Source organism: Magallana gigas, chromosome 8, assembly GCF_963853765.1.
Source record: "Magallana gigas chromosome 8, xbMagGiga1.1, whole genome shotgun sequence".
NCBI classification, from domain to species: domain Eukaryota; kingdom Metazoa; phylum Mollusca; class Bivalvia; order Ostreida; family Ostreidae; genus Magallana; species Magallana gigas.
Genome location: NC_088860.1, coordinates 31,760,099 through 31,868,804, shown reverse-complemented (window position 1 = coordinate 31,868,804; position 108,706 = coordinate 31,760,099). Strand labels below are relative to the sequence as shown.

The 108,706-nt window shown below is 34.5% G+C and overlaps 6 protein-coding genes across 29 annotated transcripts in view; 2 read left to right on the top strand and 4 right to left on the bottom strand.

Annotated features, from left to right (window-relative positions):
* The first annotated feature begins 5,330 nt into the window (after positions 1–5,330).
* Positions 5,331–34,183, top strand: LOC105339346 (glypican-6). Its single transcript, XM_034473890.2, has 8 exons — positions 5,331–5,756; positions 14,929–15,087; positions 18,809–19,200; positions 21,442–21,607; positions 28,086–28,216; positions 29,763–30,157; positions 31,108–31,283; positions 33,216–34,183. The coding sequence occupies exons 1-8, from the start codon at positions 5,585–5,587 to the stop codon at positions 33,665–33,667; spliced, it is 2,043 nt and encodes a 680-aa protein (XP_034329781.2). The 5' UTR covers positions 5,331–5,584; the 3' UTR covers positions 33,668–34,183.
* Positions 34,184–38,815: 4,632 nt separating this feature from the next.
* Positions 38,816–89,086, bottom strand: LOC105339349 (dedicator of cytokinesis protein 9). Of its 23 annotated transcripts, XR_010708605.1 has the most exons (59): positions 85,872–86,310; positions 85,519–85,584; positions 78,391–78,513; positions 77,706–77,878; positions 77,229–77,301; positions 76,782–76,874; positions 76,423–76,554; positions 75,201–75,366; positions 74,736–74,803; positions 74,219–74,299; positions 73,608–73,778; positions 72,992–73,210; positions 72,349–72,542; positions 71,933–72,040; positions 71,633–71,718; positions 71,471–71,485; positions 70,821–71,008; positions 70,642–70,707; positions 70,376–70,468; positions 69,920–70,095; positions 69,316–69,403; positions 68,908–68,994; positions 68,570–68,662; positions 67,316–67,369; positions 66,323–66,438; positions 66,144–66,213; positions 65,686–65,892; positions 65,066–65,212; positions 64,619–64,702; positions 64,099–64,207; positions 63,442–63,456; positions 61,063–61,241; positions 60,268–60,520; positions 59,787–59,919; positions 58,745–58,899; positions 58,214–58,280; positions 57,960–58,013; positions 57,567–57,679; positions 57,108–57,223; positions 55,684–55,821; positions 55,279–55,335; positions 54,805–54,930; positions 54,503–54,616; positions 53,814–53,867; positions 52,808–52,843; positions 51,055–51,270; positions 50,552–50,609; positions 50,354–50,368; positions 48,276–48,385; positions 47,584–47,706; positions 46,785–46,895; positions 46,505–46,654; positions 45,975–46,185; positions 45,456–45,646; positions 45,016–45,116; positions 44,171–44,309; positions 42,882–42,897; positions 41,500–41,553; positions 40,420–40,535 (listed from the first exon to the last, which is right to left on the bottom strand). XR_010708605.1 is itself a non-coding variant. In XM_066069339.1 (58 exons), exons 1-58 carry the CDS (start codon positions 85,908–85,910, stop codon positions 40,449–40,451), a joined length of 6,561 nt encoding a protein of 2,186 aa, XP_065925411.1. In that variant the 5' UTR covers positions 85,911–86,310; the 3' UTR covers positions 38,816–40,448. The 23 variants fall into 23 exon arrangements, 22 of the variants coding, with proteins under 22 accessions (XP_065925411.1, XP_065925412.1, XP_065925432.1 ...); XM_066069339.1 differs by lacking the exon at positions 42,882–42,897 and having other exon boundaries at positions 38,816–40,535; XM_066069340.1 differs by lacking the exons at positions 42,882–42,897; positions 53,814–53,867 and adding an exon at positions 53,540–53,593 and having other exon boundaries at positions 38,816–40,535.
* A 1,373-nt stretch (positions 89,087–90,459) lies between these two features.
* Positions 90,460–96,651, bottom strand: LOC105339348 (uncharacterized). 2 transcript variants are annotated; one of them, XM_011444844.4, is made up of 3 exons: positions 93,189–93,338; positions 92,129–92,325; positions 90,460–90,961 (listed from the first exon to the last, which is right to left on the bottom strand). In XM_011444844.4, exons 1-3 carry the CDS (start codon positions 93,201–93,203, stop codon positions 90,670–90,672), a joined length of 504 nt encoding a protein of 167 aa, XP_011443146.3. In that variant the 5' UTR covers positions 93,204–93,338; the 3' UTR covers positions 90,460–90,669. The 2 variants fall into 2 exon arrangements, with proteins under 2 accessions (XP_011443146.3, XP_065925435.1); XM_066069363.1 differs by lacking the exon at positions 93,189–93,338 and adding an exon at positions 96,514–96,651 and having other exon boundaries at positions 90,461–90,961.
* A 202-nt stretch (positions 96,652–96,853) lies between these two features.
* LOC105339347 (insulin-like growth factor-binding protein-related protein 1) lies at positions 96,854–100,203 on the top strand. Its single transcript, XM_011444842.4, has 4 exons — positions 96,854–97,463; positions 97,758–97,901; positions 98,436–98,609; positions 99,407–100,203. Exons 1-4 carry the CDS (start codon positions 97,049–97,051, stop codon positions 99,448–99,450), a joined length of 777 nt encoding a protein of 258 aa, XP_011443144.2. The 5' UTR covers positions 96,854–97,048; the 3' UTR covers positions 99,451–100,203.
* Positions 100,204–102,463: 2,260 nt separating this feature from the next.
* LOC117680468 (E3 ubiquitin-protein ligase TRIM71-like) lies at positions 102,464–104,167 on the bottom strand. The gene has a single exon (XM_034474603.2). The coding sequence runs from the start codon at positions 104,165–104,167 to the stop codon at positions 102,464–102,466; it is 1,704 nt and encodes a 567-aa protein (XP_034330494.2).
* A 3,169-nt stretch (positions 104,168–107,336) lies between these two features.
* Positions 107,337–108,706, bottom strand: part of LOC105339351 (E3 ubiquitin-protein ligase TRIM71) — a 3,061-nt gene continuing 1,691 nt past the window's right edge. The window contains exon 2 of the mRNA XM_034473919.2: positions 107,337–108,706. This exon is cut by the window's right edge and continues 619 nt beyond it. Coding sequence (XP_034329810.2) covers positions 107,592–108,706 — 1,115 coding nt within the window. The 3' untranslated portion in view covers positions 107,337–107,591.

Below are 108,706 nucleotides of genomic sequence, written 5' to 3'. Positions count from 1 at the left end.
AACATCGCTGCTGCTGCTGCTTGACATGATTATTTAAACTATTCATACACAGGGGCCAAGCCCGTTTTAACATTGATTTCAATGTAATTATGGTTACATTGAAATTAATGTTAAAACGGGCTTGGCCCCTGTGAATTCATACATTAAAAAGGTATCACGATCTTCTACATTAATAAACGTCCGTCGGCAAATCATTCAAACAATTTTAGTCACAGTTGCAAACATTGTCACAACATAGATTTCGTTGGTCATCTTTACCCTCAGATTTACATCTCCGTGTACGTGTTTTCAAATATCTGTTATAATTTCTAGAAATATTACCCTGGTTGCATTATTTATCTTAAGTTGTATATTAAATCATATTTACAGGTACATGTAAGTGGTTTCTGTATAAATACAATCATTAATTTGTTCAATAATTGCTTTATAAATTAACACACGAGATATATATTCGTAAAAACTCGTAATGTGTATCAATTGCAGTCATTCTTAAGAGTGTCATATAAATCGTCTCCCATCGTAGCTGCTCGTAGGAAGATCTCAGCGCATTCGTTACTTAATCGCCCAAACTCGTATATGAATCGCCATCACAACTCGTAGTCGTGTCGTTCTCATCTTCGCTAGTTAAAATTAATACTATTCATGAATACCACAGACATTGATTTGTTTCAAAAAAGTTGTCCATATTTGTAAAGAAAAAAAAATAAAAATAAATATTAGCTCGATTCTTCCTTTCCAAATTTGACTCTGCGTTTGTACATTTGTAAATATTTTTGGTTTTTTGTACCTCATGTACCATTGACATTGTTTGAGAGAACAGTGAGGGGCGCTGCAGATCAAAAACCTTTGGTTAGCGAAGATGTGTTGTACTTAATTTAAAAAAAAAACACCGTGTGTAGAAACTAGCCTGACGAATATTTGCGATTTTTAACCTTTATAGTATTTCGTGGGCAATCGTATAGTATAAATTGCGACAGTGTGACATGGGGCTTTTTAACGGGTGTATTTTCAGGCTTGTCCGATCGATGACACTTTTTGCCATTATAAAACACGGGCTTGGTTAATAAGCCCCAAAAATATATTTATATAAGTTTTCTGAATTGACTTTATCAATAAAATCTACACAGAGCTTAATAGTTGGCTATATTCTTGCTGTCAAATCGCAGAAGTGCAAATAAATTGAAGTTTTTATTCAAAATTCGTCTCACAGTTCTGGTGATCTCACCATTGATCAAATTCATTGAAATAGTTGATGTTTAGATTTCAGGACCAAAATGTTACTATACAGTTCTCATGCTTTATAATGCAAAACACACGATTTTGCAATATACTCATGACACTATGAACTGCAATTGCGCAACTTATATATTTGTAGAGTTATACCGGTATGTACATTCATAATACAATAGCGGGTTGAGGATTTATTGAAAGAGCCGGGGGGGGGGGGGCGAAAGGCCAAGGTCTGAGGGCCGCTTTGTGTCCTGGTTGGGCCCATTGGGCAAAGCCTATGAATAGATCTTTTAATAAAGAGCAATATACCAAAACTATATATAAACCAATCAAATAGTCCACAAATCAGCTTCCAAATATATGAAACACTACTTTGAATTATCATTGTCTTATAAACGTTTTGATAAACAAATTAATTAACAATTTATGTCAAAAAGGGTTCTTTAAAACGGGGTTTATAACAAATTTATTCATAAAGAATGTAAGTGATTTGGTCTCTTCTTCACACACGGGCAGATCGTTATGAATAGGAATAACGCTTAGATTATCGTATAATGAAAACATATATATTTTATTTAATTCGTGAGGCACATCATATAATTTTTTAACAGCATTGCCACAGTGTGACACGTTAGTCTTATAGTAATTTCATTTAATTTCTTGAAATGGATGCTTATAATATAAATTCAATGCTTTATACAGCTAAAAAAAATACTGACAACAGTTTCAATTGAGAATTTCTTTTAAGAACTATGAACGCTAACGCCCGTTTCCCGCCTACATTTTACATTCAAATATTTCGAAATTTTTGTCAGATATTCAAAAACAAATTTATTTACTTAATAGTACGATCAAAGCCTAATTGATTTAAATCAAAATAAAATTTGTATATAGTCAAATTATTAATGTTTAAACAAAAGTTTTGCTTACGGGGGGTCTAAAGAAATTTCATTAAAATCGGTCTCTATGAGTGAGGAAAATATTAATTAGCGGCCGATATGTGCATCAAAACTTAATAATCACATGTTTACGTTAGATATTAAAGTAAAATTTAATTTTGATTCATATCTGTTAATTATTTTTCGCAAATTCACAAAGCAAAATTTTTTTTTTTGGAATGTATTTCGGTCTGTAGACATATGCCCCCCCCCCCCCCCCCCCCGCGAAACAACAAACCCTTTGGTATAAATATGCTGAATAACAATATATATATATATATATATATATATATATATATATATATATATATATATATATATATATATATATATATATATAACCCCTAAAAATGAATTATTGTTTCACGGGGGGGGGGGGGAGATGTTTAACCCAAAATACAGAGTTATCTCTATTTGTTTGACCAAAATCATTTATATTTAATGAAAATATACATAAATGTTTACATTATAAAAAAAAAACAACTTTAATTAGACAATAAAAAAAAAAGACTTTTAGATAGGCGGCCAGACAATGTTATGATTCGCAGTCCTTAGCACCATAACGTTGCCCTTGATCACCAATTTACAACTTCTTTGGAGCAGAATCATCTGTATCAAATATTCAAGAATGTATTAATTAATCCAAATTTTTATATAATCATCACACATATACGTTAAGTTGCGTTTAGATTATCGAAAAAAAATACTAAAATGCTTACATATGAAATAAAACTACATTGATACATTGAAATCTTAAATAACAAACAAATTATTTAAAACCTGAAGAATGCAGTGTATTCTAATTTACATCAGTTAAGGGCAGGTCACTCTAATTCCAGAGAGAGAGAGAGAGAGAGAGAGAGAGAGAGAGAGAGAGAGAGAGAGAGAGAGAGAGATTACACGTGAAATAGTTGGATGTTGTATATCGTATATACATGTACGATATACAACATCCAACTATTTCACGTGTAATCTCTCTCTCTCTCTCTCTCTCTCTCTCTCTCTCTCTCTCTCTCTCTCTCTCTCTCTCTCTCTCTCTCTCTCTCTCTCTCTCTCTCTCTCTCTCTCTCTCTCTCTCTCTCTCTCTCTCTCTCTCTCTCTCTCTCTCTCTCTCTGGAATTAGAGTGACCTGCCCTTAACTGATGTAAATTAGAATACACTGCATTCTTCAGGTTTTTAAATAATTTGTTTGTTATTTAAGATTTTTAACTAGTTTATAAAAATTTGGTTGCTTTCTTTTCTTCTCTTTTTTTTTTGGGGGGGGGGGGGTTTGTTTTTTTTGTTGCATACGAGCCATCAAAAGAAATTGCTGTTCATCATTTCTCTACTTGTCTTTGAATGTTTTTCGGCACGTATACATAGACCCTATGTTTTAAAACAAGATAAACTCAATCTTAATTTAACGTAAAATATTTTTCTCATACTTTGTCATTTTTTGTCATATGTGTATAGAGTTTTTTTTAGAGGTTTGACGAGGCATTAAAAACATAGAATAGATATATATTTACATAATAAGACATAAAAACAGTTCTGTTAAAATCTAAAGTCTTAAAAAGTTTTAAGATTATCTATAACCAATAGCACCGATTTCGATTCATATTTTTTTAAAAGATTTAAATTTGTAATTTAAATTAACTTGTTATATACAGAACCCTCATGCACTGACGTTTTTGTTCGAACCTGATCAGTTTAACAACATAACAGATTAAAGAACTTGTTATATTTTGATAAATAAGTGACGATAATGCCGATTTTAATTTGGTATTTCATGTATTAATACCGACAAAGAAATCTCTAAAGAAAAGATCGAGATATTGGCCCTCTGTTAAATAAGAATACCTGTTGAAATCTGATCAGGTTCGTACCCGTCTTTGCACCTATCCTTGTAATAATTAACAGACATCAAAGGAATATACCCATGCCGCTAATGAGGAGCTTTAAACTCTCTCTCTCTCTCTCTCTCTCTCTCTCTCTCTCTCTCTCTCTCTCTCTCTCTCTCTCTCTCTCTCTCTCTCTCTCTCTCTCTCTCTCATAAAAACGGCAGTCAAGACGCGATTTCCTTGAATGAATCAAATGTATACATGCATGAATTTTCCAAATTAGTAAATCGATTCATTTTATATTTTTGTGGATTTTTTAAAGATTTTGCCTTATATGAGAATATACACTAACGAGTCCGTACCGATGTAATGAATGTTCTTGGAACTACATGTGTATAACAATAAGCTTGAAGAATTGCAACTGAATTTCAGAAAATATGGATACTAATATATTGCTTATTTAAAGTCAAGATCTAGTAAATGAAAGGTACCTACAGGTTCATAAAATTTAAGATATAAATTCTTTCAATAATGTTTCATTACTATAGCTTTGTTTGATTGTACCAGGGCTACAATTTTTGGTAAACACAATGAAAAATCATGTTTTAAACTGTCATTTTCAATGAAATATGAAGGAATTGATGAACAAATTTCAGAGTTGTGTCCATTTTTTACTAATGAAATATATCTAATGCCTACAGTCTCACAAAAAACGGAAATAAACAAGCTCTTGACACCCTCTTTAGAATGATGTCAAATTGAATATAGGTATCGGAATAACTTTTCCCATGTTTTAACATAGAATGACAAGAAATTGTTTAATGTTCTACATAATTTCTATAAAGCCGTAAAGTACGGGAAAACGATGCTTCAAATCAATTATGACGTCATAATGGTTCTTGCACCAAAAAGACAATCTGAAATCATTTACTAGATCTTGACCTTAATATTTATCTATGCGTTCTTTAATTGGGGTATACGTTATCTCCGAATGTATATAACTAATATGATTGGACCTCTTCGGTACACGGTTCATTGGTCAACCCGTTAACCGAAGCATTAGCTTGACTTGGTCCTTTATGAATGAGACTGTAGTGAATGTTGATTGGGTACATGTGTAAATGATTAGCCAATCAAAAAATTTCGCACCTACGGTAAAATTTTTAACGCAATCAAAAGTAATTTTTGATCATTAATTTGAACGAAGGCAACGAGAGCAACTTATTATTCAACCTATTTTATTTTTAAATTGAGTTTTTATATAGATATAAAAAAAATTGTAGAAAACAATCACCGCGACCCTTTTTTCCAAATACGAAACTACGGTCGCTGTTCCGTTATCGACCCCCGCTTACCAAATAGTGAGTGTAAACACACATGCCGAGAATGGTAGACGGATGAAGGGAACTTACGTTGCTTATTTCGTTGAAGGATTTTAAATTTTATAGAAATATGTGAGGAAGATCAACAATATTATGATTCGAAGAAAAATCTGTGGATTTTTTGTTTTTAGTTAATATTTTTTTGAAACGACATTGTTTCGACAGGCGGTGAAATATTTCAGTAAGCGTTGAGAAATTTCCAACTTAACAGAAAATGGCCGACATTGGAAGACAAGGGGCTGTGCAGTTTCTTTTAACATTGAGTGTGTTTTTTGTTTTGTTTGTTCTTGGACATTGTACACTTGATTTGGCCTGTATAGAAGTGAAAAAAGCTTACACGGAGAAAGGCTTAAATGAAAATGAAGTTCCCATTCAAGCAATTTCGGGTAAGTCAGCTGTTCATGATATTTAATGAAATCTGTTTAACTGTTTAACGATGGGCTTGTAATCAATGGTAATAGAAGTTCTCATATTGTTAATTCGAAAAACACTCTTGATTTCAATTAATTAGAAATTGGGGTAATAAATCATCATGTGAACTGTTCAACATTTATTTCATGAAGCCTCCTTTGTAAATACTGTTTTAGACATAATTTGTTTTCAATTGTTTTATGGTATAATTCTTTAAGACTGAATAAATGTAAGCCATATTAAAATTACTTGATGTCAAATTCCAATACCAGGTAGCCTAATTGAGCTAAGTTTCAAACACATATTTGGTCTTTCAGCTGATGTTGAGTGTTAATTAAATGACTTTTATAATTGCCCTGACTTAACCATAATCTGATTATTTTCTTTGAATGTGGAGAATTTCTCTGGGGCCACTTATGTCACCTTTGATAATCGTGTGAGTTAATGTGATTAAATTCCTATTGTAAATCATGGATTTACAAAAAACTTCATATTAAATTTGAAATGAATTCACTCTGCCTCGTTAGATGTGATGTCATTTCAATGTACATATAATAATTTTTTTTTAAACCAATATAAGCTACAAATACTTCAGATTAAAATTTGTGTATAGAATAGAATTCATAAGCAGTAACCTTTTGTTACATTTTTTTCACTGAAATGCTAATTTCATATAAAAAATGAATAAGTTATGCAAATGAGATTCCTTTCAAGATTGATAAAATGACAGTACAACTAAAACCTAAACCTAATTACTCTGGGATGAATTCCTATAGATCAATCTTTTATACCTACAGATTATTGTTTTTTGATTCATTGATTTTAATATATATCAATTTAAGTATAATCATAAGAACCCAGATAAAAACACTTGAGGAATTTCTTTTTTTGATACATGTAGGATTTGTTGGGTTTCACTTTGTACAAACATTATGCTTTCACGCCATCACTATCTGATAACTCTTAATTCCAGTCATGACTAAGTTAATGGCTAGAGTATTATCTTTTTATTCTAAACACACCACGGGTGAATGTTTAAACCCACACCGGGCTACTTAGAGGTCAACTGACCTAGACTTTGTTGATTGCTGGTTAAACACTCCAGAGTTGATCTGAAATACCAGACCTAGGCATAATTTAGTTAACCCACTCCTTGCACGCATAGGAATTAATGGTGGAAAATAAATGGGGAAAATATGGAAACTATGCTGTACATATTTACAAAAGAAGTTTCTCTGTAACTAGAATTGATTAAGAAGGTATTGATTGATTGGGTAGGAAAAGAGTTATTTTAGGCCAAAGGTGACTATAGGTAGATAAAAAAGTTATTTGGGACTTTTTTTTAAAGATCATTGTTGTATACGACTCTTATCATAAATCACATGTACATATTGCAACAAGCTGAAAACACAAAAGACAAATCAATTTATTAGGATCAGAATAAATGCACTGGAATTGACATCCATCCGGATTAGTGTTACAGTGTTTTTATTAAAACATTTTGGCAGGTATTAGCCTCGGAATAATTAATTGAAATATTTGTTTAGGGGCAGGTTTTTTATGACACCTTTGGGTACTGTACTGGGTCTGGTTGCATAATTGGCAGGGTATTTGTCACATTGCCACCCTACAAGGAAGACATTAAAGGGGAATTAACATACAAACCCAGGGTCCACCAACAAACAACCCAGGTTCTTTGTCCAGGGGCCAGCGGGTGGCCATATCACATTGTAATCTTACGTCATAAAGATTTAATTGTTGACTTTCTGTTTAGAAAACGGGGGTAAGAAGTTGATAATGTTTAAGGTATAGCTTCAACACATTATTAGGTGGGGCTAGTGTTGTGATATTGATACAGTGGTAAGGTACTAATTCTATTACTGCCCTGTGGTGTCGGGCTTGATAAGTGTAGTCATTTGTCAAGAGTAGATGTCCATTAATTACCACACAAAAGGCTACAAAGAAAAATGTACTTGTTTTACAAATGTAGTCTTCAATCCTGTGTCAAGGGGCTGATTGATTATGACAAGGGAACAAAAAATTCCATCGGAAAATATTTGGTCAATTGCCTTCTCCATGTGCTATTCTTTCCCCCAGAATGCTGTTTTGGTGAATTTATGTTTTGGAGAGATATTAACTAAGTAATTGATGACATACATCAATAGGGATTTAGAAAATGGTGTCTCGATGAGACATACATGAAATTTGACCACGGAAGTGAAAAACCAAAGCACTCAGTCTACCGATTTCAAAATATTAGACAATAATTGCATCAGTTCATTGAGGAGTAGGTAAAAACTAAGGACTTCTGTTTCCTTCCAAAATAACATCTCTTGTCAGCTGGTGAGAGATAAAAGCTTGCCTTTGTCCAGAATGTTGACTTTAGCCATCCTGGTATTGTTTTTAGACCTGGGGGTTATCTCGACTGGTAGAGATAAATAAATGGGATGATGTGTTGGGAGATGAGAGGTCACCTGTGGAGAATATATAATCCATCAGCGGTACAAGCACACACTAACAGTGAGGGAGTGATGGGGAATCGGAGTGTTGGGGAAATCAGTGCCTCCAATGGTTGGCATTGGAAGGATTATAAAGGGTGGGGGAAGAATGGATGTTACATTTGACAAGAAACATGCAATAAAGTAGGGAGTTTCTGGAGAAATAGGACCCCACCCTCTCTATCCCTTGGGCCAGGTGTTTGGCTGGCTCTCAGGGCAATCCTGTGTAATGGTCACATCCACACTACACACTCCTCTTCTTCAGCTGTATACACAGCCCCCCATCAATTTTCAGTTGAGACAGTGAGTTACTGTACCATGAAGTGATAAATCTGTGTGGCAAAGGATGGAAAACCAGATGATGCATTTGGAGAGAGAGAGAGAGAGAGAGAGAGAGAGAGAGAGAGAGAGAGAGAGAGAGAGAGAGAGAGAGAGAGAGAGATGATATTTGGCATGAATTAGCTCTAATTACATCATTTACGTGACTGCCATGATGTCCATGTTTTGAGCATGTAATTGACTGTTCTGTACAATAGCAATGAAAACAACTTGTAGTTCAGACTTCAGTACCTGTTAATAAAACATGCAAAAACACCCTAAACAGCATGCAAATTAGTACAACATGTGTCAGTAGTAAAAACTGTGCAGTTTGTAGCATTGAATTTGTTCTGCAGTAGTCGGGAGACTTTCAAAGAATAATCTGATTTGTTCGTGAATAGAAACATAGTAATGAAAATTCAGCTTGTGCAGTGGAAGTGCAGACAGAAATGCCAGACGCAAGGGGAAAAAAATCAGCTCAGGTTTTGTCTGATGAAAGTAATTACCCAACATCCCTAGGTAGATCTGATTTTTCCTCCCTAATAAAAATGGCGGTTTTAGAGGTGTTTTGTCTCGAACTGTGAAAACCTAAATCTCCCATATGTAGCAGGCCCCTCAACAAGTCAGGGGTAAAATCAATAGGGGGAAAAAGATTGCATCTTCATGCTGCCATTAGCCACAAAGAAACAGTTAAAGTGATCAAATGATTCCGACAGTAAATTGAGAGAGAAAAAAGCAAATTGAAATCGATGCTAGCCTATCGTAACAACTTTATACCCACTGTAGGTTTGGGATTGCAATTGTTTTGCACAATTGCTCAGTGATTTGATGCACTATAAAGCAAAAGCAGTTTTAACATTAATGTGAAAAAAATGCTTCATATATCCTTTTCCCCATCTTTTGTTTTCCCTTTGAAGTTTTCTGTTTGATGGAGAGTATACCAAGTGCTTGGGATTGATCACAATGTCATTATTGTATTGGCAATTCGCAGTTCGTTCCAACACCTTCAGATATTATTTCAGAAAGTGAGCTTATTACTGATGTTAACAGTTTTTTCTGATGAAGAATAGGGGGTCCGTTCTCAGACCACTCTGTCACTTTTCTCCCAAAAGTCAGACTTCATCACAGGTCTCCATAAACCTGCTATGTAAGCTTATAGCCTCCTACATGTGGTTAGTTTATGATGGCTGAGCTGCTACATAGTTCTTCTGTCTAGGTCACTTAAGGTCATTGGTTGCCAGTAGTTACATCATGTGTAGGCTCGCTTGCTGTCACAAGACCATTTGATGGGGGTGAAGTGTCACTCCATGTACCAGGAAAATATTCTGTTTTTTAGGGAAACATTAAAAAAAAAACCAGTACCCTTACTTGAAATTGTAATATATACATCATTGTTTGTTTTGTTTAGGAAACATTTTGTGAAAAAATCTTACTCTCATACAGTTAATACCCACACAAGGATGTCATTTTTAAGAGTTGTACTTCATCCTAAGTAGAATAATTGTCACAGGGCTAAGTAGTAAAAGTGTCATGCAAAATAGTAAAGTACTTCTTGGTAAAAAAAAATGGAATAAAGAAGAGGACAAATTGATGAATGAGAAGGCGCATGATGAATGGGAAGAGGCAGTCTCTGTGTACAATTTATATAATGCTGGCTTGTGTATTTCTTAGCAGTCTGTAAATTTGAAGACGGCACTATCAGGCTTGATATGCCATCTTTTCCAAAGAAACATTGCTGTCTATTTACAACATAAATTCATTTATCAACACGTCTATATATCAGATTTCAGTATATCAACATATTCTGCACACTTTCTGATATAAACAAATGTTGGATTTACTAGGCAAATATTTAGAAAATGAAATTTATAAGTCAGCGGAATGCAATTTCAGCAGCAGTGTTTATTACGGGAATTAAATTTTTTAAATTCGTTATCTCTCTCTTTAGCTTTCTTTCTCTCTAATTCCCTTTAGGCAACAGCGGTGTAGCTCAGATAAATTGCTCAAAAAAATAAGTCTGAACATGCTGATACACTTGGGAAAGGGATACACAATCGAAGTAACGAAAGACAAGCATCTCGTCTTTGTGTACTCTTTAATTAAAGAGACCTGCATTAGGACTAGACAATATAAACATGAAAAAAAAAATCTGACCAGATCTTTCGGAGGATAACCTGGATTAGATGTCTGTATGTACCCCAATGACTTGGCAAGTTTTTGTTGTGTGGATGTATTTATAACTAGAGTACATGTGGTCCAGTCATGCAATGACTATAAGCAAGAGGATAGAGTTTGCCCTCTCTCCATTGAAGGCTTAGAGCTCAGTCTAAAAAAGATTACAGGTTGGACCATTAGGATTTTAGGACAATCATCAGGAGGGGGTTTATCGTAGCTCTTAACCCTAACACGCCTAGGTTATCAGAAGCATTTTTATCCCGATTTTTATTAGGTTTAATATTTTCCTACGGATTCTTCAGCTTGATCCACATGCTTAATGTTTACGATGTATGCACCTCGCTGATATAATTTATAGATGTACACGGGCATTCTAGTTTGCCAGAAAAATCCTTCGATATTGAACTACTTATCAAATCGGGGAGATAGTAAATGTGTATTCAAATCATCCCTATCACACAGATGGGTTATAATAAAAATCAATCTCTTCAGTACATCTAGTTAAATTTCCCAAGGGGACTTAAGAGGTTTATCATGGTCTGTCATGGTTAATAAACAGATTTTTATTGTGATAATAATGGGATATATACATGGAATAAATGTGGGAGTGATACATATGAGTGTACAGCAATAACCCGTGTGAATAATGTTTCTTGTCAGCAGACATTTTACATGGCCAAAAGTGACAAGTTATCTCCCCTTTGCAATGAATTATACAGTAGGGTCATCTCAAGCACTATCTCACAGATGCCCATGCTACTACTACATGCAAGTCATTCCATTGCGAAAAGAAAAATCTTAAGAGCACATCTAGGCATTCATTTGAAAATTACACAGTAGTTAAAAACTTGGGGAGAAAGAAGAAGGAATAACCCATCTGAGTTACAAAATAATCTGATTTTTGAGACTTTGCTTCATTTGGTCTCTCTTTCACAACTGGCTTTGGGTTTGTATATACACCTGGTTATGTTAAGGACTGCAACGTGCATGGTGGTACAAGAGGTTTCATAATCAAGGATTGGCGGGCCAAGAAATCAGACCCTCTGTATACAAAGTCCTATAGAAGGATGTCGCAAAGAGGACTATCTTGTGCTTTGTTGTTGTATCTAGTTCTGCTATTGCCTGACTTTTGAGTGACGGCTAAAGACAATCGCACGTGCCCTTTGCCAGGGTATTTTGTATTGTCTCAATTAACCAAAGGTATGGCTGCTTACTCATCTTCTTAATGCAGTCAGCAACGTACATGTATGATTTGTTAGAGACAAAAGTTTAACGGGTGCACACAGAAAGACCTGATAAATCGGAGCATATGGTTGAATGGTAATTTAGATAAACTGATTTCTATCTTTCTGTCTTTTTTCTTGGATGGGGTGAATGCCCACGGGTTTAAATGCAGTAATTGTTTAGATCGTTGTCTATTTTGAGTATTAAATTCAAAATGGTGTGTAGTGTGAATATTTGGATTACCAGTAGAAGAAAAAAAAAACCCTCTGATATATTAACAGTGATATTTACATAATATACCACCATTTTGTTTGATATGGTCAAAAGGGACCACTAATCCACCATTTATTATGCGGATTTAGAGAGAAAGTCACCGTTTGATTTGGCAATAGTCCTCCAACCATGCCTACCCTTTGTTACAAAATTGGAAAATAATTGAGTCCCTCTCGAAAATAATCAAGAGTATTTAAGTGTACAAAATCATGAGGACCATTATGAGCCTTTGTTAGGTAGTGTACCAGAAAAGGGGACTTTAAGCGGTCGAGATTGAAATCTAGAAAAACCACGTCTTGAATTGCTGGTTGACATGATATGGTTTTACCACACAGAATTTAGCCATGGTGATCACAGTAACAAAAAAATATCAAAAAATGGTTGACGAGAGGAATCTGGATTTATAAAATGAGTTTTATTTTGTCTTTGTTAAAGTTTTGACTAATTAAGTACCATTAGATGGTGAAATCATCTTTCTGAGGTTTGTTTTTTGTACTGGTAAATTTTGAAGTACCTAATGTTTAGTACATGGTGAAATCATCTTTGGATGACCACTAAGGTCTTGAGGTTAAATTTGAAGATTTGGACTCCTTGATGTGAAGTTAAGTTGATCTGGCTTGGTATTTATGGCATTTTGATGATGCTTGTTGGGCTTTTCTCCTATTTGAATGATTGCTAATCTGTGCCTTTGTATTTTTCGTCCAGATATTTCTTTTGTGGACCTCTTATGAATGGCAAATGAGTTTGTGGCTACGTTTTCATGGGGGCTGCTGCTAAAACCGCATGACCTCATGTCAGGCTTATTAAACATTTGTTGGAAAGATAAGGTTAATTAATCCCTTCCTGCCTAAGAGGTTGAACCCATTCAAGGAAAAAAAAATGTGAAATGCATGATGTGCTTAAAATATTTTTAGTTTAAATGTTGCATTTCTCAGATGCTTGCGATTTAATCATTTTGGCAACTTCTGAAATGGTCAATTTGCATAATGATACATTATTTACTCTTAGGTCATTTATTGTAAAACGATATTTGATATGCATTGCAGAGTTAACAAAAAGTGCCAGACACGGCTTGCATTGTCCCATTAATCTCGTCCCCCTCGTTCAAATTCAATCTTACGGTGTGTCACAGAAGACTTAATACTACTGATGGTTTCTTTTGAAATTGGGCTTACTTGAGGGCCACAGTAGATTTAGATGTATAATATATGTAAATATGAAAGATCAGATTCACCAATCCCCGCAATAAAAGGTTTCATTCATTGACAAATTTTATTCACCTTTTGAATTCAGGAAAAAAAAAAATTCCTTTTCAAAATCTCAATTTTTTTTTTTTTTTAATCATTGGATATACCTGATGTGTAATCTTTTATTCTATCTTGATTTTCTGTTTTCACAAAACACACAAGATTTCATGAATTATGGATTAGATTTTTGCAGTCAATGGGTAACAAATAATGTATATATATCATGTATAAAAAATAAGTCTGGCTTACAAGTATTGGTTTGAAAACTTCAAATTGAATTCTCACCTTATTTGCATAATCCTATCGGTTCTGCAATGAAGTTTCAATAGGAATATGAAATTACCTTCATACAATGAATGATTTTACGTTGAAGGCACTGGAAGGTTAAAGAGTGAAGATTGATAATGCTAGTAAGCTTTGAGGAAATATATATTAAACTACCCTCAATGTTAAAGGATGCATGATGTTGTTTTTTCCCAGTTATAGTTGATTTATCGTATGGTTTCCGAATACCTGTTTAATAACACAGTAAATCAACAACTGTGGATGAGATGCTATGTTGCTACTTAAATATAAAATATATAAACTTCAAATCATTTGATATGCATCTGTGCATGCATTCACTGTGAAAAGACCTTGAAAATCCATGCATTCAAACATGGTACAATTGAACTTCGGTGTCTTGAACACCGATATATGTTCCAATGGTTATGTTGAAGTGATTTGCAAGTCCCAACCACTATACTTTAAGTAATTAACTCTTGATATTTCAAAGTTTTGAACCAGTCACATCTAGTTCTAGACAACGAGGTTTGATTGTATGTACCACCATACTAGTAGAAAAAGGGGGGAGGGAAGGAAGAAGGAGGGGAGAGGTAAAATCAGCAAGGTTGCATAAAATACAGGTTATCGTAGATCTGAAGGCATTGAATTCCATCCATGTTTTGGCATACCATGTTATTCTGATAGACGGAGGGCCCTGTTACACCATGTAGAAAGGAGAAGCCTCAGATGCCGTGGAGCAGAGCTTCTGGAAAATGTCGGGCCCTCCGTGTAATGAGAGGCAAGATAAACCAAGCATGTTAACTCGCTTTAATTAGAAAGCTGTGAAAGATATATTGTTAGTGCAAGGTATTTCCTCACTTTATTTCGGTGCTTGGATTAGTTAAGACTGGGCGCACCGAAGTAATTTGCCTGCAGATGGTGCAGAAATATGTCTTTTCTGATAAAAAAAAAAGTGCACTAAAATATGCATCATATGTTTTTAAAAAAGAAACAAAGATTTGCATTCTTTAAGTGTTAAGAACTGCATTTAACCAAACTCTGAATGAAGTGGTTTTCTGTACAAGAATGCAAAACATAGAACACTTTGCATTGTTAACATGTATTTATATTTTATTGTTATATTGTAGGGGACCATTTAGAAGTTTGTCCGCACGGATCAACATGTTGTACCAGAGATATGGAATCCAAGTTGAAAGACTTGAGTGCCAGGGAATATACGAGAATCGTAGGAGAAGCTTTTAGATATGCCAAAAGTACATTTGTAACAAGAACAAGAAAATTTGATGGTAAGTATATGCAGGTCAAGTCAAGTCGAGATGAATGAGATAATTTAGAGACTGAAACAGAACATTCGATAGATTTGGAATGAAGCAACAGTAGAACATTGTGGAAGCTACAGAAAAACACCCAAAAAACATTGGAAATAAAACACTTGAATTGAGCAGGATTGGTAACATCTCTGTTGAAGACCGCCCCCCCCCCCCTTCCACTTACACGTGCCCCATTTGATTTATCCCTTCCTTACATTTCACCAGTGCTTGTGTGTGTACTAACATTAGGTAGTTACACTCCAAGTCTGGCAAAAAAAATCTTAACTGCTGCCAGAGCATCGGCAATTCAAATTCAATTGCACCACCATCTGCACAGGGATGAAAGTCTGCTCCATATGTGCCCAAGTGTTTCTATTTTTTACTTTCTTTCATTTATTAAAAAAAAAATGTAGAGTTTGATCATGATTCAAATATTTCAAGATTGTTAGGTTAGGTTAGGAAGAATTAAAAGGGTGTGTTTTGAGAGAGAGAGGGAGAGAGAGAGAGAGAGGAGAGGAGAGAGAGAGAGAGAGGAGAGGAGAGAGAGAGAGAGAGAGAAAGAGAGAGATTATTATAGTAAGATTTTAAAGTGAAAATTTAAATTTACTGAAAGTACAAGATTTAACTTGGTCAGGTTCACATACATTTATACATCTAGCTTAAGTTATATGATGAAAGTTATTGTTTGGTTGATTTTGAAGGAGATATATTCCTGAGAGGGAAGAAAATGTCAGCTACAGATCATAAATTAATGATAAACTTTTGATAGTTGGAGGCCAGAACCGTCAGACTATTAATAGGTTGCTTGTGACAGATGGTCACTGTTTATGACAGGGTCTACTGGCCTCTATTTGGCCTAGGATAAAATTCGTTATTTCCTAAATTGATAAATATGTCCATTTATTAAGATACCAGACAAAAAGCTATTTGTTTAATGCATTCGTGAAATTATATCAAATAAAATTCAAGGAAAAAGTCAGTGGAGCATCATCCATTATAAATTATCCACTCCCCGATAAATGTAACAGAAATCATTTTCTACTTCACCACGTTTCATTGAATTCATGAGAAAAAATTGATTTCTGCTATTAAGGCAAGTGTTTTGCGCTTCCTGTATCAGTGTATTGTGGGAAGGGTGTTGCCGCATTTAAGCCATAAAAGGTGTGATTTTACAAACGAATCATGTCGTACTTGCCATCTACAAAGGCAGGTATGATCCGAACCAAGAGCTGTAACAACTTTGTACTTTGTAATTTGAAAGAAATTGCTCTTTGTAATGGAATTGCCCTCTAACAAGTTAATTAAGTATAATTCAATCATTTGTCACAAACGGTTTTTCATTCCCAAACCTTTTTTTGATAAGGGTTGTGACATTTGGTAGATAAATTGAGCCATTTTGAACAGATTTATCGCTACCATTTACAGTGCTGTGCCTGCCGCCAAAACAAGGCGGTAGGGGATTCACAATGGCCATACCTATGACCCCCGCGCGAAACATTCACCTCAAAAAGTTCATTCCAAAGCAAACCATGTATGTAAAATGAAATAATAAACCCATTATAATTCTCGTGATAAACATCAGCTTGATTTCCAGTCATTAAATTCATAGTCAGGACTAATGACCAATTCAGACTGTGTAATTGGGGTAGATACTACTATGATAAGTTCAAGAGAAATCCAGTTTTTCTAGCTTTTTTGTCTGTCATCCTAGGGGTGTGCTAATATTCTTTGTTGGCACCTATTATAAGTATGGTAGGTGAGGAATTTTTGAGACTGTCAACTGTATTCTTTTGTGTCTCTGCTTACTGTCAAAGGGAGACCCCTTAGCCCCAAGCACTATCACACTTGATCGCTATCTAGGCCCTTCTAACTGGTCTCTAATGAATTTGATCTAATTATGCCAGGGAGATGTGAGGAAAGTCAAGATATATTCCCGATTATTAAACCCTGTATCCTTGGGGCTTAAGTCGGGGAAGTTATTGCCAGTTATATTTTGGCAGGTCATCTATAGCCCCGAACAGTGGCTTTTGTAATCGGATGAACAAATTTGTTTAAACCTCATATTAGTAAATCAACTATTGATGGCCTGTTTGCATAACATACGTGGAAGGACTAACAAAGCTCACAGGGAACTTGTTTTTTATTTATTTTCCTATGTGAAAGGGGGGAAAAAAGAAGAACTAGTCTCATTATTTAACCATTTTTTGCCAGCTAGCTGATCAATTAAAATAGTTTAATGTACTTGTATTGACAGACCATTTGTTTCGACAAAAATTTTCTTTTATTAAAAAGAATGTCTGGGGTCAGATCAGGCTGGGGGTTTGGGGGATTGAAAGAGAATAAAACACCTTCTAGTTGGCCCTCTTTCGTAATTATAGTGTGTCTAAACCAGAAGCACTTCAGGAAATACATAACGGGGCTAAGGTCTGGCCATTTTGTATTCCAGCTTGGCAAATCACCATTGACTCCAATAGAACCGGCTATTAAGTTCAATTTATGAACTCTGCCACAATGAGAGGGACAAGATTTAATGGTCGAAAATAGAGAACTTGTATTTAGCTGTAAATATTGCCTTTAAATCTTGAGCTCGGAGCAGATAGTCAGACCCTTCGTCTTCCATCTTTGCCCTGAAATTATATAACTTATTCGTGGGATATTATTTTGTTTAATGATTGTCAAACTCGATGGAACAGAAATCGTATTTACTGTTTTGTAGAAAGTCTCGAGAGCTAGCATTAAGGGTATGTTATCTGAAGTGATTTATTTACTGCGCTTTCTAAATCATGCAGCATACACTCCAGAATAAAGTCAACTGTTCAGGTGGAAGGGGGGGGGGGTAACATTTATAGTTGTAGTATTATAACTATTTTAATGCTCTTTTTGCACAAGTTAAAAAAGAAAAAAATTCTAATCATGAATTTTAATCTGTTTCGCAAGAACCCTTTTATTTGTGGAAGATGGAAGCGTTTTTTTTTTTTTTTTTGTAAGAAATTGACTAGATTACATATGAATGCTTTGATTGTTTTGTGTTGCTGCCAGCAATAACAAGAGCACGCATTTTGAAATTACATAAATATCAAATTATTAAAGTCATATCAACCCTCAGAAGTAGAGTTTTGAACCAACTTATAAACACATTAATGATTCACAGATAATATGGTTAAGCTAAGGGAGTTTTTTTTAAATCGCAGGGAAAAGTTCGTTATTATGCAATTGAAATGTTTTTGCATGAGTTACTACAGCTGTTATATTTTAAAGAAAGTCAAAGTTAAATCTGGTTCCTTAAGATGTCATTTAAGGGACACGAATTTGATAAGGTTTTATGTTTTATATCAAAAGTTGAACATTTTGATAACAGTAAGTGACAATTCGAAGGAAAAGGGAAAATAACCTGGCATTTTCTGTCATTTCCCCGAAAATCAAGTCATCTTAATAAAGATTTAAATATGCAGAACATGTTTCTTTTCTGTCTCCTTTTGAAAAAAATAAGAAGAATTTTTTTCTTTGCAAATGATAAAAATGAAAATCTTTATGATAATAAGTGATAAAACTTGATAAAAAATAATGGTTTTAACAGGAAATATTTAAAAATTCTTTGACAATGATGTGAATAGACAATAATTAGATCATAATTATCTATCTAATTACGGTAGCAATTATCAACATTAACATATATTTTTCTTTAATTTTTTTTCAGAATTCTTCACAGCTTTATTAGACAAATCAAAAAGAGACTTGCATACTATGTTTGTGAAGACATATGGATTATTATACCAGCAGAATTCACAAGTATTTACGAGTTTATTTGAAGACTTGCGGAGCTATTACAAAGGCAAGGACATAAGCTTGACGGATGCATTGGACGGGTTCTTCAAAAAATTGTTCAGCAAAATGTTCGAGTTGCTTTCTGTTCCGCACAAATTTTCGGATCACTACTTGGAATGTGTGACCAGTCAGATGGAGAACTTGAAGCCGTTCGGAGATACTCCCGGAAAACTTTCAACGCAAGTCAAGAGATCTTTTGTCGCAGCCCGCACTTTTGTGCAAGGCCTTGCTATTGGACGGGACGTAATCGTTGAAGTTTTAAAGGTTAGTATGACGTTACATGTTTTGTTTAAATCAAATATCTTCAGTTCCTTTGAACAGCTGCATTACATATAATTAAGAGTTGCAGCTGCAATTGTTCTTTCATCATTTGCTAGGGTAAATTCTCGGTGTTTCGAGTAAACAATCACATTTCGATAATTATCTGTTTATTTCGAAGGACACGAACAATATCAGGAAAAGTTCAAATCCATTAGATTCTCATTTGTGCAACAAATGGCCAAAAAAAAAAAGGAAGAATTATTTTGCATTCTTATCCAACTGCAAAACTTCTGCATTTGTAAACCGTAAAAAGAACACTGGATTTTATCGACTGGCTAAGATCAAACGATTCACAGCAGCTACAACACAGGAGTTTCGCCTTCTGTACTTGTGGGGCTGCATTGGCATTAAACCTTTGAGCTTCCAAAGAAAATTTATTGTTTTTCAATTAGGATGAGGAGCTATGAAGTTTCTGCATTTTGTTCGAGAATTGCTTTGTTGCAGCAATATGTCATCAGCTGATCTATCTGGATGGCACCGGGCCAAACTGGTCAAGATTTAGATGTGTATATACACTGTCAGTGAGCTCTGTTCGCTGCCACTGTGCTGCAGTGGAGGGATCAACAGTTTCTCCTCTCATCCATGTTAATCAAGCCCAAGATTGACCAGATTTCGTAATGAGCAATGCTAAGCAACATTGTATCGACAATTTCTGTCAAGATACACTGTCAGATAGGAATCTATCCCCCCCTTCTCCAATGCTGGGAAAGATGAACGAACTTATCAGGCATATGTGAGGGGGCTCTGGTGTTTGCCCTTATCTTTTAAGGACCTTTGTTTTTCTCTTTCTTACCTGGCTCTGACTTTGGAATGATATCAAGAAAAAGGTATTTTGTTTGGCCGAGGGTGATTTCATCTAATCTTTTAGTAAAATCACAGAGAGTCGTCGTCTCTATGAAGTCAACTATGCGAAAGAACCCTCCAATTCTTCTCAGGTATTTTCAGGTGTCTTGTCAGTCGCAGGTGAAACCTGCTTCCATAGAGCACGTGTTTCCACCTCACATTTCTATATATCTCTGTGGAAAATGGAAACAGTTTCCCTGCACATGGCCTCTGCAACAGTTACATTGTTAGATACCCCAAAAAATGCACAACCTTATTTAACCTCTGTTTCCTGTGCCGCAGGTAAAAAACAGGAATGCAGTAATACCTGTAGTATAATTGTCTGTGGCCTGTTTGTCATTGTATAGACTTCTGTTCAGAATCTCGGGTTACGCTGTTAGGGAGGGCAGTCCAAATTTGTATGTGTCTAATCGCACTGTGAAATTAAGGTGCTAAAGTTTCTGCACATCACACATAGTTGTGTCCAGGACCCCTGTCTAGCCCGGGCTGATTGCTTCAGGTACACAATCATCAGCTAAACAACACAGGTAAATCTCAGGTGTAAACGAAGCTATCACACTTTGTATAGCGGAGTTGGTTGGCTAAAGGGGGGGGGGGGGGGGGGGGGGGGTGAGCTTCTATAATGTTACATGGCAATCTTTTATATGAGCAGACATACAGGGATTTGACTACAGAGCTACTTAATCTCTGTCAACTTGGCTGTTCAGTAGTCCAATGATCTTGTCATTACCATGACTGTCCACTGTTTCCAACCTCAGATGTCTATAAATAAGATAAAGGCAATCCAGGCCTATTTTCTCTCTCTCCTTGTTACAGAGAGGTTTAAGGGCAGATGAAAAACTAATTCATCGCACATGTTTCCATATTTTTGCTACGGATGTCAGAACGAAAGACTTGAAAATACTTCCAGTTGTTCTGTCTCACAAACATATGCCGTACGTCAGTCGTGTGTATCAGAAAATGACAAAACTGTCTAAATGTAGAGCTTGTTTTATACCGAGTTCAACATACATGTAACAGCATAATAACATACTTCCTAAAATGTACATATTTCATATTGAATTCAAGCAGCATAGTACATGTACAGTATAAATAGCAATCTTCTTATTGCAGAGACATTCATTATGTCCTGTGTATATTTTAACACTTTTAAGAATAAAGGGGAAAGAAAATTGAATTGACTTTTTCTCTAAGCATGATTCATTAGAAGTGTTAATTTGCTGTAATTTTGTTTTTATTGAACACTATAGGAAGTTTAAAAGGTTAATTCTTATAATTAACAGAGAAATGAAGAAATATTTCAAAGCCAATTAACAGTTGACCATTAATTTCTATTCTTAGATTCCCCCCACGGAGGCTTGTAACAAGGCCCTGATGAAGATGATGTACTGTCCCCACTGTAGAGGGCTGACCCAGACCAAGCCCTGCAATAACTACTGCCTCAACACCATGAAGGGCTGTCTGGCCTACCACTCGGAACTCAACGAGCCCTGGAACGAGTACATTGGTAAGTCAAACTCTACGTGTCAATGGAGAAAATAGCCAGAGATGACGAGATCGCTATCAGATAAGTGAATAAAACAGTTACGACCCAGAATGGCGATAAGGGTATCTTTTTTTTCCCACAAGATGTTAGGGGCTTTTGATAAATATTTCACTTGAGAGTTTGTTGTGTGTGGAAATTGGAAATGGTTATAAGTGTTGACATTTTAATGGCTAAAGTCAACTGGGAAGGGTTTTTTTAGAAGAAATGGTGTTTCTCTGTGTGTGTATGTGTGTGTATTCGGAGATATTTTTTACAGCTGTGAAACAGCTGCCTCCCAGCTATCTAGAGGTCATTGCTTCAGAACCTCCCGTTGTCAGTCCACGGTAGGAAAAGGTCTAATTCATCGGGAGATGTAGAGAGCGCGTAGTTTCTAATGATTCTGCTCAGGTGAAGGCAAGGTTACTTGCAAGACCTCTTGTCTTAATTGAGCAGAAAATCTATAGCACTTATGCCTTTATATGTCATCCAGAGGAGGCCAATCCATTGGTTCTGATAAAATGGTTCAGTCGTTAATAGGAAATGGAGAATCAGGGTTAGATATATGGAGGATGTCTATTAAATGACTTTTCCATGTCTGGCTTCCAAAGTATTTGGTACGGATACAAGCAAATTCAGAAGACAAAAGGCCTTAGTTGTTTTAAAATCACAACATTTTCCACAAGGAAAGAGTTAAAAGAATAGCTTTCAGAAAGATAGTATTTTGTGTAGTATAATAAAGTATCAAGGGCTAGAAAAGTGCACACCACTTAAGTATCTCTTTACTCTCAAGTGGGACTCTTAGTACAAACGCATGATGTATACTTACTGGTGTTATTTATACTAAACAATTCGGGCTATTGAGGAAATTATTTAGGGATCAGATTTCCCCAGTAAGTAGGAAGAAATTGAAACCTCGAAAAGGTGTGGTTTTGTTACTTTGAATACTGATACTAATTTAACATTTCTTATTAAAAGTATATATTTCAAATTCCTGTAAACTTTTTTTAAGAAAAAAGTGGGTTTTTTATAAACAAGACTTATTAAATAATCTGGAAAAAGAAAAACTTCGAAGTTAACCGCAATAACAGAACTAGCGAATAGCTCTTATGAGTTATCACTGCAATCAATGTACGAAATCAAACCCTTTATGTTTGACCAGGAGCAGAAATTAGATTGGTTTTGGTGAGTCACTATTGGTTAGCTATGACTGTAGACACTCGAGTATTTATAAACAAAACTCGGTTGAACCGAAACCAGGATGAGGGGGTGTCATTACACTTAAACCCACTAAACCACGGAAAACACAACATGTTCATTGAATTTTTGTAAGTGACTATGATTTAAGTGGAAAAAAGAATGACAGAGTATTTCCCAGTCATAAGTTGTTGAGTTCATTGTGAAAGAAACTGAGAGTCATTCATGTTTTTTCTGTACTTCATACTTTTCAAACTAACATGAACTATAAGCTAGTGCTGATATATTTCAAAGAAATTCATACGCGTGTAAAAATTAGAGATGAGAATATATCTGATTTAGTTTCTTTACTCAAAGACTTAAATAAAAGCTCCTGTAAAATTTTTATTTTAAAATTGTCAAGTATACCAGTAACTAGAAAAGGTGAAAGGAATGTTCACCTCTCCACCCTTTGCTGCAGTCCATTCTCTGAAATTGAGTAGAACAGATCTTTTTTGCACACAGAATGAACATATTTTGGAGGCGGTGCTGTATGGTTTTAGGATTAACCAAAGACTGTGTGGTCTCTTATTGATCCACGAAAGTGATTCACGAAACAAAAATGGTGTTGTGTCTTCGATTTTAAGAACTGTCAGAATTTTATGCCTGGTTTTCAGGCCAGGGAACACCTCTCTTTCTCTCAGTCTCTGGGTTTCTGTGAGTCATTACATTAGCACACATGCGACAATACCCAGCCAGACCCAGAAATCAACAATACAGCCAGGAGCTGTCCAATGGAGGATTATAAATGACAGTGATTGCAAGCATAAAGATCAAACAAAGTGGGGTTAATTTTCTCAATAAGGACTATACATGTACACCGAAAGAAAGGGGGGAGATTCCTGGCTGACAGACTTCAAGAGGCAATTTAGATAATAATTTGTCAATTTTTCAGGGAACGCAAATTTTCAACTGTTCAATATTGAACAGGAAATGGTTGAGAGATGATAAAATAAAAGACCTGCAATAAAGTTTAATCAATGCCAAAGCAAAATTGATCTTTTGTAAAGAAGGAGGGAAAAGGCTTTGTATGAGTGGTCACATAATCGAATCGCATGTCCCGTTTATTCTGCAATAGTGTTAATTTTTATTATTCTGGACTGAAGTAGTTTGTTGTTTTTTTTTCTTGTCTGGTAGCCAGGAATTTTATGTTTTTTTAGGGACTTGGGTTTAATTTGGTCATTTTGTTTTTTTGAGTAGTTTCTCTCTCTGTTTTATTGCGACACGATTAAGGACAGGTATCACATTGTTCAAGTGTTGCGTTGTTAGATGACAGGCTGAATTGTTTAAATATTTCCCCTGATAAGAGCCGGTACACATGTATGACCGTACATTTCAATTTATACAGGATGTTTTTAGCCCGGATTAAACTTTCTACCTGGGACTAGAATATTCAGGTGAAAAATTTAGTCAAACAAATGACATTTGTGTCAATAATGGGGGAAGGGGGGAACTGTCGATTTTCACTTTAATAAAATTGAGGAAAAATAAAATCATACACTTAAAATTCACAATTAATCTGATTAAATGGGGGGAAGTAGGGAAGGGGGGTGTCTGACATTCATTGCAATAGGGAAAATGAGTTCTCCTGTGATCTAGTTACAGGGAATAGGACAAGGAAATTAGATTTTGATGTCCCTGGTTCATTTTCCTATCATATCTGGGTGTTTCAATCAGTTACATTAGTGCTAAGGGAAATTCATACAGAATTTGAAGATTTATCTACAAAGCTTTCCGATTTCAAAAATTGCCTATGAGAAGGTGTTGGGATAAAATTCCATTATGAGGAACTTAAGAGGAAAACAAAAATGTAGTTACGTGTGTGAGAATGTTATCAAAACAGAAATGGCAGGCATAAAACTTAGTAGCAGAGATAACATGAAATCAGCAGAGTGGATTGGGTTGGCCTAATGATACAAGTGCTGCTCCTATTAAGAGCATGATAGCAAAGATTGGCCCAGATGCTGTAGTGAAGACTTTTGTGTTTATTTGATAAAAAACTTATCTTTGCCTAGCTTTCATCCCCACGCTTTCTTGTATATATATGTCTGTTGCTCCATGGTGTCATAAATGTATCATATGTGATATATTGCAGTTTAGAGGGTACAGCATAGCTTATGCTGACTGCAGCATGCAGTGGTTTTGTTGGAATAGTACATCTCTTTTTTTGGACTCTGTCTAAAATATGGGCTGCTTGCTGTATTTTGGGATTTGAACTTTTATACTGGACCAAAGATGGAAAGGCTTGAGAGAGGTTGATATCCACTGTTCTGAATACAGACCGGTGCCAGACAAACAATAATTGTTTACAAATCATCTCACAAATGTCAAGAAAGTGTCGTGCTAGCAATTTCATTCAATGGCCATTTTTAAACTGCGATAATATCTCCACAATTTTTTTCTTTATGTCCACATATTGTGTATTGCCTTTGCACTTGTATGGCTCAAAGGTATTCAAGGTTTCTTTTTTTGACTTTGTCCTCGGTCATTTAGCCAACCTCATCTAAGGTCACAGTGTAGAATTTCTTCCCAGAATGCACTTGCCTGCATTTGGGGTCCGTCTGCGGCTGACTTCCAGCTGTTTGACTAGAACTTGTGCTGAAACTTTTTACTTACATCTGCTGCTGATTGCACAAGACCAAAAAAAAACAAACCGATTTTCAACAGAGCTGAAGTGAATGTATTTATTTTTTATGTAGATTTGCTGGGATAGTAGCAGTTTTGTTTTTGAAAGGGGTTCTGTGTCACTGACGTAACTAACAAAGGCATTAGGATATGTTTTAAATTGTCTTGCAATGTTTTTTCTCGTGCTCTGTTGAGTGTATGGTTATGGGGTGGTGTTTTTGGGGGTTAGAGTTTTTGGGGAGGTTTTCGGTGAAACTTTTACAAAATCGACAAAATTTTTTACAAAACCTATTTGATGGTAGGGTGGAGACGATGCTTCTAAGGGTTATTACATTCCAGAAATGTCAAAAATAATAGAACCTCATTATGTAGAAAAGATGTGTATTGCATGTACTCTCATAGCTTTTTAATGATCAAGGGTTGACCAATATAGACTATATAAAAAACTCTGGAGATTAAAAAATCTCAGCAGACGGCTCTAGGAACAGTGGGGGGTACGCTGTTATCTGACTCACAGTTCAGATTGTTTGGCAATAAAGGAAAGGAAATGAGGAGTTACCAGATATTACACAAGCCATGGACCCACCAGTCAATATAACAAAATTGTCAGAATAATCAAAGGCATCACCTGCCAGCCCCCATGATAGCTTCATGCCCTGCGTTGTCACTCTATTAAGTCTCCCACGTATATTGGACACCAATATACACGACTATATTGGACAAGAAGTCACCTGACTATCGGTGTCCTTAGGGGGAAGGAAAACACTCTCACTCCCAATCACTGAGTGTTTTTACATCTCTATTTCCTCATAAAGTCAAAATGAAATCATGAGGCCCAGCGATCCTTTATAAAAACGAATAGCCAGCAGTTGTATAGGCCTGGCTCTACATGTATCCCTTTGTTTGTGAATTATAAATCACATCATTTTATCCAGTTTGTAATTTTTTTTCTCATGAAATGAAGAAACCAACTAAGTGGAGCTATTACCTTTTCCCTTTGATATCCAATTTATTTGAGATAACAGAAAGCTAGATTACTTTTTCAAACTGAAAAATAAGCCTGAAAAAACATGTAAAGTAAGATGTATATTTTATTGAGATACTGGCGTTGAAAGCACTTGCCCATCTTAAAAGGTGGTTGTTGTTTGGTTTGGAGTGTTTCGGGCATGTGCGTTGCGGAATTCTTTTGAGTACAACGTTTTCTTCTTCGTCTATGGTGTATAACAAGGGGTAATCTTAGTACAATTTATAATGGGGGGGAAAATTGAAACGGTGATTATGTAGGGGTAGTCAGACATGACTAGATAGGCGAGATTTCTGACAAGAGAAGGGATTAAAAAGTTAAATAGCAGACCCTTCAACGTTCATGTTTACGGGCTGAAAATGGATTTAAATCATTTTTACAACCGAACCACAATTTGAAACGCAAACATTCTTAATTAGCCTTTCTCAACATGAGAGTCAGGCAGTTGCAGGCAGTTTGTTTGGCAGAAAAGTAACTTTTTGAATTACTGAACTCTTTTGTTTGCATGCATTTTCTAACAGTGAGTCACTCACTCGGAGAGTCTGAGTGTTTTAATGAATCTATACAATTACGAAAGGCAGTGATGGAAGATGCTCAGGGGTTCATTTGCATACTTGTCATGGTCTGGATCAAGCAGCTTGTCTGTTGTCAGGGGACACATAGCTATACATCGGGGCGACTGTTCCTTTTGTCTTCTCCCCATCAAAAGCTGACTGTAACTTGACAAAATTATTCCTGTATTTCCGACTTTTATCAGACCTCACCTTGTATGATAAACGTCTGCTTACGATTATATATATGATTTGTTGCCCAGTTTACATTTCAGGGAGAAAGGGGGGGGGGGGGGGGGGGGGGACTGCCCTAATTTATTCTGAGCAGTATTTGTAACCTTCAGAGTTTTTTTGTGTTTATCAGAATCATTATTATAATCATTATTTATTATTTGAAGGTATATTCTGTAATGGTTGTATTTGAGATCCAAGTTTTTTGTATGGCTTTTAGGGTGGTATTAATTACCAATATGGTGCGAAATTTCAGAACTTCGCTATGGGTAGAATAGGGGACAGGTAGAGAGGACTTGGTGTTTTCAATGGAGTGCGGAACTGTCTTAATCTGTGATGTATCATCCCTCTTATTGGTCTCAGTAGGACTCCTGTGTCCTATACACACAACCTCCGCTGATGAAATCTCCCCCTTTTCAACAGACTCTATCCATGCTTTCACTTCAAAGGCATTTTTTTAGACGGAGATTTGAAAAGAATATTGAATGATGGTCTGTTATAGGGAATAGGGTGTAAAATTTCAGCGACTAATTTCCATATACTGGGTGGTTATTATTTTGTTACGAGTTTTTATGGCCTAAACTCTGATCTCCTAGCCTGCAGAGGGAGGAATTGTGAAATCAATAGACTCTATATTGAAGAAGTCCTTAAAATTAATGGCACTCCAGTTGTAAGGAGTCTTGCATTTAAAGTTATGTTCATTGTGAAACTTCAGTGCTTATATATTAAAGAGATATGGTGCAGTTATCTGTCAGAGTTCTCGATTATTTATTTTGATCCCAAATTGTATTTACAGAGGCCATGAAGCAGTTGGCAAGCCGACTGGAAGGGCCATTCAACATAGAATCGGTGGTGGATCCAATCGATGTCAAAATATCTGATGCCATCATGACCCTCCAAGAAAACAGCCTGAGGGTGAAAGAACAGGTAAATAGGAAACCAAAACCACCCTCTATCTAGGTGCCCATTTTTGCTCTAGAATCAAGTTAATTCTTACATAAAAGTATCATGACCCTTCAAAAAATCAGTTAAAGGGTCATAGAACAGATAAATAGGAATGAAAAAAACCTGCCTTGTTCAAACAAGAACTTGCAGGGCTCCTTTTGGCACTGGAATGAAGTAACCTCTTGTGTTAAAAGCCAATATTTACTTTTGTTTGGCCTGCGCATTCAGAAGTAAGGGAGATTACTCTAATGGAATGTTTGCATGAGGTAAAAAGTTCAATACTCTTACAAAGATTTTATCTCATTTACATATGGTCAAAGCACATGATTTAAGAGCTCCTTGAAGAAATTCATTGAATTTTGTGACGAAAAATACATTTTTGTCATGGGAAAAGGAATGTGAAGCGACAAAAAAAAAAAAGGTCGTCAGAATGTACCAAAGTCAAACATTCTCAGGGCAGAAGAATGATAAATATTGAAGTCATATTTTTCACTTAACCCACAAGGGTTGGACTCGCAGCAACCATTTTTCATTTATGATTAATATAAACCAGGTGTAGATATGTATTTTGCACATTCCGCAATATCTATTTTGTCCTATTAAAATAAGGACAATTTTTAAAAGATGACATACCTATTCTTTAAAAAAAAACGTGTTGTTTAAAGATTTTACATATGTTTATGAGGTGATGTCACAATTAAGATGAAAAAATTCTCAGACTGAAATATTAAATGAAAGCATACTTAGTTATATCATATAAATCATGCGAAATAAAAAAAAAGTTTAATAAATCTTCAAACAACTGAAGCCCTGTAGCTAAGCATTTTTTCACTTTCTCTTTTTTGAAATATCTTCACCAGTAGATGATAAGTTACATAGACAGTGTACATTCTTTATTTCTTCATGGGCTACACCTGCTCCATATCTTGAATTTCATGTAAATTGGAATACATTTGTGTGTAATTGCAGAGAACAATGGTATGTGGGTTAATTACTAGGCCTATATTTACTGACATGATAATGACATTTGTATTGCTATCTTTGCAGGATTTTTGTTCCCATCTCAAATAACTGATAGTCTTTTTTTTTTCTTTTTTTTTTGGAAAGTTAATATTTTGGTCTATTATCGCTTTAATGTCACACTAGGAGATATCTTCTTTTGATGGAATCCTGACAACCATTGTGTTAAAAAACGTTCAATGACCGCCATTGTGAGATTTTTGTAAAACTGTTAACAAAGAGGAAAGTGGCTTGGCATAATTTTTCAATTTAGCAAATCAATCTTCACTGTTTTAATTGAAACTTGAGAGTGTTTAATTTTGCTGCAGTTATTTCCGGAGAGAACAGAGGCCCTTGTATATTTATCTCAATAATTCCTCTGTTTATGAGTATGGTGATGTAATTAGCAGGCATACAAATGTTTTAAATCAGAAAGTTTGCTGTTAAACCAGATCAGCTCGATAACTTCCTTCGTAATGTAATTTCTGGGTTATCTAAAATTATTTTTTGTTTTTCCTCTTCTCTTTAGGTTCACAACGGTTGCGGAAGACCAAATCCCCAAAATATCAAACACAAGCGCTCCGCCCCTAAGGAACCCCAAGGGGATGCAGCCCCTGATGCCAACTTCCCCACCTCTCTTCTGGAGGTGGAAAAGAAACTAAAAGAAGTTGGTGGTTCTGTTGGTGACACCTACGACGAGTTCTCCCTGGGCAGGTACGAGGGAACGGCCAACTCTGACAAATCGGTCCGCCCCACCACAGCTGCGGGGACCAGTTTAGACAGGTTGGTGAAGGACATCAAGGAGAAGGTACGCGTTGCCAAGGACTTCTGGGTCCAGCTACCCTATACCGTCTGCAACAATGATCAAATAGCTGCACAGCCAGGGAATGATTCCGACTGCTGGAATGGCAAAGACAGAGCTAGGTTTGTAGTCGGATTTTTTTTTTATTCCGCTTAAAATATAGGTGACCTAATCTATATTTATAAAAAGAAAAAAAAATGTGTCACTAATAGTTACAGCCCAGTATTGGCAACAGAAGTATGTCAGAGTTTTGAAGCAAAAATAGATTTAAAATTTGAATGAACTGGAGAGAGAGCTAATTGAAGAGAAGTTCCTGCTGTACCAAGCAGTTCTTTACACTGAATTAATAAAAAAAAAAACATGTATTGGTTCCAAGGTTTATCAGAGATAAGAACTCGAGAATGGAAATGTCTGAAATTGAATGACAGTTACTTCTGAATGGAAATGAATTGGACTTTAATTTTCATTCATGTGAAGTTCCTTAATTCACTGTTTAAATAGTCAAGAGTAATTTCTTTATTGGTGAAAGTTAAACCAGAGTTCTATGCAAGAGGCAATGTCACTCATGTTAAAACAAGACTAAGGTGACACAGTTTGTTGAAATCCAATCTTTCACTGCACACAGACCACACATACATAAAATACACTTGTTTTGGGGTTCAGTTTTTCACTTTGATGAATTAGAAATGCAAATATCTCTGTTTATTCACCAATAATTAGCATATAGACAGTAGGGCGAATGAGTGTTTAACAATAGAAGAGTTTCTATGTCATCCATTCTAATTGTAATACACTTCAAGCCGCATCATATTTAGTGTTCTTTGATGGCTGTGAAATATCAAACTGGCATATCCAGTAATCAACTCCTCTTAAAAAAATGCAGTTTTATTGGGCAATTTTATATAGAAATTAACACATAGTGTTAGATTAAAGTGTGAATTTTTTAAAAAGTGAAGGTAAATATATGCAAAAATGTTTGTATGGTTGTAAAAAAAATTTCCACAAATGTCAGGGGTTTTTGTGTGAGTAGATCTAGGTAGTCATGGAGTGCAATCTGTGTTCGTAATTGCAGGTACGAGACTCTTGTCCAACAAGATGGCTACATGCATCAAATCAACAACCCCGAAGTGGAGGTCAACGTCAACGAAGCCAACTACATCATTGAACAGCAGAAAATACAACTGAAGATCATCACCGGCAAACTCAACAATGCATTCAAAGGGGAAGAGGTCACCTGGGTCAAAACAGGTACGCTACTTTTCCTGTGTGGGATGTTTAAATATGGCCGAGTTGAGTGTTTGCTTCTGTCTCAGTCTGACAACGATCAGTGTTGTACAGGAACAAATTTTGGACTTGGAGGGTAGTTATACACGAGGTATAATGTCCGGTTACCTCTCGATCATTCTGGGTCGGATTCATGTACAAATATAATTGTTGGCTCTTGGCATGTCGGAATCCAGAAGCAAAGAAATAAAAAAATGTCATTGGGTGGAAATGAGATGAATCGCTATTGCTGCATTTGAAGACATATGGCATCCCTGGCGCCAGTGAATGCAGTTGGCATATTTCATAAAGAACGCTTCCATTTCCTGAAGGACAAAATTTGTCTGGTCATGGCAGCTGTAATTCCCCAATAATTGCTTGTATCAGACCCCACACATAATTTCCCTGGGCTTATTACTCTACATAATCTCTTGTCTGTGACACTGTTTGACAAATTAGATTTAATTGGGTAAATTTTTCTTCCCAGTGAGAAAGAGAGATGGAGCTTTTCCAAACAATTGACATTTTAATTTTCCTGGCTTATGTGTTGGTTTTCTTACGTATTGTTACCAACTTTGACATCCACAATCCTTGGAGTTTTCTTCTTTTTTCGTTGCAATCACAAACTTGGAAAGAGACTCATTATATTTTCACTTGCTGCGAGTGATTCTATTACTTCCACAAGAAGAGGTTCTTTCTTTAATGGGGGGTTTTCACAGACACAAAGAAAAAAACTGACAATCGGCTAGATGTATTAGTGTATACCTATACATTCTAAAGTTGATTGACTTCTATGAAAACCCTATTTAAATCCCCCCTTTTTCTCCGTGAGATTCTGTGAAGATAAAAGAGATATGTTTTTGTAGTGACTAGATGAAGGATGATGGGGGCCGATTTCTCTTAACCATTCCACAGATATCGTCTCTCCGATTCTTACTCTGGCTTCTGATTCCTGAAGCTTTTTGATTGATGGATGGATGGATGGACAGTCGATACTTCGCTACATTCTCTGTATACTTTATTTCTGTCAACTGGGTAGTACCCCTGCTGTGTTACTTCATGAATTATTCAGGGCCCCTGTCGGGTCGATATTTTACACCTGAAAATTGATTAAATTGCAGCAAACTATTATTACATCACAGACTCTGTCTTTCCTCCCCTGTTCTTTTTATTTTTTTGAAAAAGCTATGCAGATTCTGAATTTTTTATCTTGCCTAACTGGAGGTCTGGTAATTCCTACTTAACGATTAACATGATGAGTAATGTGTTCAGCTAGTTCTATATTGTTGTTGTTTATTAATGCTTTCAACCTCAGATTGTGGTATTGTAAAAATTACCCCAAAAAATCTTTACTGAACTTGTTAGTTGTACAAGAAAAAATCTGTTTGAAGTTTTTGTTGCGAAACACGTTTTTGGGAAATACGAGAAGTCTGATTGGGCCTGATTTGAATTTGGGTACGCGCATTACATTGACCTTTGTGTACACAAGGTAATTCACCTGTTCACAATAAAAGATTACAAACCCATTGTGTGTCACTGTCTGGTAATGATTGTTTATTGAGTCTGGGTTCCAGACAAGTGCTGCATTGTCAATTTGATAATTGAACAAGTTTCTTGTTTGAACATGCCTTTCCAATGCACTCTGTGCACTTGTAGAGAACGGTAAGATGCAATCTATATGAAAAATAAATTTGGATGTTTTTAAAAAATTTGGAAATTTCAAACATGCAATAACCATTTTTTTTTTTTGGGGGGGGGGGGTTGCAAGATTGCATTCTTTTTCATTTGTATGCATATCTTTACCAATTCAATATCAAGGGCAGGCAATGGTAAAAATTATGCAAAGCAAGAATATTGAGGAAAAAAGTTACTCTTCATTATGAAAATCTTGCCCTAAATTATTTTTTAATTTTGTAGAAATCCCAGACATCTATGGAAAGGGCATGGTTGGCGGTAGTGGTGATGACTTTTATGGCAGTGGCAGTGGTTCCCACGCCATCGAAGGCTCCGGAATGGAAGGCAGCGGATTCATGGAGAAAAGTGGGGACGGTTCGGACGGTGATGACGAAGACTTCAACAAACCTCACAGACCAACCCACGAACAATGGCCGACCTCCAAGCCACCTTCCGTCGATGTCGAGGGCAGTGGCAGAGACATTAATGATGAAAACAATCAGAACAACCCCCACTTGAGGGATCCCAAAAATGATCCAAAGTACAACATCGGTGGTGACAGGGGACGATTCACCACAAAGCCGCCACAAAGAACAAATGATCGCGAGAATGCAGGAGTTTCTTCATCTCCCTCGTGGTGGTGCTTATCTGTTGTGCTCATTTTCATCAAGACTCTTCAGAATGTCATGGGTTGAACCAATTCATCAAAACATTTATGTGTTTAAGATGTACAAGAAAAAACACATTTTCATTGTATAGGTTGTGTATCTCTATAATATGCATACTCGCATTATGTATTTACAAATCAGGAAGGGAAAAATTCACGTCAACAACAAAAAAAGAATTTTCAAAAGATTTTTTTTTTCAGTATAATAATAGCCAGAAGAGACTGATTTAGAGGTCTTTTTCAGTTATTGAGTTAGCTGTTCATTCCTGAGACATGCATTGTGATGAAATTCTTGTACAGAAGTTTTGTTATCTTGGAGAGACCATCAGAGTGGTCCAGTGCCATATGTTTCTTCAAACAGACTCCTCAAAACCATTTGTTATTTTCAAAGATGTCAGAGAGGAAAAAAAGAAAATACGATTTGTAGTGACCACAATAGACTGAGCACAAAGAGTATATAGAGGACAGTACACGCTATGTCTGACTATGCTGTCATATGAACAGACCTGTGTATATTGTGATTTACTCCAGTGATATATCATCCGAGGCCAAAGACACATGAATTAATCCCGGGCTGTCTAGACGGCAGCCCAGAGTAACATCCAAGTGCTAGAGTGGAGAGTCAAATCGGCAAAAAGCGGCAAGTCCGAGTTCCACTCTCTTTCCCTGCATGTTTCTGTCGACGATCATGTAGACTGCATGTTTAGAAGAAAAGGAAAAAAAAAAGTCATAAGACAACTCTGATTTGCTTGAAGGTTTATGTTTCTCTGTTTAATTCATGTGTAAAGTTATGTGTGTGTATATATATATATATTCATCGTACTGTGTTAGACATGATGGTGATATTGAAGCGTTTTATTGTACGATACATGTATGTGTTTATAATTCTGACGAAGATATAAACTGGATGGCAAAATGTTAAATCATAGTAATCAAAAGAAGAAAAAAAATTATTATTACAATGTTAATTTTTTTGTGTGTGTCATTTTCAGTATTTTAGTTGACCATTATTTTGTCATTGATTGAAACAATTGTTTGTTTTTAAATGCTGTTACACAACTGTTAACCTCATATTACAATAGCAATGATTTTTTTTTTCAAATCTCTGCGCAGTCAAGGTGCAAATGTACTAAGAATGGAAATGGTCTAGAGTCAAATCTGGCCTTTTTTTTTTCTGTACAATGATATTCTACTTCACATTTTATTTAGCTCAGGGTTTTCTAGTTATTTTCTATGGAGCAGCATTTTCTCTTAATTTTGTTTCCCCCCCAATAATGATAGGTCTCGCTTTTTTCACAGACTTACTTGTACTTAATGATTGCAATTTAATGATTTTTCCGTAAAACTTTTAACAATGTTGATTACGCATTTAAAAATCAAAACAAGTTTTACTTAACAAAATAATGGTGTAATAACAGGTCAATATGACAAATAATCTTTGTACATTTTGATAATCTCAGTATATATATATATTGTACAGATTTTCTTTTTCCCCAATCAGTGCTCTGATTTTTGTGTTAATTTATTCAAGCTTTGTACATTTTTGCTGTCCACAACATGCACTTAGTTTATAGGTAGACAAATTTGTGACTGAATATATTCCCGTGTCAATTTAACTTAACAATGGGGATTTTTTTTTTTATCTCAGTCAAATGAATTTTTACTGTGTGATAATAATTGATGTACATGAAAGATGATGTTTAATGCCGCATGTACATACCAAAGAACATCTCATCTTATATATGTAGCCATTTTTTTAACTGTTTAACTTACCCAGAGAGAAAAAAAATAATAACTATAACTGTATCCATCTCTTAATATTGGACATATCTTTCAACAAAAGTTGTGTTTTTATATATACATGTATATATATATGTATGTATATGTACTTTAAACACATCAAGGTGCTGTGGTCATTGTTTCACCTTTTTTTATTTTCTTTCCTTTTTCCTTGGTGTCAATCTTGTAAAGCTTTTAGACATATGGTACATACTGGGGTTTGAAGGTAAAATATTGGGAGGCTATAGCTACATCTTTACCGTCGCCCACTTAATGTAGACATCGGTGTATGATTTGGATGTATATGAAACCCACCTTACAACTTTATATATATATATCAAATTCAGTGCCTTCCTTTATCCCAGCTATGTACAATGTACTACCTATAGCAAAACGCCACTGTGGTATTTTTCTCTGCCATAGCATACTGCATGTTGCGCTTCATAAACATTTTGTTTTAACTAATGGACATGTTTTTTTTTTTTTGGACAATTTTAATTCCAGGTTGTTTGTTTACTACAAAATTTTACTATTGTTTTATTTATATAGAACTGGTTTCTTTCTTCTTTTTTTAATATGGATAAAAAGTTTGTATTCGTGGCCCGATACATGTACGAGATGGTTAGTTCAGCATTAGGACTTCTGGTTCAAGAAATCCAGCAGTGTCATTCGTGACCTAGTTTTAGATGTCTCTGTGTATTTTAAAGATTATTATTGCTATTTATGACTTTTGGGCTGGTTTTTTTTCCCACATTTACAGTTTTTGTACAATTTAACAAGAATAATATTGAATTTCAATGAAATTTACAAGAATCACAAAATTCAGAAACTTAAACGGTTGAAAAATGAGAAAGATTTAATGCTATACTTAATTACGATTTTTGAACTTTTTAAATTTGATGTTACAGTGTTTGCACGGCCAGTTAGCTGATGTTTGTGTTGCTTTCATCATCCTCACCATTTTTCATCATCGTCACCTCCCATCCAATCATCTGTGCATTGCAGACATTTTTAGTAGCATTTGTCAATGTCTTTGTTCTTTGATAGTATCATACAAAATTATTTTACTGGAATAAAAATTGTATACATAAACTATGGGTTCTTTCTTCAATTACCAATCAATATATATTTTGGAAAACACTGCATGAAGGTAAATATTTTCAGTGAATACAAGAAATGTTTTGGAAACTTATTACAACTTGAATAAATGCATCCCAGTGTGAAGTTTTGACATAAGTCAACTTTTTCACAAGGAACAGAGCACACAAAGAGTTTCCTGAAAACAGTGTGTTGAATGAACTTTGCTAGTCTATAGCATGATTGATCTTGACCTCATATCAATAAGGTCGACTACATCTACAATGTAAGAAGTTTGGTGTTCAAGGGTTTTCAAGACACATTTACATGTATTGAGTGGACAGTACTTAGTTTATTGATGTCCAATTATTTGGACCGTTCCTCACATGACCTTCATACTATGACCTCAAAATCAATAGAGGTCATGATGTTTGGCCGTAAGTGTACAAATATACCATGGTTGGTGTCTATGAAGCAATAGGTTCTGGAGAAACAGTGGACAAAATAATTAGCATATCAGCCATTGACCACATGTGTGTGAATTCTTACATGGGGATAACAAAATCAACAAGGGTAATTTTTACCTTTTGGAAGTTCCATTTTTCCAAGACTGATGTCTGTCAAACAATTTTTTTTTTATTCAAATATTGACTGAACATTACTTGGTCAACTCAATGGTACATGCAAAATAAAAAAAACTTTTTAAAGGGGGGGGGGGGGGGGGGCATAAAAAACTAATGGATTACATCTTTAAGATAGTTTGAGAGGCTGACAAAGCTGTTTTGTAACCTTGATTACTATAAATTGAAGAAAATGCTAGCAAAAATAAAAGGAAGACAGTTGCTCCTGATCCTTGAAAGAAATTACTGTGAATTAATTAACTTCAAGAAATTCTCAGATAATATGGTACTCATGGAATAGGAAATTCAACTTGTTTAAAAGTACTACAGTGTATTCATTTTGTCGCACATAAATACCATGGAAATTATCCATGAAAACCAGTGGAAATGCGTGTATTTCATCAAGGAACTATTCCATTTCAGGAAGAGAGCGACTTTTTTTTTACGGAATACTCTTAATTAGTAAATCTATAATAATTGTTAGGGGAAATAAACTCTCATAAATAGGATTCCGTGACATCGTGTTGAGTGAAAAATCTGGTCTCATCTGGATAATCTATTTGAAAAGTGCATGAAAACTAGGCCATTTTATAAATTCCATGGGAATCATTGAACTTTTCAATGGTTCAATTCTGGGCAATGAAGTCATAGCAGGTAGATACGAACAAGCCACTTATGACCAAGTTACAAGGAAAAACCCAAGTGCTTCATGTCTGATGAAAGATTTTTTTTTGGTGTCAGAAATGACACTGCAAGTGAAGATGGATTTCTTGTGTAGTTGTATAAAGATTAAAGACATCTTTTTATTCGCATTAGAACTACATTAACAGAAACAATGACCCTTGGGAGAGAGAACATATTAATCTTTTCATACAAATTATTAGTACACATCATTGCTGGTATGTACACTGTAATATATATGCTAGCTTGAGTTTGTAACATACTGAACTTAAAAATATTCTGGGAGAAACACATTTATGTGCCAAATTAAAGCATTTTATAAATGTGTCAAGTGATATATTTTTTTTGTTAAGTTTGAAATTTTGAAGAAAAAACATCTGAAATCATTAGAAACAAAATAAAAAGGGAAAAAAACTTGCACCAAAATAAACTGGCCATAGGGTGATGAATCATACATCCTTTCAATGTTGTCAATGAGAGAAATAACGTGGGTGATAAGAAAATGGTCGCTGACATTATGGGAAATACCAGTGCACGAAAAGTAATAACAAATTTTTTCAGAGTTTCACGATTTTACTTGATTAAGTGTTCATACATTTTCCAACAAAATACGTCATAGTATAAAGTGAATGTGATACATTGCCCACATAAAGCAAAAAACTGAAATTATTACAGATATCACAGTCGCAGTAGATTAAAATGCATAATTTTCATTACAACACGCACAGTTATCAATAGTCTTCAGAAGATACTGTCGAGGAACACGTATCCCTCTGATCTTCTTCAATTCTTGAGTTAATGAAGCTACTTGGAAAAAAAAAAATATAGATAGATCATTATTGTCAATTGAACAGCCCTACTCTTGAGGAAAATTGCTAAATTATAGATAATTATGATGATGCGTTTGTCGATACACGGCGAATAGAACCGAGAGAAGTGGCACTGTAAAACTTGATAACTACTGCACGATGATCAATGAATCGATGAATCTGAGCTCACAATATACCCTTGTGAAAACAAAAGCTTGATTATTTATTCAAAAGTGATATTGTGTGTCTATATAATTGCATACAGATAAAAATTCAAACTTGGTAAACATCAAAAGACCCTATATCAACCGCTTCGATTACATAATGTTGTATTTTCAGTCCTCTATATGCATGCTCTCTCTTGATAGCATGTTTTTAACAAATACTGTAATAAAAATTCTTCAAAAAAAAAAAGAAAATGAGATAGTGTGTTACGTAAAGTTAAATACCGAGATAAGTACACGACATAGTAAACCTTTACATTGTATCGCTTATCTATAAAAAGATCGTAACAGTGAAAGAACATTTCCTGTACTTGACACACCTATAAAGGTAGCGACCATGATGGAAGCTTTGCAGTTCTCTCTAAATGCGCCGCTGCTAACACACTTCTGATCTGTAATCCAATAAAACATGGGCCAGAAATAGGCAAGCACATGCAAATGAAAGATTTATCTCCTGAAAAGGACATAGAAGTTAAAAAGTGTGATTGTTAATGTGTGAAATTTTACACATTTAAAAGCTGAACTGTGAAGGTTGTGCAATAAAATAAGGACCTTAGAGCTATTATAGTTTTTACCCCAATACACAGAGTATTCTAGAGTGAGCTTTTGATTCATTCAAAATTATAAACTATCAACTTTAGAATATTTTATTTACACACAGTAACATTTTAGTGTCTGCTACTACTATTAAATTCTTTCATTGATAGAAGATGTAAGCAGAATGTTTTTATTGCCTATCTTAAAATGTGTAGTAAAATAGATTAAGCAAATTACTCAAAGTTACACCTGATTGATTACGCAAAATGAAATTACCATTTTATATGGGTCTTAACCGGCCATTTTTGAAGTGTGCAGTCGTTGAGAAATAGGTGATGAATCTTATATGAATCCTGTGTAGAGAGACATACACTAAATCATTTGTTCAATAACTACTTTTAACACAGACAGTAAAAGTGCTGCGAGACACTCAGAGGAAAAATGGCCATTATGTTCGTCTTGTTACATTCATCAGATAACTGGTGCATCTATATTCACAGTGGCTTAAAAGCCTGTTAATGCTACACACACACATTTACTCACTCGGTGCATATTTAACAAATGCATACACAACAAAAAAATTATTGCTTACACAGACATCAGTAGAAAAAAAGCAAAAATATTATCTATGCATAACTAGCCCTAAGGAATTTGTTAAGATATATGTACCACTTTGATATATAAATACATTTAATAAGTTTTATTGGTACAGAAGCACACACATATATTTATATATTATATATATATAAAACAAAATGAACAATCTGAAAAGACATTCTGTGGTGCAAAAAAGAAATCTTTAGGCCATCCATTCAAATCTTCACAATTAAATATTCTTTTATATGTATATCAATGTAAAAATAGAAAGAAAAAAAAATTGATAAACAAAATATGATATGATTTTCACAATAATAAAAGCTGTGTCACATGGATGCAAATCTTGCATACACAAAAAAAAAAGAAAAAAGATTCAACATGGAAGATCCTCCGTTACACGATACACCATCACTTGATACTGGGTTCTCTAGTTTCCTCTACTCCTATAGCTTTGTCTTTCACAGGTTGGGTTGTTTGTAGGGAGTTTACGCTGAACTGAAGTCCGAGGTGGCGCTAACAATGTTAAAGACGGCTGATCCTCTCGGGGTGAGTCCCTGCTCCCCGGCTAAAATCTGAAACAAGAATGGAGATTTCCTTACAGACACGATCTTTCTTCTCCTACTGCACAAGCAAGTCATATCTGTTATATCAACGTTTTGTTAAAAAACTCTTTATTGCAATGTAATTGTATATAACTGATACTGTTAAGATAGAATCTCTGAATCTGATGTCTGGTGGGAACAATAACAGCCAAGCATTGTCTTATTGGGATTATGGATTTCACTGATCTGCATCAACAGTAATAATAGAAGAAGAATATTAAATGTATGAGATGTTTTTGATAGCAATGTGATCCAAGCGTAGTGGAAATGCACCGTGAATAAAACCAAATATGAGACTTCCTGTATCATTGTAGATGTCGACAACAGAGCTAATGGTGAAATTGTTAGATGAGAGTCATTTTAAGGTGACCTGTACATTGCAAATGTTTTCAAATTAAGGAAATGTGAGAGAGTGAGAAAAAGAGACAGAAATAAAAACTATTTTGGGGTTTTAATATATTTAGGTCACTTTAAACTGGTTTTGATAATCCAAGTAAAAAACATATATAAACTGAGATTTGCATCAATTTTTTTTTACAATGTTGCAATTTTCAAAAGCATTTTTTTTAATCAATTGTTTCTTGACCAATCAAGCAAATTCTTATCAAATGTCTAGTCGAAAAAATTTTTAATATCAACAGTTTCTTGACCAATCAGATTTGATTGATTTACGTTTGAATTTCTTAAACTGGCAATATATTGTAAAACAAAGCAGATTGGGTGACTGCAGGTGATGGTAAAAAATATACACTACCTGACAATGTATGTATAGTTACAAACATTATGATCGTATAGTGATTACAAGTGCCTCAATACAAGCGAGTGATGAAAATATCGGTATATCCTTTATAGTCGTGATTTGGTGACAGTTACAGGGTTAACTGGTTCTGTGACTATACCGTTGGTTGTGTTGTATTATATGATACATGTATACCTTTGGCTTTGTTGTCTTGATGTCTGACACAGAGCGCCTTACGTTCCTCGATATCTAGCAGTTTTACAAATTTAACAAAAATCACATACACACCAAAAAACAAGGATAAGTAAAATAACGGTCAGTGGATAAAGTTTGGTAAAAAATATAAAATCTGTAACATTGAACCCATTAGTCAAAGGTGAACTGTTTGTACCAAAAGAAGTGCTACTTGATTACAGCACCTACACTCTTTCTATTTTACTGCAGTTAAAACAAATGTGCCAAAAAATCTACAGTCAATGACCTGAAGTCGGAAAATCATATCATGAAAAAAGTTTGAATGTAGAGAAACTCATCTTGTCAAAAATATCTATGAGGAATTTTTAAAATCTCCTGATGAGCTACATAAGAAGAAGGGACAACCATTTATCAAATGAACTCCTAGTTGTTAAATATCCACATACCAAGCTTACCAAAGAAAGATAAAAAAAAAGATAATTTTTTTTATTTTAAATGAAAAAGTTATAAGTAATTTCTCTGCAAAGGCAGTACTTTAGTAGGCAGTAGTAAATGGTAATTGTTAATTGAAACACTGCAAATAATCACAACATAAGGTCTTGCTGTTTAAACAAAAGAAAGTTATATTATATTGAGTGAGAGAGAGAGAAAGAGAGAGAATAGCTAATTTCATCGATTTTTTTGTCAACTCAGCAAACTTGAATGCCATACTTGTACCAGCAAGTTTTCATTTCCACATTGAATGATAAAAAATATTTTGGTCATATAAAGGTGTCTGTATAAAATTCATTCATAAAATTTTCAAGGACATTCTCCGTCAGCAACATTAACCCACTCTAAAGTGGTTCCTGTTTTGACACTTCGTCAATCTGCTCCCAAACAAGGAAAGACTACACACATCTGGTCTGTGTCAGATGGTATCGGTGCAAACCCTGAGTCATCTCCATGATGTAACACACCACTGTTCCTCTGTCCATGCACAAAGCACATAATAATACCCCAAACTAGCAGGAATAATGCCCAGCCTATTGTTTCTCCATCTAAATACCAAGGACTCATTGCACAATATATGCATTCTCGGGCAATTAACAGGCCATGCATTGCAAAATGATGTCAGGGGACAATTAATCATGCGAATTGCATGTGACGAGATTTGGTTTTTTTACGTTATTACTTCATTGTCACAATTCTGCCAACAATTTGAGAATAGAGTTCATCACCATTAAAGATATAGAGCAAACTGCCTAAAAGAATGCTACAAGAATGTATTGCATGTAAGATGTTATCAAGCGGTGTTACAACTATCATCAGCACACAGTGGTATTAGAAGTTGTTTTTTTTTTAAGGTTTATAGAATGGAATTTTAATGTAGCACTTCTTACCGTCTCATATATAAAACTGTAACAAGGGGTATCATATTACTGAAGCATTCATTCATTTTTGCAGAAACTGAAGAGTTTTATATGTTATATTTCTGGACACAGCAGAGCATACATGTATCTCTCAGGAGAATCGTCTATTTAATAATGCATACTTAATGCCATAGTTAGCTTTTGTATGAGATATATCATTCAGCAAATCAGAACAATTGATAGATGGATTATCAACAGATACAAGACACTTTTAGAACGATACATGGGCTAATTATAGTATACTGAAAAAATTCTCTGTATATACAGGTAACTCTCGATAGCTCGAAGTCCCTGGGACCAAGGAAAAACTTCGAGGTTTCAAGAGTTCGAGTTTTCAAGAGTTCGGAATTTTCCGGGTTGACCGACGGGTTTTAAAATTATTTATACCGGATGTTATGATTAAGCCATTTATTTAGTGCTAACCTTACGCACGTGCTTATACAACGTTTTCTTTCCAGTAAAATATACAGAACTTGATGTTAATAAAACTCAATACAAACAACTATCGAATAAATTCATAATAATTATTTATTTTATGCATTATATCAAGACCAGATTGCTCAGTACTACTGGACTGCATGCGAGACGATCGACATGTCATAAATGTGATAACTGAGTATCACCCATTGTTCCCACTGTACGGGTCCTTCGCAAGCTGTAAGAACTTGTTCGGCAATAATCATTATAATGACAATGATGCTGATAAGCATAATTTTTACAGTTTTATAATTCTAAAATTTGATTATTACTAAATATTATCGTTTCGTCTCAATTAATTTTTCATTTTCATTGCGTCTCCCAATTATCGTAAAACGGTTGGTATTAATGGTTCAGGTATCGGTATGGTCAATCATTAAACAATTACCACCTTGCATGACGAGTGTCGCCTGAATAAACAACCTGTGACACGGGTCCCGCGTCTAACGCCTGGAGCCATTTAAACGACCAGGTAGGTGTTAATTAGGTATAGCGCTTCGAGATACACAGCGACTTCGAGGTATCGAGAGTAAAATACTATAGATTATGAACAACGGGACTGCAGTTTCACTTCGAGAAATCAAGGGTTTCGAGAGATCAAGAGTTCGAGAAATCAAGAGTAAATTTGCTTAGTTATATAGGGAAAAAAATCGGGACCCTGGGCTCACTTCGAGTGATCAAGAACTTCGAGCGATCGAAGTTCGAGCCATCGAGAGTTACCTGTAGATGCATTAAGAAATTGCATGTCGCAGACTGATTAATGATTTAAGAACCACTTTTACCTTTTCCTCCAACATGTCCGAGAGTTTGTCCACGATATCCTGGAATCCCGCCGCCAGAGACTCGTGGTATTCCTTCTGCTCCGTGGTGATCAGCGTACCGTTCAGTTCTAAGGCATCAGAACACACGTACACAAAGTCCCTGTAAATTCACATAAATATGTAATTACTCACACACTCCCTGTAAATTCATATAAATATGTAATCCCTCACCAAGTCCCTGTAAATTCACATATATATGTAATCCCTCACACACTCCCTGTAAATTCACATATATATGTAATAACTCACATACTCCCTGTAAATTCACATCAAAATGTAATCACTCACAAAGTCCCTGTCAATTCACATCAATAATTCAATATGTAATCACTCACACACTCCCTGTAAATTCACATAAAAATGTAATCACTCACACACACGCCCTGTAAATTCACATCAAAATGCAATCACTCACACACACGCCCTGTAAATTCACACATATACATGTATTAATATATATATCAACTTTTATCTGCTTGTGAGAAAATTTCAGAAGTTCAGAAACTTTTTATGCCATAACTGAACAAGTCCATTACCAGTAATACTGGTAATTTTATTTCTTCATAATTTCAACATAACCATGCCATAAATATTTGCCGCCAGTAACTTTTTTTTTATCAAACAGTCCATTGTAACATAAAATTGTTGCAAATAAAAATTGGTTTACAGAACACAATAATTTCACGTCACTATGAATCTTATAGACCTTCCACACCTAATTGTACTTCTGAATGAGGTCAAAATGTCAACAGAAGTAATAGTCTTAGTATACATAAAACTCCTGTAGTACATTAATTAGTACATACTTAAATATTGATTTCAATGTGTCAGTTTTCTCTAAGGGGAACATCATCTTTTTCTCTTTGGTCAGGAAAGCCTGTGCATAAGCCATTGGACCTGCGTTGACCTATAAAAGAAATTGATTTCTTATAATGTAGTGTAATTTTCTTTTAAAAACACATAATACAAACGCATATTACTTTTTTTTTACTTTATGAATTTATCTGACTCATATATAAACTTAGATACATAGAAATGTGTACTGTCATATATTTTATTACTCTCAAAATCAAGGTACATGGGATATTTAATACAACTGTGTTCAAAACTTTTCCTTCTATTAGGGAAAATATTGTGATGAAATATAAAACTTGAAATAGCAAAAACTTACTAGACAATACATATGTATCATTTGCAATCAGAGAGAGAGAGAGACAGAGAAAGACAGAAAGAGAGAGGTGCTTACCTGAGCACTGACGGAGCCCTGGAGCCTGAGCTGTAGTTTTTTGAGGTCGGGCCGTGACAGGTTGACCACCTCCCTGATATCCACCACCTTACTCTGCATCTCATCAATGGCCACCTCTATCGGATGGAGGACAGAGTCTGTCTTCTTCACCACCTCTATTCTCTTCTTCATGTACGGGAAACTGTGAGAAGCTGCAAAATCAAAAACATTAGCATTTCAGGTATTTTACTCTTTATCAGTTTACAAAACTTTCAATTCCCAACATAGATATGGTATATGGGTCATATTGTCATTGAGCAATTTCTTCTATTTGGCATAGTGTTATCAATTCTCTTGAGCTTGAAGATCTTATATGCAAACAGATCACCATGTCCTTTATTTCTTAATACAAAACATTTTTTCTTGATTTAATAAAAACATATCTAAAATTAAGACATGGTCAGTTTTTACCAATAAATGATATAAAAAATTTATAAAATTGTAGTACATGTACTTTATTTATAAATTTGAAGAGCTTACTGATAAGAATGGTTCTGCGTTTGAACTGTTCATGGATCTCTCCCCGAGCTTTGCCCGCCTTGGTGAACGGAGTCTCGAACATGAACCTCTTGATGTTGTTGTTCCTCTCGAACTCTGTGATCCTCTTCTGGAGTTCCTTCTCCTCGAAGTAAGGTGTGACGTGTGTTACCTGGATGTAGGCAAACTTCTGGTCCAGCTCACCAGGGTTCACCTGTATGACAGAGAGCAGTGATTCTTTGAATCTCATTGACAGTATATCATTATAATTTCAAAAAATATATATATTAACAATAATGGCATTAGACAAATGAATAAATGAGAAAATAATTCCTGGATATGATATGCAAAAAATGAACTGAGTTGATAGTTCTATACGCAAAAATGTAGTGCACACATTGAAGTCTTCGAGAAGTAGTAAATAATGGTTGACAAGGTGTTAACAACGACACTTTTTCATCTGACATATTAGTCCAAGTCTTGATGCAATGTAATATATATAATATGCAAACATGAAGGCCCGGTTTGAGTACCTTATTGGAATCCATGATGAGTTTGACAGTGTCTTTGCCGTACTTCTCACTGTACATGTTCTTGAGTCTCTCACAAATCTCGGCTAGACTCGTGACCTTGGGCTCTTTGTATATATACTCCTTACCGTCTTCTTCAACAAAGTATGAGGACTGAAAATACAAAAATTTATTATCTTTTTTGTTGAAAAAAATATATAATTTAACCAATCATTCATAACAGATTAGGACCTTTTTCCATCTTTCAAAACTTTCTGTATCCATTTGAGAGATAATAATTTACCCCAAAGAAGGCGATTCGGAAGTATTTCCCTAACAGCCTCTTCCCAGAAGCTGTTACATCCACAACCTTTGTGTAAGCTTTGGATAAGCTGTCATAGGAACTGGCCAGTTTCTGGAGAAGAAAAATGATTAAGTATTTCAATATAGGTGAGTGAAATAAACTATATTGGTGGTGGTATTATTAGTATGTCATTACTATGGGTGAATGTGGAGTGTATGTGTGGTTATATATCCTTAAAATGAAATTTCATTCCCCATACATTCTATTGGATAAAGTTCAAAGTTTTACCTGTATACATCTTTTTTTGAATGTCTTCTTTCTCATACTCTCATATAATGCTAGATTTATAAAGGCTGGTACCATATAATGAAACAATTAAGTGAGTGAGCTCACATATCCAATGCTTTCAATATGTTTGACAAAGCTACAAATAATGAATAGCCATGCGTATCCTTTTTGTAGTACAAATAAAGAAAAGAGTCATAACTCCCAAAAAATAATTATATCCATATTTCCTACGCATATTGACAATTAATGTTCTTGTTAACAACCAGTTCATATTTTTATGAAATTCTGTTCAGCATTTTAAGAGGAGTTATATTGACAAATCAAAAATCAGGACTGATGGGCTGACTGACTGATCGGTCATAAACATTTAACATTATACATCCCCCCCCCACAACATTAAAACAGAAGAACAAACACACAAACTAATAAAAAACATTCCCATGAAAAGATCCAAACATCAATCATGTTATGATGTAGAGTACATGTATATTTGTGCTTTTAACCTGCTTACATCAAAATCTCTTGAGTATTCGTAAATAGGAATGATAAGTTTATAGATGTCTCCAAGGACTTCGTATCTCTCCGCCATCTCGAGGGACCTGCAGGCTTTCTCTAAGTACTCTACCATTGTGTCCTAAAAAAGAAAAGCGTTGGCAATCATCACAACACTGTCAACATTCAATGGTCAATAATAATCTGATTACATATATACATGTATATCTGCCTTATACATGTACATCAAAAACATCAAACATTGTATTCTGATCCTCTTTTGCTCAATCTATCATATATGTATGCTATAAAATATGACAATAAGTTCTTTCAAAGCTCATAATTTCAAACTCAAAACTAAAAAAAAGAACTATGAGATATCCTAGAATTTGCAATACAGCAAAACTCGGTTATAACGAAGTCACTGGGACCTAAGAAAATACTTCGTTATATCCGTAATTCGTTATAACCGTATAAAAGATTCATTAAATTTACATAGGTGGGGATCCAAGATGACCTCGCTATATCAGTGAATTCGCAATATCCGTGTTCGTACTAAACGAGTTTTACTGTATATAGAGCTCAAATACATTGAAGAACAGGGTTTTGGAATCCCGATTCACTTTAACATATCCATGGTATTTGAGATATCAGTGTTTAAAATATATCCAAGGTTAACAGCCTTGTTGAAATCAGACAGGAAAAACAAACCTCTGTATATTGCACATCCTGCATCCCCGAGTCGTCCTTGATTCCGGATTCATCCCCTTCCACGTTAGGGGTAATAGTACCAAAGGCTGTACAGCCCTGGGGGAAACACCCTGCATGGTCAAACATCAGAGATTACAAATTACATACACATACTTAACTGATGTATGCACAACTCTTAACTCTAGAATAACTTGGAATCATAAAAGACATTAACTATCAATTTTTTACAAAAACTTATTGAGACCATTGATCACTTTTTAAGGATCATTCTGCATTTATCTTTGTTGATTAAATGATGAATTTTACCACAGTTACAGTTTTTAAAATAGTATATGGTACTGTACTACATTCATCTATATATCTATGTTTGATATATTTATAAACAATTTCTGTGAAATATATTGATAATTCTGTAACCTTGTGATTACACATATTCTAATAATGCTGTTATTCAAACCCTTATTATTCTATTGGACCATATAGAATACAAGAAACAAAAAAACTTTTCTATTAGGTATGGTCATTATTGTTCATGCTGAAACTTTATGTACTATTTTCACTTTACATAGAACTGAAACCAAAATACAGAACCCAAAACATTGTTTTCCATTTCCAAGGGCACCTAATTCTTACCCAGAAATTTTTCCCGTTTGCCCATTGTTTCACAGTTAACTGTAAATGAAAGCTAAGAACCCTGAACCACAGACCATTGTTTATTTCAGTGATAAAATAGCGTTTCAAGGAATTTTGCCCCCCTCCTTTTTGGTTGCTGTCCTCAAAAAACCTTAAACCATAAACAATTATTCAGTTCAATGATAAAACATAGTTTCCAAGAATTTTTCCCTATCATTTCTCGCTTTTTTTTTTTGGTTGCTTGCTATATCCAGACTTCAAAAACCCAAAACCAGAGACAATCATTTATTTCAGTTTAAAAAAAAAAAAGTTTCAAACAATTTCATTCTTCTTTTCTTTCATTTTTTGGGGTGACTGCTATATTCAGACTTCAAAGGGAACATTCATGTGATTGTGTATTAACAGACACAAGCTTGTGGTCTCTATATATCTCTACAGAGTTCTATTTAAGAACATTGTGGTTTCATGATCACATCAAACATCAATAGGCAAAAAACCAAAATACAACAATACCAGTGCTTTAAACACTCTATATGCATGCTGTTCATGTTATTATAAAGACATATATTCCTTTATTCTATTAATTATATAATAACATCATCATGTATATGTATATAACCTTACGTATACTGTCAATGATAAGCTTTAAACACAGCAAATAAAAATAGACAAAAAATTACAAGAACCAGCATAAAAATAAAAATTTATCACATGTTTGCCTTAACGTCAGATGGATATCAGCCATGTAATAAATATTGGATATTGCACTGTGCTGACATCACAATGATATCTTCCCAATACTGTTAATATTAATTACTGAGTATGTCTTTTGCATCTCAAAGCTAATCAAATAGGGAAGGGGGTGTAAGTGTCTGAACTTGTCCCCAATACTAGTTGTAATTTTGTACAATAAAAATATGTTCAAATCAAATAGGGAAAGTCAAGGTCAGAAAAAACTGACAATCAATTTAATTGTGTTTATCCATTCCTTTCTTTGTATAAATGTCAAGGTCATATAGAAGGTCAAGGGTTAAAAAACAAATAAGGAAAGAGTTTCAGTGTTATATCTCTTACTTATTCAACAAAAAAAAAAAATGAAAATAAGCTACCGGTACTTGCAAAATTTGACCTATGGGCAAAGGGACGCAACACAGACATGCCAATTAAATCACTCTCCATGGAAAACTTAATATTAAGGTTAAAACATGTGATAAATAAGAATCTCCTATGATTTGTCATTGTATATAATTTTTATCCAACCAGTTGTAGGTTTTTTATCCCTTTGCCAAATAAAGGCTCAATGATAAAAAAAAATCCACACAAATCAGTGATTGGATAAAATAATATACCATCACAACTCATAGAAAATCCTATCCATAAGCAATCAAAATAAAGATGACATGCTTTAATGAGTTACAACATTGATATCAACACTGGACACTTACGTGATTTTAATTTGCCTGCCATGAGTTACATTCATGTTTGAATCATATTTCTCAGTGCACATCTTAATGAACAAACTTTTACAACAGAACTGAACAGAAGTGAGGGATGTCAGGTATGAATCACAAAACATGAACACTTTGGAGCTTTTTAAAATTGATATGATAGATTTTTTCATATTCATAAATATCAAAACATACCTCGTTTCTTCAGATATTCAGCAACTAATGCAGCTATGTGGATGAAACAATGGGCCTCCTATGAAAATCAAAACAAGTCAAGATTAGATACAGTATCTTTTCATAAAATTCAAAATAATGGTTAGTAGATATTGTCAGGGTAAGTTTGTCCAATATGATAATTTTGATTGTTCAATAATGTAGGTATTGTATTTGATACATGTACTCCAATGAGCACAACAGGTAGGTACTAGCTGAGAGGAAAAACAATTAAACATAGTTTGCAAACTCCCAATACTTGTGATCACAAATTCATTATAAAGATTTAACAAATATCGTATTCGACATAGCAAAGTAAATAAAACATGTCTCAAAAACTTTGGCGTAGAACAGCATTTTACACACTTTGCAAAAAACTGAGGTTTACTGTAAAGCATTTTAATACAAAATTTACTGATTGATCTGTTAACAGTGATAGATAATAATGGCAGTATAAAAACTTCTTGCACTGTGCGACCCCCTACCTCTGAGAAGTTTTCGTATTTGCGGTGGATCTTGGCCATGGACTCGAGCCACGTCTTCCTGAGCTCGGGTGTGGTGGCGTAGGACTTGGCCAGGCTGTACTGAAGGTCAATCAACATCTCGGGGTCGTTCTCATGCTCCTTCATCTGAGCTGTGGCCATCAGCACAGTACGGATCCTCTTGGTCAAATCTTTGACCTCAGACGGGAAGCCACTTCTCTGTGTAAAAAGAGAGAGTTCATTAACATTTTCATAGCCCATGTCGATAAAGCATATTTTATTGTTCACAGTGCATCGTAAATTCTTATGATGTGTTTTTTAGATTCATTGTTTGATTTCTTCTTTAGTGTTTTTTATAATAGAACAGAACGACCGTACAGAAATGACTAGTGAATAGAAATCCGAAATCTGGGAAAAAGGATTTATGATTAATGCAGGTAAGAAAAATATATATATATAGTATGTGCAATAAATGTCATCTATGATAGACGAAGCCATCACCTAAAGTGTGTAACGAGTGCATCAACTGTGTGTAGAACAAGAGAGTGACTAGGTATTACAACTGTGCCATTATATCTCTCTCTCTCTCAGTGGCAACAGTCTGTGTGGTGCACTACACAGTATTCCTACACACTAGTACGTAACAAGAGCTGACATAACCTAGCTGTGTTAGCATCACTGCCAACAAACCCTGGTACACTTGACTTGTATTCATACTGGTGTACCCAGTTCTGCCTATAACACCACTTAGTTACATTGTAGCATCGAGAAGGAATTTGACATAGTTTGAATGACTCTTCAGAAATGTTCTTAGACTAGATGAATTGTACAAGTATTAATTGTTCTCAGAAACTTTTGTACAGTTGACTTTTTAGTGTATTCAGTTCTTCCTATAAAACCTCTAGAATCTAGATGGAATTTGACACACTCTAGTAACTGACTCTTAATTGAGAAGTGATCTTGACAAATTTTATGAATAAGGCTGTGCATAATTCATAATGAGAAATACAGTTCAGAAATCACAAAACTATACAAAATGAACTCCGAAATTACAGCACAATACAATCTCTCCAGCAACACTGAAACATTGGACTGATGATGATGACCATGATCTTATCATACACACAGCAATCAAATGGACATGAGCAGACAGACCACAGCCAATATGTTTAAACACGTACATTCATCTGTATATTGATACACATTTTGTTGCTTTAGCCAAGCTTGCCTCTATCCACTATACTGACCATACAGATGACCATCTAGCCAATAGTTAAAGCTTATATATATTTCTAACTCAAACAAACATCTGGTACAATGTACATAATTCTAGCCAAGCTTTTTAATGTCTACATGTATGAACCAAGCTGTGATTGTAACACTGGTGTTGCTTTGTGAATTGGGAATAGCTACTGAATGTGCACAAAAGAATGATGATTATGGAATTCATAACATATCAAATACTTTTAAAAGATTAACCTTGAACAGTATTCAAATGAGCATTTCAAACAATTATCTCATTAATAATTAAAACAATTTAAAGATGCATGTATTAAAAAAAATTTTTAAATTAATCTTTCATTCTCCAATTTTGTAATTCTTAACGATGAGAAAAATTCATATCTATGAATGCTGGTGTATTAGTTAGAGCATTTGATTAGTAAATAGGAGCACACTAATTGTCGCTGACCACATGATATATGTTACAAAAATGGCTCAGCTGGCTATCAGAATCATCCAATATTGATACTGTTACCTCTTTACTGCCCTTTTTGCGTCCTTTGCCATCACCCTGGTAAAAATTAATCATGCTTTTCTAACTGGTTTTTTTTAATAAATACTCAAGTGTTATATGCTAGGAAAAAGAGAGAGAGAATTCTTATGCCCATACAATTGTACTGATGAGTATTACTGAAGCCATGCATCCTGGACAGGGGCACCATTAATTTTACAGATAAATACCGCCAGTGTTAATGTCACCCACATTGATGCATATATTCAAACATTTTCCCTTGTGGATGACCAAAAGCAAAATTAAGCTGCAAATTGCCACCAAGCAGGTGCTTTAACTATGGTAAGTTTTATTTTTTAAAAGGAATTTTTTTCATCAATTTACAATCCTTTACTTCAGGAAAAAATCAATTTCGTGTGTGCTGTCTCCTTCAAAATCAGAGGCTTGGGGAAGATAACAGGTCCTATACTTCAAGGTAAGGAAATATCCAGCTATATACTGTATACAGCAAAATTCTTTAACATAGTGTATATTTTCAGCAGTTTCTTGCTAGCATGTGACTACAACACTTAATATACAAATACTTGTATAAAGACACACAGACAGACTTTGGTGGGGAAAACATTACATACAGTAAGTGCATGTGTATCTTGTGTAATGTTTAAATTATGCATCCGGGTGAATGATTATACCGATATACCAAATACAGATCTTAGTGTTTATAATCAAACACATTGGGCAAGCTAATAGTCATACCCTTCGCTCTGCACAGAAGCCATTGTAGGCCGAATCCTTCAAAATGACTCGAGTCTGTAGTTAGGAGATACAAGCATACGACATCAACATTCAGAATACAAGCATAAGTAAAGTTTACTGTAGAAAAGAGAAACCTTAGTACATCAGAATCAATAGCATTATAACAGTGAGAGACTGTACAATATCAAGAGGGGGGCTGTTACAGGCATTCCAGAGGCGGGGGACACTTAGAGAGAGAAAATATTTAGAATGTTATACGATTTGCTGGGTTTACCTCTCTGTCATGTCTATACACTCCCCCGACCAGACTAGCAAACGGACTTAATGGCTTTAATCAAAGAAACAGCATTTTATCTTTTGTGTTATCAATCATATTCATTCAGAATTATCAGAAATTGATTTTTTATTAGACTGAACAAAAAAGATGATATTAATCAAATCAAATCAAGATTTAACATTCCTGGTTATGTCAGAGCAAATGATCTCTTTTGTTATTCATACAGAATAAGAATGGACAAATGAAATTATTGATGAGATCGAATGTAACGTCTTTGGTTAGAACACAATGTAAAGTGTCAGCAATACTACATGTAATTATACATTGTACATTCTACAAAAAGCTGATTATTTGAGCAGCTTTTGCATTGACACACTAATAAATTTACATACATGGTTTTCTTCAACCATAACCATCTAAAAGCAGGGATTCATACAAATGAATGTATCATTCAAAATAAAACTTTCTTTTTTTCTACTTTTCCAAATTCTATGAAAATAAATCTCAACAATTTGACGTATTTTACAAAACAAAAGATATCTAAAAATATTACAGTAACTACAGAAGAGATGCATTGAAAAAGATGAACAAAGAGAATCTAACTACCGGTACAACTGTAACAAATATTGTTTAAACTGAAACAAGAGTGTCATAGTGACCATAGTAAAAATATGAGCAATGTATACCTGCATGGCTTTATCACTGGCCGCGTAACTGTTGATCATGGCAAGACTGTCTGTGAATCTCGAGTTACTGAGCTCGACCACGCCCCCGATCAGTTGAGATACTGAGATTATCACCTGCACAGTAGTACAAAGAAAATGTGTTCAAACATTGACTTACACACTCGCATTGTACAATGATGAGGAATTCAAAATCTAAATAACTAAGAGTGTGTATTTTTACCATCACTTTCATAGTTTGCTTGCATGCAATATGGCTTCAATACTGAAGTGTTTTAAGGTGAGATGAGTAAACTCAAGCCTACCTGCAAATGAACCCTGGTAAAGTTCTTTTTCTTGGTGAATTCAAAGTTGTTCCTCATCAGTAGGTAAAGTAGAGCACAAGCTTCTTTCCTGGTTGACTGTAACTTTGAGTTACAGCATCGTAACACCTGTCAAAATACTCAATATATTACTCTGGTATTATAATATTATTATATACATGGAATTATAATTACTCAATTCAATCATTGAACTTTGAAATACATACCATATATCTGGTAATTTTCGGGATGATCTAATTTTTCGCGATGTATTTTAAATCGCAAATTATTGAATAAGCAGAAATTATGTTCTGTATTATTTCCTATGAGAAACTTTTTAAATCGCAAAAAATTATTGGTCCAAATTAAAAATGCTACACATTTTCCCCATTTTCGCAAATTTTGTGACACGCGAAAAAAAACGAATATACGGTAATCTTTTTTTGGTATACATGTATTGTTAGCTAATGTGAATACCTCATAGCACAGGTCACCACAGAGAGATGCATTCCCTTTGAATAAAACTGGTTGAAACTACAAGGGAAAAGAAAGTTTACAGAGAGAACCTATAATAATCTCACATACTGTGGTTTCATTAATTTTCGTGGGTACCAATTTTCGTGGATTTTCTGAAAACCACAGTTTCAAGGATACGTAAATTCGTGGCCAATGGTCCTATCAATACAAAATGTTAGTTAAAATTGAACTCCAATGAACATTTAATTTCGTTGATCAACTTAACAAAGAAATCCACGAAAATTGGTATTCAACGAATATTGATGAAACCACAGTAATCTTTTTTCTTTTTCTGCTGCTCTTTTTTTTTTTGGATACAAGCATGTCAGGAGATTTCAATTGTATATAAATATGAAATATGTTTACCTTTTTAATGAAAGACCTCCATGAGGCAAACACATGTTTCTGTAGAGATTCTGATTGGCTGGTCTGGAGGAAGTTCAGGTACAGACTGAACACTTTCTTCATCAAACTGTTGTCCCCGTCCTTGTGTTCCAGGTTACGCTAAAATGATTTTAACGATCAACAGTTAAACATTGTAATTTTCATAACTACCGGTGTGTGAAGAAGTACCATTAAAAATGAACTGACAAGCATCAGACACAAAACATGGGTTGTACATAAAATGCACTAAACAAATGATTTTAATCTAACTAGTAAGTATCATAACATTCATTGATCAACTAATATTCTCTATCATTTCAGAATTCTGGAGCAGTTGACTGCATTACAAACTATTTTTAGATCCACACCTGGAGTGTTCAGAGCTCTCCTGTGACTGTATACTGTATACAGGGAAATATTCACCCCCGTTCTTATTTTTGCCCCTTTTGCCCTTGTTGTCAAAGGGCGAATTTAAGACTGGGCGAATTATATATTGCAGATAATATCTTTGTTAACACAACTGCATCTGGGCAAATTCAAGACAGGGCGAAACCGTTTGCAATTGCTAGAAAATAACACGGGGCGAAAATATCCCTGCATACAGTATCAGTGAGGACAGATATGACTCACCTTGAACGTCTGGGTGTAGAGGGCCAGGATATCTAGAACTCACCTTGAACGTCTGGGTGTAGAGGGCCAGGATATCTAGAACTCGCCTTGAACGTCTGGGTGTAGAGGGCCAGGATATCTAGAACTCACCTTGAACGTCTGGGTGTAGAGGGCCAGGATATCTAGAACTCACCTTGAACGTCTGGGTGTAAAGGGCCAGGATATCTAGAACTCACCTTGAACGTCTGTGTGTTGAGGGCCAGGATATCTAGAACTCACCTTGAACGTCTGTGTGTAGAGAGCCAGGATATCTAGAACTCACCTTGAACTGTCTGTGTGTATAGGGCCAGGATATCTAGAACTCACCTTGAACTGTCTTTGTGTATAGGGCCAGGATATCTAGAACTCATCTTGAATGTCTGGGTGTAGAGGCCAAGGATATCTAGAACTCACCTTGAACGTCTGTGTGTAGAGGGCCTGGATATCTAGAACTCACCTTGAACATCTGTGTGTATAGGGCCAAGATATCTAGAACTCACCTTGAACGTCTGTGTGTAGAGGGCCAGGATATCTAGAACTCACCTTGAACGTCTGTGTGTAGAGGGCCAGGATATCAAGAACTCACCTTGAACGTCTGTGTGTAGAGGGCCAGGATATCAAGAACTCACCTTGAACGTCTGTGTGTAGAGGGCCAGGATATCTAGAACTCACCTTGAACGTCTGTGTGTAGAGGGCCACGATATCTAGAACTCACCTTGAACGTCTGTGTGTAGAGGGCCAGGATATCTAGAACTCACCTTGAACGTCTGTGTGTAGAGGGCCAGGATATCTAGAACCACCAGTCCCACCTCAGTAGACATGTTGGCCTCCTGTAGGGCCTTCATCACAGCATTACCCTCGGATGGAGTGGACACTGTAACACAAGCACAATAATAGGCCATATTCTAGAGCAACAGAATCCCTCGCCAATCACCTTCAGGACATATGATGGATGGGATTTACAGAATTAGCCAAACAACCATGATTAACCAGTGTTTAAATGAAATCTTGTCACACTTTAAACATAGCATTGCCCTCTGATGGAGCAGATATTAAAATAACACAAACACAGTGAGTGACATTCAAAAGCAAAGAATCAGTAGTCCTACCCAAGAACCAAAAAAGTCGGCAATGAAAAAATTACACATCATAAGGCACCTACTAAGCTGGGTCTTATTTTGTAGTACATGTACAATGTAAAGAAGGTAGAGACTTACTATGGCCTGGTTCTCCCATGCCCTCATACTGACTGAGAGCCCGGGGGGTCAGGCTGGGGACAGATCTTCTGTTCATAGGCATGGTAGAGGCTTTGGTGCTGTCACCTATCACACTGTAAAATGTGTCAAAAGAAACAATAGTTATATATATGTATAAACAAAAACTAGCTTAATCATAGGGATGTTTTTCGTGATCAAGTATACCATATCATATTGTTAGAATTTTGGTTTGAAATGTAAAATACAACAACTAAGGATAATTTTTAAGTTCTTTCACAATCGTATCAAAAGACATCAGAATAATCATCTATAAACTTGACCAAAACAATAACATGAACTACCAGTACTTTAGATTTTCTTAGATTTACATGAAGAAAGAATGATTTTACCCACCTAAGGTCAACAATTTTCTTCCTTCCCTGGTACTGGAAATTTTTAAGACACACCCTGCAAACAGTAAAAACCAACAATAGATATAAAATTCATTCTAACTTACAAATATCCAATCAAATTATTGCGAACTTGATTGTAACTTCCAATGGTGTTCAATAGTTTATGCTCAATAGGAGCAAAATCTTGGTTAATGACATATTTAGTGTTAAAAAAAACCTGGTGAGTAAATATGTCCTGGGACACTCAGTACTTACTCCAGTATACTGAAGAAATCAATGATGTCAAATTCTGATGAATTGTGAAACCATCCCAGAAGAATATCTGAAAACAGAGAGCAGCCAAGTTATGGAACAATAAAGCTGATTGATCTAATTACTGATCACCATACACTGTATATCAAAATATTTCCAATAAATTGTATAAAAATACTTTTTTAAACAGATATTTGTTATAATTACCAACAAATAAATAAGTAAAACATTCAACTGTGAAACGCCCTTACTGTTTTGGTTCTTAATAAAGGCATATTAGCTTAATCAGCACTACAGTAAAACACAGTTACAGCAAACATGCTTATAACAAATTCTCTCTTACAGTGAAGTCAATTTCATTCTCCTTATCTTAAAATTGTATAATAAACTTATGATCATATGTCACAAACTACAATTATAACTTCGATATCACTCAGTTATAACTTCGTTATTATTTATCCCTGGCACTTTGCTATGACCAAATTTTACTGTACACAATACACATGTGCTGACTGCTGTGGTAGGGATTCTTACCATCTGGCAGGTACTTGATGATGTGGAGGAAACACAGCAACAGATCCTTCACCTCCATGATGTCCAGCTTCTGGTACTTCATCAGGATCTTTGACGGCTTCGGGGTACTGGAGATGTCCGAGGCCGAATCCTTGATGTTCTGATTGGAAGAAGTTCTGAAATTTAAAAGGTATAGAGTTAGATATTGGAAATTCGTTAGAACTTAAGAGCACATAAAAAGCACCATGTACCATAACATTTGTAAAATAAGCACAAAACACAGCAACCATTAATATGTTATATTTTCACCACCTTCCAAATGTGTTCCTGCTTTTTTATTTACTGTAGCATAGCTGTGGACTATTAACATGTAAAACTGTGCATTCCTATATAACTTGTAAATACATACATATATAGTAAGAATACACTGGAGAAAAATATATATGTGTAGATATTAAAGACTGATTTGAATGATAAATCTCAGCAAATTTGATTTTAACAATTACTTTACATTTTGGGTTTGGCGTAACTATATGTTCCCCATATATGGTAGATAGAAATTAAGGTACATTGTAACACATAGTAAAATATGTGTGACATCATTAATGTTATAAATAATGTAGAAATTGAGTAATTGTAAGGTCTCACAGCAAACTTGCAGACCTCCTGCCCCCATACACTTGTTGTATTTAGATACATTTAGTACTTGTAGTGAGAGATGAGTAATTTTGAATTCAGAACAAACCAAAATTATGGAAAAAAAAATACTCAAAAGCTTTTAACAATTTTGTGTCACCTCTTATTACGTCCACTAGATTTTCTCCTTAAGGAAAGTCTGGAAATAACTGACAAATATTAACTACCTGTTAAGTCTGGAAATAACTGACAAATATTAACTACCTGTTAAGTCTGGAAATAACTGACAAATATTAACCACCTGTAATCTTTTGCATGATGTCAAACTTTGCAATAGTTATCTCATGATCGAGCTGACAAATAAGATACGAGACACAAGACATCACATGTATCATTTGTTTTTTGCTGGCACACATATGACACGTACCTCCTATGGACTTTTTCGTTGGTTTTAACTTCTGTTTTGTCGACAGAGGAAGTGCTGTTTGTTCTGGAGAGGGAACCAGCTGATCCGTTCATCATCTGAGCCTTCATTTCTGACAGGGATTGTAATGGCGGTCCTACATAGTAAGCATACAAAAACGACTAAAATAGTAAACATAATACTATCAAACAGTCATATTATTGATTTTATCTGATTGTCTGATAAAAGATGGACAAAAAACATCATCTGAATAATTTTTCATCCCAAATACTGATGTCAACTTTTATTCACAACAACTTTATTTTGTGACTGATCAGTGCTTTTAAACTGGTTTATTGTAACTAATATTCAAAACAGAGTCTACGAAGATGATATTTTTTGAAAAACACATTAGAGACATTAACACTACGGATCAGACCAAGAAATACTTTCAACAACAAAATTTCTACAGTCTAAGTTATTTTTCTTAGATTAAAAAACGTACCATGCCCAGCTATCATGGCAAACACTTTGGACTCTCTCTGTGTCGCTGGAGCATCGAAGGTCACAGACTTCTGGCTCATCTGGGGGGTCCTTGGCCGACCTTCCTGTTTGACAGACTGGACGTCCCCATTCACCACTATGGTGGGGGCCTGAGAGGGGGGTGGGGCGCTGGGGTCCTCAACTAAATGGTGTTTGTGGTCCATCAGTATGGAGATCAGGGGGAGGTACAAGGCTGCTATCCTCCCTTGCAGAGTCTATAAAGCATCAGATGGAGTTTGATTACATAAAATATCAAAACAACCCAAGGCTTTATTGTGATTAAAGAACCATTACTGTAACAGGACCTATTACTTTTTTTTTTAATTCTTTTAATTTCAAAGATTGTGATCTGATTTTACTGATCACCACAATGAAGTTTTATAAATCCAGATCATCTAACTTCTTTGATGATGCAATGCATAGTAAACATTGTTTAAAAAGATTCTTTTAAACATGTTTTGCTCATAAAGTTTAAGTTGTATGTTATAGATTCCAAAATCTGTTTTTAGCTAATAATGGAAGGGTATATGATATTTTTTTCACTTTAACAGTGATTTGATCTAAAAAGACAAATCATATGTCTCGTTGCCAGGTGCAGATTAACTCTTCATGATCCAACTCTTGGAACAAGTTTACCTTACAATTACATATATGTGAATATTATGTATCACAATCATTGTGCATGTACATATATTGATAATTATTTCAAACACATGCATTTATACATATTTCCATGTAAATTGATGAAAGAGGAAACCTTGGAAGTGTATCGATCGTCAAAGGAATGTTTGGCGATCTGGTTCCTCAACAGGTGGATGGCATGCCTTCGGACCTCCTTGGGCTCGTTCATACACATCTTAACCTCCTGTAGCAGTAATCCCACCAGGTAATGGTTCTTTCGGAACTCCTCGGACAGTGTGTAGTCACATTTCAGATCTGTCAGACATTGAATATAGTCAAAAATTATTGACTGTTTAACATAATACATTGACAGTTGTCGCATATAAAAAAAATGCTTCAAAATATAGATGCATGAAGTTGAAAAAAATATTGAAAGAGCATATTAACATGTTTCAGTCTGACTTTGAATAAGATATATTGAATGCATATACATGTATTCTGCTAATAGCCTCATAAATGTATTTTTCAAAATGCGAGAAAAGAATTAGATTCTGCATCCAATTGTTCAATACCTTAGCTCAATAATTTGCTATATAGTCAGAGTAAATGTAATTTAATACATATTCAAAGGCTTTAAAGTTTATAATATAGATTTAAGTTCCCAAGAAGATCATACCATTTCAAATAATTGACAATATTCACTTTCCATTTGACTTTTATAATATACAGTAATGAAATTGTACGATTGATTAGAAAAGCAAGAGTAAAACAGCCTAATTTCTTTAAACTGTAATACTTTTTTTTTACAGTTACTTAATGGTTATTATTTTAAAGTCTCTGCATGAATTGATTATCCATTTAACATGCTTGTGCATATTACTTTGAAATTCCATAGCAGTTAAGATTATATCTTTCCTAAAACTTGGAAAACATGCAAAAAAAATTAAATATAAGTCCAATCTTCAATGTTGGAATGAAAAGGATATTAAGGGAAAGAATTTGTTAAGAGTTTATGCTACAAAATTTATATCTAATAATTAGTTACGTATTAAAAAAAGTCTTTGCATTATATGATTAATGCAGTTTACTGTTTTAAAATAGACAGTTCATATATAAATATAAAAAGAGATGCAAGACTCATAACAACTGCTAAATAAAAGCAACATGCTGTTAATTGGATCATTGCATATCTATGCATCATCAAACACACTTCGTGCATATCTACAATGTCAATATACACTATGTCAAATTGACCTAATGATAAAACCCCTTTCAGATTCATAAACCTGACACATTGATTTGCAATTTGAGCCTTATAGCTTGTTCGAAAGCCTTCATGAATACAATTTTGTGTAGAGGAAAACTTACCATGCAAAGCTAGGGAAGTATGTTTACATATTCATATTTACATCCATATCCCAATCCCTGCTCATTCATATTGTACTGGTATAGTTTGATTTAATTGACATGTAAAATTAACAAATAAATCAACATTTGACCCCAAAAACATTCTTCTAGTTACAGGTATATATTCACCTTGATATGATTTTACCAGTAAATATCAACTCCTGATTATAAATGAAATAGATGATGTATTATAATGGTAGATACTAACACCAATCTTAATTAGTACCATTATACAAACAACTTACAAAAGTGCCCTAGAAAAAGTAAAAAAAGAAGAAGCACAATTCTACAGTATCTACCGAGTGCAACCTTCAATCCCCCAGCCTCGGTGGAATCGAATGATTTGTTAGTTAGTTTTTCAACAAGCATGGGTGGGTTTTCATTCTTAGACTGATGGAATATTATCTAAATATTTCATAGACTATCGGTATTCACTTAATAATCTTTATGTTACTGACAAATCACTTGCTTTAATTATCAGTGTTTTTTAAATGCATCTTAAGAATTAATCGTATTGCTTAACATACATGCAATTATATTTTGTATTGTAATATACATGTATCTACCAATAATGTGCATACTGTATATTCCATGATAATTACAGCTAATCAGGTGTAAAATGATCTTATCCTTTAGTAATTTAAAAAGATGAATATATAATACTGATAACTTAAACTGTTATGAATATTACATGTACCAGTAATTGTACTTGGAATAATATCATATCTTAAGAATTCTTATCTTTAATTCATAATCAGTTGTAAATTTGAAATCTTTCTTAAAATAATTATTTTCCTTTTGGAAACATATCTATAACCAGCCCTTACAGTATATAACTTATTCTATATGTATCATTTTCAGGATTTTTTAAAAATAAGTCTGACAATTAAAAAAATATGACAAGTGATTTGACAGTAATTTCTTTGTTACAATTTCACAAAATAATGAGATGTTTGTCATTCTACACAAGGCACTGAAAGGAGGATAAAACAACATAGGACACTGGAAGCAAACACAAGCCTTTGTTAAAGTGCAGCCACTGATGGGGGAAGAAACAAAAATATCCTTCTGAAAAACCTGCATACTACAGCGTAGTGTGTAAAATTACCTTCTAATTTGATGTCTGTAGCAGCGTGGAAAAAAGTTGATAATTAAGTTTTTTTTTTTTAAAATACAATTAATTGTACTGGTGTGTGAACAGTTCTCGCCGAGTACCATTTCTCGCCAGTACATTGTGAAGTCATTTTATCAACACATAAAATTATATATGAAAAATGACGTCACAATGTACTGGCGAGAACTGGTCCTCAGCGAGAACTGGTCGCCAGTATTGATTTTAATTTGCTCTCTTTGCATATTACCATTCTTCAAGAATGTCAAGAATGCAACTTATGATTTACTTCAATTTTAAAATTTTTATTTTCAATTGGTTTCAAGTTTTTTTTTTTAGAAAAAAAGGAAGATGGTATCCATTACCAATAAATAATTTTTGCCCCCAAAAAGTTCAAAATCCTTATTAATTTTACAACTTATCAGTAAAAAGGAAAACTGCATATGAAAGCTTTATCCTGTTAATTCACACACCGACATAAAACATTTTTTTAATAGTCATCACATTGTTTAATAACAACAGAAAAATTCTCAAAATTATCCAAAAAAAAAATAAAAAAATCTAACATTGCATCTTCAGACAATCACACAGCATTTAATAACATCCTTATTTTGTTATCTTGTATAAACACAGAAATAAGGTCCAGCTACTCACCTTTGAAGGACTTGATCATGCCTTTCCTCATGATAGGGAGACAGAGAGGGATGTAGTGTTCGTGGGAGCACACCTCACTCAGAAACTCAAACTTCAGATCATACAGGGGCTGAAAGCACAGCAGACATGCATGACAGTCATATATAAGTGCAACCACCATTTTATACCATAGAAATTTCATGGCCTTTTACAGTACTTCAAAGACTGAGATTCAAAAAGACTGCATTACATCTCTTGTAGGCAAACATTTTCTAGCCATAGATCATTTCATTTTACCAACCGTAGATTTCAAAGTGGTTTACAAAGAACTTTTTTGCAACTGAGGTTCAATTTCATATTAATATATAACAGTAAGCGACAACAAAATATTCTCAAGCAGCACATATGAATGTCAGGAATATTTCTCCCATGCCAAAAGAAGTTAGTTAAAAGTACTAAAAAATACCTTCAAAATAACTGTCTGATAGTGATAATGATGCCAATATCTGTCCACAGTTTGATTTGTATACACATATTTTACCTTGGAGTCTCCAGGTCCAAACTGTTCCACATAGGCAGATATATTCTTGAATACAAATCCTCTGTCCATCAGAGTAAAACAGCGCTACAATAAAGTAGGACTCACACTGTCTCAAAGCCATACCATACGATTTTCATCATTAAATGCCACTACATGTACAATACATTGTGACAAAATATATACCAGTACATTCATGCTTTCTCAATTTCATTGTTCTTTAAATATGTGTCCTATCAACATATCACTTCACATAACCATATGTACTATACAATAAATCTTAACTCTTGAAAAATACCTTTATAACGGTAATAATCATATGGTTTTTTTTCTTTCACAACAGATTGATATTGAATGATTATATATTTTGATTTCATAAATTTTTCCTCATAAATTAATTTTCATAAAGTCACAATTATTTATCAGTTGAAAATTTTTTAATTTGGTCACCTTTACAAACATGGCTAGGCTCTGATTGGCTATCTTTGTTTCGCGGGGCATTTCCCTCTGCTTCTGTATGATATTGGGGGTCAGTGTTTGTAGTAGGTTCTGTATTCTGTACTGGTAATCTGCTGTAAACCGCTCATTCCTTGGCATCTGTTAGATGAAATAAAACAAAAAGTACATTTTTTAATGCCCTCTACAATTGCAGTAAAAACACTAGAAACATTGATGTCAATAATGACTTGATACACGTATATCCTAGCAATACTCTTTAATACTTAAGAGATATCTGAAAGAAAGAAACTTTAGTACTATACTCTTAATTTTTCAAAACCAAAAATGTAAAACCAAGTTAATTTTTCAACTAACAATGTAAACCAAATTGCAATTAATGCTTAAATAGGTATATTCAACATTGTAAAAATTAAGGGCCAAAGTTTTGTTTATTTTTAAACTGTGATGCAAAACAAGACCAAAAACTCCTTCAGGGTAACTGCAGTACTGCTATTTTGAGGACACTGACATAATTCATTGAAATATGATATTGCAAAACTATATCAATTTTCCCTGCAAAAGAGCAGAATAGTAGTCAATACAATAGAGTAATACTAGTATAAAGTACCGACCTTGATCCTGTCGGTACTAATGAGGTAGAGAGCCATGCTCTTGATCAGGATCTCGAAGAAGAACCAGGAATACTTCAGGAACTTACAGACCACCACGTTGTCGGCATTAGCCGGCCGTAGGATGGTGGTCAGATTCTTGGCTAGCTCCTCGTGTACCGTCTGGGCCCCCTTGGTGCCCTTAGGGACGGGCTCAGGGCTAAATACATACTGCAACACATACAACACAGGTAGTCAGTCTCTCTAACAAAATAATCAATACTTACAATTCTCAGTTTCTATGATAGTTTCATTTCGTTTAAGGAAAGAAAATTTTACTCTATAACTTCAAAATGTTCTTTCACAAAAAGCACAAAACACAAGATACTTAATCTTAATTCAAATGGAGGTACATATATTAAACGAATTTCCTTCACATACATACATGTATAACATGAAACCATTGACTTAAATATACCAACCTTGACATAACTCTTGAGAGCATCTTGTTTGTCAACAAGAGAAACCTCCGACACAATGTGGATTAGAACCCTACAAAAAAATTTCCAATGAACAAAAAAAAATATCATAATCAGCATCAACATTAATCTCTTTTATCTTAATATTGAAGAATTGATCACAAGTTTAAGGGAGTGCTCACTTGACCACATTGAGGGCGACGTCGTCACTGACTGTCTTCACAAGCAGGGAGAAGAGCTGGTTTAACAGGGTGGGTAGAAACTGGACGTACGTCAGCACATCCACAGCATGGAGGGACTGCAAAGACAGAGGTCAAGCACGGCTGATATATACATCTCTGAAGATTAGTCAGTAGTTACGTGAAAGTAGATATAAATATTATATGTAATCATTTAACCAAGGTGTATGAAAAAATACCATACCTTTCTTGCATTTGATAACAATGAAATTTTCTTTGCAAAACAGCAATAATACCGTGTTAATTAAATTTCATAAATAAAATACATTGTCACATTCAGCTAATTTATTCATGCCATTATTTATTTTTTGTTTCAAAGCTTTCATTGATAACTTAGATCAGCAAGCAAATGAACAAAATACCCTTTACCTGTTATTATCCAAAAGCAAGAAAAAAAAAATCACTTAAACTCAAACCGATGACCATGTATTTCTTTAAAGATTTTCCTAATGATGATGTTTTTTGTTGTTTTTTTATTTTAAAAGTGCATGTGGATAAAAGCAAACTAGATGTTATCTGCAGTGTATGCTAGTACTAATCACGCAGATGTGCAGTAACGCAGTGACCAAAGATCTAACCTAGTTCTATCAATATTCACACTGTGTATCAGTCTCAAAATGTATTCAATTTGGCTAGCTGACATGATTCTTTCACTGCAATTATGTTCTCTAATCAAGATAAATGTCAAAACTTGCAGATAAAACGGTATGTGCACATAAAAGCACAAATTTGGTATCAATAGGGAAAATTGCTATTAAATCTTATATCAATTGATACATATCAATATTATAATTATATAAATATATATCAATGTAATATGGGTCATTCCAAAATGCACTTTTTTGCTGTTGTTTTTTTTAGGTGTTAAATATTGGTTTTGGTTGTCATTCACAATACTTAGTTGAAGTGGGAGGTGAAATCTCTAAGAAATGTTACCTTAGTAGAATTTGATAGAAAGGTTTTCTCCAAATCCAGGGTAGGCTTGTCAAGCTGTTATGTGACACAGTATTACCATATAGCATCAATAGTCATATAAAAGAACAAATGATGTACATGTATGTGCAGTGTGCACCTACTGTACAGACCCCAAATTATTCTTTTAAAAAATGTATAATCAAAGAACATATTTATGTATTTTTTGAGTTACATCGTCACATCTAAATACTGTAAACCAACTTTTATTTGCGGCGACTTTATTTCACAATTAACTACCGAGGAACTGGTTCGCAACAACTAATGTTCGCGACCAAGCCTTACCAGACCCTTGTTGTTTTTACAACCATATGACAAGGACTGGTCAGCGGCGAGAAATATTTGCGACGGCGAGGCTCTATCTAACATCATGAAAATTTCTCGCACGCGAATAAAAAATGGTTTACAGTAGTTCAAAAACTTAAATATCGATCTTCATAAAAATTCCCAGGTCTTTTGATTTTGACTTATTGAAAATGATCTATATGTCAGTAAAATCTATGATACTTTAAGCACTGAAGTGATCAGAATTAACATTCTGTCATTAAAGCTTTTGCACATTTATAGACATGCAGTGCTATTTTCCAACTTTTTAATAACAATTGGATGGTCAAAAATTCAAAAATTTTAAAATCTCATTTTCAGAAGAAAATTCATAGCAGTTTTGCATCAGGCTGTTGAAATGTTACAGACAAAGCTGACAGAGATACCCAAGTTAATTCGCTACGTGAAACGTTAAACTTGTGGAGATAGTGATACGTATAAAATACCCCAAAATGTGGCTAAAAATCATAAACAATTCAGGTTAATAATATTAAGTGTTGTAATAATTCCTTCTACTAGATAATGAGATACACAAAATAAAAAAATATATTTTATGTATAAATATCTACATACACATGTATTTTGCACCAAATATAACCTAGTCACAATCTAGTCTTCTAAAAAAAAGAAATTTAACAATAAAATTCACCAATTTTATAGAATGCCTAACTGTGTATGCCATAAATTGTCATCATACAATAACAACATATTAGCTAGGCTATCTATATCACTTACAGTCAACAGTGATGTGTGAAGGTTTGTACCAAGGTATCCAATCATTTGACTTTGTCATATAGTATATTTCAATTGATCATGTAAGTATACACACTACATGACATTGCCATCATCAATAGTACATGTACATGTTGAGTGTCATTCACTACAGATACCCACCTTCAGTTTATTCAAGCTGTCCACATCTGTTCCTGGCATCAACGCACTCTCAATTTTTTGGCAATGGTAAAAGAAGTTGTGTAAATGCTGATCCTAAAAAAAAAACACAAAAAATTCACTCAGCTCTCAAAGTTATAATGCTTATAATTACAAACTAAATTTTTCATTTTTCATTTTTTTTGTTTGGAATAAAAATTTAGAATCATGCAAGTAAATTAAAAACAAAAAACTTTAAAACTTAAATAAAAAGACCAACAGTATCCTTTTCCTGTAAAATGCAAGAGATCTTATGACAGAACGTAATGGACTTCAATGTTTTGCCTTTGATTTGACTGTACCTTTGTGTAAAGTGTTGAATGTAGCTGAACTTTGACCCTAAATATTGGTTTACCATTATCGACCCATTTGATATCTGGTGCTGGAGCCTGGAAAGAAAACAGCAATATATATTTAATTGTTTGTAATTGCTTTAGATACCGGTAATTTATATTCACATTTATTAATTCATAAATGTCAAATAGTGATGAAAAATAAGAATTTCATTTTTAAAATGATGGATTGTCATATCATACACAACATGAATTATCATATTACACACAAAATCTTAAAAAGAGGTAAACTATAATTTTATATGTATCATGAAAACGTTCAAATCAAAACAAAACAAAATCTGAGTTTTTTAGAGAGCAAACAATATTCTATCCACAGCAATGTTCTTCTTGTTATAAGTTATAAGATGAGCCTACCGTTCTGTCAGGGGATTTAGTGGAGAGGTAGTCTTTGGGTAATGCTGTACAAGCTGCCACCTGGACATTCTGCTCTCCCACTGTAACCCTGTAATAAAATCCCAACACATATACTCTAAGTCTACATGTATCATACAGTAACCAATTGTTCCCAAAGTCAAGTATTTTCTAACTTAACATGTCAAAAATATGCTACTTGAAAATACGATGAAACATTATTAAAACAAGTATGTAGACTATGTTATACAAATGTATAACATATCATGTTATCAAATTTTCATCAACCCGTTAATTTCACTCTTTGATTTGTTTCTTCATAATAATGTCAGTCTCAACTACTAGTAAATTAATATACATGTTTGGTGTTATGTCATCGACATTTTATTATAATTCCTTTAACACCAATATTCAAGGATTTCATTGTCAAATGAGTAAAATCACAAAATCAAATGTTCATCAATGTAAGAAACCTCTGAAAATTTGTATGAAAAGAACTATGTTTCCAAATTCCCATTTCTCTGAGACTGTGACTTTTACTTAGTTAATCCAATTAATGACAATTAATGGCCACTAAATATCAATGAGACCACAGTGGTTGACATACCTGCCCTGGGTGAGTAGTGGGAGCCAGGCGATCCCGACCGGAGTCTCAATGTTGTCTCGTTTCTTGACGGAAGACGTGGAACTACGGTTAGACTTTGAGCCTTCACAACTAACGTGGTAGAACCGGAACAATATATGGTGCTTATCATGTAACTGAGTGGGGAGGGCTATCTTCACCTACACAAACAACATAAAATCAGTTAAATTATAATTAGATCAATTAATTAATACAGAAATTGATAAAGTTACTTTTACAATTGAAATGTGTCAAAATTATGAACATTTCCCTGGAAGCATATCTCTGGCTAAAATTTTTAGCATTCATTTTTTCCACTGGTTTATAGTTAACTCATTCATACTCTGAATTCTCTTTAAACATTGAAAGTTTAAATGAACAAATGACATACATTTAAATAATAGAATATTTCTGTTGTTGAGTTCTAAATGCGTAGCTCACCTCTTCTAAGAAGTCTGGTGAAGTGCTGTGATGGAGGACAGTGGCGCTGGCTACAGTTGTAAACACACCTACTTCTGGACGGGCATAGATACGCTGTCAACAAAAAAAACAACCCCTCAATCTCAACACAGATAAAGGAGAGTTTTCATCAAATGATCTCAATTTTAGGTAATATTTTTTTTCAGAGAGAACACAAATACTTGAATTCATTAACTTTAAGAATCTCATTTCTGTTGCATGGAGTGATAGGTGAATCAAAAAATTACCTTCAATGGAATGGCATTTTCATCATCGGAATCTCTAATCTCTACACAACATGCTATATTTCTAGCCTAAAAAATAAAACAAATTAAACTTGTTTTAAGGCCCATAATCAATAATGTTTCAAAAGCAGTAATAAACAGCAATGTCAGTCTTTGAACCCCACTTTCTATAAAGTTCTTACTTTGGCGAATGATTTTTGATGCTCATATCTAAGGTTCATGGGATATACGTAAAGATGATTGATGTAGGAGTCGTATGTATCACAAAATGAGGCTCTATCTAGGACAAACTGCTCCACCTCTATTGCTGGGGGGTCAGGCGGGGGGATAGGAAATGGCTTGATTGGCACGAGGGAGGAAGTTAATGTATCTGGAAAATTCAAATGCATGTAAAGTCATTAAAACATCATTCAAAAAATATAGAAATTGAATAACTGTACTACATGTACAGCATGTTTTTGTCGAAAAATTTATGTAATTTATATTTACTACATGTACTAGTATATATACATAAGTAAAAAAAAAAAATTGAAAATTAGTTGAAAGACCCTTGAGAATAAAGTTCAACGTGCACTATAATAACATTATTAGATGCATACATGAATTAAATAAAAATTTGATAAATAACGAAGATATATATATAATAAAACCAACAGAAAAACAAGAGCCCTGTAATGTGCACAGCTACTCAAAGATCAGAAGATTTACCAGACTTAATAGGAGACACAGTATTTCAATGTCATTAACCACCCAGTATTCTAGAAAAGATTTCGTAAAAAATGGAAAATTTAGATAAGAGAATTAACTTCTGAGAGAGATCATCATACCATACCATATTTGTAGTACTCTAACAAAAACAATGTATAAAATATCACATTCCATTACTCATATGGCAAAATTCAATGCTTAAAAATCTACCAGTAGTTCCAGTCGTTTTTCACGACCAAGTTAACCAAATGTGTAGTGAAAAATCCGACTTCAATAGGACACCTACTTTGTAAAGGCTGCTCTGGGCTTGTTTTGTGGATTATCACTTTTAGAGTTCCTGGAATCTCTTGAAGTTTTCCTTGCTTTTCTGGTCTAAAAAGGTAAAAAAACCATTACAAGTTAAATTCACTTTGATCTATTCAAATATTGATGCTTCCTTGTTACTTGTTAACATCTCCAGAACTGGTATTGAATGAATCAACAACAAGAAGAATGATAGTACGTATCTCATTACACTCATTATCATTCAATTCAAGCATATAGAAAAAGGCTCTAGGTGTCATTTATGTATGAAACACAAACTTACTTTTTCAAGTCTTGTAGAATCTTTATAACTTCCTGTTCTGAAAACTTGGATCCTTCTTGCCTGAAGATTTTCATTTCTGCTGGGCCATTGGATTCAATTATCAGTTGTCTGTAATTTAATTTGAATAATGTGAAAGTTTTTTTTTTTTTTTTTCAAAAACCTTAATAACAGGAGAACAGATATATAATGTACATAAGAAGATTATAATTCATGACTGTACAGGGATCCAAAGATCTGTTTAATATGCTTATAGTAAAGTGCCAGGGGTGATAATTTATAAATTAATGAAGGATTGAAACTAAATGGGAAATTGTTGAAATTGTTACAAGCATGTTTGCGGTAACAGTGATTTACTGCACAAAAATTTGTTGATACTGTATTGAATTATCTTTTCTGAATTTGTGTGAATTTCTCACCTAGCTGCCCATCCGAATGGCATGCGGTGATGTCCGATCTGAGAACAGAACTGCTTCATCTGTTTGTAGATTTTGTTTCCGGAGGGAGCCTTGAGGTACTGGTCACAGGCCTGGGACAGGGAGCCCTGTAGGACCTTCTCTATCCTCACAAACAGGTACACCTCCGCATGGCAGGACGTCACCGAGAACACACCCTGACAATGACATGACAAAACATATTGTCATCACTTCTTATACAATTCATATTCAATTTTTTAATGCAAGTTAAGATTTTTTAACCCCCTTTCTTATACACTTTAGATAAAAGTATCTCAAGAACAACAGGCAAAATATTTCATCACTTCTTATTTTTCATCTTTTGAATACTTTGGATAAGTTTTGTAAGAAGATAATCTTTCTATTTTAGCCTTCTTCCAATAACTTTATTACACAAAACTTGGTAAAAAAAAATTATAAGATTCCCAGTCAAAACAAAGGATTAAGAAATTAGAACAAAATGTTTCGACCCAATTGAAGAATGAATTTCAAAATACGTTTTTTTTTCAGCATTTGCATTTGAGATTATACTGCAAAATAAAAGTAGCACTTCACATAAAACTCCAACTACAAAGTATCTTTATACAAACATAGGTGGATTTCATACATGTCTGTCTTTTTTGAGCAGCCATTCTTCAGACAGGTTGAAGAGATGTGGGGCAGAGTTCTTTCCCTCTACTGTGTTGAGTTTGTCTGAGGCACACAGGACCTCATCTGGAATCATCTTTTTGATCTCAAGCTCGTTTGGATCAATGTAAAAATCCTCTGAAATTTTCTTTCCTTCCTTTGCATCATACAATGCAAAACTTAGAAAGAAAGGTTCAGGCTGCAAGAAAAAAAATATTGGATTACAGATTTATTCTTTACACTGATTAACATTTACCGGTACTAAGTTATTATACATGAACATATGGAGATACATGTACTAGTGTTTAGAATAACAATATGAATGTCAAATCATTAATAGTATAAGAAATTATTAATTATGTAATTTCAGCCATCATCTGGCTTTTACAATTCAACAAATTCAACATCCTATATCAAAAGAGCTACATGCATATACTGTTACAAATGTTTTTAAACTGTAGGAAAGAAGCTTTATGCATATATTGTTACGCGTGTTTTTAAACTGAAGGGAAATTCTTTGTACAACTTTTACAAGCTTATACCATAGTAAACAGTTACATATCAACATCACACAGCAGGAAGAGTGGTGGCCTTACATTAGTGAACTTCTGACCCAATCCCTCCTCGGCCAAGTTGGCCTGCATTTTGAGTTTGAAGTCGACCAGCCTCATCATGTAGCGGTCACAGTGTGTGGAGGGAAACACCTCAATCTCCTCCGGCTTCTCTCCACCTCCCTCCTCCTCATCATCCTCATCAAAGTGAAACCTCTGGAAAAAAAATATCAACATTAAATGAACATTAAAACCTAGTTGTTTAAATTTAAACACACTTTAAAAGTGAACAAAATTTTATTGATACATGTTCACTGATTTGTTTGTAAGGGGAAAATATGCAAGTTGCCAGTCTTTGTTTCTTATCCTTTTTATTTTTTACAATAGAATATGTTTAAACCAGTGAATTGATTTGCTCAATTTTGCACAATCCCATATAGCTGCCTGATTTGATAAAAAAAATTAAATACGCTATTCTAAAATTTTGGCTAGTAAATGTAAAATGCTGCATGACAAGTCAGTCACAAATACAAGTTTAGATTATAACCTAATATTTTTTCTCATCCAGTTCGACTAAACCAATATAAAACTCAACATGTACAATGTGAATAAGAACAACAGGAAAAAGAACTATCACATTGAGACAATTAACTTACAATATTGGGATAAACTCTATACAGGTTATGTCTGCCCTCCTCTCTTGCTTTTGTGAGCATGGTTTCACTTTCTCTGTTGTACTGGAGAGATAAAGGAAGTTGTTCAGTTATTAATTAACAAATGAATTCATTACATTCAGGTAACTTTAGTTTATTTTTGGTCAAGGATGCCCAAACATCTGAAAAACTTTACATTAAGAGGTCTATAAAGTCAAAATAATATATCTAATCATTGCATGCATGTTAACCTTTCTTGTCCAACCATTGCAACAGCCAAATTCCTCAACATGATATAATAAGTAATCAGAATCACAATGGTGAAGATAAAATTGCATATTACTCATTCCTGTTACATTGTAATTATGTTAAATGCTTATTCTACAACAGATTGTTGAAATTTAAAAAATTAAGATAAAAAATTCACACTGTCTTGAAAATAACAAGGCTTCTTATCAGTTTCCCTGATTCACTGAAGAGAACTCATTAGATTTTAAAGACTTCTCCCCCTGAGTCCTACCTTTGCCAATTCGGGATGCATACTGACTTCAGACTTTTCACTAGATTTGTCTGGTGTATGCATTTCATCTATAACAGAGAAAAACAGAGTAAATACCATAAGATAAAGTATATGTACCTGTAACTAAAAACACAGATACATATGTAGTTTTCAGGCAGATGACAAAAGTTAGCCTTATATATAAACAATAAATCAATAGTTACTGCCTTTTTTTAAATATTTGTCCAATTCAGTATCTGCATGAGCTTAATGTGGGTGTGGGTGTGTAACAATCAATTACCGGTAGACCTAATTGTTGGGGGTAAATTTTCGTGGATTTTCAACTTTTTATAGGTTGACTGGGATGTAGTTTTGTGTATACTGTGTTTCATTATTTGTTGGGGAGGCTAGTTTGTATGTAAGGAATACCCTCAAAATGCACCAAATGTGAGCCCCCTAATGAACATCACAGATCCCATACAGTACCTCTGCTTTTCTCCATGGAGACATTGGAGGCGGTCTCTGCCGCGTTGATGACCTTGTTCAACACTTTGATCCAGTCGTTCATATCAGCCTCTGTCTCCGCGGCGAACACATAAGGTGGCCTGTCATTTGTGTGGACCTCAAAGCAGTGCTTCCCTCTCTTCGAGTTCTAGAACAAAGAAATAAATTTGGATTTGTAAACAACTGCACGTCTGCACATGTATGTGATATGTGGCTTGAAACCTACCACAATTAAATCATGACAAAGCACTTTTCAAGACATGAACTTGAATTTAAGGTCAAGATCTAGTAAATGAAGGTGCCTACAGGTTTATAAAATTCAAGATATAAATTCTTTTAATGATGCTTCATAACAATATGTTTGTTTCATGGGGTGTACCGGGGCTAAAAGTTTTGGTAAACACCATGAAGAATCATGTTTTAAACAACCATTTTCTATGAAATATGAAGAATAAAAGTAACAAATTTAGGAGGTTTGTCCATTTTTGACCAATGAAATATATCTAGAATGCCTACAGTCTCTCCAAAAACAGCATTTAACAAGCCCTTGACATCCTCTTTAAAATGATGTCAAATTGAATATAGGTACCAGGATTACTTTTCCCGTGATTAAATATAGAATGTCAAAATATTGTTTTATTTTCTACATAATTCCTTTAAAGCCGTAAAATACGGGAAAAGATTCATCAAATCAATTATGACGTCATAATGGTTCTAACACCAAAAAGACAGTCTTGAATCATTTACTAGATCTTGGCCTTAATGAAATAAGAATGGAATTTTTTTTGTCAATTAGGACTGAACATAAAAAGATCCACACATTACAACCACATACACCTAACTTGGCTGACAACAAATTGATCTTAGAAAAAAATAAAGGCTGTATTTTTAATTCATGGAATTACGGAGAATCCCCCCCCCCCCCCCCCCCCCTCTTAAAAAACCCAAAAAAAAATTGTCAGAAACAATCTTTTGATGCTCAATAATGGGTGTGGTGCTATAAATGTTCCACCAGAACACCATTTATTTACTCGAGCTCACCGCACAATCATGCACAAAGATACAACGTAAAAATACAGCAAAGATATTGGAAAGGGTGATTGATTCAACAATTAGGAAACTCAGCTTAATCTTTCCCAATATGTGTTGTGTTTATAGCATTGTTGAATACTGGAATATAATAACATGCAATGTTTGTGCTCACTGGCTTTGCCTCCACAGCCAAGTCCATAAAGATGGCCCCCTTGGCATCTGTTTTCTTCTCATCTTTGTAGAATTGTAAACTGAAGGTGAAATCCGACTCCTGTTTCAGCACAAAGTACCTCTTCTTGAATTGCTAAAATAGACAACATCACAATACATTAATCAGCATGTCTATATAATTACTGAATGAGAAAAACTGATTATAATTCTAAAATTCACTAATCAATAATTGATATTCTGAGTTTATTGCAGTGGATAAACATGCAATGCAATATACATGCACCTCTGTTACACAACATGTTACACACCATAGTGGCACTTCCTTCCTAAATATATACTGACGCCCTGGTATAACCTTACCCTTGTGAAGCTAATGATGTTCTCTTTCCCTCCATCAGGACCTTTGTACAGCCATCCTGTCTTCTGGATACTAGCAGTCAAACTTCTGGTGTCCTGAGAATTCAAAATACGCTATAGATATTAATACTGCAAAATATTTCAATGAATACTGTATGCCTCTCATAGTTTACACAAAAGTTTAATTGGAAGGTCAGTTTGCACAAAAATTTTTTTTTCACAAAATGTCTTTGTATGCACAATTATAGTTTAATTGGTAAGTTCTGTGTGCTCAATAGTCAACGTGAACAAATGTGAACATGCAGTTGATTGTTCAAATGCCTATGTGTGTTTTCTTTTTAATTAGAATGCCCTGTGCACAAATAAGTTAAATTGAAATGTCTTGTCTGCACAATAATTATAATAGGAATATCTGTGTGTCTGTCTGTGTAATGTGCAAGCAATAGTCACCTCATCCCCTTTATCCTCAGGTTCAGCATCAATCTCAAACGTGTGATGGGGTAGAGGGTCAGTTTGCCTAATGCTAAAAACAAATCTCAATATTGACATAAAAACATTAACCTATTACACACACACATACAGGACCTTATAGTTATAACATCCAGTCAGACTTGTTTATGATGGAATAGGATAAGTTCAAAAGTTAATGACATTCACTGTGTAATATGATACAAGCTACTGTGGAATCATCAAATTTCCTAGGGGCCAATTTTAATAAGAATGATCAATTTTTCACGGGTTCAGGGGACTGAATTTTGTGGTTTCACTTGTAGATATAAGGTAGTTAATGAAATAGTACTGTGTTTTATCATTTTATGTGGATTTAAATCCATAGGTGAGTGGTAGCCACAAAATCCACAAAAATTGAGTCACCACAGTGACAACTGATAATGATTCCACAGTACATGTATAATCAGTGGTTCTTACTTTGGAAGTTTCTCATATCTCCCAGCATAAGCATTGTACTTATACTTGACAACATGACAAGTGTCTGTGTACGACTTGATGCACTGTCGAACCAGTAGATCTTTGGCCTCGTCTAATGCCGAATCAGGAACGGTGGAGTATAGGGTACGCATCTTCTTGGGTGGGTTTGGGGGCTGAAAGAAAACAGTTTATTGATGACCTAAATTGACAGTATATCTGTATAGGATTTTTAACAATACCTGCATTACAAATACAAGTATAATGAACTGTAAATACAAGCATACAAAAATTAACACAAATCAATCCAGAACTTATAATTCAATTATCTAAGTTTCCTGCTCTTGAAAGGCCTAGCTCATTCGCTTTTCAAAAAAAAGATATTTGTTTCCAACTGAATTTATCAAAATTTTCCGAATTTATTACCTCCTGAAAAGGACATACATCTGAATATATATATAACTGAACTAGTAACCCATTTCCTGGTCTATTTTTCATAAAAAATAAAAAATGTATTTGAAATAAATTTAAAAATATCAACAACAACAAAAATGATTGAAAGCAAATTTTTTCCCCAATATTTCTCAGAATGTCTCCAATGTTAACAATTTCAATGCCGGGTACCAAAAATGGCATTTTTTCTCTCTCTCATTTTTAATCCCTAAAAAAATGATTAGATTTGACATACCGGAATGACGATGTCATCGTAGGGGAATGTGAGCATCTCCCTCTGTGGATCATTGTGGAGGATGCTCTTGTTCTTGGCAATGTATGTCTCATAGTCCACAGGGTCTACCTGCTTAGGTCTGGCCTACAAATCACAAAAAATAGAAACCTTCAACACAGGGGTAAAAAAAATGATAAAAGATAATATCAAAAGCATCAACAGCATACATTGCATACATTATGCCTTAAAAACTCAAGTTGTGACTTCATAATCAGTACAGGGAAAGATTATAACTCCTTGAACTCATAGATATAAGCAAATACACACAGATTACAGCATTTGTGGTAAATTGAAACCGGTATAAATAACGGAAATATGCTAATAATTGTGAGAATTAATAAATAGTCTTCTGTGGTACATGTGATGCATGTAACTAAAGGAAGTGGACAGTGTGAATTACTAACAACAGTATATAAATATTACCGTGACAATGTACATTTCCATTCAATCACTGAAAATTGTTATGGCCGAACCCTTAAAAAATAAACTTCCTTGAGTTATTTTAAGTTTATTACACTTGTATATATAGATACAATAAAGTAAAGGATGGATCTGAGTCAATGCTTTCACCCCTTCCAACGGGAAAGTGATACATACAGGAAGTTTCTTATGATTCAGTTCTGTGCAGTTTCTAATTGCAGTTTAGTCAAAACTGTATAAGTTTATCAAAGTCAAGTGCATGTACTCATAACATATGAACACCCTTCAAGTATTCACCACTCTTCTATCATATTGGACATTCATTCAGAGCATCTTCACAGGTAAACAGATTTTATAGCTTTATTACACCACTTTAAATGTGTCTACTCTGAACTTGCCATAGCACACATACAAATGGGGTCATTCTCTGTGAAGTGCTGTTAAAAATATTAAAGTGTATTACATTTTAAACATCATAGTTATTTCATGCCCTCAAAACCCATCCATTTATGATTTTACAAATACTGGTACATGTATCTTAATTAATCATGTCAATCAAAAGTCACCCATTTATGATTTTACGAATAATCTGAGCAATTTGCATTTAAAATATTTGTTTGTCACTATGATTTGCAGGGAGAGATATAGTGATACATGTATATTTAAAGCTTTAATTGGAACTTTTGCTTAACTCCCCTAGCTTGAATCAAAGTACTGAAGTACTGAATGCCGGGCTCTTTTGGTGTGTCTTTATGCATATTGTGAAGTAAAGACTGAAAATCTCTCTCTCTCTCTCTCTCTCTCTCTCTCTCTCATGCTTTTAATGTCGGCAAAGCATCAGAGATCAAGCGACCAAATTTTGTAAGCGGCTATAAACAAAAAATATGTCTGTCTAGTAGAAGTTAAAAAGTTCAACAGTTGCTGCCTTGAATTCTGCAACAAGCATTCTATATTCAATCCCCGTTTCTTCATCGCGCAGCAAAGTAGTTCATGGAAATTCATGCGCATTGTATGTGTCCAAAATGCATAGTAATGTTTTTAAAACACGTTATTAATAAGAAAACTAAAAAAGATAGACAATTCATACGAAATTTTAAAAAAAGAAACAAAATGCCAACACTTTTGACAAAACGTGGCTCTTTGTGTAACTATTTGGTTTAGCGGAAGCTTTACCTTGACGCTGTTTGGTTGTTTGTTTATTTGTGCTATTTATAGTAACATTGGTGATTTGCCTGCCTATAGCCAGGACTCTGCTTTCAGCAGAGCCCGGCTAAAAATGCAATAAATTATGTTAAAAATTACAGGTAACATTTTTTTTCAAAAGAATACAGAATATGAAGTAATCAAACGCAAGAGAGGAAGAAGTAATCAGTTTAAGGTTTAAAATTGAACAATGAAATTACCCAAACAAAGCAAACTTAATCTGGTGTAGTACGTCTAGCTTGCATTCCTTTACTGAATTATTGTCTTCTTTCATAATCTTGTATTTAGTAATTTGGTTATTTTGAGTCTTAAATGGTTCATTAATTGCGAGGGTTGTCTCTAAGACCCATGGGGTGGTGAATTCCCCCCCCCCCCCACTAAGACCAATGGGGAGGGAAATTCCCCCCCCCCCCCCCCCATGCATATAATTACATAATTTCCCAGCTATCATTGAACTTCAAACACAATCTAAATCTAGCTATAAGCTAGACCCACAGACCCCCCCCCCTTTTACTTTTTTATTTCTTCCTTCTACTTCAATTTTTAGAGACAACCCTGATCAATTGCCATCAGTTCTACAAATATTATATACACACTAAATAATATTCCACTAAAGCATTTAAGAACTAAATCAAATATCTTTACTACAGGTACATGTATGTAAATGGTGTCCGTAATAGTCTCTACACTTGAGATTGTGACTAGTATGTTATTCCCTTCATGCAAATGAAATCATTTCTGACAAGAACTCCCAAAGAGAATGTTTTGTCTTGATTAGGATTTACCTGCCAATATTCTGATCACTCCCTCCTTTACATTTACATAACATAACGTAATTATCAATAGAGCACAGAATAATACACCATAACTAGTACGAGTGTCCTGGGCTGGCCACAAACTGGGAAAAATATTGAATTCTGATTTAGACAGTATAGAGACATAAACAGAATACAGCCATAAATCCATCAAGCCCAGACTCTTTTATTTTTGAAAACATACAATAACAGCACAGTCAAAAAAGCACCCCCCCCCCTCCTCCATAACAGAAAAACAAGAGTTGCATCTTTACTCATGCAGATATAAAGAATATCTCAGTAACAAAAAATTCACCGACAACTCAAATATTCCTTCAATCTTGCCAACAAAGCTTTAATTTTAACAATATAATGCACCCCTCAAAGATGACCAAGATGCACAAGGGGAAAAATCAAAATTACATTTCAATACATTTGTTTTTAATGCTCAGATGAAAGATGTATACACAGTCTAAGACTAGGAGCAGCATTGAAATAGTTAAAATGGTTCCAGTATCCTTGCTACAAAGTCATCTAAAGTGTATACCTGGGTGAAGCTTATTTATATTATATCTCCTCTGGCATAATTAGAGATGTCTGTTCCATTTAATGATAAATTGTTTAGTTTTCTGTGTGTTTCCACTGCGATTTCTCCAGCAATTGATAAAGCTCCCATCCTAATCTGAAAGTCAAGTGTGTTTCCTATTCTATCATAAACTGCAACCAAACCATCTTATAAACTGAAAAGGGCTGTTTACTTTGAAAAGTGTGTATTTAGCATGTGACATGAAGATACAGTATCATTGAGAATCACTTTTGTGGAGGTCACCTAGTGTCCTCCTACATCTTGGTAATAAATTGATGATCATGAATCTTTCCCAGGATCAAATACACTCCTCCCCCTTTTAAAAAAAAGTTACAAGATCACTTGCATTCACATTAATTCACATGACAATTGACATAGCAAATTATATAGTGCTTTCAATTATCACAACTATGTGCACATGCATTTGCCTTAAATGCAGAAATAAACAATTATGACTCAAAGTATAAAACCTATTCATTCTATTGTTGTTGTCTTAAGGAATATAATGTCAATTTTTATATACTTGTGGTCTTCATGATTACACAGAACTTGACCAATTAGGCCTATGGTAGTTTGAGTTAACCTTATATATAAAGCTTTCATCTCTGTGTGAGCAGAAATAAAGAAAGACTTTTTTGTTTCGTATTTACCATTTTGTGTTTAACAAGTTGAATGTTATCATTTTTTACGCCCATTGCATGAAGTACAGAAAAAAAAAATATAACACACAACAAATTTGAAACAAAGTGTGATGATGGAGTGAACATCATAGGTGTGCCTAAGTAACAGATTTACAAAAATGACAGCAACAAAAGAAGAGCCGATAGTGTCAACATTGAAAAATTAAGAGGGACAGTTACCACCATTAAACATATGCACAACATAACCATAAAGAGTATTCTAGTAATCACATGACCAACTTGTCCATCATAATTCCCCTATACCTGTCTCCAATCGATCAGCCTTGAATTGACCAGAGAGGCCAAGTACATCACTGCCATGGTGCATCAGTCGAGGCACTGGTTTTCTACTTTCTAGTTTCTATAGTCTTCAACACAGTCCATGAATAGTCCCCAATCAAATACAATTCACTTAAAAGGTACTTGGTACCGCAAAGACTTTGAGATTAACTAGTGCTGGTTCTTGTTTTCTACCCTAATCTACGATGGTATTCAACACAGTCCATGAACAGTCCCCAATTGGGAATACATACAATTCACTTATAATGTACTTGGTACTACAAATACTTTTATACTTTTAGATTAACTAGTACTGGTTCTTGTTTTCCACTCAAATCTATAATTTTCAACACAGTCCAGGAATAGTCCAAATTAATTACTGCACAATTCACTTAAAAGGTATATACTTAGTACATGTACTGCAAAGACTTTTAGATTAACTAGTACATGTACCAGCACTTGTTTTCTACTAAAGTATGTAGTTTTGAACACAGTCTATGAATAGTCTCCATCCAAATTCCATACAATTCAATCAAAAAGCAATTAGTACTTTTCAGATTTTCAGATTGTTTAAAGATACTGATAGTCACTTTTCTGCAAAAGTCCAACTGAATACTGTACACTTCACTGCAAAGACTTTCAGATGAAAAGATATAATGCCAATAATGTTTTTTTTGCAAAAGTCTAATAATGAATCCAAAAGTTAATGGAAGCATTAAACTTCTTCAGATTTCATTGGCATTTTACAGAAACACTGAAAGAGATACAAGAAATTTAAAACAAGCTTCAAATTTCCACCAAGGGCTTTATCCAGGAAACACAGCTTTGGCATTAAATCCCATACCAAAAGCTCAAAACAGAAAAATAATTCACTGACTCAACCCTTCCTTTCCATTACACAGAGAGTTTGTTGGTAAATTCCTGTAGGAAGAAAGGTACATGTATGATGTGATTCGGTCATTATCACTGCATGCTTCAGGATAAAGGCTACATTGATGGACAATATATCACAGGTTAATTACAGCCCTCTGATAGAGAGGACTAGCGATTGTGAACCATGTCCGATTCCTCCCAAAACAACTGCCTCATCAATGAAACTATATCAGACAGACACAACGAGGCCAGCTTGATCGAGGTTCATTCTTGATTGAAATGAAAAAAAAAACCCACCTCATACAACGAAATCTTAATTGACCATGTAGAAACAGTCGGTCTCTTACATGGTTTTCAATAATGCTTCCTTCCTTGTGATTTGTGGTTTAATAATAACAATACTTTTCATGTGCTGGACTACAACAACTTGAAGCTAATATACTCTTCGTTATGCAATATCGGGATTAAATTGAAGCAATAAATGACTCGTAAAAACAGTCTAAATTGGTTTCAGACACCATAACTGTAACAACGAGGCCCTTGTCATCATCCGCCGAAATAATTATATTTTCTATAAACAGGTACATTCTACAGTACATATGCTCTGTTCAATATGCATCAATAACTCGGGCAACTGACTTTTTGATATGTTTATGATGTAATATGATGGATTTTTCCAACATGATTGACTGCATGCAGCATTATTGCTTGTATCTTTCACTAAAGAAATGTATGAAATGTACTGTACAAAGATATTACCATGCTAGTACTTAAAAAAGCTGAACAAATTTTATATTTAAGAAGGCTCAATGGTTGTCTCCGTTTTTAGACTGTATTAATCTCCTTGAAAAGAAGAGCTCTATTATATAAAGATGCAGGAAAATTCTGAACTTTTAAAGCTAACATTTATGAAATTTTTCTTCACAAAATAAAAGTTAATAGCTAAAAAAATCATTTTTATAAATTTAAGGTAGATCTGATGGTTAATTTGTTGACCACACACAGCCCCCTTAATAAATGTCAATGAAAAGATGCACCATATGAAACTCATTTTAAAGGAAAAATCATTTTTCCAAGTGAATATGGAACAGGTGGCTCTTAAAAAAATTAACAATCTTGACTCAAAGCATGCATTTATCAATGCTTGGTATTAAATGGTTGCTATTTACTGTACTCAGGAATAACATGATACATGCACAGAATAAACTGAAAGGAAAAATATGTTCTACCAATTTATTTTTAATGTCCAATACGAAAAACAACTCTCGATCTTCTTAACATGTACTGTTATGGCTAAACCGAACTGCATGGGAATTGCAATGTTTTGCAAACCCTTCAGCCACATCAACACACTGCACTTCAGTGGATGGTATCGTGCAGAAATAGAAGACAATAAAAGTCAACAACAGTAGGCAGTGTGTTATCAAAAGTTTCTCCTTATTGCCAAAGAGAATAACAGTAAACTTACAGATGTACATCTATAATACATTTACAAATTCATTTTATGCATTAACAGGAGAATTCATTTCTGGACATGCATCCCACATTGCTTTACATGCAAAAATATAACCAGAAGAAATTGAATCTATTTTCAATATCAGAAATCTAAAGATCTGCATTACCTTAAACCTATAAAAAAAATATAAGTACATAGTATCCATTTACATGAAAATGACTTGTGACATTTAGAAAATTTCATTTCAACATCACATAAAAGAGAGTTACTAAAACATTGTGCCTGAGGAACTACGGATAATAGCTGTGGTTAAATGAGGGTGGGTTCTTGTTACAGAAATACAGGTAGATGGCTGAATTTTAACAGGAAGGTGAACGCCCCATTCAATCCTTATTTCACCTGAATCTCAGTCTGGAATTTCTCATGAATTCATACTCATGAGTCTGTTAAACTAATCAAATTAAATCATTAAGGGGAGTAAACCCAACCCAACCCTTAGTTACAAACAAATTCATTAAAGTATCATCTCAAAGATAAAGAAAAGGCGTATAGATGGCAGAAACAACAGTGCTTCTTGTCTGTATGACATGCATGCATGGCTTAGTATGTATACAGATCACAGAACCACTATAACTTTGACTGAACTCAGCGATATGATTTTGTAGAGCTGGTGTCTGAATATAATTCCAGAACTTAACTATCAATGTGCAAACATACACAGGAACTCTAAGCTATCCTGATGATTTTGACACATTGATGAATGGGGTCAGTTTGTAAGAACAAGAATTCATACTATACCACCACACAGCCTTTATCTGGACTGGAATAGTCATAATTGTTGTTAATCTCAATGGATATCGACCTCTGCAAAAACGGGTGTTAAAAATCTGATCATGCACTATATTACAATCACAAACATCAAAGTGATAATTGTTTTAATTACTTTAAACATGCATGCAGAAAACGTTAACGTTACTCTATAGTAGCTTAATGATCAATATATTATGAAATATCCTCTAAACTTATGTATGGGGTGATCAATCAAACATTTACATGCATTGTTTACGTTAATTCGCACGATAAAAATGACAAATTCCATCTCGAGAAAATTACGACTGAACAGGTGGTTTAATTGAATGATTGAACTGTACCTGTGGCAGAGGTAAAGTAAATTTCTTCTTCTTATTCATATCAGGTCTCAAACACAGACACACACACAACCAGAATCCAGTAAATTTACTCTCAACTTGTCTTAACACAATATTCCATCCTCCTCAATACAGAACAAAGCTTGCTTGTGTAAAACAATGAAGCAATTGCCTTTAATAGTACGTGGCTCCTCATCTAACATCCCTCAAAAAGATAACCATTGCAGCGCAACACACACATGATACAAATCCCCTTGATAAGTCCAACGCTCCAATTATTAATAAGTGATAAACCGATAGTCCCTGGGTTCCCCACTGTAGTCTTGTTCTTGCAGTGAGACCAGACCATAATCTGGACAGTAAAATGTCACTCGGCCCTTCTGCACACCAACACCACATAAAAATGTGACAACAATGTGTAATGACATTCCACCTTGTCTCTTATGAAAAAGAAATGTGAAATGTATATGTGTACATTATATTCATATACCACATTTTTTCCCCCTTAAAGATTTAAGAAATAAGATCCTGGGTGTATCGGGCCGGCAGGGGAGAATACATAGGGAAGTGTTTTATAGGTGATAATGAGATGGATGTAAATATGTGAACTTTTGTAGACACATCCTTAGGGATTGGACACACAATTTATTCAACAATCCTTTTAAAAGTGATACATTCTACATTTTATTGTTTGGCTATCAAAATGGTGTGGAAGTAATTTATGTTGATTAAGGAGTATACACATAAAGATTGAGGTACTCCGATAAAAAACAACTCTGGTATTGGTCAACTGGTAAATGGGAGTAAGTTTTACTAGTATATACCAGGAAAATATTGTGATTTTAATAACTGTTGAAATAATGACAGCAACAAATTAAGGATGTTCATGTAATACATGAAATTTATGGATTTTTTCATATCTTAATATGCATCTATTCCTGAATTACTCTATCTATATATATTCTTCAAGCACCATTAACACAATCATAATTCTATAACAATGAAAACTGCATGATTTACTATGGGTATTTATCAATCAATATCAAACATGATGCAGTGATGTTGCATCAAATAATATGCCATGTTTATTGAAAGGCATTAATAATAGCGGAATTATGTTTATGTTCATACAACATTTGAAAAAGATTTATATACATGTGTATAAATCTCTAAAATAACTCATTGAATTGCACTTTAGAGAACACAGAATCATTGTCAATGTTTAAATCCTGATACAATTGTGTTATAGAGTTCCCCCCTCAATGTAAACTTCCCCTCTATTTATACCTGTGTCAAGAAATTCAACACCTTCTTGACAACAAAAGAATTTAAACTAAAACTCCTTGAACTGATAGAAAACATTTATATCTACATCGAGTAAAATGCATTTTTCCGGTCTTCTTTAAGTTTCAACACAAGTTCTCAATTATTAACTATAAAAGCACTGGCTTCAAGAAAGAGTTTACTGCATGAAGCAATAAAGTGAAATCCTTCACAACCAAAATAAATAAAATACATATCAAATAAACAGAGAACATTACTTTTATCACAATAAACATGCTCTCTAGACAAGTTTAAGTTTGTATCAATTAAGACAAGAGTGAAAACGCTCTGTGAGTAAATGCATTTCTTCTTTGACCAAAAATGATTTTCTAATGTGATAAGACCAGGAGATAATTTCCTTTATTTCCTTGATCTTTGATTATAGGATTCAGCAAGAGATTAGAAAGGAAGAGAAATGTTATCTCATTCTTCCTGACTTTTCATAACCCCATGAAAACTACAGTTTTCTTTCAACTGCAACTAACAAAATTAAGTAAGCTACCATAGGAAAAAAAACCCCAAGATGAAGGGAATTCATTAATGTGAGGTGCAATGCTGTATATGTTAAGACTTTCTTCTTCTGTTCACATGAGGTGTGTATTGGACACCTCTCCGTGGCTCTTGGTTGGAGATGGCCCAGCCTGATATGTACCCATTAGTGTAAAAACATACAAAGAGTGTGAATCTGTCCATCAAACTGTTATAAAACAGGCCACCAAAACTAGATCACTGGGAACCGACATAACCCCTGCAGACATGTTACAATAACTCAGACATCAGACTGTCAATCAAGATCACATACAAAGGGAAATAATTCAATTACCAATACATGTATCCAATCACATCATTTGTTAATGAGGCCTCTTATTGTTATAGCAAAGAACCACAGGTATAATACTCCAGTTTTTATTCATGATATATTGCATAAGAAAGTATATTTCTTGAATGTACAGTTTCATTTCAATAAAATTTCATTGGTGTCAATTTTTAGAGAATCGTTGCAGTATTGTCTTAATTCTTTATCTTAATAAGTTGATATAACAAAATGTTTAAGACATGGTAAACAGTCTATTTACACGATTCAGAGATATATTCACTATGTGCAGTTTGATAGCAATAAAACAGATGCATGCCCATATGTTTTTACTAATCCACAGGCAACTAAGCAGAAAACTACAGATTTAAAACATGTGGCCCACAAAGTTCCCCTCCTAAGAAATATTTCAACTTTTCTAAGTAAGGAAAGTGGTCTAAGATGTTTAACATAATTAATAACATTCTAATAATTGTTTTCAGTGTTCGGTGCATAACATTCAGATACTAGATCATCTTGCTTATCTTTCTCCACATATTCCCCTTACTCAATCCCCTGAATCCCCATTAACAAAAGACAATTACGTTTTTTACTTTCATATATAGTGTCTAGAGTCATTTTACAACACATGATCTTGTAAAAGCCTGTTTAGGCCTATGATGTTAATTAATAACAGCCAAGCCTTCTGGGTTCAATATTCTTAAAAACGAGAGATATTTACAAATCTGTAACAACCAAACGTAACATTTTTATCTTAATCTGGAAGAAAAAATAAATAATGAGTATCGCGAGTACCACCCAACATAATTACTCCCACACTCACTTTTAATCAAAACATGGGTTAGGCAGTTGAATATATCGTCTGCAAAAGAAAACGAATCAACGTTACCAGAATGATATTCTCTCTCATTTGTAGAGCCACCGACTGTCGGATCTTCGCAGCCTCGCCCTGGCGGTGCAGGACCTGCCTGAATTTTCTCTCCGACATGTTTTATGTCACTTTCTGTCTTTTATTTTCATCTCGTCACGGAAGTCTACTTTCTCCGCCATGACATTTTTATTTCACAAGGGGCGCAACTCTTTCGATCTGATGAGTAATATCTGAACCCTAATCCGGATTAAGGTGGTTACTCTGATCAATCAATAGTATTTTGACACATTGAGATTTTTGTTTGTAAGATAAATCTTATTTAAATTCTTCTACTGGGTCATAATATGTTGGGCCATGGGTTGCATTAATGATCGAGAAATTTTGATAATTTTTACCAGAGACTGTTTTTACACGGTGATTTGGGAAAAAAAAGGGGGGGGGGGGGGGGCTTTGTGATCTGGATGTCATTTTATTTTTAATTTTTTATATGTACATGTACAATGATGGCTAAATATTAGGTATAAGAAAACGTTCTGTTTACAAAAAGTGGAAGAGGGGTGCTATTATCTAATGGAGTGGACCGAAAACTCTTGGTTTGCGAAGATGGGTGCTGTAGACTGTTATTTATTTAGACTATTTAGAAATTTAGTTAAGCCTTATTATAATTTCTAAAGTTTCTATTTCTGAAAAAGAATCAACAGGCACGTATCTAGCAAAACGAGGGCTAGCAAAAGAAAGGGGGTGTTAGCTCCGGCCACCACAACTTTTTCTGAAAACCGAAATTTTTTCATGTGATGGTTTTTTGGGCTGAGATTAATATAATGAAACTTCGCGAATTCGCCAATATTAGGCCTAAATATTTTAAAACCGAGGCTGAATGTGCACCCCCTCCCCCCTCCCACACTCCTCGATAAGGATTGTGATGATTGAGAAAATTTTTGTTTCCTTTTTTAATGTTTGGCTCGTCAGGATATTTCGGCAGGTCTCTCCCCACCCAACCCTATAAAAAAACGCAGCGCACCTTATCAGAATAGAGCTAGACTCACACTGAAGTTGAATTGCTTGAGCACGTTTCAAAAGACATCTTTTAAAATATCAATGTCACCAAAATTCACAGATAATAATAAAACATTGATAATTCCATTTTAATGATGGCTAAATAATCTAATAATTTGGCTAAAGAGTTTGTCAGATATGTATATTTTCATTATACATGTAATTATCGTAGATTAAATCATGTGAATTCATTGCGAAATAAAAGGAAACTATCATTAACGTGTGTGTGTGTTGGGTGTTGGGAGGGGGGGGGGGGGTAGCACAGGTTTACATCAGAATCAAGCGCCCTCTCACAAAACTTTCTTATGCTTACATGTAAATCTTCAAAATATAATTAAATTTTTCCATACGAAACCTAGTGATATCAATTTGATTTTTTTTTTAAATTTGACTTCAACATGTTTCGACTGCACCAATGCAGTACTTTTTAATGCAATGGAAGAAACCCATCAACACAATTAATTAAGAAAGTGCGGTCCTCACATTGACTAATAAAAATAAAAACACATAAAACAACTGCATCGCCTTACATATATTCATGTTTTTATGTATGACATAAAAATACAAGTATCTGAACGTCTTGACCATTCAAAGAACTGCATGAAGCGAAATGTATAAAAACGTTTTCAGTTAAAAAAAAAAAAAAAACCCACAACAAATCACTCATGCTCACAAATGTCTAATTACCCAAACAAGTTGCAAAAACATTACATTCACTGTCTTTGTTAAAGATTTCACTAATATTTTTCTAGCAGTCTATCGGTGGTTGGTACGTCACCCGTGTACCGCCAAAACACTCTCTTGACATGCGCGGGCATTTTAGTTTCTACGATTCGTTTGTTTGTGGTTCCGATAAAGTGACCACCCGTGGTCACGATTCCACAGTGGGTGGTTCCGTGGTTGCTAGGGAACGCCACGATGTCACCACGCATCGGAATGGACACGGAGTAGAAGCATCCACACGCGTGAATGACTTCTGATCGTCTGTTTCCCCATTCTGATGACGAGGCTGGCGAATATCCGCAAAACCTGAATCAGAAACAAAAAGAAGTGAAAATACTAGAACAATGTAAAAACCTTATCGTTAAATAGGCTTGCATAAAACTATTTAATTTGGTGTCTAGATATAATCAGAATTCGGAACTTTCATATTTATTTTCAATTTTATTTTTATTCATTGGTTCAATGAACAGTCATGTTATATTATACATAACTTAATAAAGATCCGCGCATTCATAATGAAAATACGACTGTTTGTTGTCAAATGATAATTTATATGGAAAAGACTTGTGAAGCTAATTTTAAATGTCTATACGCCTCAGTATATATGGTGTGTTGTTTTTTTTATTGATATTGATAAATAGTACAATTATACATGTATATTTACATCTACCAAGTATTATTTCCTTCGGAAACTTGTAGTTAATTCATAGCTCAATAGAAACAGCCATACTGAAATCTACAGCGGCTGAAAACTGACAAGAAACTGACAGGACCAAACTTGACACGCCAAGTTTATCGATTGGTCGAGACCTAGGAAAAATCACGGACTGCACGAAATAATGATGATGTCAGACTCAAAGTCTCACAGGAGACGATTTGGCTGTTTCCTTTAGCTTATGTACTAGATTGTCAGTAATATAGTGATTTTTGCTAACTTTTCATAATCAATTTATTAATCAGTTAAAAGGAAGATGTTAATATAAACAATAAAATGCTCTCTTTGATGATTCATGCGGGTTATGAAGGTAGCGATCATAACGCGGGTGTTGTATTTTTTCTGCAATGTCACTACCTTCATATCCCAAATGAATCACCAAAAAAGCATTTTATTGTTTAAATGAAATATGTGTAATTTACTCTCAATTCAGAATTTTTGAACTTCCTTGATTAATGAATGAATTAACATTTTAAACTTCTTGCATGCACAACCTTATAAGAATACAAACTTCTTTTTGCTATCTAACTAAATAGATAAAACAAAAACTATGGGACCGTTGCCTGAAATGAATCCATGCACTAATCCATAAAATCGACCATTTAGCACCAAACGAAGAAATAATTCTGCTATTGTTTCTCGAGTTATTATCATGTTATCATTCATAAACATTTAACACGATGAATCATCCACAAGAATTAAGGAATGAATTTGTTCTGTATCATTTTGATGGCCAGTTGACACATAGTCATCGTTACCATGGTTTCTGGCGGGGTGCTGTCAGCCCAGCCTCCGTGATGACGTCAAACACAAACATGGCGCACTTGTCCTTTTTCTTGGCCCCGTGGAGTTCACTGTCCTGGGACCACAGAAGGCTGCCGACATGACGCTTGGCGATGTTGAAGATTCGGAGGTTACTGGAAACTCGCTCAGTGACAATCAGGCCTCCAGCAAGCTGAGGGAAAACATTAATTGCTTAATTAAGATTGTTAATAAAGAACATGGACTTCAAAATTCTTTGAATTCTAAATCTTTGATGTAACAAAACCTCTGGAATGGATGATTACAGAATTCGAATGACTTTGTATACATGTATTTGCAAAAGTTAAGTCAAACTTTCTAAGGAGGCTCTTGAACTGGGTCCATTGTGATTAACGGAATGAAAGTGTGTTACTTTGTGGGGTTTTTTTTGGACGGAGCTGGAGGTATGACTGAATCAATTTATTGGTTTTTGTCGATTACAGTTTATTAAATGCTCTATGCTATGTTCGATAACTCTAGGTAATCTCAACATGTTTTTATTTGCAGTTTTACTTTGAATTAAGAAACACCACACAATTCGTCAATTGATATACTTTAGTTGCTGATTTTATGTCATCGTACTGAATTTAATAACTGCATATAAATACTAGCATTTTGTGCTATGTTTGATAACTGTAGGTATTCTTAACTTTTTTTTTTATTCTTCAAGGAATATATATGCAGTTTTACTTTGAATAAAGAAATACTATAGTAGCTGATTTTAGGTCATCGTACTGAATTTAGTAACAGCATAATAGCTATAATGGAATGGTCTCTAGGAAATTGTATCATTGCCACCCTTGGTTGACGAGGACAAACATATATACATGACCGTATGCTTATCATCTAATATATACTGTAACGCATGCACTAGAGAGTGCTATTGTTGTTAATAATAAATAAAATTAATATTACCAAAATTATTAAACAATGCCTCGTTACCAGAAGTAAATAACGATAGTTTACCAATATTGAAAAACAATGCATCTTTAGAAAATTGCACTCTCTCAAACTTACTCTGTATTCAGCCATGATTTAAACCACGCACTCTCTACCGGACGTTTTCTAGCTATCAACCGATCGAGTTAGTTTACAAAGGTTTTTATTCGATGAGAAAATCAATCTAAGGGAAAGTTAGTTAAATAACAGAGATAAAGAATTGTTTAAAGTGTCAAAGTTTTTGGACCCAGTTCAATTCATTTCTTTCAAACAGAATGTTTTCCGAAATATGACAAGACATGCTTTTGTACATTTACACAACATATCAAGGTAAAGAAAATTCTTTTATTATAATCCATGCTAAATCAACTCTTTAATTGTTCCAGTTGCGTTTCCGAGGGGGCTTTCCATTGTTAACTTAACCATACTGACTTCCTCTGAAATCAATGTATATAGAATGCACAGTAAAAAAAAAAATAATGAAGCTCCAATTTAAAGTTAAATTGAGTTGGAAAAACCATTTGCTTCAAACACAGAATGAACCATCAAATTGTTTTTCCTTATGTATTATTTTAATGATAGAATTCCAGAAATAAAAACGAGGAAAAAAAATATTTATCCTTCAAGGAAGGATCGAGCTATAGCTTTCCCGGCATACATGTATATATCAGATGTCACAGTACTCTTAGAATAATTCTGTTGAATAAATTTCGATACAATTACTTTTCATAGTTAGTCTGATTTCTAATTTACACTGGTTATAGTTACATACATGTATGTACAACATGCATACAATGTATATATTTATATTATCATTCGGATTCCCATGTTTCGTATCAAACAGTGGAAAATATGAACACCACATATAATAATGAATAATTAATAATAAATTCTGATTGTTGATTGTTTCGAGGGGGGAAAAAACCATATGCAGCAAAATAAAAATGTTGAAAAGAAACATTTGCTGTGTGTTCTTAGGGTTCTCTGATTTAAATATGTGGGAAAGCTTGTTAAAAAAAACCCTGACTTCCATATTCTCATTTAGATATTAAACTTCAAAATTCGTTGAAAGTTGTTTTGTGAATTTTGCAACATGCAACTCTCTGATCCTTTACAAACAGAAAAAGAACATACATATATCCCTTGATGATTCTATTATGAAATACTTATTGAGAAAAAAAATTATCTTGTGAAATGATGGGCTGCCTATATGCTACGTCTAAGTTACTCTATCATTCCATCGATATCTAAAAACATTTTTATATAGCCTATATATACGGTACATATCTGATTAAACGTGTTTATATGGTAAGATGCATGAATATAATATATATTTTTTTTACATATAGAAATTGTATATAAACTGGCTATCTGTATATAATTTAGGTTTTCTATATTATATATATATTTACATCAATCAAGTATGATTCCCCATGCGCGGAAAATCCAGAAAATTTTCCCCGGGGGGGGGGGGGGGGTCCGATGGTTATTTGAGTTTGCCGGGAGGTGGGGAGGGGGGGGGGGTCCGAGGCATATTTTTGGTAATTTTATAATGTAATTTAAAGAAATTTGAATATTACAGAGGGGTGTCCGGACCCCCCTAAACCCCCTACATCCGCGCATGTTCCATCTACTTCTTACGGAAACTTACGAGGGCTGTCCCAAAATAGCGTAGACAAGTGGCGTTATTCAGTTAATCGAAGACAAAGGAAGTTGAAATTTGTGCCACAAAGGGTTCAAGAAATTTGCATTCAAATAATGTTTTAAAATCAAATATTGTTTGAGATTAAATTAGTGAAAGGAAAGCATGTTAGATCAAAAATTCGACATGCAGCGCAAAGTAAAAAACAAAAAGGTAAAATTAAAATAATGAAATGAAAATTGCGAGGAAAAGTACTTTTCGAATGAATAAATTCAAATAAAACATACATTGATATTTGATAACAATTCTATTATTTACTTAGAAAATGTTTTGGCAATAACAAAACGTTTAAATATTTTATAGCACGTTTTGTGACAAGTTGAAAAGTTAACTCGTAATAAAATGACGATATCAGCGTATAAGGCGGCGCAGCAGTAACTGATACAATTTTGTAAAGACCATGTAATAAATCCCAAGCGGCTTTGGAGTAAATGAAATTAACAAAATCGATTAGAAATGCGTTTTGTGAATAAGTAGTTAAACAACATTAAAAATATTTGAACAAATATGATGACAATAAGGTGAAAAAAAAACCCGAACGATATCAATGGACGTCAAAATGCTGAACGACACATTTCGGCAAGACGGACGTTAGACAACAAGTAATACAGGGCAAGTTTGGAGCCGACAGATCGTTTGTACTTAGAAATTATTTTAAAAAAAAACTAAACTAAAATATATGTTGAATGTGCACTCAGGGTACATGTTCAAAGATAATATCTTTTTCTGAGACAATTTCGGAAATAAAACGTAGATGTTATCGTAAACGATGTGGAGGGTTTAGCAACAACGTAAAATTGGAAATTTTCGACGTCACACATTGCGCCGCCTGACAAAACTTGTTGTTACGAATTATTCATTTTCTCGAGAGATAAATAAAGTATAGATTTGATTTTTTCAGTATTGTTTGCCAAAGAGTCATTGAAGAATACATAGAAGTCTAATTAAATTACAGTGAACAGCTTTTAAATTATGTGTCCTGTCTACATTATTTTGGGACAACCCTCGTATATAGCCAATTCATAGCTCTATAGAAACAGCCAAACTGAAATCTACACGACCCGTTTATCCATTGGTCGAAATCTACAGCGACTGAAACTGACAGGACTGAAATCTACACGCCCTGTTTGTTGATTGGTTGTAACCTACAGCGACCCAAGAAAAATCACGGACTGCACGAAATAATCATGATCATGTGATGTCAGACTCAAAGTCTCACAGGAGCTAGAGGAATTGACCGTTTCTTTTAACTAACGTACTTAATATGTATATTACATGTACATGTATCAGTAATTTAGTGAATTTTACTCACATTTTATAATCAATTTATTAATTAGTTAAAAGGAAAATATAAATATAAACAATAAAAGGCTTTCTTTGATGATTTATGCGGGTTATGATGGTAGCGATCATTGAAAAAAAAAATTACATAATCTGCTTACGTGAGTTATGTGCTTTTTCTGCAATGTCGCCACCTTCATATCCCGAATGAATCACCAAAGAAAGCATTTTTTGTTTAAATATATACATGTTTTTGACCAGTATGTACATTTAATATTATATACCATAGATACGATTACAAAATCCATGTCCATACAAAATAATTTAAAATTTTTTTATCCGTACAAACAACTTTAAAAATTTCTTGGCTCATCAAAATAATTTTGATACTTTTCATAGTTTTCACACCGTTAGTCTGACTTGTAATTTACACTGGTTATACACTGAACCATTTCCTGCGCCACAAGTGGTACGGCCCTTGCCTCTGTTAAGATCCATTGTACTCCCCCATCTCAGAATGGGAAATTCCGCCGATACCGTAGCAATGAGTAAAACATCTTGCTGTTCTCACCAGATTGCAACGAGGTACATGCAGGGTAACCAACTATTTCTTATCGTATACTTATATCGTTGTTTCGCAATGAGAATTAAGATAAGGCGCTGTGATTCACAGCAGCTTTATGACTGTGTCATAATCTTTCTGATAAGAACACAAAACTGCACTGGGAGCAAACATATACCCTGTTGGTAACCCCAACCTTTTATCTTTGGCATAAACACTGTGCAGTCGAAGACTCCCCACTTACCAAAAATCCGCCATTTTGTTCATCAGCCATTTCTGACGGGTTTAACAGAAACGTAGAAGAAACATTTGGGAGTTGAGAAATCCTACTCCTTAGGTTTCATATTTTAGGAAGAGGGAAAAAGTTGTGAGTACTTCGTCTGCTCCGACAGAATGAAGGGAATAGTGTTCGTTTCGTGTTTCTTGGGATTCCTTTGTCTCTCCATGGGACAGGAAGATATCCCATCTGATTGCGGAGTTTGTGATCGCAGCGCCTGTCCGGAGCAGAAGGACAAGACCTGCAAGGCCGGAATCACGCGCGACAGGTGTAAATGTTGCCAGGTATGCGCACAAGCCGAAGGCGAGATCTGTGACATCTCCGGGGCCAGCAACAAGTACCCACCCTGCGGGGACTACCTCACCTGTAAGATGGACCAAGACAGGAACATCGGGATCTGTGTCTGTGACTACCAGGACACACTCTGTGGTACCGATGACGTCACTTACACCAGCATCTGCCAGATGAGAGAGGCTCAGAATACGAAAGGGCGTGACCTCAAAGTGAAGAACTCCGGACCCTGTAAAACTGGTGAGTGATTGATGCCATCTGCAGACAATTAGCATCGTGTATTTTTTAAGTGGAGGGACGATACAAAACGGGAAGGGACCTATTGACTTTGTGATTAAATTTCTATTAATGTAATTTAATTGTAAAAAAAAGGATACAATAAAAACCGGAAGGATTCACCCCCCCCCCCAACACACACATATGGGACCCCTGTTGTTACGTGCCTGAAAAACATGCATATATATAGTTCTCTGCGGTCTTAACGTTTTATGATTAACTATCTTTGTTTTATCTCAAATATGATTTTCTTTTCAGCTCCCCGCATTTTGACCGGACCAGACAGCGTTACTAACGTTACTGGTGACAAGGTGGTTCTGATGTGTGAGGCCACAGGGTTCCCCATTCCTCACATCGGCTGGCTGTTCCAGAGGACGGACGACGAGACCAACAGTCTGCCTGGTATACTATAGTCTATACACACTTATTAACTAAATAGGGCGATGGACGATCAAGTAATGTCCATTGACTTTTGTGACTTTCGGCACACCTCGTCCATTTCTTACCTCATCTTATTGATGCAAGTGACGGAATGAGCCGATAGTTGTCGAATCTATGATTTGTTGTTTACTATGCTAATAAATATTTACATTTTCCAGTGTATTTGAGATAACACTGTCAATCCATTTTGTAACGTATAGTCATATACAGTTTATCAATGACTATTTTGATATTTAATCATAAATTGCTGAAAATTATATAAATATAAGTAATAAGGAATCAGTCTTTGAATATTTCGGTCGGAACGTGATCAAATGTATCATAGAGCCCTTCGGGTTTCATTGGATTTGATCACTCCCAATCGTATTTGATAATATACTTTAAGAATGATTCCTTAACTAATCATGCATCTTTACTGTACTGTATACTAGTATATCATGCACCATGTAATTGATATTAGCATAAATGATCAGTATGTTATTTCTGTCTCTCCAGGGGACGACATGGCTATCTCGGTGGTGACCCGCGGTGGCCCCGAGAAGTACCAGGTGACCGGGTGGCTCCAAGTGGACGAGGCCAGCAAGCACCACGAGGGGTACTACATCTGTGTGGCCCACAACAAGCACGGCTCCGACAAACAGACCGGGAGGATAAAGATCCACGAGAAAAGTAAGCCAATGGGTGGAATATTACTTACTTTATAAACAAAGCACTATTAATTAGGCATGGGATAGTTTTCGTCTTCATTGGTAAATTCGGTTATATAGACAGAGAGAACAGCATTGGATGTGTGCAGCCTTGTCCAAAATTTATTCTACTTTTAACTACACCTTCAAAATATGAAACTAACGAAAGAAAATTTCAACAAACACAGTTTTCAAATAAAAGATAATTATCAGTTACTTTACATGAACTTATATATAATTTTATGCAAACACTGTGATAGCTTAAGTTATATGTAGTCCAGCTGTTAAATGATCTATCCTATTGGTTGTGAAGACCAATCCCAGCGAGTATCCGAAATATACACGTATTTCCTGATGTGACCTGAATATTTTGTATTTCTCTAAAAAAATTAAAGTTTTTTACTTGCAAAAAAGTAAAACCAAACTGAAAGGTAAATTGGTTTGTTTTTCTCTCAAGACTATACGCGTATGGGTGACATTTTAGTTAAATATAAAATTATCTTTGGACCTTCCAACATTGAGACAATTTAAAAATAAACCAACAATACACTTGTGCGTGTATGGGTTATATATTTGATTACCGGCCCAATAAGCTGACATCGTTTGAAGTTGGATTTGATCAGTAGTATTCCAAAACTGATCACCAAAATCAAAATCGTAAATTATTTCTGAGTGATCAATTACTCAACAGTAGTTATACACAGTAATTGTTAATTATATATTTAAACATTTTAAAATTTTGCATAATATCTGATGATTTCATATTTTGTCTATTTTCAGAGTTAAACCGCGTCGAGCGAAAAGAAGATGGCGACCAGTTATAAGTTTTACTCGCCAAGCGTCTTTCACTTGAATACTTTTTAGCTTTATGCAAACTTTTGTCATGATATTAATGTTTAGGCAATTTAGATTTAATGTCTGTTCAATTACTAGATTTTTTAAATGCTGGAGTGAATGTAATTGTTCTTGTAAGTCACTGTTATTGGGTGTAAGTCGCACGCACTTGAACTATAGTGTATACTCTCATGCAGTATCTTCTGAATCTTGTAGAACCATTTTAACAGGAGCTTGCACTTTGGGAAGTTACATGTATGTCAAAAAAGCAAAGTGACGTAGGCCTGTCTATTTCATTGCTAGCCTCTCAGCCATGGGTCTTTGAAATCAACAAGATTTGTCTGTCATTTGAGCTAAGACTACGAAATCTGTGTATATTTCACTTGAAACCAGCGTCATTATTAACTTGGAAAAATAATTATATCCTTCCGAAAATCCAAGGTCTTTTTAAAATGGTTCTGACTTGTCTTATGTACATGTGTTTGTACTCTGTGTCTTTCCAGAATTGTATTTTACATGACGTATATTTCTTACGCAAATACTCGAAACATTGTTCTTTTTATTGGACAGAGCAGCTTTTATGCAAAGGTTAGCACGATATTTCAGTTGTAATAGGAATTTTTATGTGAAATTGTCTATTACTTTTTTATGATTTTGGCATTTTTATTTGAAATGTAAAACTTTTTTTTAAAATCAATATTTTATCAAACTTTTTGAAAATAAACTTAATTTTTCAAACTTGATATTTTTCGTGTTTTGTTTCTTAGCTCGTCTTATCTGAAAGCTCTTATCTTCTTTTGTCCGGCGTCATTCTCTCTGTCTGTTAACTTTTTACATTTTTCGACTCCTTCGCCAGAACCACTGGGCAAGTTTCATTCAAACTTGACGCAAAGCATCGTTTGGTGAAAGGAATTCAATTTTTATTAAATTGATTGGTCATACTCTTTTGCAATTGGAGATGACAGAAAACTAGCATATGATTTTAAAAATCTTTTCTAAAACAATTTTGCCAGAAAACTTTAATCTTGTTTAAAAACATGCTAAGGTAGTGCATGTTCACGTTTGTTTCCATCATGATACTTTGGGATAGGGTTTGGACACACGCACTGAAGGGTGGGGTGGTTGTGGCCACATTTTAACATACGGATAGTTAAAAAAATCTTTTAAAAATCTCCTTTAAAAATTTTTGGACCAGGAAAGATGAAACTTGTGCGAAATCATCTTCAGGTTGTGTTAATATAAGTTTTTTCACATCATGATCCCCGTGGGTAGGGTGGGGCCACAATATGGTTATATTTTTACATAGGAATGAATGGAAAAAATTAAAATCGTATAAAACCATTAGACTATAAAATGTTGAATCTTGTATGGAAGCATCCTTGAGTAGTGTTGGTCGAAGTTCGTCCAAATCACGACGAATGTGAAAGCATCATCAGCTTATGTAGATTTAGTTCTGTTTGAATTATGATACCCAGAATAGAGTGAGGCCACACTGGGGCATCTATTTCTTTTTTTTTTTTTTACATTCATTTGGAATAAATAGGGGACATGTTTAAAAAAATCTTTAAAACTATTTGGTCAGAAAATATAAAACGTGTGTGGAAGCATCTTCAGGTAGTGTAGAATCAAGTTTTTTCAAGACAAGATTCCAGAGGGTAGGGTGGGGCTACAATTGGAGTTTATTTCTTTTTTACATCTAAATGCACCTGTAAAAAATATTCCACCCAAAAACGTCAATGTCATCATGTGTAATATACATGTAACTTTGCAAGAATTGTGATAAAATGTCAATTTTTATTGTACGAACTGAGCATCCTCCACCACTACAACCCAGGACATTTCTGGGGCCCCAGAAGGGGCTCATTCATTTATTAAAAATATCTGCAGAATTTTTAAATTTTTTTTTTGAACAATATATTCTCTACTTAATCGTACAGATGCTTTTGTATTAGATTACAAATGCTGCTTTGATCAACGATGAGCGATGTGGCCCCTGGTCCTCTTGTATTCTGTATCAGTGTAGAAAATAAGGTTTTAATAGGTAATGAATATGACAAAAGAAAATAATTTGTTGTTGCTACAGTACTCCAAAACATGCATATGAACAGTTATCTCAGACTCTACCACACACTACTTATTTTAGTTTTTTTCTGAATTTATAAAAATTTAACACTCTATTTAAGTGCACGTGTTAATTTATAGCGCTATAGGAAATCTATACGGTCAATTTATCGATTGGTGGAAACCTACAGCGACCTAAAAAAAATCACAGACTGCACTAAATACTATAGTAATCATGATGATGTCAGACTCAACTTTCCTTTGGAGACGATTTGGCTGTTTCTTTCAGCTAACGTACTGATGTACATTTACACTAATTTGGTGAATTTTACTTACTTTTTACATTTGAATTTATTAATTTGTTAACAGAAAGCTGTAAATATAAACAATAAAATGCTTTCTTTGATGATTCAAGCGGATTATGAAGGTAGCAAACATTACAAAAAAAACTACATAATCAGCTAACGCGGGTTGTGAATTTTTCTGCAATGTCACCACCTTCACATCCTGCAAGAATCACAAAAGAGAGCATTTTATTCTTTAATTCAGTAAGTAATAGAATAGCATGCATGAGATCTTAACATTTTGTATGTATTTAAAGTCATTTAGTCTATAGCATTCTAATACATATTTTTTTTTTCATATTCAATGTGTACCGTTACACTTTCACTATATGTATACTTGGTCACTTTCCCATTGTTGGTGTAATGTTCCCTCACATGTAACATTGTATCATCACTGAAGATACTTGTACAGTGTCACTTTGTTGGTGTAATGTTCCCACAACATGTTACATTGTATCATCACTGTAGATACTTGTACATTGTCACTTTGTTAGTGTAATGTTCTGTTCCCCCACTTGTAACACTGTATCATCACTATAGATACTTGTACATTGTCACTTTGTTGGTGTGATGATCCCCCACACGTAAAACTGTATCATCACTGTAGATACTTGTACACCGTCACTTGGTTGGTGTGATGATCTCCAACAAGAAGATTGTTCTCGTCATCCACACACACACTATATGGGGACCACACCCCTTGATGTTTTGTAAGTAGTAGACACAAGAACTGGCCGTCCTGATTCAGGAGATCAACTGTGTTACTGTTATAATCACACACAATGATGTGGCCCAGGAGATCAGTGCACACTCCCTTGGGATAAAACGTTGACCCCTGACCTGTGTAGGCGAACCTGTGTTGTCCTGATTTATTCACCACCACCAAAGCTTCTTTCAGTAAATCTGATATACAGATATCACCGTTGATGTTTTCTGTGATGTATTTTGGCATTCTATACAGCTCCTGTCCCTCGTTGTCCCCCTGTATGTTCTGTATTTCTTTCCAGGTCTTGCTGTACCTGACGACTTTACCCTCATTACCATACACCATGCCCACCAGTATGTCCCCGTTGATGTGGGAGGAGTGTACGCAAAGTGGCATCCACTTTTTTGTTTCGATGAATTCAGTGATTGTATTGCCTGGAGTTATCCTATTAACAATATTTCTGTTTTGGTCTGTATAGATCAGATCCTCGTCCTGTGTGACTGTGTGGTAGCCTGCAGATCCACCATTAGTTTGTATCTTCTGTAGCTGATTACCCTGTAGATCTAACTGGATAAGGTTACCTTTATCATCACTAACCCAGAGTCTGTCCGATTTACCTACTGAAACATGATGTACACCTTCAACACCTGGAACTGTGTACCTCCGGACCTTGGTGACAGACGAAGACAGAGAGTCTGGCTTCTTTTGTTTCAATATGGGTTTTGAATGCGTTAAAGCAGTTAGCGTGGATTTGATTTTTCTGTTCTCTGGTTTAGTGTTGGGGACAGTTATTTTACCAAGAAGTTTCACAACATCCTCCTTGCTGAATTGAGCAGGAGTAAATTCTGGAAGGACTGGTTTGGTTGTCTCTGGTATGGGTCGGGTTTTAAGGTGTTCAGAAATTGAAGAGAGGATGGGATTATTTAGAAGTTGGGTAGAGTTAAGGTATCCATATAACGTTTTGATAAGGTCCTCAAGATAAGAGATGTAATCTTGGTATGTTTTGTCTTGATTTTGAAAAATCTCCCTTAATGATTTTTCCATTTCATTAACTTGTTCTATATTGTATGATGTCACTTCGTCCACCAATGATCTGAGAGACTTGGCTTCATCCCTCATGGATGATCTTATGGCATCCATGATCTTCTTAATTTCTGTCGCCTCTATTTCAATATCCTTTGGCAACTCTTTTGCAGTTGGCATGAAGTGTTCTTGAATTTTAGGGATTTCCTCTCTACATGCTGCATATTTTTCTGTATAAATTGTCTCCAAGTCGGTAAAGTAATGTCCCTTGTGAGCTGACATTGTGGAACATTTGGAGCACAGAGGCACACTGCATTTGTCACAGAAAATGTTAATATCCTTTGTTGGATGATCCCTGCATTTCTCCACAGGAAGTCGTAGTTTGCGTTGCATGAAAAGCACCACTTCATGGTTCTTGGTTTTTGAACTCCTCTGATGTTCATCCCTGCATTGATCACACATTGGTTGGTGACAGTCATTACAGTAAAACTGGCAGTTCCTCTCACAGTCTTCAATGCCACACTCCAAATAGTGCTGTGCTGTAACGGGTATTTGGGACTCAGAAAATGGCATCTACAAGTAAGATAAGTTTATACTGATGAATCGTTTAACTTGTTTTATCATCACACAGGTCAATTCAACATAACCTTAAAATAATTCGGTTACTTTTAGCAACTTATAATTAGATTTCTTTCAAATGTATTTTTAATTAAAACAAACAATTTTGAATTACTTATTCAACACATAATTCTGAAATATTAACATTAATTTGTTATACTAATGAAACAAATTTACTCTTGTTTGCTTTGGAACCACCAATAAAAGGTACAATAAATGAGAAGAGTGTTTCTTTTAACGATTCGTGCTTTCTTTATTATAGTGTTTTTATATGTTATATCGTTCAATCAACTGATAACTAAACATGGTCATCATGATTGTAACAATATCGTTTCTATTATAACGAAAACCATTTACAGGGTTTTTAAGAAAATCTAAATTATTGTATAAGCACAGGATATCTATGGACTACAAACAGGGTAAGAAATAGCGAAACTTAAAGCTCCTCATTCCAATATTATTTCAAATTTTATGTATGCTTTAAAACGATGGTTTTGTTTACTTTGTGTAAAATAATAGTCATTAAAGTAATTTCCATGGAAATTTAAGCCGTATTTCATATGAAAACTGATATACATAATACGTTTACAAAACAAATTTTACATAATTATAAAGGTGCCATGTTATTTCGCCCCTTTAATATTAGGATTCGCCTCCGACGTCGAGGCGCGTATAACTTTACGCGGGTTATGTATTTATTCTGCTATGTCGCCACCTTCATATCCCGCATGCATAACCAAATAAAGCATTTTATTGTTTAAATGATCCAAAACCAAATTCCAATCCAATTTATTTTCGAAAAAGTAATTGGAATTACTGTCAGCATGAGGCACACATCACCTAGTATATGTCATGTTGTAAATTTTGAGTTTACCGGGTGGCAGTGAACAGGTCTAGGCAACCTCCGTTTTTGGAGGATAGATTTTATCCTCCGTTTTTGGAGGATAGATGTATGCGCCCCCTGGTGGATCTTTTCAGATGAAGGGCAATTAACTCTGTTTTTACAAAGGGAGTTAACTATGAATAAAATATAATTATTATACTATAAAAATATCACCTTATTTAGCTATTGATAATTATAATTATTGATAATATTTAATAAATATTTAAGTTTAAATAATTGCAGGGCTGATTTTAAAGAAAAATATCTTATGTGAAGACTCTCACATTTTTTTCAATATTCTGGATAATTGATATCTATAAATGGTATCATTTTGATTAATAAAATTTAACAATGTCTTTTTGTGTGAAGGGATTAAATTTAAATGATACTTAATAACATGTGAATTAATTAGAATAAGAGCTACAAAGTTCCTAAGGTATATGCAAACATTTACTTTGTACATGTACAATATAGCAGATCAAGATATCTATTGTGTGTCTCTCAACGTGAATGAACTCATTAATGTTTTAATGAGTAATAAACATCACTATTTTGTGATTTTTATTAAATGAAACATGTAAATAGTCTATGTCATTTGTAAAACTGAACACAGGAAGTACACACTTTCAAAGCATATTGTGAAAATACTATACATAGAATTTCAAATCGCCGCATACAATCATTAGTTTATTCCCTTAACTTTAATTCCCATATGGTCTGGTGCTTGCATTTTCTCATTAAAGATATGCACGAAGCCTTTGAAATATACCAATGCTATCCTCCAAAAATGGAGGATAATTTCACCCACAATGCAAAGTGACTTTCCATATATGGTAAAAATCAGCAGCCATCTTGAAATTGAGCTATCCTCCAAAAACGGAGGTTGCCTAGACCTGGTGAATACAAAATTTACAACATGTTAAAATTTACAACATGACATACATGAAATTATCATCTTATCGCCTGTGTTTTGTCTATGTATATTTATTATAATTAACACGTATTTTAAACTGCATGAATTATCTACTTAAAGTTTATACACCCCTGTGAATGTGTTCGGAATGTTTTCTTTATCGTTGCTAAGTATGTAATAAATCCAGAGGTGCTCGAATGAAAGTTCACGAGACTTCACCGAGATTTGTTCAGTTCCTGTGAAATTTCGAGCGGAAGTATAACATTCGGCGCAACTCGGCCGATTCTGGTATCCTACATCAAACATTAGATGAGGTACGGATCTGCCGAGGTGTGCCGAATGGAAGTATAAGTGTTCTGATAATATTCTCAAATTACGTAAGTACTGGTCGTTTTTTGTATCATATCCTACTTGGATTTATGTTAAAACATGAAAACCTTTTAAGATGTATGTCTTATTTCACCATATAGCGGTTATTTACATAAAACGATAATATTCAGGTCAGAGTTATCGTTCGTGTTCAACCACGTGCAGAGTGGTTGAAAATATAAACATTGGGTTGCTTAATAAAATCATAGTCATGTTTGATGCTTATGGTGTGCAATACCATGTTTTTAGAAAAATAATGGGTATCTGTTTTGCATAAAAAACTTAGTATATCGAGCAATTTTCAAGGAACATTCTGCATAAAATAGTATAGTCTGTTTAACTATTGATGCTATTACTAGGTCAGGCGCGGATCGAAAATTAATCCTCAGGGGGTATCTCTACAAGCATGTTAATTGTTGCAACAACAGACAAAAACTATATTTTGTATTGTCGCATTTATTTCTAGAACACATTTTATCCACCAATTAATGAAGATAAAGTTTAAAATCAATAAACCTCTAGATTTTATATTTGACTACAAGTACCTAGATTCTATGAAATAAACTATAAACACGAGGCATGATTTTTACTGCGAAACTGAAAGGGTCAAATAAAAACACGTGGTCTAAAATTTAAATGACAATAACATTCGCAGGGGTGTTATAGAACATTTGTATGTAACGACGGAAAAACAATCCCGATAATTGAGATCGAAAGACTAATACTAGTCCTCATTAATTGCGAGTAAAAAGTAGGTGTCGATCTGGCAAATGCCGGTTTGTCCAAGCAAGTACCGAAAATGTGTAACTTATAATACTAAAGAGCGTCCCCAGACGAATTTTACGCTAGTCCATTTGTTGGGATTTGTGCTTGAATTGCGCAAAGAACCGTTGCTATTGATTCTATCCTCTTTTATTTGGAATTGAACTCTGTGTATAGACATGGGAAAAGAGTAGGACAGAAATTTTTTCCTCAAAGGCTTGTTCGAGGGATTAGTTCCCGTAAAGAGTATAATGAAAAAGGTATCCCACTCATAATATTTGGATAACTCTTTTATCATACTGATGTATTTCTAATATGTTACAATTTAATTATTACTGTAGATACTTGTACATTGTCACTTTCCCCCATACGTAACATTGTATCATCACTGTGTATACTTGTACACTGTCACTTTGTTGGTGTAATGTTCCCCCACATGTAACATTGTATTATCACTGAAGATACTTGTACACTGTCAATTTGTTGGTGTAATGTTCCCCCACATGGAGATTGTTCTCTTCGTCCACAAACACAGAATAAGGAGACAGCACCTCTTGTTCTCTTGTGAGTAGTAGACACAAGAACTGACCGTCCTGGTCCAGGAGATCAACTGTGTCACTGTGGTAATCACACACTATGATGTGGCCCAGGAGATCTGTGCACACTCCCTTGGGATAAAACTTTGACCCCTGACCTGTGTAAGAGAACCTGTGTTGTCCTGATTTATTCACTACCACCAAAGCGTTTTTGCGTAAATCTGATGTGCAGATATCACTATTGATGTTTTCTGTGATGTATTCTGGACAACAATACAGATCCTGTCCGTTGTTGTCCCTTTGTATGTTTTGTATTTCTTGCCATGTTTGGCTGTACCTGGTGACTTTCCCTCCCTTTCCATTTTGCATCCCCACCAGTATGTCCCCATTGATGTGGGAGGAGTGTAGGGTGAGTGGTACCCAGTCTCCTGTTTTAATGATTTCAGTGATTGTATTGCCAAACGTTATCCCATTGATGGCTTTGTTGGCTTGATCTGTATAGATCAGATCTCCGTCCTGTGTGATTGCGAAAAAACCTTCGTATCTAGCACTGGTTTGCATTTTATGTAGCTCATTTCCCTGTAGATCTGTTTGAACAAGGCTTCCATTATTATCACTGACCCAGAGTCTGCCTGACTGACCTTGTAAAATATGATATACACCATTAACTCCTGGTACTATGTACTCCTTGACCTTGGTGACAGAGGAAGACAAAAACAGTGTTTGGTTCACGCCAGATTTCTTTCCGTCTTGTTTCATCTGTGTATCTGTAGGTTTCAACAGTGTAGAAACACTCTCAATGGGTTTTATTATTCTGTTCTCTGGTTTAGTGTTGGGGACAGTTATTTTACCAAGAAGTTTCACAACATCCTCTTTGCTGAATTGAGCAGGAGTAAATTCAGGATAAACTGGTTTGGTTGTCTCTGGTATGGGTCGGATTATAAGGCGTTTAGAAAGTGAGGAGAGGATGGGATTGTTTTGAAGTTGGGTAGAGTTAAGATATCCATATAATGTTTTGGTGAGTACTTCAA

Coding starts and splice junctions, on each gene's coding strand:
- LOC117680468 (XM_034474603.2), bottom strand. CDS start 104,167: ATGCCATTTTCTGAGTCCCAAATACCCGTTACAGCACAGCACTATTTG.
- LOC105339348 (XM_066069363.1), bottom strand. CDS start 96,591: ATGGATCTTAACAGAGGCAAGGGCCGTACCACTTGTGGCGCAGGAAAT. Junction 92,326..96,513: donor ATAACCAGTGTAAATTACAA/GTCAGACTAACG, acceptor GTTTTCCCTCAG/CTTGCTGGAGGCCTGATTGT. Junction 90,962..92,128: donor GCACCCCGCCAGAAACCATG/GTAACGATGACT, acceptor TTTCTGATTCAG/GTTTTGCGGATATTCGCCAG.
- LOC105339349 (XM_066069339.1), bottom strand. CDS start 85,910: ATGAATAAGAAGAAGAAATTTACTTTACCTCTGCCACAG. Junction 77,302..77,705: donor AGATATGAGAAACTTCCAAA/GTAAGAACCACT, acceptor ATTTGTTTTTAG/CATTAGGCAAACTGACCCTC. Junction 67,370..68,569: donor ACAGCTTGAATAAACTGAAG/GTGGGTATCTGT, acceptor GTCACATAACAG/CTTGACAAGCCTACCCTGGA.
- LOC105339347 (XM_011444842.4), top strand. CDS start 97,049: ATGAAGGGAATAGTGTTCGTTTCGTGTTTCTTGGGATTCCTTTGTCTC. Junction 97,464..97,757: donor CTCCGGACCCTGTAAAACTG/GTGAGTGATTGA, acceptor TTTTCTTTTCAG/CTCCCCGCATTTTGACCGGA. Junction 97,902..98,435: donor CGAGACCAACAGTCTGCCTG/GTATACTATAGT, acceptor CTGTCTCTCCAG/GGGACGACATGGCTATCTCG.
- LOC105339346 (XM_034473890.2), top strand. CDS start 5,585: ATGGCCGACATTGGAAGACAAGGGGCTGTGCAGTTTCTTTTAACATTG. Junction 15,088..18,808: donor AAGAACAAGAAAATTTGATG/GTAAGTATATGC, acceptor ATTTTTTTTCAG/AATTCTTCACAGCTTTATTA. Junction 28,217..29,762: donor GCCTGAGGGTGAAAGAACAG/GTAAATAGGAAA, acceptor TCTTCTCTTTAG/GTTCACAACGGTTGCGGAAG.